General features: G+C 42.3%; 7 protein-coding genes and 1 long non-coding RNA gene across 18 annotated transcripts in view; 5 read left to right on the top strand and 3 right to left on the bottom strand.

Annotated features, from left to right (window-relative positions):
• Positions 1-16358, bottom strand: part of porb (P450 (cytochrome) oxidoreductase b) — a 35877-nt gene extending 19519 nt beyond the window's left edge. The window contains exons 1-2 of one of the 3 annotated variants that reach the window (XM_061780935.1): positions 16223-16358; positions 6970-7151 (exon numbers count right to left, since the gene is read on the bottom strand). In XM_061780935.1, the coding sequence (XP_061636919.1) occupies positions 6970-7148 (179 nt within the window). In that variant the 5' untranslated portion in view covers positions 7149-7151; positions 16223-16358. Of the gene's footprint in view, positions 1-6969; positions 7152-13686; positions 13924-14965; positions 14985-16222 lie in introns of those variants that run through there. The other 2 variants (XM_061780933.1, XM_061780934.1) reach the window with 2 other exon arrangements.
• Positions 16359-17350: 992 nt separating this feature from the next.
• On the bottom strand, positions 17351-23314 carry LOC133481803 (ion channel TACAN-like). 4 transcript variants are annotated; one of them, XM_061780939.1, is made up of 13 exons: positions 23067-23314; positions 20842-20932; positions 20517-20635; positions 20285-20395; positions 20072-20131; positions 19793-19888; positions 19620-19709; positions 19467-19532; positions 19294-19355; positions 19127-19219; positions 18930-18994; positions 18600-18668; positions 17351-18284 (listed from the first exon to the last, which is right to left on the bottom strand). In XM_061780939.1, exons 2-13 carry the CDS (start codon positions 20920-20922, stop codon positions 18171-18173), a joined length of 1026 nt encoding a protein of 341 aa, XP_061636923.1. In that variant the 5' UTR covers positions 20923-20932; positions 23067-23314; the 3' UTR covers positions 17351-18170. The 4 variants fall into 4 exon arrangements, 3 of the variants coding, with proteins under 3 accessions (XP_061636923.1, XP_061636922.1, XP_061636924.1); XM_061780938.1 differs by lacking the exon at positions 23067-23314 and having other exon boundaries at positions 20842-21071; XM_061780940.1 differs by lacking the exon at positions 23067-23314 and having other exon boundaries at positions 19127-19199; positions 20842-21071.
• On the top strand, positions 22656-35968 carry gdpd1 (glycerophosphodiester phosphodiesterase domain containing 1). Its single transcript, XM_061780941.1, has 10 exons — positions 22656-23152; positions 24524-24566; positions 24731-24866; positions 27592-27637; positions 28214-28335; positions 28472-28561; positions 28676-28809; positions 32387-32446; positions 32669-32720; positions 33102-35968. The coding sequence occupies exons 1-10, from the start codon at positions 23017-23019 to the stop codon at positions 33234-33236; spliced, it is 954 nt and encodes a 317-aa protein (XP_061636925.1). The 5' UTR covers positions 22656-23016; the 3' UTR covers positions 33237-35968.
• A 468-nt stretch (positions 35969-36436) lies between these two features.
• On the top strand, positions 36437-52717 carry LOC133482752 (protein yippee-like 2). The gene is made up of 5 exons (XM_061783228.1): positions 36437-36908; positions 44585-44816; positions 45280-45323; positions 45739-45847; positions 50483-52717. The coding sequence occupies exons 2-5, from the start codon at positions 44700-44702 to the stop codon at positions 50570-50572; spliced, it is 360 nt and encodes a 119-aa protein (XP_061639212.1). The 5' UTR covers positions 36437-36908; positions 44585-44699; the 3' UTR covers positions 50573-52717.
• A 7861-nt stretch (positions 52718-60578) lies between these two features.
• hip1 (huntingtin interacting protein 1) lies at positions 60579-109448 on the bottom strand. Of its 5 annotated transcripts, none has more exons than XM_061783222.1 (32): positions 109346-109448; positions 109140-109265; positions 87328-87391; positions 85833-85975; positions 85616-85672; positions 83690-83770; positions 81649-81725; positions 80810-80871; positions 79002-79142; positions 78400-78457; positions 78197-78272; positions 77802-77945; positions 77406-77503; positions 76596-76668; positions 76267-76450; positions 73081-73169; positions 72886-73002; positions 71853-71954; positions 70636-70830; positions 69011-69158; positions 68834-68920; positions 68622-68729; positions 67912-68045; positions 67721-67831; positions 67539-67597; positions 66494-66587; positions 66065-66165; positions 65768-65873; positions 65543-65666; positions 65332-65393; positions 63323-63440; positions 60579-62446 (listed from the first exon to the last, which is right to left on the bottom strand). In XM_061783222.1, exons 2-32 carry the CDS (start codon positions 109254-109256, stop codon positions 62436-62438), a joined length of 3141 nt encoding a protein of 1046 aa, XP_061639206.1. In that variant the 5' UTR covers positions 109257-109265; positions 109346-109448; the 3' UTR covers positions 60579-62435. The 5 variants fall into 5 exon arrangements, with proteins under 5 accessions (XP_061639206.1, XP_061639205.1, XP_061639209.1 ...); XM_061783221.1 differs by lacking the exons at positions 109140-109265; positions 109346-109448 and adding exons at positions 99093-99183; positions 99291-99555; XM_061783223.1 differs by lacking the exons at positions 60579-62446; positions 63323-63440; positions 65332-65393; ... (2 more) ...; positions 109140-109265; positions 109346-109448 and adding exons at positions 99093-99183; positions 99291-99557.
• LOC133482753 (uncharacterized) lies at positions 67724-76009 on the top strand. The gene is made up of 4 exons (XR_009789921.1): positions 67724-67858; positions 75165-75236; positions 75684-75802; positions 75876-76009. It is a non-coding gene; the product is annotated as an uncharacterized LOC133482753 (long non-coding RNA).
• Positions 109449-111458: 2010 nt separating the features above from the next.
• On the top strand, positions 111459-114563 carry bcl7bb (BAF chromatin remodeling complex subunit BCL7B b). The gene is made up of 6 exons (XM_061783227.1): positions 111459-111642; positions 112074-112149; positions 112230-112317; positions 112443-112601; positions 112785-112888; positions 113006-114563. The coding sequence occupies exons 1-6, from the start codon at positions 111551-111553 to the stop codon at positions 113075-113077; spliced, it is 591 nt and encodes a 196-aa protein (XP_061639211.1). The 5' UTR covers positions 111459-111550; the 3' UTR covers positions 113078-114563.
• Positions 114564-116353: 1790 nt separating this feature from the next.
• baz1b (bromodomain adjacent to zinc finger domain, 1B) lies at positions 116354-131239 on the top strand. 2 transcript variants are annotated; one of them, XM_061782205.1, is made up of 21 exons: positions 116354-117121; positions 117981-118097; positions 119813-119957; positions 120087-120279; positions 120919-121040; positions 121212-121409; positions 121479-121667; positions 121777-123085; positions 123212-123361; positions 123455-123593; positions 123673-123806; positions 123956-124067; positions 124162-124260; positions 124429-124606; positions 126744-126926; positions 127766-127913; positions 128060-128207; positions 128325-128494; positions 128643-128773; positions 128896-129002; positions 129157-131239. In XM_061782205.1, the coding sequence occupies exons 1-21, from the start codon at positions 117003-117005 to the stop codon at positions 129803-129805; spliced, it is 4740 nt and encodes a 1579-aa protein (XP_061638189.1). In that variant the 5' UTR covers positions 116354-117002; the 3' UTR covers positions 129806-131239. The 2 variants fall into 2 exon arrangements, with proteins under 2 accessions (XP_061638189.1, XP_061638190.1); XM_061782206.1 differs by having other exon boundaries at positions 116356-117121; positions 128325-128440.
• Positions 131240-143590: the final 12351 nt, after the last annotated feature.

Below are 143590 nucleotides of genomic sequence, written 5' to 3'. Positions count from 1 at the left end.
TTCATTTAACACACTGTAAAAGAGTCATTTCAGCTGAGTACTCAAATTGGGAAGGTGAGCAAAAGTCTGATAACGGAGCGGGAGCAGATGTGTAGATTCTGAAAACGCTTGCTGGTCAGTGAAGAAAAAAGACACCAACCCGTTTAGTGAGAACTCAGCAGAAAGGCACACCCACGTTTGTTATGAGATTCGATAAGTTGTTACGTAGCAACTTTGGCTACTATGGTGTTCGTTTTGTTTTTGTGGTACATGGGACGTCCCACCCTCAATGATAAAACCATTTTTTAGATAGAAAATCACCTACCAACTGGACCAATATGACAAACCCAATAATAAAAACATTTTGAATCATTAACTCGTATCAAAAGGAGTACAGCTGATGATCAAAATTGTGGGCATGGCCTCCAAATGCGACAAAACGGTTTAATATTTTGTGCCCCCCAAAATCAAGCTGCTTTAATCATAATTCCATATGCGGCTCTCACCAATGATGCTCAAGAGAATGGGCAGAATTGGGGATTTGGATATGACTGGTATGCAACTATAGGCTTTGGATGGGAACACCTCATTGGTGAAACAGGTTACTATTGGTCCAGTTGGTCAAAAAGAACAGCAAAAGAACATAGAAAGAAGTTTAACCTAAGCAAAACGGCCCATAGTTTAATATTGAAATACAAATCAAGTCACCCAATGTGTTTGATAGTGAGCTTGTGGGCCTATTCTGGTGGAAAAGATCCCCACTTCCAAGTAGTATTGTGTTATAGGAACCGTGTTAAACCAAAAATGCCATTGAAAACTTCAAAGAAAGGTGGACAAATTTTAATGGTTAACAACATAACTACTGATGATTGGTTCCTTGTTGTCACAGGAGTTTCAGGACAAAATAACAATTGGTTACTATTGATGGAACAAGCACCAAATGTAGCGAGAAAAGATTGTGTTGTTTGCATGGGTCCCAGGCCTTTGTTGCGCATGGTTCCGGCACAATTATCACAAGATTGTATTATTCCATTACAACACGCTGGCAATTTTTTGACTTGAGTTTGTTGTCACATTTCTGTGGGGCCAATTATGTATTACTCGTGCACTCGCTGTAGTTGTCCCGCCATGCTGCACTATTTGCATATACTGGCCACTCATGCCAGATTAGCATCTGCTCCATTTGCACACTGATTGAGGAGCATCTACAACATTTGCACAACCATTGTCCCAGATTATCGCACTACTTGTCACTTTAAACCGCATCCACTCCTTGAAGTCTCAGCGCCCTTTGCACAACGGTCATTGCACCGGACTATTGCGATATTAGTCATTCAAACTGCTGCTAGTGGAGTGCATCTTTTTGCACAATTGTTTTTTTGTCAGTCTTTATGTCTCCAAAGTGTTCTGTAAATTGACTTGTCTGTTGTACTAGAGCGGCTCCAACTACCGGAGACAAATTCCTTGTGTGTTTTGGACATACTTGACAAAAAAGAGATTTATCCTGGCAGAGGCAAAATTATCCAACATAAAACATACATCGACGCCATAGGTGTTCCTCGTGGGGTTCCTAATCAATACAAATTAGCTGACCAAGTTGCAGGAGGATTTGAATACTTCATATGCTGTTGGTGTACGATTAATAAAAATGTTGATGGGATAAACTATATCCACTTCAATGTACAGAGATTAGGAAATTGGACTCAGAGTGGGTTGGAAGCTGTGCACGAGCAGCTCAAGGACGTTCCAAGGCCGCATAGCTGTCGACATGCTCCTCGCAAGAGAGGGAGGTGTTTGCGGTATGTTATGAGAACAAACAATACTGCTTCAGATGGCAGCTTGACCAGAGCCATCGATGGTCTACGGACCCTCAATCAACACTCCTTGTGGGACAGCTGGATGGACGTTTTTGGTTAATATAAAACCCTAATTTCACCAATATTGATATCAATTGCTGTTTTTGCAGCCATTCTGACATTGTGTGGATGTTGTTGTATGCCATGCATTCGGGCATTAATCAGTAAATTAATCACCACAGCCATAACCCCCATGAAGAACCGTATTGAGCTGATGTATCCATTACTGTATGATGATGATTTTGCTTTAACTGATTTGTTTCCTGATGCAGATGATTACGATGTTTAAACTACAACATTCATGTATGACAAGTTTACTCTGAGTGTAAATGTATTTGTTTCATAAAAATGATACTACAGTTAAAAATCTAAATGAAGTGACTGTATGATGATATGAGAATTTGTGCAAATACATGATAAACAGGAGGGAAATGTTAAATATATTTTAGAAGTTATCATTTATTTGCTTAGCTTGCATTAGTATTATGGACGATTTTAGATGTCTCGCCTTCAAAAAGATGACTCAGCATCATCCGATGGAAGGGCGCCTGGACCAAGGACGTGATCGGATGTGGTCGGGGACGTGACAGGTGTTGGTCCAATGTTTTGTGTCTTATTGTTTAGAACATTATGTCTGGGAAAAACCCTCCTATTTTCAAATAAATGCAGGACCGACGGGAGAGATTGGTTAGAGCGTGTTGAGAGACTGATCTGAACAATCTCCCATACGCCCTCCTCATGAGAAAAAGAAACCAGTGTCTTCATTCCTTTTGTGTCTATTTTTTATAATGTTGGGTAAGATAAATCCAACAACACCTACCAAAATTTCTTAATCTATACATGGATTAGAAGCGATCTTTTTTTCCTCTTTCAGCTAAGAAAAAGTTAAACTTAAAATAAAAGTCTGTATTAGGGCTGCAACAATGACATTTGTATGTTTTTGCGTGTTGGTCCATGGCCTATATTGGAAAGCTATTTGTCCTCAATATTTAGTTGTTTTTTAATTATTTATTTATTTGAAATCACAATTTATTACTTTAAGAGCTCTGGTATGTTCATCCAGCAAAATGTTTGTGCACTTTTCGACACAGCCAATTTGAAATGTCCATTTTTTTTAATAAAGGGATGGAAATAAATGATTTATTAATGCAATGATTCATCAAAAAAATAAGTGATTGATTAATCAATTATTAAAATAATCATTAGTTGCAAACTTGCAGCCCTAGTCTCTATGTATAAATTAGAGGTGTCTGAACCATTTTCTCCGAGGGCCACATAGAAAAAGATCCAAGGATGCCACAAACCACACGTCATTCACCTTACCATACACCACTACTGATGACATAAAACACGTCCTAGATTTAATCATGACTCATAATTTCTCTGTAGAGAAAGTGTGTGTGTATATATATATATATATATATATATATATATATATATATATATATATATATATATATATAAACCCTGCCACAAAAACAAAGAGTAAAATAATTTTTCAAATCCATGTGATAAGATGTATTATATATTTTTATATATAATACATTTGACATTGCTTCTGTCAAATGTGATTTTTTTGACCTGCCGCTAGCCAGGTCACTGATGTTACCCTTAACCTGATGGCTCATATTTTGTCGCTTCAGTTGTAAATTAAAGTTTGAAATTACCACTAATTTCATGATTTTTTTAAATCAAGTCCTTCTTTACTGTTCTCTATTTATTCCTTCCTGTATATTTTAACAACTTATGAAGTGTTTGTTCCTTCTTGACTCCTAATTTGTTTGTTTTTTCTATGCATGTTTGAGTATGCCATTAAAGCATACCACATCACCTGACCGCCATCTGCAAACTGTTTGGCTCTTGAGTCTTGATCATTATTTTGTAAACTTGGGCACTTCTTTTTCTGTTTTCTATAATTACTTAAAGTTCAGCTTTCTGAAAATACGATAAAGATTAAGAAAGTTATGAAAGTTTGAAACGCTGATTCACCAAAAAAGGTCACACTTTAAGTTGTGACCCACATTGTCTTTGTATTCACGTTGGCCAGAAATTGGTGCATTTTCACTGTTTTAAAGATTCATAATATATACTGTAAGTGTACGCTAGCAGCCCCGCCTCCCCAGCCCACAGTGACAAGGAGTCGGAATACTTGACGAGAAACCCCCCTGTTCATTCAGTTTTAAATAAACTTGCCCACGCTACGAAACCATTCGCAGAGTGTGTCATCTTGTCCTCCAGTGTCTTTGGAGGCGAAGAAAATCGAAGCCAGCAAAATTAGAGTTGCGGGTCATGTTCAATGTTATTTTTAGTACATATTACAGGCCATAAAACAAATTGACAGCAGGCTGCAAATGTCTTGCGGGTTGTATTTTGGACATCCCTGGTATAGATTAATTCAAACTTGCCTGACAGGTAGAACAACACTCACAGACCAGATTGGACTCCCTGATGGGCCGGTTCTGGCCCGCAGGCTGTACATTTGACACCTCATGGAGGAAGTCATGTTTGAGCTTGACCACAAAAACTATCTGTTGTGACACAATCAAATGCGATGTCTATAATTTCCTTTAATAAGTCTATGATTTAGTGCCACCCACTTTGTTGTTGAATTGTGGAATTGCCTTTTGTGACATTTTCTCACAGGCAATTCGTACCGTCTGTCAAACGTTTGCAGCAATTCTCAAAATACTGGCTTTTAAACTGTATTACAGGGAAGTATTTCTTTTGCAATATAGCAAACTACACTTTCTGTACGTGCACACCCCTCTGCAGTGTTCAGTTTGTATTTACTTTGTCGACCAGACGCCTCAATGAGTGTTGGCTTTTGGGACAAAGGTTCTGTACGTCAAGGTGCAGTTTTTTGTTTTGCCCACATGGGAAAACTACAGACCCTTTACAAAAAAAAAATATCACGAAAAAGTTTATTTATTCCCAAAAAAGTTAAGATTTTATAGATTCACAGTCCACAATTTAAACAATTTCAAGTATTTATTTTTACATATTTTGAATTTCCAGCTCATAAAACCCACGAAATCAGGAATTCAAAAAATTAGAATACTGTGAATAAAAAATTTTATGGGCCGTAAATGTATTAAAACTGAATGTCACACACATCTACTAAACACAAAGCACCTGAACAGGTTTCCCGAGATGTCATTAAATTGGTGTCGATATCATTTGGTTCAATTGTCTCAGTTGGCTTCAATATGTGGAAGACTACAGACTTGACAACTTGCCAGAAGACCATCATTGACACACTCCATAGTATGGGTAAGCCATAAAAGTTCATAGCTAAGGAGGGTGGCTGTTCACAGAGTGCTGTGTCCAAGCATATCAATGGAAAGTCTAGTGGAAGGACAAAATGTGGCAGTAGAAGATGCACCAGCAAAAGAGATGACCGTGGGCTTCAGCGGATTATCAAACAGAGAAGATTCACGAATCTAGCAGAGATTGTAATGAGGCGGGAGTCACAGCTTCAAAAACTACCACATTCAGACGCATCCGGGAGATGGGCTACAACTGTCGGGTTCCTCGGGTCAAGTCGCTTCTGAGCCTGAGCCAACGTAGAAAGCGTCTCAACTGGGCCAAGGAGGAGGAAGACTGGACTGTCCTCTTTTCCTATGCAAGTGTGCCTTTCATTCGGGACTCAAGGCCCAAGGGTTTGGAGGAACACGGGTGAAGAACAGGACCCAAGCTGTCCAGTGTGAAATATCCCCAGTCAGTCATGATTTGGGGTGTAATGTCTAGTGCAGGTTTTGGTAAACTCTGCCTACCAGAATGTTTTCGAGGACTTCATGATTTCTTCTGCTGAGGAACTGTTTGGAGAAGTAGATTTCATATTCCAGCAGAACCTGGCCCCTGCCCATAGCGCCAGAAGCACCAAAACCTGGTTTGATGCCATGCTATCACAGTGCTTGACTGGCCAGCCAACTCGCCGGATCTAAACCCCATTGAGAATCAATGGGGTATTATCAAGAGGAAAATGAGGGTCACCAGACCCCAAAACAAAGAAGAACTGACAGCAAGCATCAAGGAAATATGGGCTTCCATAACTCCCAGGCAATGCCACAGGCTGATTGCCGCAATGCCGGCGCATCCAGGCAGTGATTAAAGCAAAGGGATTCTCAGCCAATTAATGAAGATTAACATATAGTTTTGAAAGTACCATATTTTGATTGCTTTAATGTGACCCTAATTTCTCTCTTTTTTTAGTAAGTAAATTGTGATTTCTTCACAGTATTCTAATTTTTTGAATTCCTGATTTTGTGGGTTTTATGAGCTGGAAGCCCAAATTAGGTAAAAATAAACAAAGAAATACTTGAAATTGTTTAAATTGTGGGCCCTGAATCTGTAATCGATGAAAATGTAGCTTTTTGAATGGAATTATGGAAATAAATAAACTTTTCCATGACATTCAAATTTTTCGGAAAGGGTCTATAGGTCGGGTAGTTATGATTTAAGTGGGCATGCAAGTTTGTTGAGTTGCCAACACTTTCGAACAAATTCAGCATCCTGGCTCGTCCATGTTGATGGGTTCAGCTTGCGCATTTGGTTTGCAGGGAAAATATTAGCTTGAAACAATTCAAAATTGTCTACAAACAATTTACTTTTTTGGTGATTCATTTTGAGATTAGGTTTGAAAATTCTTGGTAAAGTTTTGAGTTTTTGAGGTGTGGGTGCTTAAGTCAGCCCCTGATCCAGTGTGTGCTTGAATTCTGAAATGTATTAACAAATGCAGGGGACAAATTTCATGTATATGCATGTGTTCATGTAAAGACTATAAATTATATTAGATTAATTAAAAAAAAAAACTTTATTAGTCCCACAATGTAGAAATTTGCAGATTTGCAAAGATGATTTTTCTTATTTCACCTATTAAAGCAATTGTGGTACTATTGCTAGATTTCAATGTGTACTGTTTGTATAACCAGTTCAATAAATCAACCAACCATGCACATACTGTACCAATTACGGCTTTTTGGATGCCATTTTTAACAACCTAAGCAGATCATCATCACAGTTATGAATCATTACCAAAAGTGTATAGGCTGTTCGTTTGAAAAAGTTTTTTTGCCCAAGTACTTAATGATATTGTCTCAAAATGTTTAAAAATGAAAAGGTGAAGGAGACTCACATTGTTTCAAGCTTCTTAAATTCAGGGATGGGTTCAGGTTTCTTGCGGGACATGAACCAATAGATGACAAGGCCAACGATCAGGGAGAAGAGGAAGAGGTCAAGGTTGCTGAAAAGAGGCTCGTTCTCATCAGCCATGGGCTCTGTGTGGGTGGCGCTCTCAGGGTCCATGTCTGGCATCCTCTAGACAAAAAAAGAAAAACGTTCTGCTGAACAATCTCAAATGAAGTAATTCTGATTATCTGAATTCTTTACAAACTAAGAGTCAATAATCTATCATTTCATTTTGGAATGAGCAAAATATGCTGTTCTATTGTATATAGTGTAGATACATTTTTTGTGATATACAACTTATTTAGGACAAATCATTACTACAAGTTTTATAAATTAAAGTTATTATTATTATTTTTACTTCCATTTGAGTATAGCTGAACTAATACCCAATAGGTTTGATGAGTTGGGAAATGGGGCTGCAGTTTCAAGAGGGAAATGGTCTAAGTGAATGAAGGAGGACAGTGGCACAGAACCAGTTAAACTACATGCGGAAATATGATGACGAACAGATGTGGCCAATGCTCTTACTTTCTCTATACAATGGCTGCTTTTGTGCAGGCATTATTGGACAATTGGCTGGAAATCAACAAGAATCTCTAGCCCAGCTTCAAGAACAGCATCTCTTTTTTTTCCCATTTATACACCGAGTGCAAAAGGACTGTGCTCTGAGCTCATGTTTCAAGTCCATGGGTGAACATATGCAAATGAGTTTTTGTGATGTTTCTGTAAAACTGTTCCCAGCTATATACGCAATCACACGGTACAGTACAAGCTTGCACACTAGAAAAGACCAGGCTCGCTTGGAAAGTTACCCATGAGAGGTTGACCCTATCCCAGCTGTGCAGAGCAGGTAGATAAACCGTTCACATTCACACCTACAGTGGTGCCTTAACATACAAGATTAATTTGTTCACACTCGTTACTCAAAACACTTCTCTATCCTCGTTGAAATGAGAATGCCATAAATCTGTTCCACATTTTTGTAATGCGTTTTTAATAAGGACATTAGCACGCAACAATATTGCAAATCATAAAAAACATACAGTAATAATTATATAATTAAACAGAACGTAAAATAATTAAACAGCTTGTGAATCATGACTGATTCATTGTGCTGCTCCTGGGAACAGTATAATCCAGATATACGTGGAGACTGTGCTCAGTAGAGCCGTATGATAAGAGTATATCGTGTGATATAAAATACTCATTTGTATGATAAAAACCCTCTATTGTTCATATTAGGGCTGCAACTAACCAGTCATCCTTCCATTTACTACCGCTTATCCGGGTCGGGTCGCGGGGGCAGTAGCTTTAGCAGGGACGCCCAGACTACCCTCTCCCCAGCCACTTAATCCAGCTCTTCCGGGGGGATCCCGAGGCGTTCCCAGGCCAGCCGAAGGACGTAGTCTCTCCAGCGTGTCCTGGGTCGTCCTCGGGGTCTCCTCCCGGTGGGACGTGCCCGGAACACCTCACCAGGGAGGCGTCCGGGAGGCATCCGAATCAGATGCCCCAGCCACCTCATCTGGCTCCTCTCAATGCGCAGGAGCAGCGGCTCTACTCTGAGATCCTCTCGGATGACCGAGCTTCTCACCCTATCTCTAAGGGAGAGCCCGAACCCTGCGGAGGAAACTCATTTCGGCCGCTTGTATCCGGGATCTTGTTTTTTCGGTCACGACCCACAGCTCATGACCATAGGTGAGGGTAGGAACGTAGATCGACCGGTAAATTGAGAGCTTCGCCTTTTGGCTTAGCTCCTTCTTTACCACAACGGACCGATACAAAGTCAGCATCACTGCAGACGCTGCACCGATCCGCCTGTCGATCTCCCGTTCCATTCTTCCTTACCTCGTGAACAAGACCCCAAGATACTTGAACTCCTCCACTTGGGGCAGAATCTCATCCCCGACCTGGAGAGGGCATGCCACCCTTTTCCGACTGAGGACCATGGTCTCAGATTTGGAGGTGCTGATTCTCGTCCCAGCCGCTTCGCACTCAGCTGCGAACTGCTCCAGTGAGAGTTGGAGCTCATGGCTTGATGAAGCCAACAGAACCACATCATCAGCAAAAAGCAGAGATGCAATACGGAGGCCACCAAACCGGACCCCCTCTACGCCTCGGCTGCGCCTAGAAATTCTGTCCATAAAAGTTATGAATAGAATCGGCGACAAAGGGCAGCCTTGGCGGAGTCCAACCCTCACCAGGAACGAGTCCGACTTACTGCCGGATATGCGGACCAAACTCTGACTCCGGTCGTACAGGGACCGAACAGCCCGTATCAGGGGGTTCGGTACCCCGTACTCCCGAAGTACTCCCCCCACAGGACTCCCCGAGGGACACGGTCGAACGCCTTCTCCAAGTCCACAAAACACATGTAGACTGGTTGGGCGAACTCCCATGCACCCTCGAGGACCCTGCCAAGGGTGTAGAGCTGGTCCACTGTTCCACGGCCAGGACGAAAACCACACTGCTCCTCCTGATTCGACTTCCCGACGGGCCCTCCTCTCCAGCACCCCTGAATAGACCTTACCAGGGAGGCTGAGCAGTGTGATCCCCCTGTAGTTGGAACACACCCTCCGGTCCCCCTTCTTAAAAAGGGGGACCACCACCCCAGTCTGCCAATCCAGAGGCACTGTCCCCGATGTCCATGCGATGTTGCAGAGGCGTGTCAACCAGGACAGCCCCACAACATCCAGAGCCTTTAGGAACTCCGGTCGAATCTCATCCACCCCCGGGGCCCTGCCACCAAGGAGCTTTTTAACTACCTCGGTGACCTAAAACCCAGAGATTGGAGAGCCCGCCTCAGAGAACCCACACTCTGCTTCCTCATGGGAAGCCGTGTGGGTGGAATTGAGGAGGTCTTCGAAGTATTCTCCCCACCGACTCACAACGTCCCGAGTCGAGGTCAGCAGCGCCCCATCCCCACTATACACAGTGTTGGTGGTGCACTGCTTTCCTCTCCTGAGACGACGGATGGTGGACCAGAATTTCCTCGAAGCCGTCTGGAAGTCTTTCTCCATGGCCTCACCGAACTCCTCCCATTCCCGAGTTTTTGCTTCAGCGACCACCAGAGCTGCATTCCGCTTGGCCAGCCGGTACCCATCAGCTGCCTCAGGAGTCCCACAGGCCAAAAAGGCCCAATAGGACTCCTTCAGCTTGACGGCATCCCTCACCGTTGGTGTCTACCAACGGGTTCGGGGATTGCCGCCACGACAGGCACCAACCACCTTACAGCCACAGCTCCGGTCGGCCGCCTCAGCTATGGAGGCGCGGAACATGGTCCACTCGGACTCGATGTCCCCCGCCTCCCTCGGAACATGAGCAAAGTTCTGTCGTAGGTGGGAGTTGAAACTCCTTCTGACAGGGGATTCTGCCAGACGTTCCCAGCAGACCCTCACAATACGTTTGGGCCTGCCACGTCGGACCGGCATCTTCCCCGTCGGACCGGCATATTCCCCCACCATCGGAGCCAACTCACCACCAGGTGGTGATCAGTTGACAGCTCCGCCCCTCTCTTCACCAGTGTGTCCAAGACATGTGGCCGCAAGTCCGATGACACGACCACAAAGTCGATCATCGAACTGCGACCTAGGGTGTCCTGGTGCCAAGTGCACGTGTGGACACCCTTGTGCTTGAACATAGTGTTCGTTATGGACAATCCGTGACGAGCACAGAAGTTCAATAACAGAACACCGCTCGGGTTCTGATCGGGGGCCCGTTCCTCCCAATCACGCCCTTCCAGGTCTCACTGTCATTGCCCACGTGAGCATTGAAGTCCCCCAACAGAACAATGGAGTCCCCAGCGGGAGCGCTCTCCAGCACCCCCTCCAAGGACTCCAAAAAGGGTGGGTACTCTGAACTGCTGTTTGGTGCATAGGCACAAACAACAGTCAGGACCCGTCCCCCCCACTCGAAGGCGGAGGGAGGCTACCCTCTCGTCCACCTGGGTGAACCCCAACGTACAGGCGCCGAGCCGGGGGGGGGGAGGGGGGGGGGGCAATAAGTATGCAACTAACGTTTATTTAAATATTTTTTGGATTCATCGGATAAAAAAATAAATAATTTCAGAATCCTCTTAATTTGCCTATCCATCCTTTAATTAAAATCACGACATTATTTCAAAATTGACAGTGCTGAAAATGTACAGACATATGCATAAATTGATTACGATTCAGTTAATGTTTTGGTCTGGAACGCGTCCGAAAATAGAATGTCGATAACTGTTTTCTAAAGTAAAAGATGTTGCAAGAGTCTTAATTTGATGAAACACAAAAATAATCAGTCTGCTTTATTATTTTAATAAATATAATTATTCATATTTAGCTACTGCTTTATTATAATCAATATTAATCATTTACTGTAGACAGGCTGAAATTACAAGGATTTGGAAAATTTTAAGTTAAACAAGGTCTATTATTCGATAGTCGATTTACAACCCCAATTCCATGATGATGGATTTCATCATCTACGGTCCATAATATCATCAAAGGGTCAGAGAATCTGGAGAAATCACTGCATCAAAAAAAGACATCAATGTGTAAAGGATATCACCACATGGGCTCAGGAACACTTCAGAAAACCAATGTCAGTAAATACAGTTCGGCACAACATCCGTAAGTGCAATTTGAAACTCTACAATGCAAAGCAAAAGCCATTTATCAACAACACCCAGAACCGCCACCGGCTTCTCTGGGTCCGAGCTCATCTAAGATGGACTGATGAAAAGTGGAAGTGTTCTGTGGGCCGACAAGTCCACATTTCAAATAATTTTTGGAAATTGTGGACGTCGTGTCCTCCGAGCCAAAGAGGAAAAGAACCATCCGGACTGCTATGGACGCAAAGTTCAAAAGCAAACATCTGTGATGGTATGGGGCTGTGTTAGTGCCAATGGCATGGGTACCTTACACATCTGTGAAGGCACCATTAATGCTGAAAGGTACATACAGGTTTTGGAAAAACATATGCTGCCATCCAAGCAATGTCTTTTTCATGGACGCCCCTGCTTATTTCTGCAAGACAATGCCAAACCACATTCTGCACCTGTTACAACCGTGTGGCTTCGTAGTAAAAGAGTGCGGGTACCAGACTGGCCTGCCTGGAGTCCAGACCTGTCTCCCATTGAAAATGTGTGGCGCATTATGAAGCGTAAAAATACGACAACCGGGACCCCGGACTGTTGAACAGCTGAAGTTGTACATCAAGCAAGAATGGGAAAGAATTCCACCTACAAAGCTTCAACAATAAGTGTCCTCAGTTCCCAAACGTTTATTCCATCCATCCATTCTCTACCGCTTATCCGGGTCGGGTCGCGGGGGCAGTAGCTTCAGCAGGGACGCCCAGACTACCCTCTCCCCAGCCACTTCATCCAGCTCTTCCGGGGGGATCCCGAGGCGTTCCCAGGCCAGCCGAAGGATGTAGTCTCTCCAGCGCGTCCTGGGTCGTCCCCGGGGTCTCCTCCCGGTGGGACATGCCCGGAACACCTCACCAGGGAGGCGTCCGGGAGGAATCCGAATCAGATGCCCCAGCCACCTCATCTGGCTCCTCTCAATGCGGAGGAGTAGCGGCTCTACTCTGAGATCCTCCCGGATGACCGAGCTTCTCACCCACAAACGTTTATTGAATGTTGTTAAAAAAAAAGCTGATGCAACACAGTGGTAAACATGACCCTGTCCCAGCTTTTTTTAGAACGTGTTGCAGCAATAAAATTCTAAGTTAATTATTATTTTATTAAAGTTAATCAGTTTGAACATTAAATATCTTGTCTTTGTAGTGTATTCAATTAAATATAGGTCGAACATGATTTGCAAATAATTGTATTGTGTTTTTATTTATGTTTAACACAACTTCATTGGAATTGGGGTTGAATTTGATAATCAATTAATCGTTGCACTTCTAGTTTATATTATTTTTGATTTCCCTCATGCTGCTCAGGCAATCTTGTAGTTTATTTTCCTTCGCTTAACAGACTTGCGCCAAGCGGGAGGCAAGCAACCGATGAAGAAACGAGCTGCCCAAGCCGTGGGGAGCGGAGCAGGGGCCATGACCTGCATTCTGAGTTCAATGAGCAATGTGCCCTGCAATGGACTACATGGAACAACAATACACGGTGTTGTTTGTGCTGCGTTTGGAATAAAAATATTTTCTTTTTTTTCTCCAGGCTCACACTGGGAGGTTTACTCTGCGAGGCAATGAATACATGAATTCTTTTTATTAGGACCCCCATGTCGTTGCGTGTGGATCTCTCTATTACAGTGACTCGATCCAGTGCAAAGTGGCTTTTCTATAACCAAAACGTATCCCTCACAATACACTTATTCATTTTTCCTGGCAGTTGAAGCACTTGTGTTTGTCTATTTTCTCGTTCCGTGACCGGAGCAGGACGCTAACAGGATACTAGGTTGCCAATCACTAGCGATATCCTAAGTGCTTCACGGGGCTTGTGCACATAGACCATTTACATCAGCTAGACTCAAGTTAGCATTCACGGCGCTACCTTCGTTCTTAAATGTGCAAACCAAACAAATTACATTCAGCGACTCACACCCGCACACCTAGCGATTCACCCTTGCGGCATACCGGGAAATGACATTTTTTGAGTGAAACGTCATGTAAAAAGAGGGGATTTATAAATGTGCCATTATATTTGCAACAGTGCAATGCTACTCACCGGAGATCCAACGGTCGGCCAGAAAGGTAGCAGTGATGGCAAAAAGAAAAAGTGAGAAGATGACCATAGAACTGGAAATGGAACTTATTGTGATGTAGCGTTGCGACAAGTTCTACATGCGTCTCTATTTCTCTAAATGGCAAAGGAAAAGTTAATATAAGACAAACAGAATTTACACCGCAAAGTCACAGATTATCAATTGTTTTTAGTGTGAATATTTTTCTTTTTTAAATATGAAAACAAATCAGGCTGACCAGCGTGGTCCCAGAACGAAAGGTGTTAGAACTTGAAGGTTCCACTGGAGACTGTTGGGACAACAGTAGCACAATTTCACTAGTGAGATTTAATAAATAAATAAATAATACCCAATAAAATACAATAATACTGCGACTAATACAGCACAGGGGACTATGGGACAAAAAAAGTTGTATTCTGTTGTTTTTTTTTCCCCTTCCAGTGATTTTAACTGGTTTGACAACAAAGAATAAACTTCATTAAGACTGGTTATGATGTCCACTGTAGCCTGGGTTCCCAAAAATAAGATGGTCTTGTCAGTGCGGGTGCGTGTACTAACAAGCTCTATATTGTTATTATTGTTTTCTCAACAGATGCGACGTGACATAACATAGCAAGCGTACATTCATGTACTAGCACACTCCTAAGTGTTCTTTCTCGGTTATCAACTTATTCAAACAAGGATTGTGTCTACTTACGGTGAATGATTGAAATCATTAAGAGTCCGTTGGCACCAGGTGATCAACCACAAAACCACATCTATGTACTCTTTTGGCATTATACATTAGTTGTAGTGTCACATTTGCTTATTTACAAATAGTTTGTTTTTTTAACTTGTATTTTTATGGCTTTTTTTTGTCAGGGTTACTTCATATTGCATTACAGCCAAAGGGTACAAGTATTATAACCAACCTCTTTTGCCTACAAAGACCAGCAGTTCAAGATATCCTCAATCAACTCTCGGTTCGGTGCTAAATTGCTTAGTCCAAGAACATTTGAATATGTGGTAAAGTTCTGCTCTACAACAGAATTTGGGCAGTTTGGTGTGTAGCCTGTTTTATGTTTTGATTTCCTATCTCAAGGTCCCTGGTACAAGTTGCCATAGCGACATGACTCACAGAAAAATTTTACCTGCTTTCTTCAACCAGAGCTAAATCCCTTTGTTCCTCCCTCGCAAAAATTCTTCTTCAAAATATATTTCCGCAGTGTGCACTCAACAAACTGATGAAAACTTCACACATGACCTATGCGGCATAGTACTCACATGATAATCGAGTTAATGTGTAGGACATAGTATGAATCTCCATTAATGATTATCAACAGAGGACTGTCAGTCCTGGAAAAGGTACAAGAAAGGGTTAAAATACCAGGTTGATGCTGTGATTTATCTTCTTTTAGAAAAAATGAACAATGTGAGTGAAAAGAGAATGAAATGCAGATGAAAAAAGAAACAAATGTTAGGGAAAAGTAAACTTGAATTGTTATTGATTTATCACAACAGCCTGCTTTTTGAACAGGGGTGTTTACACACGAACTGTAACAGTGCCTTTTTAACTCATTTGTGGGGGGGAAACTGCTCACATGACATTCCAATTCAATGTTACAAACTACCATAAAAAATTATCTCTTTCTGCTCTGAAGTGTTTACAATTCCTACCAAGCCTAGGGAAACATGGACAAAGAACTAGTAAAAGTTACACTAGTTATAATAGTATCCAGTACGTGACTGATATTACATACGCTGACTTACGTCATTGAAACAATAAAAAGTATAGGATCCAATTTTCCTTTGAATGCAACCAGTAAGCCCACTGTACATGCCTCCCAAATAATTGATGACACTCATCAATTTGCATACTACTGCCAACAGAAGAGCTAATCTCCTAGGTAAAAAGTAAAACATTCCTGAAACGATTTCATGTTGGAAACTAACTTTAGTGATTGAGAATTAATGACTGTAATCACAAGGACATCATTATTCACATCAGCCCAAACTGAACCACGGCCCCAGTACCAGATTGAGGCATAAAAATCAGCCCACAAGGGATTGATTCACCAACATGTGAATCTTGGGTTTGTTGCTAATTAAGAAGTCCAATGAAAAGAGGCTTTTAAAAGCCTATTGCCATTGGTGTGTTCAACAGAGTACGTCCACACAAGTCACCGCTTCACTAAGAGCAAATACAAACATAGGAGAAATATTGAACGTGTTGACAAAAGGTTAAAATAATGGACGCTCAACCACTTACTCGCCTTTACATTGGGGCACAGATGAACACAATTTCGTCGAATGGCTAGCAGGACATGACTTTGGACAACATACCGAATAAACACATCGTACAAACGCTAGTTTTGTGATATATTACTGTTAGCTAACACGTGGAATAAGACGGATATAAGATATTTCATGGCACACAAAAAGGTAGCGAAAACCCTCGCATTGCGTAATTGGGCATTACATCTATCAGCTCAAAGTGAACATTTACGCTCGCATTCAATAAATGCGTAGGGTCAAGCTTACCTTGTCGCGTTTCAAACTCGCCTTCGCAATGCGGAAGAAAACTTTACGCCATGTGGGACGATACCATCTCGGTTCATACAGCGGGGGTGGCCACGTTGGCTAGTCAAAGTCAATTCCATTAAACCTGCTACGTCTCCACTGATTTTTTTTTTTTTTTTTTTGCACTTTGTACTTCAAGCGTAAAGTTTTATACATGTGACTTTGTATGGCATCAAACGTCTTCTTTACAATCCGAACACCTAAAGGCCAACACGTGTTTCCAAGTAAACCATCCCGAGAAAAACATTACCTAATGTCATTATACTATTGTAACCTACCGTGATAAATAACTGCTGATGTATTCCAGAGTAGGGGTCATGGTTATGTAATCTAGACAACCCAACGCGCTGTGTATCTCTAACAAAAACTAAGGCACTTGACTCCTCAAAGTTGTCCTCCCCAAATGTTATCTTTGTTTATATTCTCAACACATCTGAAGAATAGCCCGGTAAAGCAAAATCCAACGGATCATCCCCTAATCTGCACACCAAAAGTCTGCAGAGGTGAAGAAGCCTCCCCATGACAAATGAAATAATGCTGTGTCATGCATAAGAAAATCATTCTCCGTACTTTAAATTGAGGTACTGATTCAGCTCCTGTACATGTAGGTTATTATTATTATCATTTTAATTTAGTGCTTCTACCAAGAAGAAGAAAAATACTGTTCCATACAAATATTGTTGCTCGACCTTTAGCTATCAAAACGTGTCCCCATCGCTTTGCTAAGGTTGTGAACTGAGTAATAAAAACATTTTTAAATAAGAGAAGTACACATTGTACCTGTTTTGTTGTTGTTTTTTTCCAGATTAGACATTGAATTTTTGAACTCCAGAAGTGGGTGATTTATTTATTTTAATTTTTTTTAGGCTGGCACAAGACAACACATTTGCCATTATTATTAATAAGTGTTTGTTTAAGACCACACCATCCGAGACAAACACTTGCCCGAGACCAGAACTCACAGAGACCAAGATGAGAACTAGACTTTCGGGAGTTGAGACCAAGTCAACACCAAGACCGAGACAAGCCGAGGCCGTGACAAGACCCAAGACTATATAAAAAAAAACAATTTTAAAAACCATAACAAGGTTGAGCAGTTAAAGAGCATTCTCTTTTTAATTTGAATTTTCTTTTAAATACATTTCACAGCCAACAACATGGTGTCTGCAACTCTTTCAAAGCACAAAATGCAAAAATCTAAAATCTTAAAAAAAATTGTGACGAAATTTTTGCAAAAAAATAAAAATAAAAATCATTGCATGTATTTAAAAATGAAGGTTTAAAGAGGATCTTGGTTGCAATTAAGAAACATAAGAGACTGCAGTGATTTGTGACGTAAACGTGTACACTGAGGTCTCATAACAACGGCAATTTAAGGTGGAATTAAAACCTCATTCTTAAAATATTCATCTTAAAAAGACAAATTTGGATTCGTTGGTGTTACAGTTAACGTGAGCTTACCTGTGTTTGTTTTCTTTCAAGATGCCAGTTGAAGTTCGACGTTGTCCCCACTATTTCAGTCATAAATCTATATAATATAAAGATCTACAGACACAAAGTATTTGTACTTGGTTACTTTCTACCACTAAATAAAATACGTACACACAATAATGTGATGTATATCTACATTATTCAACAGACACAACAAAACAAATTAAAGTACACACAAATACATAGTAGTATATTAACCTTGAGAAATGTGATAAACAAATATGTATTAAAAATATCATTAGATAAAAGGTCAATGCATATAAAAAGCAAGTCTCAAACATTGATCGCAAAAAAACATACTGAGCTTTCTAATACACGAATCTATATTTTCATGGCATATGACTTTCAGTTCTATAGAAGTCAGACTTGATTACATTGATTGACTAAAAGACTTGAACAGCCACTAATACAGTTTGTATCACAGGATCTTCGTTTTCTGATTCCTCCTTTCGAGCTTCTGATAGACCACAGCAAGAGTAGTGAAGAAGTTACCCATGAACAGAATAAAGAAGCAGAGGCTGCACACCAAGACCTGTAACAGAGTATGAAGGTGAATGACTGCTATGGTTGATTTTTACATACACGGATAATGGAGAGGCATGTAGATAATGTACAATGAGATTAAAAGGTTTCCTCAAACATTGTAGTGCAATCTTGACAAGCTTTTTATCTTGAAAGGTAAACTTTGAGAAATCCAAACTACATCTCGACATAAGATAAACTCCAAATGGTTGCCTAATTGTGCAGCGAATAAGACATGCCTCTGAATTAATGAGTGTAGATGTTTAATGTCGATGCAAAGCAATAAGAGGGAGTAGAAAACTGGACTTTGTCAGCGAGCGCTAACCTGCCATTCTTTGCAGTCTGGGAGCTGAGCCATTCTGAAGAGAGAGAGACTATTGAAGAGCTGCCAGAACTACAAGACAAAACAGGAGGTCGTAGGCTTGTGTTTTGTTTTTAAATGCAACAACATATCCAACAAATATAAGCACACCAAATATTACACAAAAAATGTAAACCCCTATCAGATCTAATCATGTAAACATGCAGAACGCTGCCAGGAGTCATGTGCATGTGATTGTGGGTATCATACTTTCTAAACCATGACATAGTGTAATTTCTTGATGCAAACTCATGTTGGCCTCATTTAAGGCCATTTCGTAGACAGGATACTCACGTGACCGAAAAACAGGAAGGGCAAAAGAAATGTCAGCCCTTTCCACATCCAGGACTGAAATCCCTCTAAGAATAGAAATCAACCATGTACCTTTAATGCCACTACATGAATCATCTGAATTGTGAAGTATAATTATTTGTACATGGCCTGCAAACAGCGTCTTTATTAGTTGCCCATGCTCTGTGAACCATATTTACCTACAGTAAGGTCCATGTTGTGTCTTTCTCCCAGGGCTCTGAGTCTGTATAGACATCCACTCTGATAATAACACTGTAGACATTGAACAAAACCTGCATGTTCATGTTTACAAGTCAGTGTAAGTAAGACTCTGATTGGACATACTTTTCCAAAGACTCGACCTTACTTTGATAGAGGGAGTAAGCCAGGAACTGGTTCCTGAATATCTTGTACAAGTTGCCATCTGGCCTTGAGTGCAGAATGGAGGACATTTTAACCATACAAGTGCCGGAAAACCTTTGACTTCAAATAGTCTGTGTGTGTTTAGCATCGGTTGTTAAGGGCTTTCTATTTACCCACCATGTCAGCATTACACCAGACAAAAAAGCTGAGATGTAATGATGGAAAACCCACCAGCCTTTGATTCTAGAATGTAGGTGACATATAGAACATGATTTTCCAATATCATTTTTTAAAAGTACAAATGACTTCAGGATTATACATAGGACTGACCTGGAGCCATTGGTGATGAGGATACTTTCCCTGATTGTTAATGTGCAGTAATACCACACCAGCAGGAAGTTGAGAATAGCATCAAGGAATCTGAAGCCATGGACAAGAAGTAAACACAAATGTATTTTTCACACATGGCAAGGACAACACTTTCGCTGGATGGAAATTCTTACCTGTAGCTCACAAAGAAAAAGCATGTAAAGGAAAACAGCAGCAGCACAACAGTGAGGTACAGCTTGAACTTCTCATATTCGTCTTTGTAGGCAAATCTGATGATGAGGATTCAAAATGTTATGAGCAGAAATATTCATAACCGCACAGTCTATGTGGACTATATGAAGTTAGTTCGATGCCTATGGGATCGTCACTGGCTATGTGCCGTAGCCTGACCAATAAAAGGTCACCATACAGTTTTAAAAAGGAAAAAAAGAAAAAAAAAAAACAGCACTTACTTTAACTGTTTGCTGAGCAGAGTGACATTCACATTTCCGAGAACCAGACTGAGGTACAGCCTGAAATGAAAAAAAAATCATAGTGACCCTCTGTCCTAATTTCTTTCTTTATATAACCAATAATATGCTGGTAATACAAGAATATAATTGAAACAATTTAATACGAGCATGAACGTGTTTCGGTAGCAATTTTGATACTGTTGAATTTGTCACCCATTTTTCTTGGGGAGGAAGGCTTCCATTTCAAAGAAAGCATTGGTTTGCATCTTTATTTTCTCTTTTATTTCATCAAGGGCATCTTCCTCCGACAGTCCTTTGCTGCACCTGGTCGATTGATATGAAATAAAAACACATGACCAGGGTTCTAGATCACCTACAAATCGCTTTGTTGGTGCCTGTTTGGAAGTTTCCCTCTTCAGCTGCGTGTGTGTGTGTTGACAATTACCTTTTCACCAGGGCGTGCATCCCCTTGAGCCGTATTCGTTGAAGGCAAATGGAGGAAGAGCAGCTCTTTTGCAGTTTGGAAATTTCATCCAGTTTTTGTAGGTACATCCTATGTGTCTCCTGAACGACAACAAATACAACTACAGAATATCAATAACCATAGGAAATTATGCCGAACACGGATAACATTCCTCTTGGGAATTATAATCCATAATACAAACATTTTAATGGTTGCTTTGTTACATATACATAGATTTGTAAGTACATAACTGTGCGCAGGCATGTTGTTAAAACTGATGACGGGTTGATTACAGATGGTTACTTACCTGAGCATGCTGATACTCTTCTTCCAGACAGTCCCACTGCTGCAGAACATCTGTTAAACTTTGCGGCGGGTTGAGAGTCATTTGCTGTTCCCTTAAATGTACAGTATTTGTTTTAAATGTAAATGTAATGATTTGTCCACATTAAACGACTAGTACATGATGTGCCGAAGTATTATTCGTCAGGGTGTGTATGTCATTATCAGTATAGTTTATCGCACCAAGTGAACTTTGACTGGTACACGTTGAAAATTCAGACTTGGACATTGTTCCAAGGAAGTTCTCTGTTTAGCACTGTGTGCCATTATCGAACACAAAGCTATAAGTGGTAGTTAATCTTGACTAAATTAAATAGATGAGGTTTTGAATGATTGACTCATAAGCTTTTTTCTTTGAAACATGCAGTACAAAAAAACAAAGAAATGGAAAAACCTACAAAATATAAATATCCCATTCAGAAATAGAGTGAATTGCCGGTCCGAAAAGTAGCAGCAACAAGTTCAAACTGTTGTGGAGTGTGTAATGAATCCGTCAACAAATTTAGTCACATTTGCAGTACACTGAGTGGTTTAAATGACCGTTAAATGAAAACAAACCAGGCACATTTCGATTGGGTTTAAACTTTAAATCGGAGACTGGGGAAAATAGTAATAACAATAACTGTGTGCCAGTGTTTAGCGTGTCTGCCTCCTTATAATATAGGAGCAGGCTATTGCACCAAATATAGTGGGTTAGGGCCAAGTGAGTACTTGGGCTTGTTTTTAACTCTGCCCAAAAAAATCCAGACAATTGAAATGGGGGAGAAAGAGTTTAATTCAGTAGCATACTAAATTGTTGTCATTCTTTGCACGGTTCCAGCAAACATTTAATGTATATTTAATGTACATCACCGAAATCGCTTTACATGGTCTTTAATGAATTGGTGGAGGTTGGGTTTTTGTATAGTACTACTGGTTTCTATAAATGCGACAATAATGGTGGATTAAGTTGGGTACGTCCCCACTGAAGGCCCAGCCGGGAACAAATAACAAAACAAAAAAACTCCTGTTTTTCTGAGGGCTTTGTTTTTCTGACTATTTTTTCTGTTTTTCTGACTACTTTTTTTCCACCTGTTTTTCTGACTTTTTTTTTCTGTTTTTCTGCCTAATTTTTTTCTGAGTTATCGGGACACATCGAACTCACGCGAGAACCTGCGAACTACAAGTGACTCTTTGCGGACTCACTAATGACTCAACTAAATGCTCGCACACCTTCAACCTGCCCATACACGTTTAATTTACCGGTTCAATTAAGGTGCCTGCGTAATGTCGACAAACTAATAACAATACCATCTATGTGACTCAAAGACAGGAGTATCTCCCAGTGTCTTAAACCCATATCAAAATAAAACTTGATCAAACTGAATAAACCGGTCATGTTGCTTAATACGGATTCCGCAAAGAGTCACTTGCAGTTCGCAGGTTCTCGCGTAAATTCGATGTGTCCCGATAACTCCGAAAAAAATAGTCAACAGGTGGGAAAATGTTTTGTCAGAAAAACAGGTGGGAAAAAAATTTGTCAGAAACACAGAAAAAAATAGTCAGAAAAACAAACCCTCAAAAAAATTACTCAGAAAAACAGGCGTTTTTTTTTTTTTTTTTTAATCCAAGTGAATGCAATACGCTTTCCGTACACAACTGTGTGAAATTCACTTTACGTTTCTTTCATGGCTAACTGTGAATCACATGCGCATACCCCATGCGTCCGGCAGGGGGTGATAGTGCGCCTTTATGGTGGCTGGTCGCTGAGTTCAACCTCTCAACGTGATTGTGACGCAGCACACGAAGAAGAGAAGCTCCGCACCTTACGCAAACGGCCGATAGCAAGCAAGCACACAAACAGCTGATCGATAATCAACAATAGCGGCGGACTGACCACGATATAAACATTGTACACGCACCTGGACATTTAACGACTAGAATTTGGACTTAAACGCTCAATGTACAGTTAAAGAAGGCATACTGCCAGACTCTTTTAAGAAAAGGATAAGCGTCTCAAGATTTGACAAGCTGGACTCGGACGCTAGCAAGCTAATATTACCAAAAACAACGACGCAAAAGATGGTTTTACACGCTGTTTGAACGCATGGCGCTAGGTTTTTCCTAACAGATCGTAGCTGCGTGTGCGTGGAGGGGGGAAATGTATGGTGCGGTTTACATTGTGTCCACGGTGACCGGCTACGTCCTCACCTCCGCGCTGCTGCTCAAATGTCCAACGCTACTGCACCGCAAGAAGAGAGAGAGGTTCCACAGCAAGCACATTTCTCATCGTGGAGGTAAGAGAGCCGTGGTCATCTCTTAACTAAGCGGCGTGGATGATTTATTTCCTAATGACATTGCAATTCAGTCGCAGGAGATCCTATACAACGGAAAAACAAACAAGCAACAACAAAAACAGAGGTGGCAAATTTATTCAGTACTTAAGTAGAAGACACGTGTTATTAAAAAAAAACAAAGACCCATTTATTTATTTTCTTTTAAATCAGTGCTTGGGCAATGGTTGGCTATGAGGATACTGACCGGGAATCAAACCTGCGCCGTTTGCATGAAATGCAACAGCATTTAGTACTACTCTACAAGTGCCTGAAATGTACTGTAGTACATTACAAAAGTAAAGAAATATTTTGACGGTCAATTATATACTACCTCTTCTCTGCACTAGAAATAGTTTCCCTCTTTTATTACGTTCCATAGTGCTCATACTGAGAAGAAAGAGAAAAAAAGCTCACTAGACTTGCCTGAGGCTTTTATGCCCTCAAAACACAACACATTTGCCACAAATCATTCTTGAAGCTGGCAACATCAAACAATTCTCTTAAATAAGGCCATGGGATTTGGAGTATCTTGCACCTCTGAATCTTTCGTTTTGTCATTGTTCATGCCACCCAGTTCATGTTGCTCCATATTGATGCTGTCCCTGTTTTTTTTCTTCCTGATAAGTGTCCAAAAAGGTAACAAGCAGATTGTGACAGAGTACGAAGAAGAAAGTATAGATTTATGTTTGCAAATGTAGGGAGTAGATGTACAATTCCAATGAAGTTGGGATGTTGTCTTAAACATAAATAAAAAGGGAATACAATGATTTGCAAATCATGTTCAACCTATATTGAATGTTGTTAAAAGAAAAGGTGATGTAACACAGTGGTAAACATGACCCTGTCCCAGCTTTTTTGGAATGTGTTGCAGCCATAAAATTCAAAGTTAATGATTACTTGCTAAAAACAATAAAGTTTTATCAGTTTGAACATTAAATATCTTGTCTTTGTAGTGTATTCAATTACATATGGGTGGAACATGATTTGCAAATCATTGTATTCTGTTTTTATTTATGTTTAACATAATGTCCCAACTTCATTGGAATTGGGGTTGTCAAAAGGCAGCTGAAAAATAAGTACAGATACCTGAAAAATGTACTTGCGTACAGCATCAACGCGTTTGTACTTTGCTACTTCCCAGTCCCACCACTGATTATAAATCCGTTTTGATTGGCAGTTTGATATGTGTTCTTTTTAAAATATGATTGTTATTCTTGTGGCGGTACTGTGGAATAAAGATGTATCATGCTGAGAGGTATTTCTAATATTTTGGTTGTGTTATACAGCGAAATGAAACAGAAATCAAACAATAGTATTGTGCTACACTTGCAGGAGCAGCCGAGAACCTAGAGAACACAATGGCGGCTTTCAAACAGTAAGTTGAACTTCAAACCGCGGCATCGGTTGAAAGTCTGCAGCTGAACAGTGTGTGTGTGTGTGTGTGTGTGTGTGTGTGTGTGTGTGTGTGTGTGTGTGTGTGTGTGTGTGTGTGTGCGCGCGCGTGTGTGTGCGCGCGCGCGTGTGTGTGGGTCCACTTAGCGCCGTGGCTTTGGGCACAGACATGTTGGAGCTCGACTGCCACCTGACGAAGGATGAGCAGGTTGTGGTGTCACATGACCCACATCTGCAGCGAGCAACTGGCATTAACGCCTACATCTCCGACATGGCATATGCGGTCAGTACCTGCTTTGGAACATACACGTGTTTATTGTGAAATACGTCAATGTCGCTGTATAGACTTGAGAATAAAGGTTCAAGATGACATTTTTTTTTTTTTTGGTGCATATTTGAACATGTAATTCAATCAGCTGATTATGATGATGACCTTTAACCAGAGTTACCATTTGAGTTATAGGGCACTCATTGAAATCTCAAATTTATACTTTTTTTTTTAAAATCATTACCTCTTAGGAAATATGGAAAATTTAATTTGTTCCAGGTTTAAACTGTTGCCATCATTAAACATTTATCAACTGAACAGGCAATGTTTTAATGAACATTTTAAAATCCTTAACCAATCCATCCATCCATTCTCTGAATCGCTTATACTCACAGTTAAACAAAAGTAAAGTATTATTTTTGCAAAAGACTTGTAGATTGTACTTAATGTTGTGGCCTATTGTGGGTCTATTTTGTACCTATTTAAAGAGCGTAACATTTTAAAGATTGAATCCGTCATTCTTTATTCCAGCCTTATATATTCCCCGTGGATTGGTTATATCACAAGATATAACCAAAGACCCTGACCCTTGCAATTGACTGGCGGCCTAAAAGTGAGAGAGCCGAATGCGGATAAGCAGTGTAGAAAATGGATGTGTGGATGGCTAAATTTGATACGCTAGCATTTCCGTGCCCTTTTGGCCTCCGAGCACTTGAAATTAAAGCCTTTCGTCCACCATTCATTTTCTACCGCTTGGTCGGTCGGGTCGCGGGGGCAGTAGCTGTAGCAGGGACGTCCAGACTTCCCTCTCCCCAGCCACTTCATCCAGCTCTTCCGGGGGGGATCCCGAGGCGTTCCCAGGCCAGCCGAGATACATAGTCTCTCCAGCGTGTCCTGGGTCGTCCCCGGGGTCTCCTCCCGGTGGGGCGTGCCCGGAACACCTCACCGTGGAGGTGTCCGGGAGGCATCCGAATCAGATACCCCAGCCACCTCATCTGGCTCCTCTCGATGTGAAGGAGCAGCGGCTCTACTCTGAGATCCTCCCGGATGACCGAGCTTTTCACCCTATCGCTAAGGGAGAGCCCGGACACCCTGCAGAGGAAACTCATTTCGGCCGCTTGTATCCGGGATCTTGTTCTTTCGGTCACGAGCCACAACTCGTGCCCATAGATGAGGGTAGGAACGTAGATCGACCGGTAAATCAAGAGCTTCGCCTTTCGGCTAAGCTCCTTATTTACCACATCGGACGATACAAAGTCCGCATCACTGCAGACGCTGCACCGATCCGCCTGTCGATCTTCCGTTCCATTCTTCCCTCACAAGACCCCAAGATACTTGAACTCCTCCACTTGGGGCAGGATCTCATCCCCGACCCGGAAAGGGCACGCCACCCTTTTCCGACTGAGGACCATGGTCTCAGACTTGAAGGTGCTGATTCTCATCCCAGCCGCTTCACACTCGGCTGAAAACCGCTCCAGTGAGATTTGGAGATCACAGCTTGATGAAGCGAACAGAACCACATCATCTGCAAAAAGCAGAGATGCAATTCTGAGGCCACCAAAGTATGCCTCGGCTGCGCCTAGAAATTCTGTCCATAAAGGTTATGAACAGAATCGGTGACAAAGGGCAGCCTTGGCGTAGTCCAATCCTCACTGGAAACGAGTCCGACATACTCCCGACAATGTAATGACCTCAACCCCAGAGATAGTAGAGCCCGCCTGAGAGAACACAGACTTTGCTTCCTCATGGTAAGGCGTGTTGGTGGCATTGAGGAGGTCTTCGAAGTATTCTCTCCACCGACTCACAACGTCCCGAGTCGAGGTCAGCAGCGCCCCATCCCCACTATACACAGTGTTGGTGGTGCACTGCTTTCCCCTCCTGAGACGCCGGATGGTGGACCAGAATTTCCTCGAAGCCATCCGGAAGTCTTTCTCCATGGCCTCCTCGAACTCCTGCCATGCCCGAGTTTTTGCCTCAGCGACCACCAAAGCTGCATTCCGCTTGGGCAGCCGGTACCCATAAGCTGCCTCAGGAGTACCACAGGTCAAAAAGTCCCGATAGGACTCCTTCTTCAGCTTGACGGCATCCCTCACCATTGGTGTCCACCAACGGGTTCGGGGATTTCCGCCACGACAGGCACCGACTACCTTACGGCCACAGCTCCGGTCGGCCACCTCGGCGATAGAGGCGCGGAACATGGTCCACTCGGACTCAATGTCCCCCGCCTCCCTGGAGACGTGGGTGAAGTTCTGCCGGAGAGGATCTTGCCAGACGTTCCCAGCAGACCCTCACAGTACGTTTGGGCCTGCCAGGTCCGGCATCTTCCCCCACCATCGGAGCCAACTCACCACCAGGTGGTGATCAGTTGACAGCTCCGCCCCTCTTTTCGCCCGAGTGTCCAAGACATGCGGCCGCAAGTCCGATGACACGACCACAAAGTCGATCATCGAACTGCGACCTAGGGTGTCCTGGTGCCAAGTGCACGTGTGGACACCCTTATGCTTGAACATGGTGTTCGTTATGGACAATCCGTGATGAGCACAGAAGTCCAATAACAGAACACCTCTCAGGTTCTGATCGCGGGGGCCGTTCCTGCCCTGTCATGCCTTCTTAATATTGATGACAGCCAATATTAAGAAGGCATGAAAGGGAAGGAACGGCACCCACTCATTCACTTCACCTCCATATTTGGCCTTAAGTCTCCACTCCTGCTCCACTGTCTGCTGTTTGCTCTGTGCAGGAGTTGCCGCCATACCTCTGCAAACTGGCTGTAACCTTTGAAAGGGGTGAGTGTCTCCGGCTGGTGGACTCCCATGCACACTCGCTAGTCACGTGGAGCAATTAATCCGACGGCTGACAATGTAAAACGATAAACATCCCACGGAGGCTCCATTACATAATTACAATCATTTTTTTATTGCGAGGAGTGGCCTTGACCGTCACGTCGTCGAACTGTGTTAGCATGTTAAGTCTGCACTAAGTTGCTGATTTAATGTGGCTTCAACTACACTAATGTTTATGTTATTGGTTTATGTTGATGACATCAGTCTGTAACTTGTGTGGCGTACATTACCAAGCAATGGGCTCGGTTAAGCTAATGCTTTTTTTGTACTGTGGCTAAGTGATATTCCTGCCACTTGGCAGCTGCTGGAAGTAACTAAAAAGTTACTTTTTTCTAACTTTTGAAATCAAGTAAAGTAGTCACGTGGAGCAATTAATCCGACGGCTAACAATGTAAAACGATAAACATCCCACGGAGGCTCCATTACATAATTACAATCATTTTTTTATTGCGAGGAGTGGCCTTGACCGTCACGTCGTCTGACGCTGACCCTGTTCTCGACTTGTCCTTGTGCGCCCAGAGTGTTTTTGCGAGGCGGGAGAGGACAAACGCATTCCTCTGCTCAAGGATGTTTTCGAAGCATTTCCCAACACCCCTGTCAACATTGACATCAAGGTCGACGACGACACACTCATCAAGAAGGTGTGTACGTGCGTCCCTGGCCATCTATGCTGCACTACAGCTTTTTAATTTTGTTTGCTACCGCTTTATGTCAGTGTCATAGACACAATTCAATTCTAAATTCAGATTATGTTTTGAAAATGTATTTGCGCGGCAGGTGTCCGAGCTGGTCGCAAAATATGACCGAGAGCATCTTACAGTATGGGGCAATGCCAGCAACCAGATCGTCAGGAAATGTTACAAAGAGGTATGTTTTCTGTTTCCACGTCACCATTCAGTAGAATTTTGTATGGTAATTTCAAGACAAATCATTCCCAGAGTTCACAGTAATTCCTGACTATCTTGGATTCATGTTTTGCAGAACCCTCGCATTCCTGTGTTGTTTAGCTTTCCCAGAGTGTTGCAGTTGTTGGGCCTCTTCTATACCGGCCTGCTCCCTTTTGTTCCCTTAAAGGAACAGTTCTTGGAGATCCCAATGCCCAATATTGTTAACAAGTAAGTAAATATGTATGTATGGAAAAGTAGAACACGACGTAATTTTTGTTTGGACATAAAACACAGGTAGACTCCAATAAGATGTAGAAACATTTAAAAAAATGATCTGTGGAAACAGGATGCTCTAAGCCAGGGGTGTCAAACTAATTTTTGTCACGGCCCACAATCGGACTTATGACTTCCCTCGGCGGGCCGCTACAGCTGTGGACCCATATAAATGAAAGATTACCTCAAATACTGTAATTACAGTATACACAACACATTGATGAATAACCAGTTTTGAAATCAGAAGCCTATAAAAACATGTTTTTCCAACTATTAAATTTATTTTCAAAAGGTGGATTGGTAACAAAAAATGCTTGTAAATATCTCAATGGTATTACACCAGTACACAATTAGTGATTTTGATTTGTTTCGGGGGCCACATAAAATGATGCGGCGGGCCGGATCTGGCCCCTGGGCCACCAGTTTGACGCTTGAGCTCTAAGCTTAGTTTTGACCTTCACTGCAAAGGTTGTCACTACTTGTGTGCAAGTGATTTCTTAGTTTTTTATTTTTAATTCATTTGCAAAAATCTAAAAAAAAAAAGGAACTTGGGACATGTTGACGTTATGAGATGTGCGTAGAATTTTGAGGGGAAAAGATGGTTGAATCCATTTCGGAATGAGACTGTAACATAAAATTTGGAAGAAGTGAAGCGCTGTGAATACGTTCCAGATGCAGTGTAAGTAAAAACACATCAGAAGCAGATAGCATCAGTCAACAAATTCTCATTGGATCACATGAGGTCAATTATTTTTACTCTTAACCGATTCATGGGCTTATTATGCACATGTGCAGCATCGGAATTCATTCTGCCTGTGACACAGTGACTGAACTAAGTAAATCCATCCATTTTACGTCCCGTGTCCGGGTCACTAGGACAGTCTGAGTCCAGAGTTCCCTCTCGCTAGCCATATCTTTTAACTACACAGAGAAAACATCGAGGCGCTCTCTTTGTGATGAGCGAGCTTCTTTTCTATGGAGCAACCCAGACAATCTACGGAGGAAACGTACTGCGTCTATCTCATCTTTCTGGTCACTACAAGCTGAAAGTGGCCAACCGAGCAACCCAGATTTCCAAAGTTTGTGACCATAAGTGAGAGTGAGAACGTAGATTGACTGACAGATTGGTCTCTTCTTCTCTTTAGTCCTCCTTATAGAGTCAGGCTTCTTAAATCCAAAAGCTAAGCAAGCCATGATGTAGGCAGCTGTGTCACATTGAAGCAAATATTTGATACTTTGTATTTCTGTCTTAACTCACCTTAAAGGTAAGTACACCTCTGCAATGTATTTAATTTAAACAGTTTATTTAATGCTCTAGTCAAATAATAACTTAATTTCTAAAAAACAACAACATAGTTTGTTTGTTTTTCCATATGCTGGAAAATGTTCATTAACTTAATTATATCCAAGTCGTGACCTAGCATTATGGAACAGAAAAGCTCAGTAGACCTACACGCTACCACCAACATTTTTTCCAAGAATGCTAACTTACTTCTACTTTGAAGTAATGTCAATTCAAAAAAAGTGGAGAACATCACAACTTGCAATTTTCAAATGTCAAGAGATAATGAGACCTCCATCGCTGGAAAGCTTGCATTTTTTAAATAACCACTCAGAAAAGCAAGAACATACACTTGCAACCATTTCACTGTTACTTCTACCGATGACGATCTTCTCCAAAATACGAAGATCTTTGAACAGCGAAGATGTCATACTTCCTTGACATGCAACGTTTCTTTTTTAGGCAAATCTTTGAAGACCCCTTATGCATCCACAGGAGGTTGCAAATAATTTATGTGTCATGATCCCGGTAACGTGTTACTCCAAAAATACCTCCATTTTGAGTAACGAGCAAAGTAACGCGGGAAAGTAATTAGACTACAGTTACTTCTTCAAGCCAACACTAGCAGTTACCTTTGCATCATCAATGTCTCTCACCAAGTACTAATTTGTAACTGGTGATTCGAACAAAGAGAACTCCAGCTGCGCAGAAGCAGTTAACTGAGACCACTTTTTTTTTTTTTTTTTTGAACAAATAGAAGAAAGCGATTGGGAAGTGATTGTTTATTACACAATGCACAGTGACGGTGCAGTAGCATAAAAGTGCAAAGAAATGCACGATTTCACTTTCGCCACACTATTTTTGTTATTTTCCTTAGTAAAAAGCGCATTTGATTGTTGTTACTTTTTTTAATTTACACTTGAAGAATACAGTTTAACTGGCGTGTTAAACGCACAATGCATTGGGGGTTAATCATTCATACCGAAGTGCGCGGTCATAAGTCGGTCATGGAGGGTAAAGACTGACTCACTGAAGGACTTGCATCCATCCATCCATCCATTTTCGACCGCTTATCCGAGGTCGGGTCGCGGGGGCAGTAGCTTTAGCAAGGACGTCCAGACTTTGCTTAAATAATATTTACAATGAAAAGTGAGAACTTTCAACTTTGTCTGGAGTCTGGACTGTGAGCTGGTTGAACGCGCTGCACGGCTGACATCATGTAGTAAGTGCCCCTCCCGCACCCCCCAATCACCCACAGCTTTGCTAGTTAAAGAGCTGTTACTGGGAGCGAAAACGTTTTCTCGCTCTTGGCATCAAAATTACTGTGGTTGGAGCAATGGTGTGTGTGTGTGTTTATGTCACTGTCATGTTTACGTACACGCACACACAGTTGCCTTCATGGACCACAATCAGCATCTATCTATTTATCAGTTACAAGTGATTAGAGAAGTGTACTGAGAATAGTGTGCTTATTTACATTTAGGTACTTACTGAACTGTGTTAGCATGTTAAGTCTGCACTAAGTTGCTGATTTAATGTGGCTTCAACTACACTAATGTTTATGTTATTGGTTTATGTTGATGACATCAGTCTGTAACTTGTGTGGCGTACATTACCAAGCAATGGGCTCGGTTAAGCTAATGCTTTTTTTGTACTGTGGCTAAGTGATATTCCTGCCACTTGGCAGCTGCTGGAAGTAACTAAAAAGTTACTTTTTTCTAACTTTTGAAATCAAGTAATCAGTAACGTAACTTAGTTACTTTTAAGATCAAGTAATCACTAAAGTAACTAAGTTACTTTCTCAAGGTAACTGTGGCAACACTGCATGATGCCAATCGAAAACCATTTAACAGTAATTTTTCTTTTTTTGGGGACATCTGCCTCACAGTTCTGAAGACTCTGATTAAAATCTGGCCCCGCCTGTGTGGAGTTCGCATGTTCTCCCCGTGGCTGCGTGGGTTTTCTCCGGGTACTCCGGTTTCCTCCCACATCCCAAAAACATGCACGGTTGGTTAATTGAGGACTCGGAATTGCCCGTAGGTGTGAATGTGAGTGTTTGTTGATATGTGCCCTGCGATTGGCTGGCGACCAGTTCAGGGTGTACCCTTGATCACAAAAAGTTTGCCCACCTGTGCCCTTGTATGAATTGAGGATTATTGTTATTTTAGTGGTATCTTTTTGTTACTGGCATCCAAATTATTAGTATTGTTTTTTTGTTTGTTTTTTTAAATCTATTTTTCGTCTTTACAGACTTTATGATCCAAACAGAATAACCAAGAGTCAGCGTCTCATCACCTGGCTTGCAGACAGGTGAGTCACTCATCACCTTTGGCAGTCAGTCAATAAATTAACTTTGTGACTTCTCGTTGTACGTGTGTATAGTGACGATAAAAGGCTTTGTTTTCTATTGTGACTGATTATGATTTGGGATTTCTGGTTCCCTCCTCAAGTCCATACTTGCTAAAGCGCCTTTTTTTTAATCTAATGCTGATACCCACTATATTTATTGCAAAATCTTATTTTACTTTGTAGCTTGTTGATGAGGAAAGCTCTCTTCCAGCATCTGACTGCGAGGGGAATACAGGTGAGAATTAATCAATTAATTTGATCCGTCACTTCTACGTTATTGTGCACAAAGCGATTGTGAGTACAATGTCACACACCTTTTTTTTTTTTTTTTAACCCACATCATGAAATCAGCCATTCCAGTACAAATAAAACAATGACATGAAGAAAATAGTTTCCTGAGATGGTCAAATACACATTTGGAGTAGTTCAATATGTCTATTATCAAAAAAAAAAAAAAAAAAGACCAAGGTTTATTTTAGAGAGTTACAACAAGCAAATGGCACTGATTTGGTGCAATGGGCCAGATGCTATTTGTCATGCATTCAATGACGACAGTAAATCTGCATGTATGTTCAGAAATACCGTAGCGTACTACAACTGTTGTGTCTGGTTTCAGGTGTACATTTGGGTGCTGAATGATGAAGAAGACTTCCAGAGGGCATTTGATTTGGGAGCCACAGGAGTTATGACAGATTTTCCCACCAGGCTTAAAGACTTTTTGGATCGGAATGGCCTTTCCAAGCCTCAGTGACTTCCCTACAGCCACTTCAGTTCCCTCATAATTGCGATAATATTGGGTTTTTTCCACTACCAATAACATTGAACCAAAAAAAAAAATTGAATGTACAACCCCAATTCCAATGACGTTGGTACGTTGTCCATCCATCCATTTTCTGAGCCGCTTCTCCTCACTAGGGTCGCGGGCGTGCTGGAGCCTATCCCAGCTGTCATCGGGCAGGAGGCAGGGTACACCCTCAACTGGTTGCCAGCCAATCGCAGGGCACATAGGAACAAACAACCATTCGCACTCACAGTCATGCCTACGGGCAATTTAGAGTCTCCAATTCATGCATGTTTTTGGGATGCGGGAGGAAACCGGAGCGCCCGGAGAAAACCCACGCAGGCACGGGGAGAACATGCAAACTCCACACAGGCGGGGCCGGGGATAGAACCCGGGTCCTCAGAACTGTGAGGCTGACGCTCTAACCAGTCGGCCACCGTTGGTATGTTGTGTTAAACATAAATAAAAACAGAATACAATGATTTGCAAATCATGTTCAACCTATATTTAATTGAATACACTACAAACACAAGATATTTAATGTTCAAACTGATAAACTTTGTTTTTAGGAAATAATCATTAACTTAGAATTTTATGGCTGCAACATGTTCCAAAAAAGCTGGGACAGGGTCATGTTTACCACTATGTTACATCACCTTTTCTTTTAACAACATTCAACAAATGTTTGGGAACTGAGGACACTACTTGTTGAAGCTTTGTAGGTGGAATTCGTTCCCATTCTTGCTTGATGTACAGCTTCCGTTGTTCAACAGTCCAGGGTCTCCGTTGTCGTATTTTAGGCTTCATAATGCGCCACGCATTTTCAATGGGAGACAGGTCTGAACTGTAGACAGGCCAGTCTAGTACCCGCTCTCTTTTACTACAAAGGCACGCTGTTGTAACACGTGCAGAATGTGGTTTGGCATTGTCTTGCTGAAATAAGCACGGGCGTCCATGAAAAAGACGTTGCTTGGATAGCAGCATATGTTTCTCCAAAACGTGTACGTACCTTTCAGCATTAATGGTGCCTTCACAGATGTGTAAGTTACCCATGCCATTGGCACTAACACAGCCCCGTACCATCACAGATGCTGGCTTTTCAACTTTGCGTCCATAACAGTCCGGATGGTTCTTTTCCTCTTTGGCCCGGAGGTCACGACGTCCACAATTTCCAAAAACTATTTGAAATGTGGACTCGTCGGACCACAGAACACTTGCCCACTTTGCATCACTCCATCTTAGATGAGCTCGGGCCCAGAGAAGCCGGCGGCATTTCTGGGTGTTGTTGATAAATGGCTTTTGCTTTGCATTGTAGAGTTTCAAGTTGCACTTACGGATGTTGCACCGAACTGTATTTACTGACATTGGTTTTCTGAAGTGTTCCTGAGCCCATGTCGTGAGATCCTTTACACATTGATGTCGGTTTTTGATGCAGTGGAGCCTGAGGGATCGAGGGTCACGGCCATTCGATGCTGGTTTTCGGCCTTGCCGCTTACATGCAGTGATTTCTCCAGATTCTCTGAACCTTTTGATGATGATATGGACCGTAGATGATGAAATCTCTAATTTCCTTGGAATTGTACGTTGAGGAACATTGTCCTTAAACTGTTCGACTATTTTCTCACACCCTTGTTCACAAAGAGGTGAACCTCGCCCCATCTTTGCTTGTGAATGACTGAGCAATTCAGGGAAGCTCCTTTTATACCAATCATGGTTCCCAATTAGCCTGTTCACCTGTGGGATGTTCCAAACAGGTGTTTGATGAGCATTCCTCAACTTTCTCAGTCTTTTTTGCCACCTCTCCCAGCTTTTTTGGAAACTGTTGCAGCCATAAAATTAAAAGTTAATGATTATTTGCTAAAAACAACAATGTTTATCAGTTTTAACATTAAATATCTTGTTTTTGTAGTCCATTCAATTAAATATAGGTTGAACACGATTTGCAAATCATTGTATTCTGTTTTTATTTATGTTTAACACAACGTCCCAATGTCATTGGAATTGGGGTTGTATTTGTGACATTTGCCGTAGTTACTTATTAAATGTTCAATATTGGACGTTAATACCAGCAGATGCAGCTGCCAATCACAATTTACCTCATGTCTTATTTCATGGCAGATACTCTGTATTTGGTCCCTTTTTAAAATTTGTCTCCATACGTGTGCACTGATAGCAATGTTTGCCTGAATACATAACATTTTAAAATCTAGTAAGCCATTTGCATGAGCAAGAATATTTTTACGTTTTTATTTTTTTAATGAGTTTCACTGTTGTCTTTTTTCACATTTAAAAAAGATCATTTTGTAATTTAAATACAACAATATGACATGATGATTGACTTTGCGGATAATCAACTTGATGATTATCAAACTACTGATATTCTCCAATCCAGATGTGTGACCAAACATCTTGTGGCATTATTGAATGTAGCATTGGATGAATTTTTGCCATTTGCTGTTTATTGTTTTTGGTGAGATTAGCTAGTACTAGTATTCAGATAGCAGATCTGAAAGCAAATGAAATTGCTGTACATTATTTGTATGAAGTCATTTTTGCATGCACGATTATTTACTGTTGTGTTTTTGTAACTTGACCTCAATGTTGACAATTTCACTTCTTTTTCATGTTTAATTTACATAAGTGACGAGCTGTGTTGTATCTCACCTATTTTGTAGAAATAATAAAATGTAGACTTTGATCTATTTCTGACAGAAGCAAAGTCTTTTTTTCACCCTGTGTACATATAATTGTACACCTGCAAAAACTATTATTTTCCAATTATCTTGAAACATTAGTGGCACCTCTCCAGACACTGGTAACGTATTTCGCCACAAGGGGGAGACAGCAAGTTGCACTCAGGAGTCTTGAGTACAGTACAGTACTGATGGCGAATAATGCGTCGTTGCCACTGAAAACACGTTTTGATTTTCTTTATAAAATTTTGTATTTGCACCGAAAGAAGACGATTCTTTGTAAATCTACACTTCCAAAAATATACATTGCTTCATTTTCTAGATGATTCGGTCAAACGTGAACCGACAGTGAGTGAACTTCTCTGAACCAATGAGCGCAGTGTTGCTATGCTGTATCACTTATATGATTGGCCTATTGGCACGCCAATCATTCTTCAGCCCACCTATTGCCAAAGAGATAACAGTCGGACTCGGAGGATTAACCTTCATCGGAGTTTTGTTTACGTTTTAAAAATGAAGGTTTTGACAGGTGTTGGCTTTCATATTGTACACGATGAGCGATGCTAGATGTCATTCAGCGTTGTAGCCACCGCTTATCTATTCTTATACAGCAGTTTTTTGGTTTGTTTTTGGCTTTTACAGCGAAGGCGGCAGTCGGGCGAAGGTAAATATCTCGCTGCGGCTGGCAGCTGGTCCTGCAAACTGTGCTGGGCATCGTTGCGCGTCAAAACATTGCGTCCGTCTGTGCACGACTTGCCAGCTCCCACCGGACAGCAGGAGACAAGCGACGAGAAGACGGTTTTTTTGTTTTTTGTTTTTTTGGGTTTTTTTTTTTTGCCTAGGAAGAAACGCCCATAAACGTTTACAATTGGCAGTGCCACGAAGAAAACGAGGAGGTGCGACATTTTTCAGGCTACACGGAGGTCCCCCTTTTTTCTCCCCATCAAAGGTGAAACTATTTTCTATGCGTTGTCGTCGTCGTCGTCACTTTGGTGCATTTCTTGTTTCTTCTTACTGCATTTACTCACTGTTATTCTCTGGCTCTTATTCCAGTGTGGAATTAATCTTATAAATCTGTGTTGTTTTATATTTATCAACACAGTCAGCACGCTGATGTTGCCCATAAGCGTAACTATGTATTGATTGGATTATGGCTTTCCCGTGCATTGACGTATTTGGACTTTTAAAACGTGTTTTCCCTCTGTCATCGACTTCATCCTCGCATGTTGTTTTGTGTGTGCGTGTGCGTGTGTGTGTGTGACGTCTGTCTGGCCCGAGCGCGTACGCGCGCCACAGCTCCGCGTGCACGCGCCCCGTTTGTCGTGAACGCCATTTACGTTTTGCATTGCGTCTACCGCGCGTGATCGATGCAAGTTAGCCGATGACCCTCTCACGTGACGTGCGGGGTCACTGCAGAGTTTCGAGTCAGTGTTGGATGGCAGTGCGCGCGCGCGCAGGATTGCTGAGCTCAGGCATCCCTGCCATCTGGGTAAAGTTCTGGCCCAGATAAAGTGTGCCACTGCCTGTGACCTGTTTCATACAGTAGGCAACACAGACACACACACACACACACGCGCGCGCGGCAGGCCGTCAGCCTCCCCACCAATTCATAATTTTCTGTTTATTGGTGTGTAACTCATTGGCTTTGGGCATGCTTTTCTAAAACGTTTCGAAGTTTTATGTCGCCGCAAAAGTTGCAGCCTTGCCATCTTTTTAGCATCGGTGTCATTATGAGCACATGCAGTATCTCACAAAAGTGAGTACCGTAATTTCTTGTGTATAATGCGCATTCCCCCCTCCGCCCCCCCAAAAAATTGTCAAAAGTCAATAGTGTGCATTATACATAGGTATAGGGGAAAAGGTAAAAAAATAACAAAAACATTCCCATTTTATAAATGTATGCCAGCATCTAGAGGTTAAGAAAAAGCTTTACATTTTCATTCCAATATGCCACCGCCCCCGAGAGGTTATGAAAAAGTTGTAGACTTTCATTCTGGTATGCCACCGCCACCTAGAGGTTATGAAAAAAGTGTAGCCTACACTTTCATTCCAATATGACATGTTTACATAAACACTGCCTATATGTACAATTGTGCTCATAAGTTTACATACCCAGGCAGTTTTTTTTAAATACGACTGATGACTGAAAAACAACCATCATTAATTTATTTATGGTTATGTTTTGTTTAATGATAATGCTTCTCTGAAATGAAATGAAATTAATTTTAATCCCATTCAAATATAATTAAATGTGTTTCGCCTTCATGTTTTCTTGAAAAGAATGGAACCCATCTTACAAATTCCGCCTGTGTAATCAAACATATGAACACAACTGTGTGTTTTCTCATTTACTAAATAAAAGTAGGCAATTGCAATATAAGAGCAAGTAAATAAAAAGAAAGTATTACGTACCCAAATGAAGTGCTTAACTTCAGAATAATTATTTGAAAAAACTAACAAAATACGGATAACGTTTTGATCATTTGGGTAGAACCAAAATCATGCATTGTAAAAATGAATTATACATAGATAGAAGGGTTTTCCAGAATTTTGAGGTCAACTTTGGGGGTGCGTATTATGCATGGGCGCGCATTATACACGAGAAATTATGGTACACAACTCACATTTTTTGTAAATCATTTCTTATATCTTTTCACTGAAGAAATTACACTTTGTAGTCAGTGTACAGCTTGTATAACGGTGTAAATGTACACACGGCCATTTTTGTATCAACCACTGGCAACAAAAGTGAGTACACCCCTCAGTGAAAATGTTCAAATTGGGCCCAATTAGCTATTTGCAAGGTGTCACGTAGGAATGGGGAGCAGGTGTGTTAAATTTGGTGTGTTCATGCTCATACTGGTGGGGACGTGTGTACTTATTTTTGTGAGATTCGGAATGTTATGGATTAGAAAGTAGATGGTTTAATGGATTCTTAATGTGTCCAGTGTGTGATGGGAAACATTTTTTTTTTAGACTTTTGGTGTAACCCTGCCAACTTCATCTTTTCTACAATGTACTGTTCAACTGTATCGAAATGACTCGTGTGAAAAAGGTAATTTCAAACAAAGCTAGTTTTACAATGCTACGCGCAAAACCAAAGTTGACCTCCTCTGCCCCCCCAGAGGTCACCTGGTTGATCTTAGCAGTAGCATATCTAAACATTACTTGGCTAACTGTGGCAATTACACGCTTCATAAAAGTTATATAAAAGAGTGAAGAGAAGTATGTGCCTCGCTACAGGCGACATTGAAGTGAAATGTTTGGGCAAGACTGTTAAAAAAAAAAAAAAAAGATGGAGTTGGATGTTAAAAATGTCAGTAATACTTTAAAATGTGTTATATTTGAATGAAACTTGGGTCATGTTCAAGAAAATTTGTATTTTTGAGCGATAGTTGATTAAAATAAAACATTTTCTTGACAATTGCCAGATGTAATGACATTATCAAGTATCGATATACTGTACTTAGTATCGGCGAATACTCAAATATAAGTGCTTCTACTTAGTCGGGCTCCTACTGCTAAATGCACTGTCCAAATTAATACAGTATATGTCAATCTGGCCTCTCTAGCTTAGCCTCCAAACTTTCCAGTGTGTCTTGTCCGTCTGTTGAGCTCATTCGTGATCCTGTCAATCCTCGAAGAGAATCGCATCAGCTTCCATTTTGCCACCTGCAGCTCTGTCTCCTGTTTTCTGCTCATTGCTACTGTTTCCAAAACCATACAACATGTCTGGTCTCACTAGCTTTCCTTTCACTTTTGGTGAATTATGTAATAATTATGGCGTACTGACAAAATAATATCCTTTTTGTCCTTCCTCTGAAGAAATCCTGTAGATTGGTCATCACCTTGCAGCAAATGTAAACATTTAGATAAAGCGCATCCTTTTGGGATTTCGTAGCTTTGCCTAATCGGTGCTATTTGATATGCGAGGAGGCTAAATGATGTCATCCTGGTGCATGCCGCTGGCCGACCGGGGAGTAGGCGGAGTGCTGAATGGCGCTCGTGGGTGCAGCCCGTTCGCCGCATTCGACGCACACTTCTACTGTCCCCGTCTGACTCGCATCCCTCGCTTTGCCCCTGATCATCGTCACAAACGGCGGCGGCAGCGGCGGGTTACATAACAAAGGGTTTTTGTTTTTGTTTTGTTGGGCTATACAAGGGCCCTTTTGGCTGGAGATACTCGTGGCACGTAGCCCTTTGTGATGACACTCCGAAACGACCAGAACGGGCCAGCGCGGTGACCTCAAACGACGAGCGGCAGGGCTGATGAATAGACAGTGGCGGCACAGGAAAAACAAATGCAATTGTGTGCCCAGGCCTTTAGACACGGAGCGCACAAGCAGCCTCACCGAAATAGACGGTAATGGAAAATGAACAAACACTGATAACACGCACTAAGGTTGTGTGTTTGCCAGCATTCGTAGCTTGTGACGTGTCGTCTTTGATTTCATCTTCGTCTGTCGCAGCATCTCTCATAATCAATTCAGCGGACTCTGCATCGGATCACGTCTGTTGTATTGTCGCTGCTTTAACAATACGTTTGAACAATTCATTTGCCACTCAAGCTGCAAAATATGTTCACTTCATAAGTCTTGTGATCTATAGTCACACTCCCTGTGCACCCACCAAGTGTGAAATTAAACAACTGAGTCCATTTTTGTTAGCCGCCTGTTTCCGAAAAAGTGTCTGGAAGTGAGCTAGTGTGAATTTTGCTGAATTGTGAATGATTAATTATAATCAGGTAGGCTGGTGATGAAGTGCTTCCTTCACCAGGGAAAACACAAATGATGTTTTTATTTAATCTTCGGACGCTGGGCCACTTCAGAACAAGTAGCTATCTTACAGTTAAGCAATGGCTCATTTGCAAGAGGCAGAAGCGAGCGATTTCAACCAGTTGTTAGGAGTGGATGCTTAGTGTGCAGCCTTTCATTAAGACACCCCGGAAACTGTTGTGAATGGGAAGCGTCTACTTTCAATTATTACCTCCTTCAGGCAGCAAGGAGGTTAGGTTTGTGCATCTAAACCACCTTAAATCAAAATCTCCTTTGGCTTGTGGCATTGACTGAGGCAGGACGCGTTCAACTTTGGTTGAAGATCCATCAATTTTTCCTTCATTTTCCACTGTGAAAACTCTGAATCAAAGGAAGCTAGTAGACACTATTGCCACCGTTGACATGTGTTTGGACTTGGTGGAGGTCTAGGCTCTACTGAGGGCTCCAATTTGCTCTAGAAAAGTTTCACAAACCTTTTCAGTTCAAGAACCAACATTTAAAAAATGGGATTCTGCACTGGGGCTAAAACATACACAAATATATTATGTTTCCAGAACACTGACATACATTTAAATTCATGACGAAAACGAAGAACACAGCAGACGTACAAATATACATACGAATATACAATGCTATGACATTGCAAAGCTGTAGTCAGGTTACAATGTCAAGACCCTGACTAGGACTAGGACCTGACGAGCCCAGATGTCACATCTCCCGTGCATCATTTTATAGCTCCCGCACAGGGGATCAGAGGCGTTGAGCAGTCTGTTGTGCGTCTATCCGGGCTTGCTCTACCAGCTGGACATGCCTGGAACTGCTCCAATTGGGTGCGCCCAGAAGGCAACCAAATCGGATATCTGTCGAAGCGCACAAATGATTGCAACTTATTGCATCATTCAATTGCTACTTAGGTTTGAGCTAAAAAAAAAAACAAACTGAGATCAGAGAAGTTTCTGTTATTTAAAGGAAACATTTATATTATAGATGTATTATTTTGTGTGTCCCTTTAAAGTAACTCAGTACACGACCATTCTAAACCACTGGCAACAAAAGTGAGTACTCCCACCTGACTGTTAACTGACTGCGAATCCCACTCATGTCAGCATCATTAACATATTAGTAAGCGCTACTTGTCAAAAACAAATCCAAATGATTCACTTGATGATTGTGTTTAATTGTTGTTTTCCCCCCAAATCAACAGTCTGACATTCCATCTGCTGTGTCTGAAAAGAGAAAAGTACAATGAAATTCTGACCACTTTTCAGACATCATTCACTGAGAAATCAAAAACAAATGGAAGAACTAATTCCCAGATGTACAACAGATTTGATGGAGTCTTCCTTTGCACAAGGGCCACCCGCAATGTTTCAAGTGGAAAAAAAAAATGCTCATGAACTATCTCCTAGCACAATAACATATATTTTTGAACGTCTTTATTTCGCAAGTCTTGAAGTGACAGGTCAACCCCGTGTCACGGGGTTGACTGACTTCTGTACTGAGCACCGCTTTGTGCCGCAATCCCACTCAGCTTGGCACAAAGTCAAAGGAAGACAAAAAATAAATAAATAAAGGAGGGGGTGGAGGTCTCACAGCTTTATTGATTTATAGTCATACATCCCTTCATTACTAGAACCTTGATCAGCTTCTGGATAATATTAAAAACAATCATACTGTAATGCAGAGGGCCAATAAAGTGATGTTTCTTTGTACTTCTCTTGTACTGACAACCCTCCTTCAATTCAGAGCTTGTAGTTTCCCCAGATGGTTCCTTAAAGACTGACAGGAAAGAGAGACCAAATGGTGCAGCTCATTGCAACTCTCATTAGTGGCATGTAGTTCAATTTAAATGACACTGGAGAACAACACTACACTTATATTGCAACACTTTTTATATATAATTAGCTACTTGAGCTTCTATGATTCTGGTCATATCACATAGGCTTGACTCCATTTTCTAGTTCGGCTATGGGACTATACTATGACTAGATTACGACTATACTAACATTGCAATGTATTACTAAGATCCCAAATAGTGGGTGCTAAATTGTGCGTTGACTTTCTCACTCTTACTGATTGTGCGCACGTTTTGCAACAGGTCTAAAAGTGGTAGAGACCACCATATTTAAAATAGAGGTTTGCATCTAAGTAGCGTTGATGGTTTTCACCGTGGAACATTTAGAGGAGCACCGTAAGCGCAAAATGAAGTGTGAAGTGATGGAATTGGAAGTGTTAGAGGAAGACAAACAATTATATTACTGAGTTACAGAAAATAAATCTATCACACTGATAGTTTTAGTGAAGCCAGGAACCACATAAAAGCCCTGTTTCTTTGATTTCACACTCCCTGAGTGTGATAATTAAAATGTATACGTTTATATGCTGGTTGTCTCAATTCTATGACGCAACATCTGGTTTAGGGCGTATCAACGTTTCCCCGTTGACTCTCATTCAATATTTGACAAGCGCAGTCAATAGATATCAAAAGATATAGCCAAGGTAGTTTAACGTTAAACGGGATTACTGTTAACCCCCGCCGCCAGCTGCCTTTGGCCGAGAGTTGGGGTGAACCCTGGATTGGTCGCCACCCAATTGCAGGGCACGTACTGCACGGGCAAATAACCTTTCACACTAGTCACACAACTGCCTGCTGAGAAGTACTGTGCAATCACATCTCATGATAGCTTTGACAGGAGCTCACAGTGTATTTTTGCCTGCAAATTTGGCCATAACAAAGTCCCAAACCTATGGACTAGCTCGCTAATCTTCTCACTCACCCAGGCAAGCAACGCAAGTATTTTAAAGGGCTTGGTCTTTTTGGTATCATGGAATGAGTTCAGCATGAGGCTCACAGTTGTGTTAGGCTAAGCAGATTAACGTCGCAGCCTCATGCTGGATTTCTGTGTGAGCTAGCTTTCCTGCTTCCTATATGAGACGGGTGCATGGGAAGCATGCCTGCAAGGGTGAACAAACACCCCGATGCAGCTGCTGGAAATGGGTTTGAGCCCGCAGGAATTGTTTTCAGCTTGAAACTTTGTGTTTTTATTTTCGACCTAAACTGCTTCTGCTAGGTCTTCTCTTGAAAGAATCATTTGATTACTGTTTGTTGGCATCCATGTAGATACAGAATTTGACATACTTGCACATGCTTACATAGAATATGTCACACACGTGCATGTCCTATGCTTTCAAAGGCAACCCGTATTCAGCATTTCAGGGTGGAAGATTTCATTTTTAAAATGAATTAATTCATGTTGAATCGAGAACGATCGAGAACAGACGTAAGAAAGGTAAGGCCTGCGGGCCACAATCAAGCCATCCACGGTTTCTGACCGGCTCTCACAAATTCTTTATCAAGTCAAAATACAATGTAACATTTGCAGTGTGTTATTTTGTTTGCATGTTTGGCCAGTAAAAGCGATCAACACTAATAATGACTTGCGTCTTCAGTGTTGCCAACTTAGCTCAAGTTCAAATTCATGTGCACAGTTGAGCTGTGTAGCTTGATGTGCGACTGACTTAATGTTTCTTCACAAAGTGACATCGCCAACTACAGGCCTGGTGTGCGTATTACATAATTTTCAGTTTCATTGCGGGCTTCAAAACATTTCATGTAAAATAATACAAAAAAACAACAACACTGATTTATCTATTTTGAAAACAGCGCTGTGTAAACAGTCTCTTTAAATGTTAATAATGTGTGTTTAAGCTTCATTGAAATGCCAAATGCTTCGAGCTGCACATGAAACAGCAGTTACACACATGCGGCTAAGTTTACAACACGAGTTTCAGGAAGCAGTTGTTGCGCAAGCACGGAACCATCGGCTCTCTCTTTGCTCTCTGTGCTCAGGTGTTTGCCTCCCGACCCACCGCCCACCACGGCCCTCACCTGCGTGTTGCGGTGCTTCCCTTGTGAGCCGACCTGGGCCGGCAGTCCCTTCTTGCACCGCCCGCCAACCCCGCCCATGGTCAGAATGACGCGCTCCAAGACCTTCCAGGCCTACCTGCCGAGCTGCCACCGGACGTACAGCTGCATCCACTGCCGGGCCCACCTAGCCAACCATGACGAGCTCATCTCCAAGGTAACCAACCGGCGGTTGCGCCTGGATTGCATTTAAATAGCATTAAACCCCAAAAGAACAAATAACCAGCATTACAGATGTGATGTGCTTAATATGTTCCAACTCACGTGGCTTGACTTTTACCAGCATTTAAAGCAATTACCATCTTTGAACATTATGCAGTGTCGAATTGAAGTGAATAGCAGATTGTCCTCTTGTATGTCTGTTAGTTTCTCTTTTATTTCCTGTGGCTGGATTATGTATGTTCTAAACTGGTTAGTGAGTTTTATTATGAATGAAATCACTTTTCCATGTGCAATGAAAACAGCACAGAAAACCTTCTGTTGCAGCGGATAAGTGACCTGGAGCCACATGGCTTTGATTGTTTTCATTAATACCGTGTGTGAGAGGCCTTTTCTAGCAGTATGAAAGTGTGCATGTGTGTCGCAGCCTACTCATCTTTGCTTTCTTTTTGCCTCTGCAGTCGTTCCAGGGCAGCCAGGGCAGAGCCTACCTGTTCAACTCCGTGTGAGTGTCCGTCTTTTGTTCTTTGTTCCCTCCATCTGTTTTCAATTGGCTTAACTCTGGCCCGTCGGAAATAAGCTCCTATGCACGCTGCCCTCGGGAGACAAGCAATTTTCCATATGCTGTTATTTAAGCAAGTTTGCAATGCATATTGTTCCACCAGGTTGGTATATTGTTTTTGTTGTTAGGCTGCGGTGTAGACGGAGCGAGCACGCCTCAGGGGGCCGTCGTTATCAGATGAATTTAGAAAGAAAAGAAGGATGTTTGAGTCAATTCTCGGCAGCCCAGTTTTCGGTGCTCTGAGAGCGAGTGGGTGGGATTCAGTGACTCACTCTGTGCACTTTACACTCGGTATAAAACAGAGCAAGTTAAACTCACTGCTGTCTGTTTCTCTCTGTACCCGTTGTTGTCCGTGCAGGGTGAACGTGGGGTGTGGTCCTGCAGAGGAGAGAGTTCTGCTCACAGGCCTGCACGCTGTAGCAGATATCTACTGTGAAAACTGCAAGACCACCCTGGGCTGGAAATATGTGAGTGCGCTTGGCTGATATTCACTACTGCACAAAAAGCGCTTCAAAGGTTGTGAGATGATTAACAGCCACGTCCTAATTTTTATTTGCACATCCTCTTATATTTGGACCACCTCCTCATTCGGAGTCCGTCAAGCTGCAGGCAGGATTTAGTAATAGGCATCTTTATTTATCTTTGGGGGGTACTGTTTGGCAGGTTGGGAATAAAGTATGACATTTAACTTGAATATACTAATGGCCTTTAAAGAACACAACACTGCTGTAACAAGAGATTACAACATCCCATTGAACTGAGGTAATTTTTCACCAAATAAATGTATTCTTTTAAAGATACAGATTCAAATCAAATGTATAAATCGGTAGCCAAAAAAAAACCCCACAGCACTCCTCCTCTCATGTTCTTCCCAAAGACGTCTTTTGGTCCAATAATACTACCTCGTTTTATTCAATCTTTGGCCCTCAAAAACAAATACATTAACATTTACTTGCCGGGCACTATTTGCCGATGTAATCATGTAAACTGGTGCAGATGCTAAGAATCCTTGCTGTGCGTGTGTCAAGCAGACAAGCTTAAAGAATGAAAAGTGACTGAAAAAAAAAAGAAAATCACATAACAAAACGATATATACTTACATATATATAAAATACTAAAATGTAAAAATGAGAATGTATTGTTCAAATACAGTAAACTGTTTTATATATTTTCGCGTACACATTTTCACTCATCTACAAATGATCTGGCTCATCCATATGTTTTAAAAATCAAATGTGGCCCTTCAGCACAAAGGTTTGCCCGCCCCTGCTTTGGTTGGCGTGTGTTGTAGATCAGAGCTACAATCAACTAGTCAAAATACACAGGCAGTGTGTATTTAGCGTGGGTGGTATTTTAGGACCCATGTCAACAGAAGTTAATAGGCAGCACACGTTGTCTTTCTTCATATATCAGCAGAGCTGAGTGTGTGCAGTCGTCAGAGGTGAAGCCTTTTAGCATGGAGGTGAGAATTTACACTGTAAAGCATGTGACCGTATTCCCTCAGCGGTGGACCCACACAAGCACACAATAGCCTTGTTGTTGGGTGCCTGTGAGACCACCTGTCTGGGCCTCACCTCAGACTGGAACATTCCCAGGATAAACATTTTCCTACATCAACCTTACGGGCGGTTATTTTTTCAGCCAAGGTTCTATTCCTGTCATGACCCCACAAGGTGGCGAACACATGGCGAGCGCACGCACACACTCACTAAATAATACCTAATTAGGGTGCGGGGGTGGGGGGTAATGGCATACATATCACTTGCAGCTGTGTTGATTTTCTGCTGTCATCAAAGTTCTGTGGAGAGGCCTTGAACCGTTGCCCTCACGTACCAGAAATCTGATCATGTCACTTAAAATCCACACAAAGACAAAACAAGGTAGACAGACTCCACAGAGAAAGATTATTTTTAAAATGTACATCTCTTTCAGGATCTAATGGGGTAAAAATAAATAAAGACAAGTATTGTGTATCCTGTAGTCGGAACTTTGGGTTGCCAGAACTATGCTTTATACTGTATATATTTAGTTTTGGTTTCTTGCTATACCATCTTTGAATGCGGTGAGGATTTGTGACGTGGGACTAGATGAAAATGAGTACGGATTAGCGAGCAGCAGCCATCGTGGCTCAGTGCGATCACGTGAACGGCCAGACTAAGGCACAAACTGGCCTTGATTTAGGGCATACATGTCAAACTCAGGCCCGGGGGCCAAATTTGGCCCACGATGTAATTATATTTGGCCCGCAAGACCATATTAAACGTGTATTAGAGCTGGCCCGCCAGTATATAGCACATGCGCCACTAATATTACAAATCCCAGAATGCTTTGCTCGTGTGTTGGCCCATCAGTCTAGACCGGGAAGCGCCCCTTCCCTTTCTGTTGCAGTCGTTAGCAACTATGCTACCAGTCTCCTCAGGCAAATTTACACTTCCCCTTCCCAAAAATGACCAAACGAATGATGGAAAACAGTTCACTTCCTAGACAGGGTGGAGGCAGATTATCTGTTCATTATCTGTTTGTCGTGTGCAGAGCAACGTGGCTGTAACAAAGCATATAACATAATTGAATTAATGTTTTTTTAATGCCCTTCATCAATTCCTAGGCAGGGACTGTTAATAGTTTGAAGTTTGGATTTTTATTGAAGGACATTCTTATTTTTTTGGGTTGTGTTGTTGTTAGCCTTTGAAAAAAGATTTACATCAAAAAGAAAAGTAGTTGGAGATATATAAATAGAAGATAGAGAGAGAGAGAGAGAGAGAGAGAGAGACAGAATAATTCATGTTATCTGTTTAAATACAAAACAACAAATACCATTGGTGTCTTTTATCGCAAATTACATTTCTCGTGTTTATAATATTAAAGTTTGTTTATTTCAGATTCAGTGTTTAAGCAAAATTGAAGTTTGTTGCCAATGATAAACTTTAACGCTACATTTCTGCAGAAAAGGGAAACATGCACATTGCAGTGATTTTTCATTCAATATTGAGTTTGGCCCGCGACGTTGTCCCAATTTTTTATTTTGACCCTACCGTGAATTTGAGTTTGACATCTCTGATTTAGGGTATAGTTTTGTGACAATTGAAAGAAGGCTAAAATATATTGAAATTAGAATAAAACTCATATTATATCGATTAATTTTTCTTTTCAGAGGGACAATTCCTACCAAACTGACCTATTTTTAAAATGATTTAATTAGGGTTCTTATGTAAATTGTGTGTCGTGAATTTATTAATATATGGGTTCCACTTTTTGAATTCACTAACTGCATTGAATCAAATTTGCTGTGATTTTCTAATATATTGAGATGCACTAGACTGTATGGACTAAAGAATAGGGACACACCTAATTATATTAATCAATCAATCACGGATTAGCCTAACGCCGTTCGTGTTCATCTTACCAAGATAGTTTTGACAGTGCTTCTAACGATGTGGGAACAGTTTGGGGAAAACTCTTTTCTGTTCCAGCATGACGACAATCTTGCATGCGCACCAAATGAAATGAAAATATTCCAAAGAAGTCCAGTGGAAGTATTGCATTCTGAGGGATCCCACATGTAATGCCACCTTGTCTCTTCTTGATTCAGAGCATGAAAAGCCCAATTTTAAATGCAGCGTTCAAGGCTGGATTTTTATCCAAGGCTACGCTGATACACCACATTTACCGATTAGGATGCTTTTGTTGGCTGAGATCATTTCAAGATCATGAACAACTCTGACAACTGGAATTTATTTCCTTCGGAAAACTGTTAAACCATCCAAACATCAAAGTAATCAAATATAGATGACGTACAATCTTGTTTTATTTATTTATTTATTGTCACTAGTGATATTACAGACAGGATTTCAAGATAAAATATATTGAAACATGGGTGTTAATAAATATACTGTATAAGTGCACAGTGACTTTCATAACACCCTTCACAGTCTATAAAGTCAGAACTCCAAAGAAGCAAACAGAGACATAAATAGAGGAGACACAGAGTTAATATGACACATCTAACCATAGAAATAAATGATATAACTTGCAAAATAAAAGCAGACTCAGTCTTCTGTCGTAAAGTTCAAACACGCACAAGCACGGAGCATCTGAGCAAGGTACAGTTTTGGCTTCAGCATGCTGATCTGTTTGCCTGAGACTGTTTTATGAGTGACCTTGATTGGACTCCATGCAAAGACAATCTTAGAGCTAACAAGATCTTATTGGGGATGTATTTCCTAGACCTTAAGCTTACAGTAGATATAAAAAGTCTTCACATCCTTGTTCAAATGCCAGGTTTTGGGGGAGAAAAACAGAAAAAAAAATATTTTTGAGAAGGGAAGTAAAAGTGAACAATTGAAATAATGTGGTTGCACAAATGTGCCCACCCTCTCGTTTTCAAGATTAGCCAATTACATTCAAACTCATGTTAAGTGGGCATCAGCACACACCTGCCACTGTTTAAAGCTGTTATAATTTTCCCACGTGATTGGGAGATTTTTTTATGGCCCGATAAAACCAAGGTTGAAGTTTTTGTTCATCGTTTGAAAAGGTATTTAAAGGCACAATCACCAAAATAACGGCATTCCTGCTGTGAAGCATGGTGGGAGCAGCATTAAGCTTTTGGTGCTAATTTTCTTCAGTAAAGGAAATTTTTAACAGTTCCAAATGCAATCAGTTTAGGAAAAAACTTTCAGGCTTCTGCTAGAAAGCAAAAAAATGTCAGGGAATGCTGACTAGAACATCAGAACTTTATTTGGGGGTAACCAGAGTCTCTTAATGGTGGCAGGTGCTGACTTCCATTTCACAAGCGTTTGAATGTGATTGGTTATTTCTGAACACAAAGAGGGTGTGCACACTTGTGCTACCACATTCTTTGCTACTTTTACTCCTCTTCTCTTAAAGATTTTTTTTTCTAATTGAATTGTACTGTACATGTGTACAGATCACAGCAATGTTGGGAAAAAAAGTTTTGAAATGATTTATGATCACAAAAACATGACATTTAAAGAGGGGTGTGCAGACTTTTTACAGTATATCCAGCGTTACTGTTACTGTGGTGTCTTTGAGCATCATGTGAATTAAATGGCAGCCCCGGTGTCCTCTGCCGCACCCTCCAGGAACATGCCTTTGAGAGCAGTCAGAAGTATAAAGAGGGCAAGTTCATCATCGAGCTGGCCCACATGATAAAGGACAACGGCTGGGACTGAGCACACCAGGACACCACCACAGCGGAAGGGGAGAGGGTTGGGTGAATGGATGGGGAGGGCGGGGAAGGTTTTAGGGGGTCGTAGTGGGTGAGTGTGTGACTTTGGTTTGGCTGATTTACCATTAACCTCTGTAAGTCCCTACCCATCCCTCCCCTCCAACGAACGTCTCTTGCACACACCGACACTCAACAACGTGACACGCGTCAGGTCGCCGACATCCGAGCTGGCACTTGGGGCAGACGAGACAAGAGGTCTCCTTTTCTTAACCGAAATCCGATTCTGTACCTGTACAATGTTCGCACAGCACTTCGGGCGTGCGCTAGTGTTAAAACCAGCTCAGAGGAAAACGCTTCCAGCAGTCTGCCTCGCTTGTGTATTCTGCCCCCCCCCCCCCCCCCCCCCCCTGCTGTAGATAGCGATGACCTAAGATGATTATAGCAAATCGACATGATTGGGACGGTGCCAGCTGGGCCAGTGATGAGGCTTGGCACAGAGGCCCGAGCACAGCGGGCGGGAGCAGGGATTGACGCTCAACATGAAGAGGGAGGGCGAGGGAAAGATCGTGTTCCACTAATGCGGGAGCGCAGACGGCTTCTGGCTGAGACCTGGTTCGGCTCAGGGTGGCCACTTTGAAAGAGAAAATAACTCGATCGTCATCGGCTTCTCTTTAAACGTTACTGTTTTTGGTTTGGAACCCCTCTCAAGTGGCCTGCAGATCTTCGCGTAAGCACATCAAAGGTCTCGAGAGGTCCCCAAAGTCGTCTTGTAGGCTCGAAGGACGAGAAAGCCTCGGTTGGATGGCGAGCGCTCCGAAACTATGACCACCAACAACTACTTTGATTTCGAGAAATGGCCAAAGTATGACTAGTTTCATGGGTTCATAATGTTTATGATTATTTACTTCCCTGCAGTGAAGTGTGCTGTGGAAGCTAATGATTCACATAGTGGTGTGCTGTGTCTGTGCATTCTCACGCTCGAGGAAATTACTTGACCGTGACTGACTTTGTGTTTAGCCGCTTCACAGACACACGCAGCCACTTTGAATTCCCAGGACAATTACAATGTCATGGCATAATATCCAACTATAGTTTGAATACCATGCTGTCTTTTTTTGTTCTCACACTCCACTGGGTGACATTTACATGTGTTCTATCTAGATTGCTGTTAAACTGCTGTCACACTTAACTGGTCCTAACGTTCCATAACGACGCTACCTGGCTACATGAAGCAGTTTAGAAAATGTCCTTTTTTTTTGTAAGATTGTTTTTATTTTCTACTTATGTCTATCCCCATTATTCAATATTCCAAGCGCACAGGAAGAGTTCTATAACATACGGCTCCTCTGCCCTCCTTGAATCGAGTGCTACTCTGATGGAAATGTGCTTTTTCGAGTGAGAGAATCCGTTAGACTTTCCATCTTGTGGAATGCACCGCAAATATACAGTATACATGAGCTAAAGTGCCAGTTGGCTTTGAGTCTCACACTTCTCCCTAGCTCAGAGGGTTTCTGCCAATGGCACAATTTCTGATCCATCTGCATAACGTCAAAAACATAACAGAGGTAAATACAATCCAGATGTAGGGCAGTAGAATGTCTCATCTTCTTGTGATAGTCTCGTTGTTCCTGAGCTTCTGTCTAAACTTGTTCCAACATGTCCAGTTAGCACCGGTATGAAATCATATTAAAACCCATCTCAACCAAAGAAAGCACCCATCAACATTAACCTGACCGAGCAAAAGATTCTATTTTGCTCGGGCAAAGTTGTGCAAAACGAGGGTGTGTATAGCTGAAAGCCAAGGCTGTGGATAATACTTGTCTGTCATATATATTTTACATCTTTTATTTTGTAAACAGATCTTAATATATGAATATATTGTATTTACTGTATTCGCCACGAGGAATACCATTCATGTCAACCTCCATGTTACTGAATGTAAATAATGTCACTGTGTCATATTTTATTTACAAACCCCACGATGAATGAATTTGATTTGGCTCATGTCAGGCTTTCTCTCTGGTTGGTTGTACAAAATGACTTTTTTACCCGAAATGTTTCAATTTTAACGTCTTTTGTAAAGAGGGATGCTGATGTTGACTTCATGTTATTGGATCATCATCTAATAAAATGCACCTTGATATCTCTATGGACAGCGCTGTGTTTCTTCTTTTAGGTAGAAGTAAGAAATCATTGTGTTGGTGATTATTAAGGGCGATATTGTCCAGTTTGTGCTCAAGTCATTTTTTATGTGCCTGGCATAGTACTTACAAGTTACGCTGTTTCTTCTGTAACATCTGCTGACACACCCGCCATGCGTAACCGCCTCAAGTGTGCGCAACAACCAAAGAGCTGTGACTCAGTGAAGTCTGAGGCTGGCAGCACACGGAGGCTGAAATCTGGATGGAAGGATAGAGCAAACGACTGCAGTGAAATCAAACCAACAAGTGTAATGGTGGACTAACACTTATGGACAATTGTGTATAGTCCAAGTAAGGAGTTTAACACTTAATAATCTGAAAGAGGATTTGTCATGACACAGATAATTGTAAAAACGACTCTTCACACTGACTTGCCACATGGTTGTTGCTTTGTGTGAACGAAGCACAAAACCCAACATTAGCACTCAGCTGTGACTGTTCATGATGACATTTCATTGTCTCCATGGAGATGAGAGCATCATGTGTAACTATTATCTGGGGAATGAGGCAAAAACAGACCACCTCTGTAATCAACACGTTGACACTGATGTTTAATGAGAGACTGTGATGCATTAGTGGCCATGAGTGAGTTAATGTACACGTACGTATGTGGAGGAGAGTGATGAGTGGGCGATACTGTAAAAGAGTCACACCTGTTAGTCACACATGACTACAATTCCATGTTGCACTTGTGTGATTGTTGTGCCTCCTACTCCAGTGTCTTCCACTCTGATTCCCACTCCAATCGCTTCACTTTCCGTCTCTCCTCCTCTCCCCCTGCTGCATGTTCCATCTATCTACAGTATCTCCTTCCTTGTGTTGTCGTCGCTGCTGCTTCCGATGATTCTCCGCGGCTTTCCGCCTTGCTCCGTCCGACTTGGCTAAACTGCCGCAAATCTCACTGCAGCAGATGGTGCAGTGTTTGCATCGGGCCAGGTCTCCTAGCAACCCCATCTCCTCTCTCTCTGTTTTTTTCCCCCAATGAGAAACCAAAGCAGAATATAGAGGAGTCACGTGGCACCTGGATGTGCCATGCTCACCCTGGCCCTGTCTTTCACTGACCTGACTGTTGATGTCTATGTTTATGTCTGTCTGCATGTAAAAAAACAGGGCAGGAGGCTGACTGTCTGGCTTGCCTAATGTGTATTGATTCAATGTGACGTGTAAGATGAGCAAAGCAGGACACAGACAACGTGATTTCCCTTGGACAGTTGAGAAAAAAAAAAAAAAGTGACTTGTGACCCAATGTGACCTACATTTTTACAAGTTATGGCGGCTGAGTTACGCTGTGTTTAAAGTCAGCCGTGCCCACATTTATGGCATTTGAAATGTGAAGTGTCTGCAAGTGGACGTTTATACAAGTCATTTCATATGTCTCCTTCGTCATCGCAGGAGGGAACATTCCAGCGCCTTCTTAGCACCCCAACGCATCATCATGTACACACATGCAAGCCGCCCTAACTCGAGAACTCTATGATGAATGATAAATAAAAGAACTCATCTCGGTCACTCAACTGCATATTTGCCTGCTAACACTTTTTGTCATGTTATCCAAGCAACACTTCCACAGCTTTGTTAGTTTAATGATAGTTTATTTCACACAGGGCCAGGTAGCGTTGAATATTTGTTTTCCTGAATAAACACAATCACCATTTAAAAACTGCCTTTTATGTTTACTTGGGTTATCTTTGTAACTATTTAAAAAAAGCAAAATACAGAATTTGAGAAGGGTAAATACTTTTTCATGGCACTCTATGTGCCCTGCGATTGGCTGGTGACTAACCTAGGGTGTACCCCACCTCTTGCCCAAAGTCAACTGTGATAGGCTCCCCCTCAGCTACGACCCTAATGGAGAACAAGCGCTCTAGAATATGGATGGATGGCCGCAATGGAAGCGTCCACCCTCCAAAATCTTGAAAATACCACAGTCATCCGTCTCACCCTCCATGTACCAAGTAGATAGCAAACTATTAGCTGCTCTCCAAAACGTTGTCACATTTGTTTTGCGTTTGTTGGTTTTTGAGAGCGGCAATAATATGCTCTGATGCGCCGGTATCTAACTCAAGGCCCATGGGCCAGATGCGGCCCTCCGCCTCCTTTCACGCAGCCCTCACGAAAGCTTGACACCATTTTTTCTTGACTTTCGTTCAAAAGTAGTTATCCGTCATAAAAGTGATAATAACCAAATGCAGGCGCAAAAGACAAGGTTCTTGTACTGTATTAGATTGTTATGATCTGTTTGAGTCTGTTTTGTAACTACAGCATTTAAAGAGAGAATACTGTGTGCCATTATTGATGCTACACAAACACACACCACAGCAACATTGAAGTAGGAAGAAAATAATAATACTGTTCAAGCCATGTCGTGATGCAACTTCTGATGAATTGTTTTAATTTTCTCTCTGCACATGACACAAACTACACTTGATCACTATATCCGAAGCCTTGTGTAAATTAGCAGCCGGCTCCAGTTCTCCACTTTTGTTTCTTTTTTTGCATCTCAGTGACTCAATTTACAGACATTGCTAATCAATAGGAGGCCCCAGAGCAGCTGAACGCTCCATTTTTTATATGAAAGGAATTATTTTCCTCCGGGGAAGGGAAGTGGTGTCTTTTTGTAGTTTGTTTGTACCTGCATGCACCAGCGGACAGGAGAATGTGTTTCATCTTTCTGTCCACAGTATATCTGCCAGATTTGGCAGGTCAGGGTCTGCAGCGACAACTTAATGACGCATTCAAAGGCCTTCACTAGTGATGACGCTTAGGGAAGTAATCAGACCTTTATTTCCTCAAGGACCATTTACTGCGGCCTCTTTCCTTTCCTCCAAGGTTCGTGTCAGCGCAGTAACTGTTTGGATGTGAATAATAGTCATGAAATTGGAGCTTGCACTAAACGGTGAAATGATCAGATCCTGAGATCTCACCACTGTTGCAACGCCTTGTGAACACAAATAAAAGATATGTGGTCTCAAAAAGAAAACAGCTACTGTAGGTAGGTGCTTATTTATTTCCATTCATTCCACTCCATTTTCAACACCGCTTATCCAGGTTAGGGTCGCCGGGCTTATTTATTTCCATGACTGTGTTATTAGATTTTACAGCAAAAGCAGATGCGGAAAATTTATTACAACAAACAGCCACTGCAGTCAATGAGAGCCAAGCATTATGAAATACAGCTCGTCTAATTTATTTATTTGTAGATATATTGCAGAGTCTGTTTCATAATTTATCTGAGAAAGTTAATTTACCTATGCTCAATCTCTCCCTGGGTTGGGAAGCAAAAGCGACTCGGTCAGCTACACAGTCATATGATAATTTGATCACAATCGAAGGCTAAGTTCAAGGAAAATCACATTATTAATTATTAATAATTTCTTTCTGGATGGAATGAATTCATCCAAAAATCATTTTAGCTTTGCATATTGAACTTCCATCCATCCATCCATTTTCCTAGCCGCTTATCCTCACAAGGGTCGCGGGCATGCTGGAGCCTATCCCAGCTCTCATCGGGCAGGAGGCAGGGGTACAGCCTGAACTGGTTGCCAGCCAATCGCAGGGCACAAACAAACAAACAACCATTTGCACTCACATTCACACCTAGGGGCAATTTAGAGACTTCAATGAACCTACCATGCATGTGTTTGGGATGTGGGAGGAAACCGGAGTGCCTGGAGAAAACCCACATAGGCACGGGGAGAACACGGAAACTCCACACAGGCGGGGCCGGGGATTGAACCCCGGTCCTCAGAACTGTGAGGCAGACGCTCTAACCAGTCGTACACCGTGCCGCCCATTAGAGTATATTGATGTTAAATGTTTTTTATCCAATCAGATGTCAGATGTTTCAGAATCACTAGTGCTGGCTGAAGTAGCTTAAAGTATATTAGCAATGGGACTGTTTCTTTAATTCGCCTCAGAGGGCCAGCTCGCTGGCCCACAAAGACGTCAGCATCTTTCGGTTCTCTGATTGGTTGGTCAGACCAAGCAAAGTTGGAATAGCAAAACACATTTGTAGTGATCTTCATGCATTAATACATTTACTGATCAGCATCTCTAGAAAGTTTTATGGTTAAATTGTACCATGTTTTTAGATAAATATGGATACCGAACTGCTCCAGATGTACGTGGTACAGTTGCATGCTTTTATATTACAGTGGGTGCGGAAAGTTTTCAGAACCCCTTAAATTTTCCACTCTTTGTTATATCGCAGCCCTTTGTTAAAATCATTTAAGTATTCTTCACCTCATTACTGTACACACAGCACCCCATATTGACAGAAAAAAAACGTAATTGTTGCTGATTTATTAAAAAAGAAAAACAAATATCACACAGCCATAAGTATTCAGACCCTTTGCTGTGACACTCATATGTCCATTTCTTCTGATCATCCTTGAGATGGTTCTATACCTTCATTGGAGTCCTGCTGTGTTTGATTGTACTGATTGGAGTTGATTAGGAAAGCCACACCCCTGTCTATATAAGACCTTACAGCTCACAGTGCATGTCAGGGCAAATGAGAATCATGAGGTCAAAGGAACTGCCTGAAGAGCTCAGAGACAGAATTGTGGCAAGGCACAGATATAGCCATGGTTACTAAAAAAATTCTGATGCACTTAAGGTTCTTAAGAGCACAGTGGCCTCCATAATCCTGAAATGGAAGACGTTTAGAACGACCAGAACCCTTCCTAGAGCTGGCCGTCCGGCCAAACTGAGCAATTGGGGGAGAAGAGCCTTGGTGAGAGAGGTAAAGAAGAACCCAAAGATTACTGTGGCTGAGCTCCAGAGATTCAGTCGGGAGATGGGAGAAAGTTCTAGAAAGTCAACCATCACCGCAGCCCTCCACCAGTCAGGGCTTTATGGCAGAGTGGCCCGACGGAAGCCTCTCCTCAGTGCAAGACTAATGAATGCCCGCATGGAGTTTACTAAAAACACCTCAAGGACTCCAAGATGGTGAGAAATAAGACTCTCTGGTCTGATGAGACCAAGATAGAAACTGTTGGCCTTCATTCTAAGTGGCATGTGTGGAGAAAGCCAGGCACTGCTAATTACCTGTCCAATACAGTCCCAACAGTGAAGCATGGTGGTGGCAGCATCATGCTGTGGGGGTGTTTTTCAGCTGCAGGGACAGGACGACTGGTTGCAATCGAAGAAAAGATGAATGCGACCAAGTACAGGGATATCCTGGACGAAAACCTTCTCCAGAGAGCTCAGAACCTCAGAATGGGCCAAAGGTTGACCTTCCAAAAAAGACAATGACCCTCAGCACACAGCTAAAATACCAGAGGAGTGGCATCAGAACAACTCCGTGACTGTTTTTGAATAGCCCAGACAGAGCCCAGACTTAAACCCAATTGAGCATCACTAGAAAGACCTGAAAATGGCTGCCCACCAACGTTCACCATCCAACCTGACAGAACTGGAGAGGATATGCAAGGTGGAATGGCAGATGAGCCCCAAATCCAGGTGTGAAAAACTTCACTCATCATTCCCAAAAAGACTCATGGCTGTATTAGCTCAAAAGGGTGCCTCTACTAAATACTGAGCAAAGGGTCTGAATACATATGGCTATGTGATATTTCAGTTTGTTTTTTAATAAATCTGCAAAAATTTAAACAATTATCTTTTTTTTTGTCAATATGGGGTGCTGTGTGTACATTAATGTATAAAAAAAATGAACTTAAATTTTAGGAAATGGCTGCAATATAAAAAAAAGTGAAACATTTAAGGGGGTCGGAATACTTTCCGTACCCACTGTACGTGTTTTCAAAGTATCGATGGTTGGTATAGTTGTGATGATAGAATAAGTCAAATTCCAGGTGGCCCAAAAGTTTTTTTTTCATTTTATATACAGTAATTGTAAACAAAAACAATAATTAGAGTAATTAGTTACATTTGCATGTCTTGTCCAAATATTAAGTCTCTGAAAAATTGAGGTCATCTACATACTGAAAAGTGTTGATACTTCCTAAATTATAAATGGCATAATTTTGTGAAGTGTCTTACATTTAAGTTGAAGGTCTACCCTTTAATCATATGTTGGCTGTTTAATTTAAAATCTGCTGTTGTGGTATATATTATAAGGCAATATTATAACATTAAAACTACGCAACTGGCCAAATACTTGTTGACCTACAGTAACTGTTTAGTGGCTTGGAGCCCTGTGATCACAGCCAATCTTCATGAACTGCCCTACTCGGTGATTAAGGGTCCCATTTATCCAGTGCGATGTTTGCCAGTGACGTGATTGCATACAGCACCAGCACAGTGTGCAGGCTTGCTGTTGTGTCACATGGGTATAAATGTGGTGGGTGGTGCCTGGGAGAAAGAGCTGATCTATTTATAGTCTCAGCAGGCCTGAGCAAGGCTGTTTTACTAGCAGCAGCTCCCCTGGAAGAACCACTGAAATAAAGAAATGGTTCTGGTTCACTTTGGGTTTGGGAGGTGAGGCAGCCGCTCATGCATGTTTTATATACGAGATTTCGAGTTTCACACGCATAAACAGAATCGGCAGTCTGTTGTGTTTACATCAAAATGTGATTCTGTAACAACAAGTTAGCAAAGACATACAAACAAATGCATATATGCTAACTGTGAGTATAGTTTACATGGCTTGGGACTGAGGAACCAGATGCAGAAAGGCCAATTATGGGGAGCATCCACGCTGAGAGGTGCCACAGCCCACGGCTGGCCCGAGACAATAAATAGAAAGTAAAAGTGCTCCATATCGGTCAGATTTTATTGTCACGGTGGCCAAAATAAAGTAACCTAATTGGCTGGCCTTCATACACAGTGATCCATATAAATAACTAATGCTTTTATGCACGCTTCCTTTCTCTATGGCTCGTCGACCTGCGCGCTTTCCATATATGGGCCTGCTCGTTCATAGGTAAAATACATAATTTCAGCTATGTCATTTAAGTGATCTGGCGCGGGAACGTATAGGATAGTCTCTAAATATAAATACATATTGAAAAATACAGCAAGATGTGTCAGAAGCGGATAGTCTTACAGCATTCTGTCATTTACTTTTGGAGTGGATTGGGTAAAAATTATTTATTTTACAAAAAATTGTTGTGGATTGTCGCTTTAATAAGGCTAGGCATGACTGTGAGTGCGAATGGTTGTTTGTTTCTATGTGCCCTGCGATTGGCTGGCAACCAGTTCAGGGTGTACCCCGCCTCCTGCCCGATGACAGCTGGGATAGGCTCCAGCACGCCCGCGACCCTAGTGAGGAGAAGCGGCTCAGAAAATGGATGGATGGATGGATATACTCACTCAGTGACAGTGAATGAAGTAGACAACAGCAAGGATATACAGTATGAGCCTGGAGCAAATTTTACAAAAGATTGGGGGTTTCTGTATTCTCACCAGTGTTTTCAGATGACACAATGCTTGAGCAACAGGAAGCCCATAAAGTTGTCTCTCTAATACGGCAGCATCTAGACTTTAAAACCAAACAAGCACTTAAAATGAGTCGATGCTTTTAGTGGGAAACGAACTGCACCCCTAAAAATCAATAAAGGTGCATTAGAATTTGGCTCCGTTTTGATTTGGGCATGAACACTTATTGCCAATCATGTCATTTCCAAAAAGATGAAGCGGGCATCATCATCCTCATGCAATTTCTTTGAGACTCCTCATTGCTTTACTAGGTAGATTAATTAGAACACTAAAGCATGATATCAGTCATAGTGGTTATTGTATCCGGACCGGGGCAAAAAAAAGAAAAACATTATCTGGAAAAACAAACGCAAACCCATACACAAAGAATGCAGAATTCAAATAAAAAATAAAAATCACACATGCCCGTGACTATTAACAAATTGAAATATTTATTTTTAAAAACTGAAAAAATAAAAACAAACCCACCAACATAGGTTTAGTACACGATACAAAGACATGTCAATGTCACTATGCGAGTGAGTAGTTTGTTTAACTACAGTGTGAGGCAGTTTGAAAGGCTGGCTGAGCTGGTACAACGGTGGACCAGAGACAGGTTAATAAAAGAATATTTGGACAAAAATACAAGCGTTCATCACTCAAGATGCGGTTTGTTTCCTCTCCTCTGAATTATTGTCACCATGTATCCCCTTTTAAAAGCATTCCCCATTTGAATTATTCTCAACAAGTATGTGCGATGATGTATTAAATACAGGAACAACAGCACTGCAGTAACACTTGCCTGATCATTCGCCTTACATATCATTTAACACAAACTTTTTCTAAAAACTACATCATCTGATCCAAGGAAGATGTTTAAGAATTATCAGCAAATACTGTTTGATCAGCGTCTATGAAACACCTCCGACTATGTGCGCCCAAATTAGGTTTAAGACACACACAGATCATCCATCACACCCAGACAACATGGTCATGATGAGCCTCTCTGTTGTAGAACAAAAAGGTGACATCTGTTGGTTTCTGCCTGCACCGCTTTGTATTCCTTATTCTAAGTGAATGAAGGCCGACTCAGTGAGACATCTTGATACTGTTGCTGCTGAAGGTCTGTGACCTTCGTTGAAAGTCAGTGAAAGTCATGACCGCTACATGGCCTGCGAAAGCTAAGGACACACGCTTCAGTGTGGCATCCTCACAGGAAACGCACTCTGGATTTTATCAACCTGTGCTTCCAAAAATTTATTTACAGGGCAACAGGTAGTGACAGGTTCATGGGGCGTACAACACAGTTATGATGTTACGATCTTAAAAACAGATTCAACATTTCAGGACATGTCGGCTAATTGTGCGCCTGATCCACCAAAGCGTGCTGTTGAAGCTCTAGTTTGGCAAATCTAAAAAAAAAATTAAAATAAAATATTGCTCCAAAAGGAGGTAGCTTTATAAAAACAACATTTGATTACAGAATAAATCTGTAGAAATATTGGACTGAGAAGGCAGCAGAGCCCAATGCGTTGTTGCTTTTTTAGCTACATAAACTCCTCCTAATTACAGTTACTGACTATAATTGTCAAATAATCACGTGTGTGTGTGCTGCTTACAGTTTACTATAGGGATTGTTAGCCTTCTTGGCAGTTTGGAGCTGGTTTCTATTGAAGCTAAATGGGATGGAGGTTCAGGCATGATTTAACAGTCAGGCTTGTTACAAAGGTGCAAGGCAGACAGTCCAGTCTACTTAACAAGTAGTGAGCTACTGTACGTCAAACTGACCTCTCGCACCTGCAGCTTGTTAGCACTCTACTACCAGAGGCTTCTTTTAGTCCTCTTTGTTCCGCTGACGTGATTTTGGGGGGCTCAGACCTCGCCCTTGTTGTTTCGAGAATTGGAACTTGTGCTCGTCTTGTCTTGAATGCAACTCCTCTGGTTGAGTGTGTTTGCTACAAATTTGCAACAAGGAGCACAGATAATAAATAAGCGGTGTACTGCTCCACACACACACACACACACACACACTGAAGAGGAGACGTGATGCTGTGAAGTCGAGTTGTCCTTCCATCCAAGCCTTGTTCCTCGTGGCTGAGCCCTTGGCGCTGTCCGTGTGGAAGACCCCAGACATGGGTGTAAAGAATCAGGTTTAGAGAGCAAGCACCGTGTCATTTGGCTTGATTAACAAACGAACGAACAAGAGTGGAAAATCTAGCGAGACAGAGATGGAGAAGAGTGTATAAATACAAGTTTCTTCCGGCCGGAGGCCATGACGGGGTGCAGTCAACCTGAGCCTGCGGGGAGGAAGGGGAGAAACACAGCGATGTTTAAGTTTCTTCTACAATTTGGAATTCATCCATCCATCCATTTTCAACACCGCTTATCCTGGTTAGGGTCACGGGCACTGGAGCCCATCCCAGCTGATTTTGGGCGAAAGGCGGACTACACCCTGAACTGGTCGCCAGTCAGTAGCAGGGCACATATAGACACGGACAATTTAAAAAAAAAAAAACTGCCTTGAAAGACTTCTCTGTTGCCAGTAAGTTGCTTTAATTCAAGTTTACAGCAACTTACTGGTAATAGTGTTGCCAGTAAGTTACTGTAAAGAGTGTACATAGATATCTTGTAAGAACCTGAGCTCAGTCAGCTAACTCCACAAGTGTGTTATACTTTTTGATTTTGCTTTTTTTCTTTTGTGTTGTGTTTCTTTGTGATGCCACTACAAAAGAGTAACAGTGATGGTAAAGAGTAAAATGTGGTGATGACAACCATCCATCCATTTTCTAGAACTCATTAGGGTCGCAGTTGAGGTGGAGCTCTAAGATGACTTTGGGCGATAAATCGGTACACCCTGGACTGGTCGCCAGCCGATTGCAGGGCACATATAGACAGGCAATATTTCACACCTACAGCCAATTTAGAGTCTCCAATGAACCTAACATGGATGTTTTTTTCTTTTTTTATGTGCTCAACTATCTATGCCAGCGACATATAGTGACAGGCAGTACAATTACAGTAAATGCTTTTCCACTCGATGGCAGAAGCTACATAATTAACCTGTGCATCCACTTTTTGTGACACTTTTCGTTGTGCGCCGTCAGATTTCTGATTGAAATGATGTGCCTTGGCTCGATTAACATTGGGAAACATTAATAGTGTCCTGCCCTCACCCTCCTCGTCGGCCCCCCAACCTTCTGCTACCCCCGCCAGCTCGTAGTGTTTCTTCCTCAGCTCCCCGAGACGCTCGCGCTCTTTCTGGAGACGTGTCTCTAGCTCCAGCACCAGAACCTGCATGAACAAACACACACACACACGTGAGCGCAAGGGGAGCACAAAAACACTCTTGTTACAATGTTTCCTCTAACAAACAGTGGAAAACCAACAACCCTAAATGGTTTATTATTTTTATGAGTCATATACAGGAAATTATGATCTGGGCCGAGACAAAGGAGCTTTTTCGGGGTGACAGCATTACTGTTTTGACCGAGATTCACGGCTCTCGTGGTGTTGCTTTACATCACACATTGCCGGCGACTCGCTAACACATTGGCCATAAAAAAAAAACAAAAACATATGAGAGCTGAGAAACAAGAATTCACAATCATACTGTTGCGTGCCTTCACTATCGGTCTCCTTTCATTCTGATTCCCTGTATTCTTTTTAACAGCACTATTGCCACACTGACTCAAATGCAGTCAAAGATTCCAAAATATTGGACTTTTTCTTCGTCACTTCTCGCAGCCACTAGGGGGCATATCATTTCATCTGGGGATCTATAGTAATCCTCCGCTATATGACGGTTGTTACTTTGCGGTTGTTGCTTACTAATGTAGTTAACGTTAGTTGTTTAACTTATATTGCTCATTTGTGTAATTCATGCGTGTTCTTTCGATGAAATGCTATCAGTTATTATTATTATTTTTTTTTTAGCAAAACTTTTTTGCTTTTTTCTCAGACATTCATTTTTTCACAAAAAAACCTAAATTTGATGGGAAACGGTGTATATGGATTATTAAAAAAAGATGTTTTTACTTAGAAAAATAGTGTCAGTTTAGTGGGCGATAGGCGGCACGGTGGACGACTGGTTAGAGCGTCTGCCTCACAGTTCTGAGGAGCGGTGTTCAATCCCCGGTCCCGCTTGTGTGGAGTTCGCATGTTCTCCCCGTGCCTGCGTGGGTTTTCTCCGGGCACTCCAGTTTCCTCCCACATCCCAAAAACATGCATTAATTGGGGACTCGAAATTGCCCGTAGGTGTGAATGTGAGTGCGGATGGTTGTTTGTTTGTATGTGCCCTGCAATTGGCTGGCAACCAGTTCAGGGTGTACCCCGCCTCCTGCCCGATGATAGCTGGGATAGGCTCCAGCACGCCTGCGACCCTAGTGAGGAGAAGCGGCTCAGAAAATGGATGGATGGATGGATTTCTTAAGACTTGTTTTATTTTTTCCATCCATCTATTTTTTCTTCTGCTTGTCCACTTTGGCAATCACAAGTGAGCTGGAGTCTATCCCATCTGACATTGAGCAAGAGGCGGTGTATACCCTGGACTGGTTGCCAATTAATCACAGGGCACATAAGACAAACCATTTACACTCACATTCACACCTACAAGGATTTTGAGTCTTCAATTAGCCCAACATGTTTTTGGAAGGGAAAATATGCAAACTCCACACATTATTTTAATACAAGCCTAAATTCACTTCTTTATCGGGCCTTTTTCATTTCTTTGCATTACAAATGTTTTTTTGTTTGAGGTTTATTGGCAACCTTCTGACAGCTGAGTGTGGAAATTATCACCTATTTTCTGAGGTGGAAGAAGACCAAACAAAATGAAGTAGACTGATCAGTGGCTCATTGTATTTGAGTTATTATTTACTCAAGCTAGGTCACTGTAAATATGCTTAATACACTCTTCCAAAACCAGTTCTCTATTTAATGTTTGTGTGTGCTTATGCATGTGTGACAACTGTCCGGCTACTTTTGTTTTCCTTTCACTCTGGGGGAAGAGGCAGCCTCGGGCACACTGTTTGAAGTATTTGTCTAGCTTTAAGTTGAACTTCCCGCTGGATAAAAAAAAACAACAATGCAGTTTCAAATGTGGAACAATGACCACATTCCGCAACAGGTCTGCTTATTGTTTGACTTTCACTGTGTGCATTGCATGTTGTGTATTGCTGCCAACCTGCGCATCCATCTCTTGTCGCTTGATCTGTGTGAGCGTCATGCTGGAGAAGTCCATTGTATCTGTTCGGCAATCAGAAACAAAAAAAGCCATTTGTATGCAGTACCAAAAATAACAAACTATTCAAGGTTAGGCTCTCAATATTGTAAGCTCTGTATCTTAAAAATAAATAAATAAATACAAGATACATGAGCCGCTGAACTGTACTTACCTTTGTCTTCAATTTGGGACTTCCCGGACTTGGTAGAGGCCACAACAGCGGCAGTAGCCTGGGTGACACCTCGAGACGCCTGTTGCAGGCGACGCAAGTTGGCACTGTCTTTGTCTGCTTTAACCTGAGGAGGACACCAATAAAACATGGAGCATACAGCTAATGAGCACCTTCTTTTGACGTTAAAAGGCAGTTTGACCACATTTGACTGCACTTTCGGCTCACCTTTGAAGCAGCAACAAGTTGCGCTGTGCTGGCTGCAATTTCACGAGAACACACCATCAACTCCTCAAATTTTCCTTTGCCCTGCACCACAAGATCAGCTGCATCCCTGAGATGACACATTGTGAAATAGAACACAGTGAATTACAGCTTTCATTTGAAGAACAAATGTTAACATTGGGAACAATGTTCACGACATCACATTGAGAGATTACAATTACTTGCGTTGTTAATGTTGACATCTGCACTTCAGTCATTAAGAAGGAATTTAATTAGTGAGAGGTGAGGACAGTTACTTACACCATGACAGTGGCGCCCCATCCAACCGCCTTAGAGGCAGAAATCAGGCCCTCTGTCCAGCGGGAATTCTTGGCATAGAATTCCTTAGTGGATACTGCGCCCTTGTGGACAAAGAAGCACTCTTCACCAAATCATCATTCTTTACTTAACTTCTTATACAATAGGAGCCCCCCCCCAAAATAAAGGCAATGTATCAAAAATATTAGCAATATCACTGACGCATTATACTCTCTTCCTTAAGAATAAAGAAATTATTCCACCAGTTAAATCACATTGAGGAAAAGTATATTCAAAGACATGATTATATTACAGTGATTGGTTAGTTACTGATGAGCAATTGGACTGGTAGGTCAACATCGGGTAAGTAAACTACATCCACAATCAGTCACCGTACTTCTAAACCTGGAGACAAAGACCAACAGAACGTACCCTCCCACCCTCTACAATGTCCCTTTGCAGATCTTTGGAGGACAGAACAAGTGCCTTGATGGCCGTCATGAGATCTGTGCACGAAGCTAAGATCCTGCAGGGGATGACAGGATACACACGCACACATTAAAAGAATTAGTCAAGAGAGCTAAAATTGTATAATTCGTGGACTAAATGAGAAAGTAAACATACAAATATTACTGAAATTTTTTTGTTCAACAAAAGAAGCATACAACACTCAGGCACACGCAGGATGGTAATGGACTTTAAAAAACAAAAAACAAAAAAAACAACAACATTTGTATGTTTACAGCAAGTGCTGAAACAAACATTTTGTGTTCAAAGTGGTGAAATACGTCATACATACGCCTCTAGTGAGCTACTTCGACAGTTCACTTCTTATATTTACATAATTCCGAACACTGAACTGCGGGCAGTTCTAAATGCAGAGATCTCTGAAGTAAAGCAGCTGGTTGTTTTACATGTAGGTGAAATAAATAGTTAATTTCCCCCATTGCCATGGCAATACCAAAGGATGTCGCTGTCTTAACAGTGGGAATTTTGTTGGGTTACGAATACATTAATTGCTCAGGGGGAAGAGAGAAGACATTACCTATAGATGTTGGCAATACAATGCCACTTTATCAAATCTGAACTCAGTTTTTGGATGCCTGTGAAGTTTGGATCCACAGCAGAATAGCAAAGACTGCTGTGGCTCGGTTTTCTTGGTTTAAGGAAATGTGTGTTCTGATGACGGTATTTTTAGCAGAGCTATATTAAGATAGCCGATTAAACTTATTATTCCATCCAGCCAGCCATTTTCTATAGCGCTTGACCTCATTGGGGTTCTGGGTAACTGCAGCCTATCCCAGCTGACTTTGAGTGAGAGGCAGGGTACAACGTGGACTGGTCACCAGTCAATGGCAGAGCATTATTATTCTGATAATTTATTAAAATTTTAAGGTCTTTCATTGAAAAATTAAATTAACTCTTAAGACTTGACACAACTAAATCTTAATGTGAAGTAGAGGCTTGACTTTGTTACCTCTCGTTGACCTCCATCTTGACACCTGTGTCAACTGCTCGAGACTTGTTGAGCATTTCCTGTGCGAATACACAGAGGAGAACTTTCAAATCAGCACGACTGCAAAGTGAAACCGGTGATTGTTCCCACGCTAAAGAAGTGCACGCTCATAAACCCTACTCAATATACAAACACATCCACACCTCTATCCTGGCAGCAGCTGATTCTACAGCTGCAGAAGTGGCCGCCATTTCCTGCTCCACGAGATCTCCCAGCTCTCCTTGCTGCAGCTCCAGACCCCGAGGACGCAGTTTCTGCATCCAAGATTGAAGACATCAAAGGTCTGTGGCCATTGTTCATTAGCACACAAGGCGGCATTTAGACAGGCACCGACCTCTGCGGCAGTCAGTATGGCCTGGAGAGCCTCTTTCAGCTTACAGTTGTCTGCTGTTGCTATGTCCTCCTTCTTCATGTGGCGCAGCAAAAGCAGAGCCTCAGCACCACATGCCTTCACACTTTCTGAAAGAACTGTTACAGGGTGCACATATTGCAACCAAAGTTATCAATTTCAACCAGAGTGCATGTTAAAGGGGTGTGCAATCCCCCCCCCCCTCCCCCAAAAACACTTTTGGTCATTTTTGTTTTTTATTTTTGTCAGTTTGACCTGACAATAGTACATTAGTAAAATGATCTGTGAAAAAAAATAAGGCCTCCCTGGCCCATCTACTACTACAAACGTATCTTACTTTGTTCATCTATCTATGCCAGTACCGTAGTGACAGACAGAACAATTAAATGCTCTTCCACAACCACCACTACAGTCAACATACGTATATATTTCTTGTGACATTTCTGTTTGGTGGTGCACAGTGAGATTTTTCCAATGTAAAATATGTGCCCTGAATCAATAAAGCTTGGGAAGCATGGGTTTAGAAGTGATGACTACAAACGAGTGACATGATGGTTTAATGGGCAGGCTTTTCTAAATGTAACATGTAGCAACCACACATAGCAACTTTAATCTCAAAATTAATTTACAACTACCTGTGTAGACTACTGTACTGTATAACTTATAGTAACAGGAACACAAAATAAACAGTTTACCGTCGGCCTGCTCCACAGGCACCATGTGGGAGGTGGCACTGCCCTGAACAATGGTGTCGCCCACTAGGTGGCCACATTGGGTCACCACTTTAAGCAACTGAGACACACCTGTGCAAAAATAATTGAACACCAAAAAGAATGAATCGCAACTCCTTCCGGGTTATGCATGCAGGAAGAATGGTATGTAAGACTGCATTCGACATGGTGCTTACCTCTGTCATCAGCTAGAAAGGAGTCTCTGGCAGGATGGAACTGCTCCACACAGTCTAAGGATGCTTGACATCTGGATGCCAGGTAATCTGCAGAAGTATGCGTTATTGGACATCACCCCACACCCACACACACAATCACAATAATTAGCACCCCGCAGCGGAGGGTGGTACAGCAACCTGCTGAGCTGGTGCAACTGATGTGGGCTGGGTCATCGATCAGGGCCAGTGAGTCTTGGATGATCTTCTCTGCCTCTTCCGCAGCTCCCTCCAGACTGGACCAGCGGGCCGCTAGCAGCTGGCTCTCTAACGCTTGCTCCCTGCTCTCCTATGGACACACAAACACACATGCTAAGGGCTGAGCGATATGGCCTCTCAGATTTGTTTCACAAAAAGACGATTTCTGATTTTAACACCCTTTGCTCACAGAAAAAGCAAAGGACATGGACATAAAAGTTTTCCTTTTTCTTTTTTCCCCCTCTGGAGTTTGCTTTATTTCTCATGATGCTCAACAACAGTTTGAACAGAAAGGGTTTTTTTCCAGCATGTTTTTCCCCAGTGTTAACTTTCACCAACTTCCACAAAAATAAGAAACTTTTTTCATTCGTAAAAAATGAGCGCTGCCTGAAAAACCCAAAAATTTCCCTTTTGTCAAAACATATACAGTATGTAAACTCGATACTCAAAGGGGAACTAAAACCAAAACGTTTTCATGCAAAAATACATTGTAAGTGCCAGCACTAGTTAAAACACATTACTCTCATATTGCATTAGTGCAATATGAATTAAACTGAATAATTAATCACTGTAAGGGGAAGCCATATTGGGCAAAATCATGATCAGTTACAGACCAGAAGTGATGTTGAAGCACCAGTAGCGTTTTGCCTGCTAACACAGCGCAGCACACCATTGAACCGTGTCGCTGACAGATTGCAGAGAGCAACAGATTTACTCATTTGAGCCTGTGTACACCAAGGCTGAGATGGACAACATGCAGGGGTCATTGGAGGCAGGGTAGCGAAGAGTAAAAGCGTCATACATCAACTTCTTGATGTGAAAGAGATCCGAAAAAGGGATTCAGATCACCTCACAACTCAGTAAGTACATGTACTGTACATGACAACGTTTAGGATTGTTTATTATGTAGCTTTTGTACATATAATCAAAGAATATGTAGCTGAATATTTACTAACTTCAAGGTTTTCTTAGTAACTAAAGCGGGCAGGAATTGGCAGACATGTCACATTCTTGCAAATTCCCACTCTTGCTGGAGTTAAAAGCCTTGATGGCAGCCTGCATTTGTGAGAACACGAAGGCCGATGCATTGTTTTTTTTAGAATAGTATTGACAAAGTATTGACATATTGGGTTAAGTTAACCCGAAATAAAAACATTTTAAATTTAACAATTGGACAAACTGCATGGCGAGGCTGGCGATATGTAATGTCGACCTGTCGATTGACACCTCGATTGCTAACCAGCGGGCTCTTTTCATATCATACAGAAAACGTGAAAATGATTCCACTCATGTATTTGTGTCTTAACGGGAACTAAAAATCGCTAGTCGTTTTTATTTAACAGTCACTAGAGGGGTTAGGGAAGTCGCTCAACTTGCAACAGTGACTGTGCTTTTGTAAACTATCTCCTCTCTGTTCCAACCCAGGTTGTGAATGCAAGCAGTGTACATCAGCAAGGGCGCGCTTGGAAGCAACCCAAAAGAGTAAATAGTCATGGCATAAATAAGAAATATGACTATATACACAGCTGAGCCCTATGGATTTTAATGCCAAGAGTTTGACCTTTCACCTTATCATTGAGCTGGTTTTGCAGGGCTTCTGCTGTCTTCACGCCACTCTCCCGCTCACTCGCCAAAGAGCTTTTGACCTGCTCGAGCTCCTCTCCTTGAACGGCCAGCTCGGTCTCCACTTTGGACAAGTACTCGACGAGTGATACTTTCTCAGATTCCATGGCAGCTAGTTGAGTGCCAAGTGCCTCACTGGACTGCAAAACAATAAAAAAATAAATCGTGTGTTACAGAATAAATGAGCAATCAAAAAAAAAAAAACATGATTAGATGGTAAGTCTTGATTAGGACAATACGAGGCTGTGGGGATGCTATACTTTACGATACAAGTGACCTTCAATGCAAAACCAAGATTGTAACACCACTGCCATTTTACAGTTTGCGGCTTGGCACAAGGAGCTTTGAGTGGCAGTCAAGTCCACAATCAAACAAAAAGTCGGAACTTGTGGTTGTGCAACTTGGCAAAACAAACTATGACAACACAGTGAAGTTTCATCAGATCCCGAGTGTTGGAAGCTTGTGTGTGTCCTAGCGGGGTTGTGAACATGGTTTGCAACTCGTTGAAATGAGCTCATTAAAAATATGAACGTGACTCACAGCATGCGCAAATGGTCCAATGTCGGAAGGTTGGGTGTGGAAGGGAAATAATAATTGGCATAGGAGCAAAACATAATGAGAGTTGTGACACAGGGGGCATACAAGCAATAAAACATGGACTATAGGTCATTGTAAAGATTAGCGAAATGGAGGAAATTAATTAGCGAAAGTGTGGGAGGCCAAGAGACAGATGGAGTGGGACTGAGCCCAGACAACTGGAGGTTCCAAGTCTGCATAAATTCAAATTACAGTTATTCTAAATACAGTGATTATGATTTTTGCACCAATATTTACGACAAGGCATACACAGCAGGGATGCCGCATTATTTTGGACACTCAAGTCTCATGGAGATGATACGTTTGAATGAATGACAAGGGGTGACCAAGATGGCTCTCTCAGTATAAGAGCTCTTCACCACTGAAAACTAAAACAGATATTGTTAAATGATTAATTCTTGTGACAGTGACAATCAAAACTGATCCTTATTATTTTTGTATATGCAACATTGTTGATACAGTCGGCTCTACTGGATCTCTTTAGATTGTGCTGGTAAACCAGTGGGATCAGCAAGTGAATTTTATATCTTATCTTATTTTGCTACACCAAGGAATGACGACAGACCTGTTGTGAGGAGGCCATGGTGGTCTTGAGGGAATCCAGCTCGGCCCTGCTGGACACCAGCTCTCTCTGCAACTTGTCAACACGCTCCCGCTGCGCTCGTTCCTAGATTAACAAAAATGTCACATTTCTTTAGATCATTGTTTCCCAACCATTATTGAGCCAAGGCATAATTTAAATTCAAAAAATCTCATGGCACAACACCAAACAAAATTATCACAAAAAGTATATGCAAAAGTATACTGAAATAGTGATGACCTCGTCTCAATTCACTCACAACAATACTTAGTGTGTCTTAAATCTGGGCCAGTTTAATGGAAGTATTTGTAGGAATTGAAGAAAGACAAATATCTTGAAGGTCCCATATTTGGCTATTTAGACCTCCATAGAGTGACTCTCTAACATGGACTTAGTATAAAAGTGTCAATTTCATTTTTCACTTTGGTTTTGTCATACAAGTGTTGAGAAAAAGCCCCTCTGACAGTTACTTCTGTTTGACCCAGTTTTGTATCCGCTTTGTCCATATTTGGCTAAGACCGCCCCCTTTCCTCTGATTGGTTGCCTCCGTGTAGAATACCCACTTGTGAGAGCACACCTGTTTGTTATGTTGACAGCGCTGGCTCGAGAACAGAAAGGGAAGGTGGAGATCTTCCCTAGTGACGTAGAGAACCTTGAGAAATTCGAATGACCTGATTTCAGGCCTCTCAGCATAAAAACCTCTTGAGCTCAGGAATGAGGAATACATTTCAATTTATATTTCACCTGTTTACTGAGGCACTAGAGAGCTAATATTTCATCCCAAATACTAGGTAAAGTTGGTTTGGCAAAATACAGGACCTTTGATTGATCCAAAAATTATAATTTAAGTGAAATGCGATAACTTTGTGCGGCATACCTGATGATCCCTCACAACATATGATGTGCCGGAGTCCAGTGGTTGGGAATCATTGCTTGAGATAAAACTTACACGAACCAATTTATGAATTGGGTTTGAAAAAAAAAAAAAAAGCCAACGCAAACAGACTTTGATGCCCACCTGTCTGTCTGCATAATCTTGGGCAGCCTTCACCTTGTCCTGCATCTCTTTCCTCACTGCATCCACTTCATCCTGAGCTGCTCGAGCCACAGTCATCTGCCGGGTTACCTCGGCATTCTGCACCCACGCACATACAAAAATACAATTAGGGTGACGAGAAGGAGCTTTTAATATGAAGCAAGGTGTTTTTCTCACCTTCCTCAGTAATTCAGCATGGCCTTGTACAAGCTCGCTGTACTTTTCCTTTAGCTTGGTATAGCGCTGCTCATTGGCCTGAGCCTTTTCTGCAAAATGATCAAGGATGTAGTAACCAACCAATTAAGTCAGCCACCTAACCTATTATTTTCAAATGTGTAAATACAAGTTACATCATGCAACAGTTTATTATACAGTGCCCTGAAAAAGTATTCCCCCCCTTCTAAAATTCTTATTTTTTTGCACAGTTTCTCCCCTTTAATGTTTAAGATCATCAAACAAATGTAAGTATCAGACAAAGATAAACATCCATCCATCCATGCATTTTCCGCACCACTTATCCTCACTAGGGTCGAAGGTGTGCTGGCGCCTAGCTCAGCTGACTGGGCGAGAGGCGGTGTAAACCCTGAATTGGTCACCAGTCAAACGTAGAGCCCATGTAAACATAAAATGCAGTTTTCAAACGGTATTTTTAATTATTTTTTTTTATTAAGAGGAACAAAAAATCTAATCAAAGCTACCTGGTCCTGTGTAAAAAAGTAAATGCCCCCGTTGTTAAATCATTATTTAACTGGGGCTAATCACATTATTTGGAAAGCTGAGTTCATTTTCAAAGACTACATCCAAGCCTGATTACCACCAGACCTTCTCAATCAAGAAACTACTCAAATAGAACCTCTCTGACGAAATGAAGTTGGCCAAAAGATCTAAAAAAAATAATAATAATTAAAATGAAAAAGCTGCAACAAAATGACACGATCCAAAAAAACTCAAGAACAGATGAGAAATAAAGTAATTGACATCCATCAGTCTAGAAAGGGTTACAAAGCCAGTTCTAAAGAAAGTTGAACTTTTTGGAAGGCGCCTGTCTTGTTACGTCTGCCATAAATGTCACGCAGCGTTTAAAAAAAAAAAGAACATATTACCAATGGTCAAACATGGTGGTGGTTGCGTGATGATCTGGGGCTGATTTTCTCCTTCAGGACCTGGACGACTTGCTGAAAGACTCATTGCCAGTTATAGAAAACACCTGATATCAGTTGTTCCTGCTGAGGTTGGCCCAACCAGCTTTTAGGTTCAGGGGGCAATTAATTTTTCAAACAGGGCTCGGTAGCGTGGAATATTTTTTTTCTTTAATAAATAAAATCACTATATTAAAACTGCATTTTATGCTTACTTGGGTTATCTTTGACTGTGAACAGGTGCCGAACTGCGAATATGCGGGGGTCCCCTGTACATGCATGTACACATTAACTGTCCAGACCAATTATGTGTATTGCAACTCTAAAAACAGCAAATAGAAGGGAGGTCAAGGGCTTTATTTGTTCATAGTGGTTCTGATTTGTTTGTTGTCTGAAATAAAAAACATTTCCCCACTCAAAAGTGGTCCAACATTTCTTTTTGGTTGCTTAACATTTGTTTTTACCTTAGTTCTCAATTTACAAGCACTTTAGGACTCCTAAGCATTATATATTTTTTTAACTTAATAGTTTATTATTCAAAAATCCACAAACACTTTTGTCGGAATACTAAAGAATTATCTTTTTTTTTTTTTTTTTTTTAAATTAGAAATTACCTGGGCTAGACCTCAGAGTTTTAATCGAAAGCCCCCAGTATACATGGAAGTAAAGAAAAGGGTATGGCTAACAATGTAGTAGACTTTTTGTTATGGTGTAACAGCCTCTGCTTCTACGGGTTGTGCTTCGCTCAGTGACAAAAATTATTTTCCGGTATCCTTTTCTAGCTACAATATTTTGTTTCTCACCCGATTCTGTGAATTCAGAAACCTTCTTTGACATCTTTATATATACACGTGTCTGTAGTTCTTCACTTCTTCTTCACTAGTACATACATGTCAACAGCTCAGAGCCATTTTTTTTTCAATTTAACATTTTCCTCCACATTATCAGGTCATAAAATACCCTGTGATAGCTACTGTATTTTCACGACCATAAGGCGCACTTAAGTCTTCCCAAAATGGACGGGGCGCCTTATAATGCGGCGCACCTTATGTGTGCACAGAGTTCCAACATCTATAAATGTTGTGTGATGAGTGCTCCGCTTGATTTTTTTTTCTTTTTTAGCATTTCCTGCCGACACGCTGCTTACACGAGGAAAAGCGGCCGTGGCTGAGGACAGCGGAAGCCACGCCCCCAGTAGGTATACAGAGCCGGGGTGTATTTTTTTAATTATTATTATTTTTTTTTTATTAACCGCTTGACTTTGTGAAAAACAACATCGGTTTAGCTAAGGACCCCCGAAAATGTCACCTACGAAGAGACACGCTTACGAAGCACAGTTTAAACTGCACGCTATCAGTTACGCGGAGGAACATGGGAATCGATCAGCCGCGAGAGAATTCAAGATCAACGAATCCATGGTTCGCAAGTGGAAGAAGCAGGAAAACGAGCTTCGCCAAGACAAGAAGGCGAAGCTGAGTTTCCACGGAAAAAAAAGAAAAACAAAACCCGGAAACAAGGCGAGGTGGCCGGAGTTGGAAGACCAACTCGAGCAATGGATTAATGAGCAAAGAACAGCCGGGAGAAGCGTCTCAAGTCACCATTCCACTGAGTGCAATAACTCTGGGCTTGCCATCATTGCAGGAGGCTTGACGAACCGCTGGACATCCGTGTAAACAGGGCGTTCAAAGTGAAGTGAGCGGCGTGGGAGCCATGGATGACAGATGGCAAACAGCTTTACTAAGACTAGGAGGCAGTGCCGGGTGAGTTACGCCACAATTTGTGAATGGATTGTGGATGCTTTGGCTAACGTGTCTGCTTGCACTCTTGTTCTAGCTTTCGCACGGCAACGAGACTGACTCAAACCTGGCGTGTTTGATTGAGAACTTGCCCAGCTGTTCATTTCGGATACAGAAGATGAGGACTTTGATGGATTTGTGGATGAGGATTGATCAAAAAATAACGTGACTACATTGTTAAATACTTCAATAAAGTAAAACCAAACTCAGTTTTGCTCTCGCTGCCTTTTTAAAAACATTGTTTTAGCGTGGATGCATGCTACCGTATGTTTTAAGCTAGCGTATGTTTTAGCATGCCTGCGCCCAATAATACGGTGCGCCTTATGTATGTGTTAAATACAGAAATAGACCCCATAACTAAGACTGCGCCTTTTAATACGGTGTGCCCTATGGCCGTGAAAATACGGTACATGGGCTGGAGGGCTTACTCTCGATCTCTGTCAGACTCCGCTGCTCTTTCTCTGTGTACTCTCTAACCCTCCTCAGGTCGTCAAGCTCAGCCTTCAGGAACTCGCTCTCCCCTGCTGCCTGTAGCCTCAGGTGGCTCTGCTCTGCTAGCTCTGCCTCCAGCTCGTTGACGCGGCCCCTCAAGGCCTGACATAATCGCCCACTCTTGCAGAAGAGGGAGGGATGAAATTTTTTTAAATTAGATTTGCTTGATCAAGGAAATGAAGAGCAAATATGTTTGATCACAGAAATTCATTAAGAGTGCACTTAAAATAAATTATGGATAGTGGGGGATTGTTTTCCTTTTTACCTCTAATCGGAATGATTCCAATTCGTCCTTAAGGATCTGGATCTCCCTTGTCATCTGTTCAATCAGTCGGTCTCTGGTGAATAGCAAAAGACAGTGCCTGTCAATCAAAAGCTCCAACCGTATTTCTAAATTTGAGCAATGAAAACGCATTTATCAATTAAATCAACGCACAAAAGATCTCTGGTCATCTGTAAAGAATTAGTATTGAGGCATACATTACTTATCGTGTGCTAATAACACAATCTCAAAGTATTCGGTTCAAGTCAAAGTTATGCATTTAAAATTTTAAGACCGCATCTAAATAAAAAGAATATCACCAGTGACACTTTTTCTTTGCTTACACTGATATTTTTTTTGCATGAAGGATTACATTTAAATGCATGTACAGTACACCACTACCATCAATTTGGTGTAAAAAAAGAATAATTTAAAATTCAAAGAACAATAGTTCTATTTCATTCCTACTGACCGCCAGAAGGCGGTGCTGAAAAGCACTGAATGACACATCACATTTGGGATTAATAGAACTGTAGTTATATATGTAACTTTCTTTTTATTTACTATTAAAAATATTGTTTTGGTTAAAGAGCATCTACATACTCGTATATTGACTTAAATTATTTTGGTAATTACCAATGCTGTTAATTTAGGGCAGCTGTGGTATAAACACTACATATGGAGGTGGTCTAATACATTTGATAAGTACTGTACACATTTTAAGTAGTGCTTAACTATAGGACATGACCAAAGGACTTTTCATTTTTTAAAACGGTTTAACACAAGTTTATATACAATGTCATCAAGACGTACTTATCATCCTTGCGCATCCCATTCTGATTGTTGAAGTTGAAGGGATCAATTGCAGCGGAGGTTCCAAACAGGTCATCAAATTTTGTCTCCACTGGAACCTAAGCAATCAAAACCACAAGCTATAAAAATCTAAAGTGTATTTAATTTAAAACAAATTGTAAAAAAAACAACAACAAAAAACATTTTACCAAACCAACTTTTTCTAGTATTTGGGATGTTATATCGGCTCTATGGGTCTTCAGTAAACGTGAAATATTAATTAAAATCGTCCACGCATTCCTGATTTCCAGATGTTTTTTTTCTGCCGAGAGCACTGTATTTATGAAGTAGGATTCTAGAACATAAACATTATCCTACAGATAAATGGCTCCATTCAGAGACTTGTCTTATATTTACCGGCATGACGGGGAGGTCTGTGTCCACCAGGTCGTCAGTTTCCACCATGTGTTCTGACTCTGGGGAAGACGACTCTGCGGGGATCACGACCACAGGGCTGATGTGCTCCGACAGGGCAGATGCACGCAGGAAGTTTGGTGGATTCTACGAAGAAATATTTCATCCACGGTGGTATGTATTTAAAAAACATTTTGCCTTTTTAGCATCAAGAAAAAGACAGAAATCAAACTGTACATTCTCCTTGGCATACAGTACGTAAAGAGTGTTTCCACGACCAATTGATAGGATAGGATAAACTACAAGTAAACATTTGACTACTGTAGTACTGCAATGGCCAGATTTTCCAATAATTTTGTCCATAGTTGGAGATGGTGGGGAATTGGGTCAATAATCACCTCAGGCAACTGTGGGATCTGAATCAACCTCTTGAAGTACTGCAAGTTGCTGGAGCGATAAAACAGACTCTTCAACCTGCAATAAAACAGATTCAAAAAACGGAAGAATGACATTTGAACAGAGCGCTCAGAGCTCAGTTGTAGGCATGCAGTGACATTGTGACCGACAGGTTTTGGATTTGGGCTCGAGAGGCCATTCATACTTCTTAAACTGTTCCTGGAAGCGATCTCGGTGGCCTTGGAGAGTGTCTGCTGGAAGGCCTGCATACAAAAATACACAGGTTGTCAGATTAGAAGGGCATTTTTAATAAACTGAGATAATTTAAAAGAGCTGATACAGAGGAACATTATAAAACGTATTCCACATTGTTCAAGCAATAGCAAGAAAGCATTCACAAATTTAAATGAGAAACAGGTTTCAAACATGTTATTTGAATTCTGTCAGCTCACGTTTGTGGCAGCTGGATTATATTTTTTTCTCATTGGTTAAAATCCTATTGTACAACCATCGCAATCCCACATTTGCTTTTCCATCCCTTTGGTTCGACAGGTCTCACTGGGTCCTTCACCAAATTTAGACACACGTTTGTTTAGTTTGACTTTGTGACTTTTCCGATTTCGACAATAAGTGTGACGTAAAACAATTTAAATTAAGTGATTTATTTCTGTAAATCACCAAGATTCCTATAATTAAAAAGTATTTACTGATGTCCATTATCAGTGAGTGTTAAATTAATAGATGAATAAATAAATGATAAATTCAATATTTTTAAAATTGATTTAGTAGCAGAGTTGTGTTACTCACATGAGTGCAGCTTGAACAGCAGTTTAACTGTGTAGTCGTACAAGTGGCTGCTATCCAAGATGACTTGGATGAGCGGGGCCAGACGACATTGGCCTGCAGCAGTCACTGACACTGACCGAGACATATCCAATGAGCTAAATACTGGGAGAGAGGGACACAGAAACACAGACACTGTTGTTCAGTGGCTCTGATTGATTTTTTTACATTTTCTCTCACCTCACAATTACTTGCTTATATCCCATCGACAACTCTCCGGTTTTCATGTTGGTTACACCTTCTACTGTAAATGTAAACCCAAAACCAAAATCTGAAACTGAGCAGACGTACGGCGCCATTTAACGTTTCAATGAACAATGTAATAAGACAACGGAGCAACAAAACACAGATCACATGTTCCAACACTTTCGCGCTCATAAAAAAAAAATAATAATAAATTTCAACAAATGGGTGCATTCAAACAGTCAAGCTATCTTCCAAAATATAAATACCTGAAAAGAAAAGCTGAAGTGTTGATCTTGTCTCAAATTCATCTTTTGATGTCAAACTCAAATGCTTTCAGTCTGCAGCGAAATAAAGGAACTAGCCTGACTGCTCTAACACTTTTGGAGGGGTGTTTATTTGTGGCAAGAATGACCGAAGGGATGCCCACATCATAAAACAAAAACAAAACAAAAATCACAAATTAGTGTAGCACAGACTTTGTACTTATAAAAACAGTCATGTAAGATTTTCAATACCAATGCCATTAGTTTAAGTATTTGAAATAAGTACAGAGACTTTTTTGGGGGTCATAAAGTAAGGGTCATTACTGTACATTATGCTAGTTTAAGAAGGAGGCACCAGTATCCCTGTTAGGTTTGACTCATTACCCAATCAGGCCTTCTTAAAAAGGTATGAAAAATAATCTAAGAGAGAGGCAGCAGCAGTTTCAACCCTAACAGAGGCTTGTTTGCCTACCTCACTCTCCCTCAATCATTAAACCCCTCAAACATCATTCCCAAAGGCAAGCCCTGAGAACCTTGTTGCATGACCAACTCAAAAACACAGATTTTTTTTCTTCCTTTTTTCAAAAAACAGACATTGCGCTACCCTCTCAAACCTTGAATGATGAAACACTTTAGAAATACTTTAGAACTGAGATTGAAGGCTTCAGCTACACTCTCAAGCCTTGTGGTTTGCATTTTAAACTAAAAATGGAGTGGCACAAATTAAACATGAAAAATCTCAAGAGCGTTGCGTTTTAGTGAACAATGCAAAAATTATGTTTCCACAGTGCTAATGACTGTCACGTGCACATGCTGTATTCAAATTTGGCATTACATAGCAGCCACATGAGGGGAAAATGTTTTAGAAACACCTCTCGCGCTCAAGACAATTCTTGGAGTGGCTATCCATGTTGATTTGTTGAGAAAGAGGCCAAAATGTAAATTAATTGGTGTGTGAAAATACAATGCGCAGGATGCAGACTGAAGGCCACGATAAAAAGAAAGAATGTAATTTCCTTCGATTCATTTAGGAGTGGAGGAGAGCACCTTTCGCAGCATTTCCTCTCAGCTCCTGGTCACGTCAGCTATTTTTAGCCATGTCTGTATAGTGAGAGAGACATTCACCTATGATGACTCACGCCGGCAACAACGGAGTCTGTAACCACTCAATCAGATGCATCACTGCTCTGATGGTAAAAGTGTCTATTTTGGTACACCATTAGAACTCTATCACTCAGTTTTCCTGTCTGCCTAGGTATGAACTTTGTGCCCTAGCGAATATGTGTTCACAGTTGATTGCACTGTCAGTCCAAAAGAGCTTACCACCAAGGAAGAGGTTGAGTTCACACTCCAGGTAATCAAACATCTCCACTGTTAACTGAAAGCTGGGGAGCAGACACAGTGAAACACATTTTACACACCAACAAAATCTAAAGTTTCCGTTTTACTCTTTTTATAGGAAATATACAGTATGTACTACATACAACATATATTTGGTTAAAACACACCTTTTTACTTAGTCAATTCCTCGCAAGAGTTTGCACCCACAGTCACAGCGGATGCATCATTGGATCTTTAAAATATTTGTATCTGTGCATCAAATCACCATGATGTAGTTTAGAAAAAAAGTTCCCAAGAATGTTCGGTCATATAACAGCGGCAGCTCCAGACCAATCAGTTTACTAAGAAAAACATACCGATACAAAAACAGGACGAGATGAAACCTCAATTAATTGAAATCCCCAGCCTCTAAGTCCATAATGTTATTAGTGTTTTCTTTAGCTTTGTCCGGTTGTTTAAGCCATATCAGTAATGTCCAGCCAAAATAGAAAAAGGTAACGAAAATAATAGGAACAATCAACCATGTATCGCCGAAACGGGTATTCAAAGGTAATGGTGTTTTAAATGGTTTTCTGATCATTTTAAGTTTTACTAAGATTAGCAATTACTTGTTAAACTCCCCTGACAATCACCTCTGCTACAATGGTACATGCATATTGTTAGTTTTACAATGGCAAAGAGTTGACACCTGGAACTGATGAATCGTATTTCCATTTTCAATGATATGGGGAACATTTGAACAAAACCAAGGTCAACCAGCCTTGTGACTTCAATATTTGGTGGTCCAGTGCGTAAGTGTAGCAGCAGCTCGCCTTACTTACAAGTTGTTGACGTCATTTTCTCCTGCCTCTTCAAGTTGTCTGTTTGACATCTGCAGGTTGCCAGGGAACCGAGGGTTCTGAAAGAGAAGACAGCACAAGCAAGGTGGAAACTCAAATAAGATGCATGGCACACTATGGTCTACCGTAACTCACTCACACACACTCACTCACTCACTCACACTCACTCACTCACTCACACACTCACACACACACACACACACACACACACGCCTGAATCACTATTATTACTATTAACTGTGCATTATCCAACACTCCTGCTGAAGACCTGGTGAAGTAGCTTATCACTGATTTGACACCTTAGTCATTTGTTTAATGATTTACTTTACAGATTTAGCATTAAACTAATAAATGCCATGACAGTTCAACCAAGTATAAACTTGTTTGACATGCTACTACTACATGCAGTACAGTAATATTTCATACTGTATTATAGGAGATTCATAGATTTAATTTATAGGATATATACTGGATACTTTCGCAATTACATGTTTATATTGTTTAGATTACTGAAGCGAATACTTCTATGCGCTACAAATTAAATTCCTCCTCCAAAGCTTCCCACTATATTGAAAGGGGGGGAAATCAGGGCCGTAATCATAAATTTCAGTTCATCTACCACTAGGATTGGGCATCGTTTGAATTTGAGCGATTCCTGTCGCGATTCCGGCTCCTCATTTCAATTCCGGTTCCAAACGATTCTTGATTCAGATTCGTTTAGGGGGCTGAGTCAAAAAGGTTTGCATGGTTTAAATAAGGGATGTCCAAATTATGAACATCCATTTTCTTAGCCCGCAGCATAGACGAAAGTGAACATTTGACTTGGGGCTCTTTATAACCTGTATCAATATCAAACCTATGAACTAAATGTCAACGTGTATATATAACTAACCCAATTGACTTAATATTAATGAATGAATGTTTCAGCTAAAAGTTAAATATAGCCTAGTTAATATAGTTATTTAGGACTGTTTTATCACGTCAAATGGGTTATATGTGCAAGTTTTATCTTGACTTCCTGTTTTAAACATGTAGCCTTTTATTTTGAAGGGTAAGCACCGGAACTCAGCATTTTGGCACGAAAGATAACTTCACATGACACTGGTGAAAACGAAAAAAACGCGAAGGCATGAAAAAGAGTAATGAACGAATCAAATGCTCTGTAAGACGATTCTTTTACCTACCCACCGATGAGGCACAAGGTTAGTGTTTGTGATACTGTGACACGTTTATGTGAATTTTGTCCCAATTCATTGTGATGTAAAGTTTGTAGTTTAACCTTTGGTGAAGTTTTAGCTCAATGTTAAGCTTGTATTGTGACATAATGAAATTAATTAATGAAGTGAAATAATTTATATTTTATTTTTGTGTCTGTCATCAGCTCTTACGTTTGAAGACTAAAATAAACGCTTAAGATAATCAGTGCAAGAGTGTTTGTAACCCCCGTTTAACTTGGTAGCTGCCTCAATGTAGGCATAGACATATTTTATTGTTTCACACTCACCCAACTGACTTCACTGAAGTTCCACGTGGTGTAGGCTCGGAGCGGGATGGAGCACTTCAGACTTCTATTCATTGCGAAAGCCTTCTTTTCACAATATAATCTTATTCCAAGTGTTGCACTGAGGCAACTGGTCATTAATTTTAACAAAGTTAGAAACACTTTTGTTCCCCGCCGTTGTTGGGCACAAGCATGTCTTCGTGCGGGTTCTTCTTTGTTGGTTTTTGACACTTTCTTCTTTGGGGTCAGTGGACCGTAGGTGTCGAAACTAGGACATTTTTATATTTGAACGATTCCGGGAGAACCCAAATGTTTGTCCCAGTTCCAATCGGTTGCCGATGCCCAACCCGATCGACCACTCATCTCAGTTGTCCCATTAAAAGAAGCTTCATTTTATAGATACACGAGAAGCTATATTAGACCCACCCATGCCCCGCAGAGAAACTATGGTAATAAAAAGAGACTTGAGACAAACATAATGAGTGATTAGGGACTCTCGTTTGGTTTTATAGGCCAACTCACTTTGATGTGAAACTCCATTTTGGTGATGAGCAGTTTGAGGTAGATGCTGCAGAGCTTCCCGTAGCCTTCACTCAGGTGACCCTGTGGGCACAAGAGGGTGAATCACGAAGGGAGTCAAACATTTCTAAACATGGCCAAGGGTAGAAACAGTAACCCCTACTCTTGGAAAGCCTGCAAGTTGGCTGCCCAAAGAAAATAAGGATATTTAAGATGACACTTTGGCCCAAGGCAGTGTTTAATTCAAATTCAAAGTGTGAGCAACTTCCCCTGGTGGGGCAGAACTACAACAATAGTAAGTCAAAGTATTCCGTCCTTCCACTTTACTGGAACTGAAAGGGAATCCGTTAACTTTGAAGCTGGGTAAGTTGCTCTTAACTTAAGAAGAAAATATATTCGCGCTGAGAATGGATAGTTGAAATACTGTACTACAACTAGACTCCTTACTTCCCGAGCCGATGGTGATTACACAACAGGAATAAGAGGTTCTGTATCCACCTGAGTAATGGAATAAACACTGCAGGTGAAAGTAGTACCATGCAAGACAATTCAATGCAACGATTCTGCCCTTTTTTTTCCAACTGAAGCGCATACTACAATGGCACACAGTTGGATAAGCACCCAAATGTACACTTTTATTTGGCTTCAATTTAAGAATATTCATCATTGAGAAATTCAAAAATAAGTACATTTCTCCACTTTCAAATTCATAAATTGGGGAAAAAAAGAAATCGCCAAGCAAAATGAAATGACTTCTTTCTTGGCCCTTACCAACACCCCTCAACAAGGTTTTGTGGAGATTGTTTAGATGGTTTGACTAGTTAGACTGAGAATTAACAAACAATGACAATCTCTGTGGCAGAGCCAATACTTTTTCCTTTGTTTATTAATATCAATAATATAATTAATATCCGGCGGCACGTTGGCCGACTGGTTAGAGCGTCAGCCTCACAGTTCTGAGGACCCGGGTTCAATCCCCGGCCCCGCCTGTGTGAAGTTTGCATGTTCTCCCCGTGCCTGCGTGGGTTTTCTCCGGGCACTCCGGTTTCCTCCCATATCCCAAAAACATGCATGAATTGGAGACTCTAAATTGCCCGTAGGTGTGAATGTGAGTGCGAATGGTTGTATTTTTGTATGTGCCCTGCGATTGGCTGGCAACCAATTCAGGGTGTACCCCGCCTCCTGCCTGATGATGGCTGGGATAGGCTCCAGCACACCCGCGACCCTAGTGAGGAGAAGCGGCTCGGAAAATGGACGGATGGATAATTAATATCCTGTATGTGGTTCTAGTAGACTGACATGCATCCTATTGATGTTTTTCATTTAATAAACTTACCATTAACTCTAATTAGCTGGGATAGGCTCCAGCACGCCCGCGACCCTAGTGAGTATAAGTGGTACAGAAAATGGAAGGATGGATAGTCATAATTGACCGTGTTGATTTTTTTAAGGAAGTTCAACTGTTGTATTGGCTCAAATCGCAAAGTCCTAACAAAGCAGTTGTAGGTTATCCACCTAAAATAATGGCGGATCACACATAGAATAACTTAATAGCGAGTCTGTACTCTAAATAAGCCAGAGGATGAATCTGCGTGTGTGACTAAGTGCGGACACATAATGCCAAGTCTGTCACTTTACACCTAAAGTACTGTAGATACTACTTTGTTAATTGCATCTTGCAGGCAACTGCTGTTGCACTTCAACCTTTGACACATGTTGCTATTGTGGTCACACCCCAGGAAGTGTTAGCGCTCTAATACTGGAGATGTTTTGATGTACATTTTGGTTCTAGACTTTTGATTTACAGTACCTTTTAAAGAAGCAAACAACATGCTTACATTAGCAACACTACCTATTATTTGACAGTTTTTTAATATTCCACTAGGTGCTTGCTGTGATGGGAACAGACAATCGCGTAAGCCGCCTTACCCACATCCTGCTCATATCAGTCAAGTCAGCCTTATTCCTCATAGAGTCCTTTATCACCTGGAATGGTGGCAGCAACCACAGAGGAAATAAGGGAAGGTTAGCTTACAAAATGAAAAGGGTGAATGATTACATATAATTTGAGAGGAAATTGTGGGCATTAATTGTGAAACTCATAGTGGAAAATATAGTGGTGGAAAGTGATGCTTTTTTTACGTACGTTTGGATGTCCGTCTCGTAGCAGTTTGTGGAAGACGTGGCAGAACTTCCAGCAAAGGACCGCATTGCTGGAGAGAGGGAGCCGGTTGACGGCTGCCCAGAAAGTGTGGGCACCTTTCTCATGATGAGTCCCCAAGATGCAGGGTGACACAGTCAAGGACCAACAGCTTCAAGTGCAGAATAATTTCTCTGAACCTGCAATTCCCAATCTGGGTGTCATGGCACCCTTGCGTGCCGTGTGAAAGAACATCAGGGGTGTTGCAGGAAATCATCCAATTTTCCTTAATTTGTCCGAAAATGTATTATTATTATTATTATTGTTTTCAAATAAACAGGCCCGGACTTCACACTCAGTAAATTTGTAAATTTTTGAGGAAACTGATATGAGATAATCAATTTCCGTATTGATACTTTTTGTGACATTTTTGATTGGTGGTGTGCCATAAGATATTTCTAATGTAAAATGACTCGCTCAACCAATCACAAATCTAACAGCAGTGGTGTTAGTTTTGTCAGGATAAATAGTCTACTGCGGCTCCTTTAGCTCATGATAGTGTCACCAAACTACAACTAAACACTGCATCTAAACCGGTAGAACCAGTAACAATAGCTCAGCAGAACTTTGGTTCACCTTCCTACGACCCCCAATTTGTGTTGTCACTGTTCGCGGCTCCGTAATCTTAAACTGAAACACTGACCATTCTGGCACTAACTTCTACGTCGGTCGGGCCCAGGGGCCTACTAGGCAGCGGAGTTTCCCATCAGCACAGGCCGCCCCAGGGAGTGTCGGCATCATGTAACTCCTCTGCTTTGCAGTGCAACAAATGTTCATTGTTTTACAGACTGCACTGCTATATACTGCAATTGTTGACATGTACTCACAGTTACTGTACATTGTGTATGTGCATGCCATGGTGAGCTGTCGGCTGTTTACTCTACTGTATTTCTAAGGTACAGCAATGTTTGAAGATGTCTGGTAAGTGTTTGAAATGCTATTTAAGTGTTTTGGACTCAGTTTGTGGTATATTTACAGTTAAATTATTAATATAGACAATTATAATCACCTTCAGGGGAGCGTTAATTATTCACTGTACTGACCAGTGATCACAGTTTTCTGTTATTTTTTTGGGACACAAATCAAACTTTAAAAAACCTGGCAAGAATCCTACAGCTTTCATTTTGTCCGTCTGTCCCCCCAACCAGACAATAAAAACATTAGAATCTATTTTACTAACTTTAATAAGAAGCAGCTCTATATTACTGTGAATGAAATGCAGTACTGCGCCGACCGTCTCGCTCCCCTCTCTGTCTCGCCTCATATTTTGTATCCCACAGGATTAAATTAGCTTCAGCACAGATGAGGGTACTCCAAATTTGTTGTTCTGATCTTGCACTAACATGACCTCAACTGAAGAACACTTACGACACATGGGAATCACAATCTCACACACAAACACACACACAGTCTTAAGCATGCACACAAAAAATGAGGATATTCCTGGCATGCTTCTCTTTGACAGCAACCTCCTGTGTGTTGATGGCTTTGTTGATGCTGACTGCCTGTGAGGAAGAAGAAAGAAAATCAGCCAAAATACATTTTTCAGTTTCATTTCCTAACTTGATGACACACTTGCATCTTTCACAAAAGAGCTTTCCCTTTTCCAGCTACCCAGACAATGAGAGTCAGTGAAGTTTGAGTGTAGGTGATTGACCTATTTTCTGCCAAGTTGGTATTCAAGGCAGCAGCTGAGAGGCCCGACTGAGCTCTTGTCTGCATTTGATGATTGTGGAAAGTTGACAGCAAAATGTCTAAACATATGAGACAGTTTACCTTACTTGATTGCCCAGAACAGTCACAGTCTTAACCAAAATACCCAAAGGGGCAGCTTATCAAAGTCACAGTTAATTCTGTTGATATGCATCCTTTCTCCAGTGGTTGTTGATTTGGCAAGTGTGATGGGGGGGCAAGGTGTTATTGAGGGAGGTCTGGTAGTGGTGTATTGCATTTCTACACTGGAAAAAATAGCAAAGAAAATAAATCATACATAAAAACCTGATGGATAAACAAGAGTTTTTAAAGATTATGTAAAAAGTGAAGTTGAGAAAATAAATCATAAATGCCATTCTGTCCATTTACATTGTAGTTGTTGTATGACTGCCGAGGTCAGGAGAGCACGGGAGGCCTTTTTCATAATCTCACTTCCCACAGATGTCCTGAGTCTGCTTGTGCCAGTATGTGAGGGGTGAGGACAGGAAGTAAACCAGAGTGATTACAATGGCAGAAGAAAGCTCAGTACTATTGTACCATCAGCTTTTGCACACACAAAACACCTACTGTTATTACTTTGAGCCTTCATGTGTTTTGCATGTGTTACAATTCTGAATAAATTTTCACCCCCATTTAAAATCCCACAGTAACCCACTGCAACTGGTTCCCACAAGAGGATGACCCAGTTAGTCCACAGTGAGACTTTGTACTTTGGGTTGAAAAACAGAGGCAGCTGCCCACAGGACTCCTTGAATTGGCTGAGGACGCTGACTGGCATCAATGGTCAATTAGCTCCTCTCACTGAACCCGACCGTCCAACTAACAAATCCAAGTGAAGAGAAAAGACAGTCAGGTGAGTAGTGCTGTTTTTTTTTTTTTTTTTAAGGATAAAGAGAGAGGCTTTACCCTGGTTAACTAGTTATTCTACTTTCTTGTTTAAGATTCCCAGTATGCTTTTGGTTTATTCCTTATCCCTTAAAAAAAAACCTCATGAATTACAAAAATTATTTAACCAATGACTTTCTAAGCGACTGTCACATCCTTTACAACATATTTTCCCACCAAAAGCTGTAAAACCAACTGTTTAAAGGCATGTTGACTTGGTCTTGGCAGGCCTGATTGACCATAAAAAAGCAGCGCATTGATATGCTGATGGTAGGCTAGCTGTGCTGGGAGGAAGCATCTTCTGCCTACAAAATGAAACAATGAAAGTGCAAAACATAAATTGTGAGACACTTTTACATTTCAGAAAACAAATTAACAAAAGGGGTGGCACGGTAGAGAAAACGGTTAGCACATCTGCCTCACAGTTCTGAGGACTGGGGTTCAAATCTGGCCTCGCCTTTGTGGAGTTTGCATGGTCTCTTGTAGTTAAAAAAATTGTGACAGACCTAAAAATTGCTGATATTTTAAATAAAAACTGAAACATCCAGTTTTTGAAAATGCAAATATATAGGCCTCCATGGTTACGACTCGACCACGAGTCCGTAGTAGGTCTTTTGAACTCTCTCTCTCAGAGCTGGCCAATTGTGCCATTTCTGTCTCATTAAAGTACTTAAGGCCTCTTTATACTCCTGCGCTCACACGGCCAACAACCCCCGCCTTGCATCACGTGACCGACGAATTGACCCTCTACGTCGCTTGACGCGCACACGGCAAAAATTGTTGCTGCGAGTAGAACGCCGCGGAGTTCATCGCTCGTGATTGGTCCGTTTTAGTCATATGCTGTGATGACGTACTCAGTGTGCCTCTTGGTTCTACATACCATCTACGCCGCCTCCTTCTCGATCGATTTTGCAGCATAATTTAACGTATCATCTGGTCATCTAGGTCCATTTGTTCTAGCAGACACTGTTCCACAATTGTCATTGTTGTTGCATTGTTCCTTGTTATGGAAAGGAAAGTAAAAACGGCTACTAGAAATGGCCAGAAAAATGCAGAGGAAACTCCACCCTGTGGTGTCCTAGCAAATACCAGGCATAGCGACACCCTGACTTGGAGGTGAACTGCAGTACATTTTCAAAACTGCACACGTGGGTTGCGCTCGAGCGTAAAGGCAAACTACAAGCGGGACAGCCGCAGTGACGTCAGCGCGGTCACTGCCCGCGCAAGTATAAAGAAGCCTTTACTGCTCAGTAATACGCATCGTGGATCAATCATCTCTTGAAACCCGCTGCATTCCTCTGTTTGGAAAGCAACCATGGCTTTGTATAAGTGTATCAGATTCGTAATTGCTTTTGTAATGTCAGTTCAATACTTACTCTTTTAATCATAGGGAGTTACTCTTCAAAAAAAGCTTGCGCAATAGAGGTTTGTGGTTAGGTAGTAGGGAAAACATTTTCATTCTCTCCTATGTTCAGAGAATGACTGGGCATTTGACTCGAATGCATGTTTTGTTTTCAGATAGTAAAACAAATTGCTTGCGTCACCATTGTTTGCAGGAACTGTCACTCGACAGAATTATGCTTCCCATGGAGTCCCATAGTGGCAGTCTGCGTGGATGTTCCTCTTTGGTCTGCAAACTGTCCCTCCATTTTTTATACTGCTTGTGATCTGCAAAACTAATTTAGACTGAATCAACATCAATCAACCAGCCATCCATCCATTTTCTATACCACTTCTATATCACTTTTCCTCATTCCCTTTGGGCGAAAGGAGAGGTACACCCTAGACTGGTCACGAACCAATAACAGGCATTAATGAACCACAATCAGTGAATTGCCCATCCCAGTCTATCATAATTTAGCCTACGTTTTTTAGTGTGTATAGTGTATCTGGTACCTCACAAGCAGTGACATTTCTATTAGTCTTCCATGGTCTTACTATTGTATACATGTTGACGGCCAAGAAAAAATATATTTGTAATTAAGGAAGATATTGTTCAGAGTTTCATTGTCATTTGTCATTGTCATTTTGCACTGTACAAGCATCAGTAGAAAAAGTTATGCTTTTCAAAACTCAAACAAACATGAACGTTCATGCGCACGAGCTAACGTTGTACTTGAGCTGTATCCATCTTCAGTGGATGACAGGCACCATTTCTCACTTTTTCCAATCAACGTTTTTAGATCTTGTATGAAACGAATGGTGGTTCAAAAGGTTTACAAGTGCTCTGTCATGTTTCCTGTCTTGGCACACCCTGAACTCCATTTCCTCCTGAAAAATACACTGCTCCAATTCTCAAGCTAAAAACCGTGTTGAATCCCCCCAGACAGTGGCAGGCTCACCAGAGTGTAACACTTTTTTCCTTCCTCCTATCCCTCTTACATTGCTTGCAGAAGCTTCAAGTGGGTTTACACTAAGCAGGTGCTGAACTATTAAAATCAAGATGGCGCCTACCAGTGTGGTCGCCTCGGTAACGCGCTCTCTAGTATTGTCTTTGTTTTTGTGTTTTTCGTCCGTCTTTGGAGACCTTACACGACTCACTTACACAAGGGGAGACCTGCTAACCATCAAGGAGTCTACTCCAGACTTTCTGTCACCAACTTTCGAATATCCGCTCAGTTTTTTCCCCGAGTTACTCACCGGAGCGGCGTCCGCGGTTTTCGCCGCATGGAGACGGAAGCGGCGCCACAGAGGGAAGCGAGCCGGCATTCAGGTGAAACTCCGCAAGAGAGGACACAGATTGGCGTTCCCGTCGATCCACCTCGCGAACGTACGCTCCCTACCCAACAAAATGGACGAGCTTCATCTTCTGTTAAAGACAAGTAAAGACTTCGGACGTTCCGCGGCCATGTGCTTCACGGAGACCTGGCTCTGCGACGCTGTACCTGATGCCGGCATTATGCTTCCCGGTTTCCACATTCATCGAGCGGACCGCGACATGGAATCATCGGGGAAAACAAAGGGCGGCGGGATATGCCTCTATATCAACGAAAAATGGTGTACGGACGTCACGGTGATCAGCACACACTGCAGCCCGCATTTGGAGTCGCTATTCTTAAATTGTAAACCATTCTACTCGCCACGTGAGTTCGCATCATTCATTCTCGCTGGCGTCTATATTCCGCCTCAAGCTAACACGAACGCCGCATTGCTAACGCTCGCCGATCAAGTCAACGAAATTGAAAAAAAACACCCCGACTCACCCCTCATTATTCTCGGGGACTTTAACAAAGCTAAACTCAACCACGAACTCCCTAAATACAAGCAGCACATCGACTGTCCTACCAGGGAAAATAATACTTTAGACCACTGCTACACCACGATAAAAAACGCATACCGTGCTATACCTCGTGCAGCCCTGGGCTCGTCTGATCACTGCTTAATTCACTTAATACCGACGTACAGGCAAGAACTTAAATGTGCGAAGCCTACAGTGAAAACAGTCAAAAAGTGGACAAATGAAGCCAAGATGGAACTTCAAAGCTGCTTAGACTGCACAGACTGGAGTGTCTTTGAAAATTCAGCTGGCAGCCTGGATGAGTATACGGACACTGTCACATCCTATATCAGTTTCTGTGAAGAGGTCTGTGTTCCAACAAAATCATTTCGCACATTCAACAACAATAAGCCGTGGTTCACTGCTAAACTTAAGCAGCTTCGCCAAGCTAAGGAGGACGCATATCAGAGCGGGGACAGGGCCCTGTATAATCGAGCTAGAAACCAGCTGACTAAAGAAATTAACATTGCAAAGAGGATCTATACAGCAAAGTTGGAAAAACAGTTTAGCACAAACGACTCTAAATCAGTCTGGCATGCATTCCAGTCGCTGACTAATTACAAGCGACGATCCCCCCAAGCTGAGAACAATAGCACACTAGCCAACGACTTGAATACCTTCTACTGCAGACTTGAAAAGGACAGTTTCACACCACACACCAACCCGGCCGCACCCGCGACCACAATCACACCTCTGACCTCTGCGTTAACCATCCATGAACAGGATGTGAGACGCATCTTCAAACAACAAAAGATTAACAAAGCGGCAGGCCCGGACCACGTGTCTCCATCCTGCCTCAAAGTCTGCGCGGATCAGCTCGCGCCAGTCTTCACTCAGATCTTCAACAGATCACTGGAAATGTGCGAAGTTCCATCCTGCTTCAAACGCTCCACCATCATCCCAGTCCCCAAGAAACCTGCAATCTCGGGTCTGAATGACTACAGGCCTGTCGCTTTGACATCTGTGGTCATGAAGTCCTTTGAACGTCTTGTGCTGGACCACCTCAAGAGTGTCACAGGTCCCCTGCTGGACCCCCTGCAGTTTGCCTACCAAGCGAACAGATCTGCGGATGATGCAGTCAACATGGGACTGCACTTCATCCTAGAACACCTCGACAGTGCAGGGACCTACGCGAGGATCCTGTTCGTGGACTTCAGCTCAGCGTTCAACACCATCATCCCTGATCTCCTTTCATCCAAGCTTCTCCAGCTCAGCGTCTCACCTGCCATCTGCCAGTGGATCTACAGCTTTCTGACGGGCAGGACACAGCAGGTCAGGCTGGGGGAGGCCACCTCATCCACACGCAGCATCAGCACTGGGGCGCCCCAAGGTTGTGTCCTCTCTCCGCTGCTCTTCTCTCTCTACACGAACGACTGCACCTCAGCGAACCCGACTGTCAAACTCCTGAAGTTTGCAGATGACACCACTGTCATCGGCCTCATCAAGGACGGTGACGAGTCTGCATATCGACAGGAAGCGGAGCGGCTGGAGCTGTGGTGCGGCCGACACAACCTGGAGCTGAACACGCTCAAGACTGTAGAGATGATCGTGGACTTCAGGAGGCATCCTTCGCCACAGCTGCCCCTCACGCTGTCCAGCTGCCTTGTGTCAACCGTCGAGACCTTCAAGTTCCTGGGAATTACAATCTCCCAGGACCTGAAGTGGGCGACCAACATCAACTCCGTCCTCAAAAAGGCCCAGCAGAGGATGTACTTCCTGCGGCTTCTGAGAAAGCATGGCCTGCCACCGGAGCTGCTGAGACAGTTCTACACAGCGGTCATCGAATCAGTCCTGTGTTCTTCCATCACAGTCTGGTTTGGTGCTGCTACAAAAAAGGACAAACTCCGACTGCAACGGACAATCAAAACTGCTGAAAGGATTGTCGGTACCCCCCTACCCACCCTTGAGGACTTGCACGCTGCCAGAACTAAGACAAGGGCGTGCAAAATCCTCTCGGACCCTCCCCACCCTGGTCACCAGCTCTTCCAGCTCCTTCCCTCAGGTAGGCGCTACCGATCAATGCAAACTAGAACTAGTAGACATTCCAACAGCTTCTTCCCTCTTGCAATCAACTTCTTGAACAGCTAACTTACAATTCCATTACAACAAGCTGGCAATTTTTTGACTTGAGTTCGTTGTCACATTTCTGTATTATGTATTACTCGTGCACTCACTGTAGTTGTCTCGCCGTGCTGCACTATTTGCATATAGTGGCCACTCATGCCAGAGTAGCATCTGCTCCATTTGCACACTGATTGAGGAGTATCTGTAACATTTGCACAACCATTGTCCCAGATTATCGCACTACTCGTCACTTTAAACCGCATACACTCCTTGAAGTCTCAGTGCCCTTTGCACAATGGTCATTGCACCGGACTATTGCGTTATTAGCCATTCGAACTGAGGACTCTGCATCTTTTTGCACAATTGTTGTTTGTTGTTGTTTTTTGTCAATGTCTTTATGTCTCCAAAGTGTTCTGTAAATTGACTGTCTGTTGTACTAGAGCGGCTCCAACTACCGGAGACAAATTCCTTGTGTGTTTTGGACATACTTGGCAAATAAAGATGATTCTGATTCTGATCATTAAACATATCATAAAACACAGACGTTGCGAAACTGCCCTAACATTTGTTTCAAAAAACATATTGTATAAACATGGACACTGGTTTAAAAATGTCCTCTGTAAAACAACATTGAGAAATTCTGTCGCCTTTATACTATGACGAAATGATGATGAGTTAGACGAAAGCTAAATTTGGCTGGCTTAAAATTAAAGACATTCTTTTTCAAACATAACACACCCATGTTCCTGTTACAACATGCATGGCCGTTCCAAACATTAAAACCTCGCAGAAAGTGCCTTACAAACACACACGCCATTATCAAACGTTACAACAACTAAAGGTCCTTGTCACAAAGGCATTAAAAACAATAAATACAAAAATCAATTTGATGCCAAGGTGCATTTTCAAATGCATTTAAAAGTCACTCCTCCGAATAAGAGGCCCCTGTGTTGCTTGTGTAAGGACCATTTTACTTGTTGCATCAGACACAAACATCCATTCTCCGAGAACGTCACTTCACACCTCTTGAAAGCCTGGCACAGAGAAGAGGAAAGTAGTGGAAAACATAGTCAGCTTTGGAGTACTTAACCAAAACTGAGGGAAACTTGCAAAAAAAATAAAATCACAGCGGTCATTATTGACAGGAAAGCCTGCAATACCATTCAACACTTTCCAGAAATAACATCTCTACTTTGGGAACATTCTATGTTGATTTAGACTTAATCACAAGGTAAGCGCGTGAAGTCTGAAGGAAGTCATCTACTTAAAGCACTGTAAAAACATGTAACCCATTTAAAAGTATTTTGGTTATACAGGGGAAAAGTGGATTAACAGTCTTTTAAGAGCCTATAAAAAAAGGCAAGAAAACATATAGGACTTGGCCATATTTGAAGTAAGTTAAATTTTGGGAGCTGAAGTTGAAGACAGAAGCAGAGGCTGGTTAAAGACAGATCAACGTGCTGAAGGCCAGACTCCAGCATAATTAAACTCTTAGACCTACACCCCTGTGGCATGTTTATGAGCCCCTCCTAATGGGATGTCTTTCTGCAGCCTTGAGTGAAGCCTCGGCTCTACAGCTCTTGCTTCTGGGAGGACTGATGATGTAATGTGGACACATCATAAAAAGGAACATCTGTGCAGCTCAATGAAGCTGCTCAGGCCACTTTGCCAATGCAGCCCACAACTAATCACGTGTGGCCAATCCATCACAGACTCACCGTGTGGGTGCATCTTCCCGAAGGAAATGATTGGAATTATGTTGTGACCAACTAGTACCCAACAAGTGTAAAATGACATGTAACATGGGTAATTTATGGAATAAATTAGCTCTTCTGGGAATATACCATTTATAAATACTGATGCGTAGATTCACCAGCTGAGTTCGTTTAGTAATGAAACTCCCAACAGTCTACGGTACTTCACAACGCCAACAGCATTTACCACTCACTTTATCTTCATACTATCTGCATGACAATGCTAAATGAATAAACCAAACTGTAGTTTGCCTCTAATTTTGGAAGATTACAAGATTACAAACTTATAATAATCACAACAGTAGTTGTAGGTGATACATTTGATAAGTAGTGGACTCAGTGTACTAGTCTCTGTATAGCTATAACAGGCTAATATCAACTTATATGAGGTCTGTCAGCAAAGTTCCATGACTGGCGTCACAAAAGATACATTTCAAACCCAAACTACGGGTGTTCCCCTTCAAAATGGGCCAGACGATCAACCACCACATCTACAATGAGATCCTGCTGCGTTTGCCATATTTAGTGGATGAGACGACGCAAGAGGATAGACAGGATAACTCGTGGCTGCCTTCACCATGACAACGCACCTGCTCACATTGCCCTGACCATCCATCAGTTCCTGGCCGAGAAGAACATCGCTGTGCTGGTGCAACTTCCCTACTTACCTATCCTCCTGGTTCTGTGTGATTTTTTCCTCTTTCCAAAGCTCAAGGAGTCAAGGGGTCCCGTTTTGAAGAAGTAGACAACATCAAGATTGCCAGGACGAGGGAGCTGCGGAGGATCCCAGAAGAATGCTCCCAGCATGAAGACGTTAAAGAGAAAGCTGTAAAACTTGTAATTTGGATTTTAAACATTTCTTTTTGTGACACCGGTCCTGGAACCTTTCTGAAACTTCGTACTGTACTATGTCCTGCCTCAGATGAAGTGTTCCATTTTCTGTTGTTTCTCATTCTCTAAACCAGGGGACACCAATCTTTTTGAAATTGAGAGCTACTCCTTGGGTACTGATTAATAATGGCCGGCTACCCGTTTGACACACTCCTGAAAGAACCGTTTTGCTCAAATTACCATAGTTTCTTGTGTATAATGCGCATTTCCCCTGCAATTTTCCCCCCAAAAGTCAATAGTGCGCATTATACATAGGTATAGGAGAAAATGGAAAAAAACCCTCAAATTTTATAAATGTCCTCTAGAGGTTATGAAAAAGCTGTACACTTTAATTCCAATGTCACCGCCACCTAGAGGTTATGAGAAAGGTGTACACTTTCATTCTAATATGCCGCCACCTAGAGGTTATGAAAAAGGTGTAGCCTACACTTTCATTCCAATATGACAGGGGGTACGGTACGTATGACTGCAAATACTGTATGTACAGTTGTGCTCATAAGTTTACATACCCTAGCGAAATTTGTGAAATATTGTTTTTTTGTTTTTAATTCGACTGATGACTGAACAACAGCCATCATTCATTTCTTTATGGTAAAGTTTTGTTTAATGATAATGCTTTTTTTAAATGCTTCACAGTTTAATTTGAATCCCATTAAAATAAAATGTGTTTCGCCTACCCCCTTATGTTTTCTTGAAAGAATTGTACCCATCTTACAAATTCTGCCTGGGTAATCAAACATATGAGCACAATTGTCTGTTTTCTCATTTACTAAATAAAAGTGGGGCTGTGAATCTCAAAATAAGAGGAGGTAAATAAAAAAGTATTACGTTCAAATAAAGTGTTTAACTTGAGAATAATTATTTGAAAAAATATTTCATGTTTTGATCATATGGAAGCAAAATCACGCATTCTAAAAATCCATTATACATAGGTAGAAGGATTTTCCAGAATTTTGAGGTCAACTTTGGGGGTGCGTATTATACATGGGTGCGCATTCTACACGAGAAATTACGGTACCTTTAATTTTATTTTATTAATAAATAATGATATTCATTGATGTGAAGACACTGCTCATGTTAATGATTTTTCATGAAAAATATGAACAATTATTTAACTACGAAGAATAAAAATAATATACACACACTTTTTATGACACTTATATAATATACTTTTTGTGTTTACATTTTTCAATGATCACTTCTCAAACATTCCTAGGAAATCATCATGTGCCAGCACTAGTGTGCTACTTTCTCATTTGGTCCTTCGGGGCTAGCTGGTGCCCACGGGCACCATGATGGTGACCCCTGCTCCAAACCCACTACTAATATCAGCATCATAATGGGAATTGTGAATCCTGCTTGCTGCGACAACATTTTATTGGACTTGTTTTCATTCCACAAGATCGCTAGACAAGCTTAACAACCAAAACATAGATAACCATGAGAGACAGCCTTGATAATTGTTTTATATTGACTAAACTATTTCACAATAACATGAACTGCCATAACAACACCGATGTGTGTGGACTTTACCTCCTGTGGGCATTTCAGATTTCGTCCACAAAACATATTTTTTTAGTTGGTTAGTAAAATAAGCATCATGGTACTGTATGTAAAGTTCACATTCTATCATCTGCTTACCCATATTTACAATACACCTCTTTGACAAGGAAAAAGGTGTGTTCTAAGCATGCAGACACCCCCAAGGCCCCCACCCCCACAAGTGGAAATCCCATCCATGCTTCCGATGAAAGGCTGGTCTTGTTTCTTAAATGCACCTGCTCCAATGCCTTCAGAACACAGCCCACTTGTCTATTGCATCTTTTACTGCCATGCAAGTTAGTCTATTTTTGCTCGCCAATATGTAGTTAGCTTTATTTTTTTGTACGCCTAGAGTTAATTCCTTTTTTATTTTTTTATTGCCCTGAAAAAAAATGCTATTTTGAACTGAAGGAGGGAACCCAGAATTTAAATGCTCAATATAACCGCTATTTCTGCTGTGCGTATGACAGTAAAACATCTTGAATCTATGTGTGTGTATTGTAGTACAATATTTACACCACGACAGACGGTGTAAATATTGTACGATTGCTTTTAGATTAGTCTTCAAACAAGTTATAACAAGTTGGCAAATGGCACCCAAGGTTTTGGTTTTCCTGAACACTATTAAAAACATTAAACGGCTATTTACTGTACTCTTCTGTCAATTCATTCTTTTGTGACAGCATTTTTTCCCCCTCACACCACAAGCAAGTGCATTTGATTCGTCTTCTAACCAAAAACAAAACCCTGTTCAAGAAGCAAAACCTCGTGTTTATAACATAGGATGATGCTCTCTGCTGCTGTTTGGCTCATGTTTGTAATGATCAACTCTTCTTGCATTTAATTGAAGCAATGGTTCCCTTTCTATGATCGTTAAGCGGACCCCCATGCTCCCCTCCAATCAAAATACAAAACTTCTCATTGGCACATTTAGCCACACGAAGACAACAAGTCGCTACTTGCACTGAGAATACCTTCTACGATTTCTTCCACACCAACCCACCACCTCCCCCTCTAAAACATCGCCGTTCTATTGTGGTCTGTAATCTAATCAAAATGCGTCTACCATTGAACACTTACAATTTTACTGAGATCCATGGTCCTTTCCCTCCCTACAGCGGTGAGTCGAAGATCTGCTGGCTTGATCCGAACGCGAGGAGCGGGGAGGCGGCTGAGGCAACAAATATGTTCGGGAGAAGAAGGGGGGGGGGTGGAGGAGCGCGACGTTTCGCTCAGCATGTGTCCCGATTTGGTATTAAAATGCTTCCCTGTCCTTACTTCCTTCCTTCCTTTCTTCCTGCGGCGTTCCTGCTCTTTCTCGGCGAGCTCGAAAATCCTCGACCGGGACCTCCACACAAGACGCGACCGCGGACGAGCTGCGGTGGGCTCGAGCAGCGAGGACGACCGCCGCACATTTCACATCCCGGCCGCCAGCATGTCTCTCCACAGCTTGGGGGGAGACTTCGGTGCTAGCTTTCTTTTGCAAATAGCCCGCTTGTGTTAGCGACAGCACGGGAGGCTGCAGAGTATAGGATGGCGCAAACCCGGTGTTTCTCAAACTGGGGTCCGGGGCCCACCAGGGGTCCTGCAAAGAAGAGGGGGGGGGGGCTTTTTTTTGCTTTCCAAAACAAGCTTCCAGAGACCTAATGATCCTCCTTTTACGTCATACCAGTAGACAGGAAACTGTCCCTGAAAAGATATCCACCATCTCTTAATCACGAAAATGTGACCTCAAAAGGTTGATGTAACAATATGATTTCTGCACGTGGACAGCCACCTGTAAGCATGGCAGAATTCTTACAACTTCAAGGCAGCTTAGAAGTATGAGGTCGTCTGTAATGGGGAATGCAAGCAGGTGTTATTTCTGTCTGGCTGTCGGATAGTTGCTTGTGTGAAAGAGCAAGCTTCAGGAACACAAACTCAATTCAGAGCATTAGAGCAACTCTAGGTGACTGATGCCCCCATCTGGATTATCAGAGATCTTCAACCTTTAAAAAGTGGCGCGGTAACAACTTTTTCTGGTCATATTTTTACAACTTGTTGACCAATCTAAAGTGTTGAAAATGGCTTGTCATCTTTGACGATGGAATGTTAGTGGCTCAACAAACATGCAATATTTTTGGCATCCGCAAAGTGATGGCTTTGGAGATGCAAGGATTCTGCCCCACGGCAGAGATATACAGTATATACACTGAGCCTCACAAGAGAACAGTTCGTCCATTGTTAAAGGATTAACTTTGCACGTGCGTTTTCCTTTATTCTTTGGCTTTTCTTTTGCAAGACAAACAGACGAACTACAACAAGGAGTATTAACAAGTGTTAACGCATTCTAAGAAGTGGAAGTGGCCAACTTCTTAACACACTTGTTTGATGGTTAAAAGATTAGATGTGTTCCGTGCATCTGCAAAATAACTTGTCGCACCCATCCTTGTTTGCTTCGTTTGATAAACTTGTTAAATAAAACATGCCTGTAGAGACAATCAGTTAAGTTGCACGTCAAATTGCCCAAAAAACAACAACAACAAAAAGACATCGCACGTCTTACAGACAAAATGGATTGTTTCACTGGTGCCACTGTAATATACAGTAGATATAAAAATTCTACACACTCCTAATGAAATACAAGATTTTTGTGATATGAAGAAAATGAGACAAAGATCTTTTGCAATCTTTTTCCACCATTAATGTGACCTATAACCTGTACAACTCAATTTGGGGGAAAAAGTGAATCCTTTAGAGACAGAAAGTAAAAGTAAACAACTGAGCTAGATAGTGGTTGCACAAGTCTGCACACCCTCTTATGATTGGAATGTGGCTGAATTAATTCAGAATTAGTGTAACCCAAGTTAAATGGGAGTCAGCACACACCTACCACCATTTAATGTTCCTCTGATTAACCCCAAACAAAGTTCAGATAAAACATAAAACAATATGTCACCACATAGTAGAAAGACTCATTGCCAGTTATATAAAAAATAAATAAATTTAAAAAAAAATAAACGCTTGATTTCAGTTGTTGCTGCTGAGAATGGCCAAACCAGTTTAGGCTTTACATGATCAGGATTTTTGGGGCCAATCAGAGAGTTTAAAAAACTTATAACCGATCACCGATCCGATCACAAGCTGGAGCAATGTGTCTATTTAAATGACTTGTTCATTTACTGTGTATACTTGTGTACTGTATACTGAGTATCTTCAAAAGTATTCTCTAGTCAGATCATGTATCCTAATCAGTCAGGTCAAACCAACATTACGAAATGACAGCAGTAATGGGTGCTAACTTACTGTAATGAAATTACTTTATTGTAATTAAATTCACACACACAGAAGCTTTAGAGCATGATTCAACAGAACGCCGGCATGTTTATGTACAACCGTTAGTGCTACCACTAGCTTGCTATGCTACATAACGGTTTGTTGTCTGCTTGCAAGCTCTATCGTATTAAAAGTATGTGATCATACCTCAAGCAATCCTTAAATGAACGTCCTCTCCCGAGCACCCGTTACCACAACCACACTTTCCCCCCCCATTTTGTTCTTAATATACGCGGCGCGATCCATTGTTATTATCGTCGCCATGGTAACGAGTGTATCCGGTCGTATTTGAGTTGACAAGACAAAGCCCAGTGATCGTAAAAGACGGGATGCGGTGGTATCGGAATACACAATTTTATTGCAGTAGTCTGACAGTGCAATCGTGAAAAAACAAATTTATCTTTTAGTCTGATCCAGGCATTGCGTGTTGTCTGTCCCACACCAGACATCCATCCATTTTCTTTACCGCTTATCATTACAAGGGTCACGGGCTGCTGGAGCCTATCCCAGCTATCTTCGGGCGGAAGGCGGGAAATACCCTGAACCGGTAAGTCAGCCAATCGCAGGGCACATACAAACAACCAGTCGCACTCACATTCACACCTACGCGCAATATAGAGTCCTCAAACCTACCATGCATGTTCTTGGGATGTGGGAGGAAACCGGAGTTCCCGGAGAAAACCCACCCAGGCACAGGGAGAACATGCAAACTCCACACAGGCGGGGCCGGGATTTGAACCCCGGCCCCCAGAACTGTGAGGGAGATGTGCTAACCAGTCGGTCACAGTGCCGGCCACCGCAGATTATTATTTTTTTTTTAATAACTTTGTCGGTCAAATATTTACAGTACTAGATCAAGACACGCGACAAAGTTAAAAGTAAACTAGCTTTTGGATTCAAATATACCGTACACGATGGCGACGCGGAGTAAATTTCTTTTGCGGAGCCATGTCATTGATCGGCTCGGCGACTTATGACATTAAAGCCGATCAGCATAAAATGCTAATTATTGGCCAATCAAGCCGATCAGATTGGTGTAAAGTCTAAAGCAGTTATTAGGTTTAGGGGGCCATTACTTTTTCACCCTCAGCCAGGTAACTTTGAATTGTTTTTTTTTTTGTTAATAAATTTAATCAGCATTTAAAAACAACATTTTAAGTTCACTTGGGTTATATTTGTCTGACATTTACATTTGTTTGATGACCTTAAACATTAAAGTGGGGAAAAAAATCTAAGAATTTGAGAAGGGGCCAATACCTTTTCAAGGCACTGTATGAAGAAGATGGGAGATTGTTTTCACATGCAAAAATAAAAACACCCAACACTTGCCAGAAATCAAGTTCTGAAATTATTTATCTTAGTCTAAAAATACTGGTATCTCAGCAGAGGTGTGGGGACTTTTTATATCCACTGTGTATTCCTACACAGCCAAATCTCTTCCCTGAAGGCCTCAACTATCGCTCCCTATCAGCTGTGAAGCAAAGTCCAACAATAGTGAAAAAAAAATAAGTAGTAATACGTTTACAGCATTACAAAGGTATCTGGGCATAATCCACAGAAGTAAACTGGCACAGGAAAAAAAGACAAACTGTCCAAGAACATCACTGCTGATGTGGGATTTTTTTAAAGATGGCATGATTTGGGTAGAAGAAACTGAAAAGATGGCTTCAATTATAAAAAAACAATAAAATATTTTCTGCTAAACTGTAAACCCAAAATAGCATATGTTACTCCAGTTAACAGTGTTTCAAGTCCTCCAACAAAGATGTGCTTGTCAGTAAACTATGATAGGTAATGAAATTGTGTTTTGGTTGATTGCTGAGATTGGGTTTGGATATCAGGTTTGTAAGCAACAAGCTGTGAAAAAAAGCCAAATAATAAAATGGCAATGCATAACACTATCAGACAGAGCATCACAATTTCTATGTTTCTATAAATAGGTGAATTCATAATTGTCTATACCAGCGGTGTAAAATTTTTTTTTTTCCCCAAGGGCCGCACACAGAAAAAATAAATAATAATAAATCGAGGATGCCTTGGCCACTTTGAAATTCTTAACCTTTAATTTATTTCCATCCATCCATTTGCTGTACGGCTTATCCTCACTAGGGTCGTGGGCGTGCTGGAGCCTATCCCAGATATCTTCGGGCGTGAGGTGGGGTACGCCCTGACCTGGTCGCCAGCCAATCGCAGGGCACATAAAACAAACAAACATTTTCACTCACATTCACACATATGGGCAATTTAGAGTCTTCAATCAACCTTCCATGCATGTTTTTGGGATGTGGGATTTGTCACCCATTTGTCAACTATTAGTGTAGGTAAAATATGCTAAGCTTGGGCTGCACAATTAATCAAATTTTAATCATGATCACAGTTCTCGCTGCCACAATTAAATGAACCTGATCGTCGGAGATTTTTTTCATTTAAAATGCGGGCACTGCTGCATATGAAAAGTGCTTCATTTGTATCAGTGTCCGCAAACTAGTTAACCAGCCACCAGGGGGCACACGTATGGTTAAGGCTTCATTTAGGGCCTGCACCGTGGGCAACTTCAATATAAAAGCTTAAATGGCATTGATGTCCAATGTAGTAATATGTGAAGCTATAATTTTGAAGTTGGCCCCTCGTTGGCAAAGATGCGACATGTCATGGTAAAACACTCAGAGGTGCCAACCTATAAAAATTAACTTGCAGAACTAATTGTCCAAATTTGTCTGAATTTCCATATTTGCCAAATTTTGTCAAGTACATTTCCGTGCGAGAGTCATAATCGTTAATAAATTATGGCCTCAATATTTGGAATTAAATTTTTTTTATTACATCAACCTTGTAATGGTGGGCGCAGTTGCAGCAAAAAGTACCAGTAATTGCAAATTACCAGTATATGAGATTTCGACATTCCATCATCAAAAATATCTGCGTCTATGGATTAATTCACCTTTGCCAATTCTGTTTTCAACCCTGGTAACAAAACAACAACAACAATAAAAAAAAACAAGTCTATTCAAGCAGATTAATCAGATCTCAAAAGTCAAAATGAAAACTCGGCACTCTATTTTATACAAACATAACATGGCTGATAGACTGAATTGGATAGTTTATATATGGACAATAATTTTGTGCAATGTACTTTTACGCGTACAAGTACATGTAAGAAGAAAAGATGTCATTACGTCTTCTCTTGCATGCTATTTAGATTAGCTATTTATATTTTCTATATCCATAATTGCTGCTGAAACGATGCACCTTTCCCCATCGTGGGATTAATAAAGGTTATCCTATATCACAAATATTTATTAATAATAATAATATACTTTTATATACTGCCCATGTTCTGAAGTGACGTTTGCAGTGAGATTCTAATTCATTTCCGGTTCAGACGCAGTGTCCTGTGTGGACATGTATTATTTTATATTTATATCTCTAAACGCATTAATTGGCCTGATATTTTGTTGTTCAAAGTTGGTTACTCTCCGCAAAAACGTGGTTCCAGCCAGACCTACAGTATGTGACAAGTGGATTGTTTCACCAAATCACTTATTTTGATGTTTTGCGACTGCTTGTAACCATAGCTAGCAATTAGCTTTGACATCGTCTTCGCCTATCCACTCCACGTCCTACCTTTGTGACACTTTTTTAAGAAGTGTAGCTTATTCATTAACGTGGAGGCGATGATCAGTGACTTACAATGCATTGACAGCAGATGCAAAGACAACTTTCACCTCTGCTGCTTGGCAGCCGGGGCACATAATAAGTTGTTTCTAGCAGTTGTTAAATGTGAACGCGCTGGTAATTTAATTTTTTGTGCAGTTGTTGTACCGTATATAATATATTTCCAACTGTGTTGTCTGTTACTCAAATCAAAAGATGACCTTATAAACAACTTATTTTTTCTTTAATAGAGCTAGAGACTAGCCAAAATGTTTTTAATATTCCTTTCCTCTGAGATGAAAGTCATATTGTAATAATACCGTTACAAAAGGTCTGTTTTTCTGACAACAAACCTGACTTTTATAATGCACTGAATAAATAGATTATTATTATTATTATTATTATTATTATAATTATGGGCTGAAAAAATATATATATATTCTAATTTTCTGCTACACAGTAGCGCCAAGCACAGATAAGTACAAACAATCTGCAAGGCAGAGCCATTGTTACTGTCACCAGAGACTCTTCAGTTCACTATGCTGCACAAACTGACCTGCCAATGTCCAGCGCTTTTATTCTGTGTCCAGTTAGTGCAATGAGGCCACCATCACTGCCTGCCGTTTCTGCTGTCTCAGTACATTTAGGGCTTGTTCTTTCATGCTCGTTTTCTGCGTATACGTGGTTTATCCATCTGTAATTTTACAGGATGTAAACACAAGGAGAAGTAGAGTCCAGACAATGGACCTCATTCACTATTAAATGTGTAATTCTTACTCAGCACATAAATGTAATGTACATGCAAACTCGCTGTCAGATTCATGACTTGCTCACCAGCCAATGTTCTTCTCACCACCGTGCGTATGTTACTGAATCAGAATTTATTCTAATTGACAGGCTCGTGTCCACGATTTGCAATATGTATAAACCACACCCCCATTTCTCTCAGTTTAATGCATCAAAATGAGATTGGAGAAGGTTTGAAGTACATTCTTTCATCACTTGCAGATAATTATTTATTTGTTCCTATTTGAAATTCTTAATATCGTGCAATTTACGAGTGAAGAACAGTGTTTGATTTCGCTTACATGCTCATACATTTGTGTACAGAAAGTATTAAATTGAAGATTCAAGACTTCAAGTATATGAACAGCGGAGAAGTGTCCAAGTCCCGTTTTTTTCAAGACATTTAGTCAACTCATTAGCAAATTTCTGGTTTCAATTATTTTTGTTACTGATTTTATTAATGTAGTTTCAATACATTTTGCATCTTGGGTAAAAAAAAAAAATTGTTGAATCATTTCACAAAAGCTGAACATTCATTATTTCTACATATACGTGGTCATTACTGTACTAGAAAGCAGGGTACGCACATGTCGCAAACAGCCAAAACATGCATGCACACTTACAGGAGCAAATGAGTTAGCTACTTGAATAATGAGACTATAGAGGCTGGTAGTCTAATTTTAAGGCCTTGATTTTGTAACACACAATGTGATGTCACTCAGCAGCTCACAATGCATACCCCAGCAGCGGAACTGGTGCCCCAGAAGCCTTCCACAAGCTCTAATTATGGTTCATCTGTCCAAAGATTACTACCTACAATAGTTCCCATAGACATAAAAATATACCTCATGGAATTGTTTTGCAATCTAGGAGTGAATAGACATCCCCAACATAACAAACAAAGCAGTAACAACACGTGCCTATACTTACAAACTCACAAACACAATAAAGAACCCACACAAAACATGATACGCTCAACAAACAAATTTCCGGTTAAAATCCAACAAACTCAGACACAATGAAGAGCCCACAGAGAACATGAAATGATCAACAAACAAATTTCCGGTTAAAATCCAAAACAAAACAAAATTAGACAGTCAGCTGCCATAGTGAGGCCAAACAGGTCATTAAAATCAAGCTCTGTTTGCTATCTAATCACCCTGATCTATTATTATTATTATATCCCATGAGGACAGAGAGAGGATTTAGAGCACTCCCTGGTTCTTTACAAAGCTTAGTAGAGTGACAGCAAGAATTTCCAGAATTGCAAAATTACATGCATAGCTTTAAAGACAAACCTGTAGCCAAGTGCACAAGTTCATGAAATTGTATTTAATATGCAGTATAAAAAACATTTTGCTCCATGCCTCGAGCAAGATTGAGTATATTTTTATCATGCATCAAACAAATCAAGTTAGTTGGGTAGTTAATGCAAGTCAAGTTCGTACCTAAATGTGCAGTAGTTTTAAGGAAACAATTCTGGCAACCCAGCTGACCTCTGCCAGACAAGCTAAACAATACCCTAGACCACTCAATCTAAAAACCTGTGTGACAAAACATGCATCAGTATCATAGGTCTTGCGAATCACAAATCAAAAAGGAAACAGAAATGATTAAAAGTAGCCCGACTGAAAGCCAGACGCCCAGTCATGACAATGCCAATCCCAGTGTGGGCTTGCACACTCGACTAACAATGCTGAACAGTTTTGTATTTAAACTGACAAACACAAGGAGCTATTGTGCGCCATTTTGTCTCAAATCATGTCAAACACAGTCCAAATGCCTCTGACTGTGTATATTAAACAATTGCTGCGCAATATATTTAGACTTCTATTTTTTTGTTTCTTCAATGTGGAGAATTTGTACCCAATGAGAAATTCCTAAACACTATGCTTTCACCAATTGTACTTAATGGCAGGCAAAGCAGGGATCTAAACCAGACAGAGATTTATTTGGTTGACAATAAAAGAGGTGAAATCGACCACCGAGCAGATTTAGGCGGCTTTGGAACAAAACAGATCAGATGGATTATCTCGTTGAGCCCCTGCCAAGTAAAAATCAGATTAATTGATTCTTGCCATCATTTGCCTCAGCCAACAAGTCAAAAATCAACCAGGGGGCAAAAAAAGTACACCAAGAATACAAGGATGGCAAATCTGAATCAGTGACTAAAGATGAGGAAATACTGCATGTGAAAAAACTGTCCGCATAGTCATACTAATCCTATCATTGATCAAATGTAAGGTTGACAATGCTGAATTTATTTATTTGGTGGCAAGGTGGAACATGTGGCTAGTACTGTCTCTGTCTATCAGTCACAGGTTTCGGGTTCAAGTCACTACTCTGATATTGTTGCGTGTTTGCATATTCTCCCCGTGACTACACGGGTCCCCTCAGAGAGTACTAAAATATGTGTGTTAGGTTCATTGAGCTTGATTGGATATAGCATGTGGCCTGAGACTGGCTGGTGGTAGCGCGCCTCTCGTCCAAAGTTGCTGAGATAGACTGTATCTCACCCAAGACCGTGAACAAGTGGCAGAAAATGGATGGATATACTTCCAGAGAATATGACGTCAGAACCTGACAGTGACCTAGTGACCATGCGTGGCTTGGAACACACAATCCGTCTAATCCACGCTGTTGCTGTCTGGGTTGTGAGAAGTGTGTGAGTGCAAGGGATGGAGGGACAACTGCATGACACAGAGTATACGCAGGCTAAGCAGATAGCTGCTGTTCACATTTAAATGTACTGTCTATAATCGGAACAGCACTATCACGGCAGTTTGACTGCCTTGATTCATTTGACCTACTTAACCCCCCTCCCTGTGCCTGGTATGTGGAAGAGGCTATGAGAGGGGGGGACCAACAGGCAGGCAACAGTAGGATCCATAGCACAACAGCTGCCTGCACGCTCAATGGGAGTGATCAGATCTTTGTTTTGCTATGCATCTTCATCTGAACAGCACACGTGGATTCCTTGCCCCTAGGATAATGCAGGTCTGACATGGCATGTATCCTCATGCGGTGAGGGTGGAAAGTCATGCACAAAGCTCCTGCCTGGTTTGTATCCAGTTTGTAGGCTAAACAACACAATTATCTGAATTCGAAAGGCCACTGACCTACATTTCAACAGCTCTTTTGTTGTGGGCACTATTGGTATCTGCTGACCACACACAGTGACTGACACTGAACACAACACCGACATGATTAGTGCACAATGTTTGCATAAAGTTTCATACATTAAAATATGTGGTCGTTTTCATACGGGTTAATTCTCTCTCACTTCAGACAGGTTTGTAATGTCTCGATTAATATCGTCCCTCCCACCTTACAACTCTTCTAGTGGGCAAGAAAATGTGTCGTGCTGCACACCTGCCCTCTCTCAAAGTTTTCCTTCTCCAGCTCCAGACTGTTGGCGCCTCCGGTGCGTCGAATCACTTTCGGGATGGCGTTGGGTACTTGCTGCATAGAGCTTTTCACTCGATCCATCGTCTCGGGCTGACAAAACACGCCAACGGGAAAACGTTCAGTTGAGAAGCTCGAGTGTAAAAAAAACAAAAGAAAAACAGGAAAGCTACATTAACTATGGCGGAGGTAGCAGTCCATGTTGTACTGGACTCGTCGTTCCGCTCAGCGGACAAATGTTGGCCTCTGTAAAATTACACCCCCAGTCAATGACAGCCGCAGTTCGACTGCAACCTTGCAACAGTGAAATAGTACTTCTTGCCTTGTATTATTTCAAAATAAAATATTCCACCCATTTGTGGACTTAAGTGAACATCGCTGTCTATTGTTATAGTTAGCACACAGGTCATGCATACAATATGGCAGCCAAATAAAAGAATATGCCAATTTTCTTTATGTTGGGTCTGTTGTTTTAATTATGCTATTTTAAACACTTTTACTTTGTTAGGCCAAAACGTTATATCGGAAGTGCTGTATGTATCCACCTCCTGGTGAATTAAAATCCCACACATGCTCATTGCTGCCTGCAGACACTCAGCCACACGTGTACGACCTCTGAGCCATTCAAAAATTAAACACTATAGATATACTCATTACAATACTACAAAAAATAATAAATTTTGTAAATACCAGTGCTTGTGTATTCATTGAGCTATTTTCCCCCTCTCTAGCAACAACGAAAAACTCCAATGTCCATCCAAGGAGGCAGAGGTCCCAGCCAGCGAGGATTTACGACACAGAGACATGTGCAAACCAGATTCTACCTTTAGACATGTTATGGTGATGGATCCTGGTCAAAGGAAACCATTTAAACTAAAAAGAAAACTTTCTGGAGGGAGTAGTAGCTTCCAGGTGCACTCTTGCTGTCAGCCATGTCCCATTCCAAAGTTATGTCGACTCTTTTTAATTTTTAGATATATCGAAAGACATTTAGATGTAATATTTATATATAAAATTACATTTACATTTAACCTTTATATATATATTTAACGTTTACATTTAAGCGTTAGGAGTAACATTTAATATTTGGAGTTAACGATTTAAAGGGACAAATATTGTTGTCAAGTGACTCTCGAAAATTCACATCAGTTTAAAAAAAAAAAAAAAAACAACTTTTAAAAGCTAATTTGCTGTTATTTCCAAAAAGCCGCTTACAAATGGCACCCCCATAGGAGTGAGGACCATCAGGTCATCTGCATATGTCATGGTTCATGATACTGTTTAAAAAAAAAAATGAAATGTACATGTTCTTATATGGCTAACAAATCACTGCTCCAGCTGCAAGGTCTATAGTTTAAAGATATAGTGTAGTATATAGTGTTAATGTGCACATGGCTCAATGCTACCCTCATCAGGACAAACATGACAAAGTCATAAATAGAATTGTATAGCCTGAACCACACTATTTGCAATCTTAGGCACATACATCAGTATTATAATAGTTACTGTACTGTACACATTTATATGGCTGCGTAAATGAAACAAAAAAAAAATACTGTATACATAGCTAAACACCCTCATGACTCTAAACTACCAAGATGGCGGCTCCAGTTTCTTTTTTTCTCTTTTTCTTCACAAAATATTTTTAGCTGCTGGAGTGGAAACGTATCAGTCAGTCATAGTGGTGCTGTGGAGCCTCTGTCTGCCGCGTTTGTATAAAATACGCTAGCAACATTACAGATATACTCTTAAGTTTAACGTTTTATGCAAATTATATGTATGTATATGAGCGGAACAACATACCTGGGAGCTAGCAACGACATAGCACTCATTAGAAGCTAATGTGGCACGGCTTTTTTTTTTTTTTTTGCCTTTTAAGTTGTACAGTTAAACTTTCAAATGAAACTCTTTCATGTCTACTTTTTGTGGGCTGTCCGTATAGCATACACTTTTAATTACATTTTGGTGAATAGTATTTTATTTTGTGATTATATTATTATAGTATTGGGCAATTCATTCACATGTGGTAACTACGAAATACCAATCAAATCCAAATGTTTTGCAATATTTTCCCAAATTTATCAATGCCATATGACTGAGTCTATTATTTATGGAGGCATCCAAACTCAAATGTGACACCTACCATCACCACAACCAAGGTCTGATGAAAATGGAGCGTATTATTCACTTTAATTTTTGTGGGTTGTTTTGATGAAATGATAAAGTTGCTCCAGTACCAGCACACGCGAGAAAATGAAGGGTGTGAAATGAAAAGATTTCATAGCAAACTCTCGCGAGATTACCACAGTAACAAAGACGCGAGGGCTAGGTCTTAAGTTTTGCTCAAGCATCATTAGACGATTCATATCAGCGTCAAGATGTCGGGACGATCAGGCCGTGCTGAGACTCGGAGTCGCGCCAAGGATGACATTAAAAAGGTTCTGGCCGCAATCGAGAAAGTGCGCAAATGGTACGTAGGCTGTGTAGTTTACAATATGGAGGGAATGTTTTAGCTGACCGTCGGTCGTTAGCTGCTTACGTCGCTCAACTAACTTCAGTCGGAAAAGTTAGATAATTGACGTAGCTTGTAGCCAATCGGTGTCCCGGTTTGTGAAAAGAAGGCGGAGCTAACATGTTTTTTTTTTCCGCCAGGAGCTGTCAATATGGCTACAGCTCAGCACAACTAATTACGACGAGATCCAGTTGACGTTTTACCTTGACAGTAATAAGCACGATTATTTGTATATGTTAGTGTGACATTCATTCTAGACGTAAATACTTTATATACTGGGTACACAGAAAGCGCGGACATGTACTGTATGTCGAGGATCAAATTCAACCGACTAAAGGAGATCATTGTTAGCTTTTGTCTAAATATAGCCGAACTACTTTAATCCCTAGGGAGAAGAAATGGGTGACGGTTGGAGACACGTCCTTGCGCATATTCAAGTGGGTGCCAGTGACAGAAACAAAGCAGGTGGTGTTTCAGTTATGTATTCTTTTAGGAAACTCCCCGTTATATATGTGTGACTCATCAATGTCCACTTCTAATATCAGATCTACCGCACCAAATCTACTGGTGGAGAAGCCAGGGGACTAAAAGATGTGGTCCTTGAAAACACTAACTCTTTGCCGGATTTGACCGGTGAGTCTCATGGGCGATGTAGATTTTGCAGTAAAAATACTGGAAACTCATGACGGGGAGTACAGCATGACCAAACTTGTGAGTTGATTTAATGCACAGTGTGAATAATGTGCTTTTTACATTAGATGAAAACAGCAACCAGAGCTTTCTGTCTGACGTTTACCACCCTAAGATGGATAACAGCAGCAGCAACTCCAGCTCACAGCACGTCAGCCCTCCACACAGCTCTAGCTTACGAACTGAAGACTCCCAACCACCCATGCTTGGTCAGGAGAGTGTCGATGGTATGTCAATGACCTTCTCGTGGATCGACACAGTTGTCCTACTTGAAGTATTTACGTTAATGTATGTCTGCTAGGATTTTCTTGAGCTATGCACTTACACATCAGAACCAAAAATACATAGTTTTTTGTAGATTGCTGAACTTCCAGCATGTAATTTGTGACGTTGTCCCCTAATGAATCCAGATCCAGTTCACTCTGGGCAGGAGGGAGCAGATGAGCCTCCAACTCTGATCAAGGAGGATCTTCTGTCATCAGGAAGTGCCAGACAGAGCGCCATACACGCAAAGGTTTCATGTCTTTCCGAAAGCTGTTTAAATACTAATGAAACCAACATTTGTGTCAGTTACAATATGCAAAGGTGATGTTAAGTCACCACAGTCACCATTTTTCTTCCCATTCTACAGGAAGAATCGGACGAGTCAGGAGCACCTCCTTTAAAAAAGGTTTGCACAGGAGAAAATGCTGTGTTAAGATAGTTTACTTCATGAAGATGCACACACAACCGATCCACAGTTATTTTCACTTCAGTTTAGTGTTCAACATTCAGGTTTTAAGGCTCTGATGTATGCTTCACATGCACTCACCTTGCACTTCATTTGGTACACTTGCACAATCTAATCTGGGCTGTATTAGCAGTCCAAAACTGGTAATCTAGAAAGAGATTTAAAGATTTTATCCTTTTTTTTTTTTTTTTTTTTTATATATTTCAATTTTGACTGGCCAGTGTACTTTTACAATGTATGTAAATAATTTTGAAATTGAAGATACTTTTATTAATTTCCACAGGATACATTCTCTGTACACATGTTTTTTTTTGCATGCACAGAGAGCCAAACCATATAATATGCACACATTGTTTGTATTACAATGCAACTATAGGACAAGGTGCAAGAGGGAAGATTTTATGCAACAGTGTCACACCCCTTTGTCCAGTGCCATGGTTGTGAGTTTCTTGGTAATTGGCAGGAATTGGGCAAGCTTTTTTTAAATATATATTTTAAGACAAATAACTGCTTACATTGTTGACATGAATCGAACATGCCTGAATTGGAATATTACACAACACCATGGGCACATGAAGTCCACAAGATGTTGTCGTTTGTCACATCACGTGCCTGTCTGTCCATATATTGAAACCCATACCGCAAATGTCAGCATGAGAGGGGACAATTGTTGGCTATGGTCTAATGCAAGAGCGATGCAATCCAGTTGAAGAGCTCAGCCTTTATAGCGAGATGCTGAGCTATATGGAGTCAGATGTACAGTATTCATTTAATGGTACAGTATTATTGTAGTTTACAGAAGTGTTGAACTGAATTCATAAAAAGAGGCAATTGTGGTATTTTGACCAAAGCTACACAAGAACAATATTATAAGACACCTCTTTGTGAAGAGTGCAGGTTTACACTGCAAATTACAGCCACTGAAATCGGAAATTGTTAAATACATGTCTGGCATTGTCAAAAACTAAGCATTATTTTCTTTATGAAGACAGAATTTTTGGTTCTTATTAGATTGTGCAACACCTAATATTGTGGTTGGTGAGTGTGCATAGCACAGCAGTGCTTATTCATTGCTATTTCGCAAGTGACAAAGCAACATTCCCTGCTAAACTTTAAGCTTGTTGACTTATTTTTAAACTGGAAAGTGTACTGTACTTGGTATTCACATGTTGCCAAAAGACATTTTTGGAAATTATACCTGTTAGTGTGTCTTCATGCTGTTGAACTTTGCCTTTGCATATCTCCTAATCATTGTGCTTTGTGGTTTTTAGTTGCAGTACACTTTGAAAATGAGTTAAACGTGTGGCTTTATGTTTTTAGACACAATAGGGGTCGAGCAAATGTTTTTGGCTAAACACACAATTAAAATGCGTTGTAAAGAAGGATATTTATTACAAAATGTGCACTTGTTTATTACAGATGCTTTGTAAGCCATAATAAACATTATGTTACATTTCAATTGTGGATGCTTTAATTTGAATTTGTTCTTGAACTGAAAGTGAAAATAAAATGACTTTATACATATGACACATCACAGAGTATTGTTAACAAGCCTACCAAATTTTAATAAGTAAAAAAATTCAGCAAGTGTGTGATAATGAGGCTCCAAAATCATGAAAAACAGAGCGCACATCCAGGCTGTCTGTTGCTAGGGGCATGAGCGCTGAATGCGCTGAAAACACATCCCACTCCTTTTTCAGTTGTCAATCAAATAGGTTATGTTCAGTATGTGCTTACAATTTTTGAGGTCATCTACAGGCTGAATAACAAGTGCCACTGTCTTTAATAAACAGCTAACGTTCTCTGAGGTGTCTCTGTTATGTGACGCACAACACTGACGTAATAGATGATCCCGCCGCCGGTCTAGCGAGCTTGCTCGCTCACTACCTCGTCAGCTCGCGGGCTAGCGAATGTAATAAACAGTTAACTTTCCCTAAGTAGCTCTGTTGTGTGGATCTACGCGCGGCACATGGAGCAAGGCCGTGGAGTACTGAATGGACACAACGCTGATCGCGAACCCGCTAGTGGCTAGTAGCTACTGGTTGCTGGTGGGCTCCAGATCAGCAATGGAGCAGTCAACTTTTTCTGTGCACTGTGCATGACATAACACTTCAGGGAATATTTTTTTTTCAGGTTGTAGGCTTAGCTTGATGGCTAACTGCACACTGTAGTGGTAGAAATGGGCCAAGTTATCATTACTAAGGAACTGGCAATAACGCCACCTAGCCACTGAAGGAATGATGGTGCTCTGTACTTATATAGTGGGGTGGGGCGTGTACTTGGGCTTGTTTTAAACCCTACTCCAAAAATCTGGACAACTGAAATGGTGAAAAATACTTTTCATGCTATAGCTCCACAACTCAGTACTAAATTGTTGTTAGTCTTTGAACATGTTTTCAGCGCTTCAAACATATTCAATGTATTTAGAAACAAAACACGAAACTGGATTTACATGAAGGCATTGCAATCACTGTATAAATATGATGGCATGGCTTGGGGAGACAGACATTGTTTTATGAAACAATAAAATTATAGTTTGTGTTCTTATTTTTAACAAACCAAAGTACAATTAGATCAGATTAGGTACAGAGTTTTTGTGATGGTGATAAAACAATCGTCATTCTAATACGTGAAGTCTAACGTGCATTTATTATAATCTAGGGATCGTCTATTTTGTTGGGTTGTCCTTGAGCGACAATGGACATTCAATAGCAGCCAACAGGATGTGACTTTAGGCGAGTTGTCCACGGATGTGAAAAGGTAGATCGGACACGCCCCTTTTAGTTGCGTGCCATCGGCGACGCTAAACTAGGGAGGTCAAAGACGTCAGCTTATTGTGGACGGCAAGAAAACCAATACACCAAGGATGCCAGCACATTGTGGTGCGAATGGTTGCACACAACGCTGTTCTATCATAACAAGGGAACAGGAACAAGCTTTCACAGGTAAAAATATTTTTTTGACTTAGAAATTAAATGTTCTGTATTAATAGCACACGCTTTGGCGTTGACCAAAAAAACATGTTAACGTCATGAAAATATGTTGAGAATTGAGCAAGTTACGACTTAATTTCTATGTCCATGCATTGCGTTTGATGGGAACGTCGACCTCCCCAACATGGCCGCCGATTAGGTACGTCGGTTAACAAGGGTGCTACAACACTGGCCTATCGCGGCTTCAATTTATGAGTTTGACGAGCGCGCCTCGCGAAGAGAGCCAATGGTTCTCAACGGAGGGCGGGGCCCGGTTGCTACGCCGCTTGCTGCCGGGGAAACAAACAGGAGAGCCGAGGCTGGACGAAATTGTGCCGGTGTGCGAGAAACTCCCGCCATTTCGACAAGGAACTAACCTCTTCAAGATATCGTTTTCAAGAACCACCCACATTGTTTTTTTTTTGTTTTTTTATCAAAAGAAGAAGGGACAGTAGGAAAGTATAAGAAAGACCGATAACTCTGCGTTAGCAGCCAATTAAACGAGCGAATTGTTGTTCGTGCCAGACCTCCTGCTGGACGGTGGCTGTTGCCGCGAGTTTGACTTAGGCTTGGGTTGCATCCTGACAGCTCAACCGGGGAGCTCGAAGTTCACCGAATATCTTGACACGACCACACAAAAAAACGAACACAAAAAAAACGTGTTGTGTATCCGGGATATACCTCGCAAGCACTATGGCGTCATCGCTAAATCAGAGAAGAGGAATTCGATGAGGAGGCGCGCAAGAAGGAACACTAGCAAACCGGGCTACGAACTAGCCTGCTAGCTGCTACACGTTGACTTCCGAGGCCTACCGGTGATACCGTGCTACATGCTATCAGGCGCCGGGATACGAGCTAAGGTCATATTATCTCACTTCGGTGTGTTAAAGTGATTATTTAACTATACAGCCGCCATTTGATTTACAATGGCGCCGCTTTTGGGCCGGAAGCCTTACCCGTTAGCTAAGCCGTTAGCCGAGCCACTAGGCCCGGGAGAGGAGGTCTTCATCATCGAGCACACCAAGGAGGCCTTCAGGAACAAAGAGTATCCTCAAACCGTGATGCTGTTCATCATGTCCACTTGGAGCTGGACGTCTGTCTAATTTGGTCAGCAGTCCCTTGATGGAGTATTATACCACACATTCCCGTGTAACAAATGCGCGCGGCTGTGTGGAACGTTAATTGGTTATGATGTGACATTTTCTATCGTTTTAGCTTTCCCTCCTGAGCTGTTACCTCTCGTTGGCATGCGTGTTAGCTTCTGCGCACATATTTGCTAAAAACAACAAATTCCTGACCCTTAAAGAAAGCTCGCTAGCGGTTCATTGATGTGAAGTCATGTTTGGATATGGTCGGAAAGCGTCACATTTACGATTAACTTCTGCCAATTGGCTGTCAACCATCATCGCGAGCTGGTTATGCTAATACAATGCTAACGTTGGTGTTATGTTACAATAGCCCGTTGTTATCAGGTAACTCAAAGCCTCAAGTTTGATTTTACAATTGCAAGTCAATGTAGAGGGGTGTTGATGACCGAAGATGGTATTTGAACTAAATACGGTTCGCCGTTTTATTCTCCTTTCACAATTTTGACACCAAATTTCCGGTGATGGTCAACACACGACTGCGCTTGGATAAGCTACAGATGAGCTACTGGACTTGTTATATAAGCCCTGTAAAACAATTAGATATTTAATGACAATTCAATGTCAGTTGAATTCAGCTAACATTCGTCCATTTAAGATTACAGTATAGTCGTATTTAGTTGTTTAAAAACTGCATCTGTTGATTATCAAGTTCATTTGTTCCTTTGCTTAGATTTTGGCAGATATGTTTGGTGTCCACATGAATCCTAGATGTCTCATGTACAGATACAAAAGTTATCCTTGACAAAATGTCAATAGTGAGTATGAGGCCCGCTTGAAGAGATATGATGAGCGTATCTGGACGTGCAAGAGCACCGGAAGCATTCAGCTGACACACAAAGAAGCATGGGAGGAGGAACAAGAAGTTACAGAATTGTAAGTATTGATTCTTACATGTTTGTTTGTTTACAAGTTAGTGTGGTAGTGACCTGTACATATTGTTCGAGCAGCAGATGTAAAAAAGAAGCTAAAGTGTAAAAGAGTCAGAAGGATGTAGTGTGTCATTTTGTCTCCACAATCTCCAATTATCTCTAATTGTAAAATCCATTTTTGGAACAGCACCTCAAAATTGTCAAGACAAAGCTATACTCCCAGATCACTGAGAACAGTGAAGGTCATGAGGCTTTCAGCTGTGCTGTGATTGGATAAAGCTGGTGCTCCACCTCTTTTCTATTTTGGAGGGTGTGCGTGTGGTAGTCATCCTAACGCTTCTCGTCTTGTGAAAGCGCTCTCATTGGATTCAGCAAAATGCAAATATATATATATATATATATATATATATATATATATATAAAGCTGATATCGACACTAACAATTAACAACAGTATGGAGCTGTCAGAGACCACAACCACGTGTGCAGCAAAGATATGTCAGGAGTCAGACAAAGCACAGCGTTACTCAGTAATGCAGAAGTTGCTACTGATCACAAGCTGCCTTTAAAATGACACTGATACTTTTTTTCTGCTCCCAAGCTTACACTATAGTTGGGAAGTATATTTGTAAGATACAATTGTGCATGCAAATACTCTTGTATATCTGCGTTTGTTGACAAACTTACTGAGGTGTTAGTTTTTGTTTCATAAGATGTTTTGTGGACGTTCGAACAGACACCCACTCAGGCTACAGCAAATGTCAGTGGTACATTAAATATTTAACTTAGGCCATGTTCACACATGTACAATGTGGTAAAAAGTACAGGTTTTGTTTGTTTGCGTTCTTGAAACCTTCCACTTACAGGCGACAACTGTATCAAAACAATCCCCATTTTCACAGAGCTGCAAAAACGTCAGACGGCACTAGCCTCTTTCACACTGCTCATCTAAGTTGACATTTACCCAGCTCATTGCCCTTTGTGTAAGGGATCACTGTGGGCTGCAGGGTTTATATGGGACAATAATGTCAGAATTTTCAAAAACTTCCACTCAAAAAGCCATTTTTAAAAGTTGAATAATAGCTAATAATTACATATCATCATTACGCAAACAAGGGGCAGAAGGACCCTTCCCCCCCCCCCTTCATATTTAAAACCTGTCTTGTTTAATTAAACAAATTTAGTGAAAGTATGTGCTAAACACTAACATAACTCGTCTGTATTATAGCAGCTTATGTCGTATATTTGCATAATCACTACACGATATTGCACACTGATAACGTTGGTGATCTGGGGTCAAAGTGGTAATAACAGAGAGCATATTCCCCTTCCTGTATTACAACGCAACAGGGCATTAAAATTATTTGGAAGCTGTTGTGTTAAGATGCAGTGTTTATTGCACTCTGTTGCATTGGACATTGGAGACTTTTATCTATACATAGATTTTCTTACTCCTACAGGTCGGAGTCAGTACTGATGGTATGATTGGAAAAACTTGGCATCAAATAAATCCCAACGATTTACAAAATGTGATCAATGGCTTTCATGAAACTATTTCAGTTTATGGTCCTTTTTCAGGAGCCCGTATTTTGAAACTTTGATCTAATTTAACACGATCATGCTAATTGTAGAATGTAATGTGGGTGAACCGTATATTTACTTTTTTGTTGTTGTTGTTTATTTCTAACTACAAAAAGGGCTAACTGTTGTACATGTGCAGGCTTCAGGAGGAATATCCTCACTGGTTTGAGAAGCCCATCCTGGAGATGGTCCACCACAATACAGTGTCTTTAGACAAATTGGTTGAAATGGCCTGGGTAGAAATTCTCACAAAGTATGCTGTTGGCGAAGAGTGTGACTTCACGGTCAGTTTAATTTTTTACTCTACAGTTATTTCTATATCTGTTTTTTCTCATGTTTTTTTTTAACCTGTATAATTCAATCAACAGAAATGTGATGCTTTCTAAGATACTCTCAAACGTGTGTTAATTCAGGTGAGCAAAGACAAAAGTTTACGAGTGAAGGTGGCAAAGTTTCATCCCCTTGAGCACCCTGAGGGTGAAGCTGGAGAGAAGAAGCTTGAAGGTGCCTGTGATTCTCCATCCAGTGACAAAGAGAATGCCAGTCAAGAAAACCAGAAGAAGGAACCTGCCCTCAGAGAGGAGGAGAACAGGAGAGAGAGTCTTAGTGAGTTGGAGCAATAACAGCAGAACGCATTGAAGCTAGTGTTGCTACTTGGGGACAATGTAATATCGTCAATGTCGGGCGGAAACCTATTTTCTCCAAATGTGTTCATTGGTCAGTCTCCACGTGGGTCTGTTAATCATTATCATTGCTCCAGAGCTGTCAAATGTTACGGAACATTTGTATTTTGTTACGGAAATGACTGAACGCTGACTCGTCCTTGCATGCCAGCATATGTGCGGTGTGCAAAAAAAGGGATCTAATGAGCATAATTTTTTTTTAAAAAGTGTAGTCCATCCATCCATCCATTTTCTGAGCCGCTTATCCTCACTAGGGTCGCGGGATAAAAAAGTGTAGTATAAAATGTAATTATTTTAATCTTTGGTTTATAAAACTATTATAAAAACTACATGTTCTATTAAAAAGCTTTACAGTTTCAGCCCATTAGAGTATAGAGTACCTTAAGTGGCATTTACTTATAGTATGCAATATGTTTAAAAATGATAATTTATTGAATTTGTACCGATGTAATTCTGTGTTAATCTTCAGGCACACCCTCAGATTGGAATACATATTTTGCAGGGTGATTTTACTTCATCATTTGATGCCTTTAAAATGTTCATGATTTTTTTCCTCTTTCAGGTGATACAGCACGGCGTTCACCAAGAAAACTTTCCACTGCCATGAAGGAAGAAAAGAAGAGGTGGGCAATTCCCAAGTTCCTTCCTCATAAGTATGATGTCAAGCTCGTCAATGAGGACAAGGTTTGCATGTTTTTTTAAAAAATTATTATTTTTTTTTTGTCAACAAAGACGAATTAGTGTACTTTTTGGGGGGTGGGGTGTGCATACAATGATTATCAACTCATCAACATTTTGTGGTCTTTGGTATGTTTTAAACACTAAAAGAAGACATCTTTCTGACTGGTGCCACAGGTAATCAGTGATGTACCAGCAGACAGTCTTTTCAGAACAGAGCGCCCTCCAACCAAAGAAATCATCCGCTACTTCATCAGACACTATGCACAGAGGCTAGGCATGGGGGAGAGTGCACCCTGGGTGGTTGAAGATGAATTAGTTAAAAAGTTTAATTTGCCCAGTAAATTTAGCGACTTTCTTCTTGACCCACACAAGGTAAGGTACTGATAATTTCTTCCCTATACATTGTGAATGGTATCAGCTCACACTCTTGTTTGATTAAAGTTTTTGGCTGAGAATCCTTCTGCCAAGCGCAAGAGTTTGACATCTCCTGAAGGTAAACCAAGAAAGAGGCTGAAGACACCTGGTACACCGGGAGAGGACTCTGGAATTGAAAAAGGGGAGAAGAAAAGAAAAGGCACGAAAGATGCTCTCGGGAAGCCCCTTAGTCCAACCATCTGGGGTCACCTACAGGTAGGCTCAATTGCATAGGAACACTGACATGGTGTGATCTCATATTTGTGGGCTGTCCCTCTTTAAAGCTTTAATGGGCTTGCACCTTCTCTCTTTCTCTCTCACACAGAAAATACAAATGAATGGTTCGCCATTAAAAGTAAAAAACTCTGGAACACCCAAGAAAGGAGAAGGTAAAAGCTCGGGCCTTTCCAGTCCAAAATCTGTTAAAAAATCTGGAGACAAGAAGGATGGAAAGAAGCCTGGAAAGAGTGGTGATAAGAATATTCTTAAAGGTTATGGGAAAGATACAAAAGCAAGTGTCAAGCCACCGAAGATGAAGCAGATGACCCTTCTGCAGCTAGCTAAGAGCCCTGCTGCAGGCAGCCCCAAAAAACGACCCCGCAGCAGTAGCACAGGGACTCCTAAACTAGGGAAGCCTTTACATCCAATGGCGCTCCACCTTCTTCGTTACTATAAGGAGAACAAGGGCAAAGAGGACAAAAAGAATTTCCTGTCTGCCCTCATCACAAAGGCTGCGAAGGCCTTGGCACCAGATGACCGTGGCAGACTGCCCGATGAGCTAAAAGACCTGGTGGAGAAACGCTGGGAGAGATTGGAGCAAAAGAAACGCTGGGCCGCCTTGAGTGAAGAGGAAAAGCAAGAAGAAATGAAAAAGAGGCGTAATGATCTCAAAGAGAAACTGCGTGAAAAAGCCAAAGAGCGGCGCGAAAAGGAGATGCTACTCCGTCTTGAACAGTCGCGTCGGTACGAGGACCAGGAAATTAAAGGTGGCAAGACGCTACCGACATTTAAGCTTGTTGATATGCCCGAGGGGCTGCCCAACACCCTGTTTGGGGATGTTGCTATGGTTGTGGAGTTCCTTCACTGCTATGCTGGCCTGCTAATGCCAGATGACAAGTATCCTATCACATTTACAGTTTTGATGGAATCGTTGGCCGGCGTACGCTCTGCTTTCCACTACCTGAACCGTGTGCTGGTAGTGCTGCTTCAAACGCTGCTGCAAGACGAGCTCGCAGAGGGCTACAGTGAGCTTGATATCCCTTTATCTGAGATCCCTCTTACCCTGCATTCTGTGTCAGAGCTAGCGAGACTGTGTTTGCGGCCTTTTGATGCTCAAGGTGAGGAGAGTGGCCAGGGGTCTGTGGATCTGGCCGTGAGTGGCTTTGATGATGTGGTGACCAGCGAGTTCCTGGAGAAGCTTGAAACTGTCGAGGTGTTTGAGCTTGACCCAGAAGAAAAGGTCAGCCTGCTGGTAGCACTGTGCCACCGCATACTAATGACATATTCAGTGGAAGACCATGTTGATAGCATGCAGCAACGGACAGCTGAACTGTGGAAGGAGCGCGTGGCAATGCTAAAAGAGGTCAATCGCAAGAAGGCTGAGAAGAAGAAGCAAAAAGAGATTGAGGGCAAAGGTACATTGGAATCATAAAAGTAATCAAATGTGAACTGAAATGTCATAGATTTTTATCAAAATGCATTTATTTATTCTACCTTCAAAAACTGTTGCTTATGAAACAACATGCTCTATTTATTCATAGCCCAAGATGAGAAGAAAAAAAAAGATGAGCCAAAGATCAAGAAAGAGGTCAAGGTAGAGCTGGTGGACATGATCAGTTCAGTCAAGAGCAGGCAGCTGATGAGCATGCAGGCCAAGAGAGAAAGAGAGGAGATGGACAAACAGAACAAAGGTGATCCTTGCTTCCCTTATACCCTTCAAACCAGTCAAGTAGGCACTTTGAGTTTTGATTTGGCAACTAATTTGTTTCTGTACCATCCCCAAGAACGCATGGAAGAGGCGGCTGAAGAAGAGCGACTGCGCAGACAAAGAGCTACTGCAGAAAAGAATTTTCAGGAGGGTATAACAAAGGCCAGACTGGTCCTGCGCAGAACTCCCCTGGGAACAGACAGAAATCATAACAGGTCTGTGAAATAATTTAAACCTTAAAATTATGGCAAGTCAATTAACTTAAAAAATATGAATACATTGTTGTTTGTCCAGATATTGGTTTTTCTCTGATGTTGTTCCTGGACTATACATTGAGAAAGGCTGGGTGCATGACAGCATCGACTACAGCTTCACCCCCCCTCTTGACGAAAAAACAACTGAGCCTGACGTGGACGACGAAGACGATGGTGAGCCTGCTGCTACACCAGGAAGAAAATATTTTTATAACGATGAGCATATGGAAGTGATGCATGTCTATTCATGTCATTTTTACACTGAAAATATGCAACATATATATTGATATTCTTGAACTTGCATGATCAAAACGTCTTTGTAGGAGCTGACGATGATGGAAGTATCGATGGTACTAATAATGACGTCACCCAGCCGGGGGCAGCAACCGACGTCTGTATAGAAACTACTTGTCCTAAGCAGGGACAGAATCTCTGGTTAGTATTTTATATTATTTTCCCCTTTGGTTTGAGTATTTATACACTGTTTTCACAGCCATATCTGCTTCTAATCACCGAACATTGACAACAGGTTCATATGCGACAGTCCTGCTGAACTGGAGGAACTGGTGGACAGTCTTCATCCTCACGGAGTTAGAGAAAGTGAACTGAAGGCAAAGATAGAAAGCAGGTTAATGAATTAATGCTTAAGGGATAACTATTTATATTTATATACTTTCTATTTTTTCTTAATCCTATTTGATTACGTTACCTGGGCCTGTAAGTTTCTCTTACTATTAGATTGTAATTTACAAACAACAGCAATGGAAGTAACTATGTTCCTGATGTCCTTGTACAGTTACCAGGACATCATACACTCCATTAATTTGACTCGAAAGGACAAAGTGGGCCTTGGAGTCCCTGATGAGGACACTGAGCTGCTGAAATATTTACGCAGTGATATTCAGGAGATAGCCTCACGCCTCCTGAAGGGCGGTCTGGGGTACTTTGATGATGACAAGGACATTGAAGATCAGGTGAGCAGGTTATCTGTGAATGGTAACCTACAACTGAATGTATTTGCTAATACCAAAGAATGGCATACCTTTATGCTGCCGTTTTTATATCCATCCATTTTCTTCCGCTTCTCCAAAGTCAGGTCGCGGGGGCAGTAGCTTAAGCAGGGAAACTCAGACTTACCTCTCCCTAGCCACTTTTTCCAGCTCTTCCGGGGGGATCCTGAGGCAATCCCAAACCAGCCAGGAGACATAGTCTCCCCAACTTGTCCTGGGTCATCCCCGGGGCCTCCTGGTGGGACGTTCCCGGAACACCTCACCAGGGAGGCGTCCGGCGGTATCTTAACAAGATGCCCGAGTCGCCTCATCTGGCTCCTCTCGATGTGGAGGAGCAACGGCTCAACTCTGAGCCCCTCTGGCATGACAGAGCTTGTCACCCCATCTCTGAGGGAGAGCCCGGACACCCAGCGGAGGAACTCATTTCGGCTGCTTGTATCCGCGATCTTGTTCTTCAGATCACGACCCACAACTCATGACCATAGGTGAGGGTAGGAATGTAGATCGACCAGTAAATGGAGAGCTTAGCTTTTTGGCTCAGCTCTTTCTTCACCCTGACAGTCCGATACAGAGTCCGCATCACAGCAGATGCTGCACCGATCCTCCTGTCGATCTTACGCTCCATTCATTCCTCACTCAGGAACAAGACCCCAAGATATTGAACACCTCCACTTGGGGTAGGATCTCTTCCCAGACGTGGAAGAGAACTTCACCCTTTTTCGACTGAGGACAACAGCCTCAGATTTGGGGGTGCTGAGTTTCATCCCAGACGCGTCACACTCGGCTTCAAAGAGCTCCAGCAAGAGTTGGTCACGGCTTGATGAAGCCATCAGAACCAAATCATCTGCAAAAAGCAGAGAGACAATGCTGAGGCCACCATACCGGACCCCCTCAACACCTCGGCTGCGCCTAGAAATTCTGTCCATGGCTGTAATTAACATAATCTGTGACAAAGGGCAGCCTTGGTGGAGTCCAACTCTCACTGGGAACATATTCTATGTATTGCTGGCACTGCAGACCAAACTTTGATCCTGGTCATACAGGGACCGAACAGGGAATAGGGGGTGCGGTACACCATATTCCCAACGCACCCTCCACATTACTCCCTGAGGGACACGGTCGAACGCCTTCTCAAAGTCCACAAAACACATGTAGACTGGTTGGGCGAACTCCCATGCACCCTCGTGGGCACTTCTGACAATGTCAAGCTGGTCCACCTTTCCATGGCCTCGACGAAAAACACACTGCTCCTCCTGAATCTGAGAGTCTACTTAAAGACTGACCCTCCTCTCCAGAACCCCTGAATAGACTTTACCAGGGAGGCTGAGGAGTATGATTTGGAACATAACCTGCGGTCCTGGACCACTACCCCGGTCTGCTGATCCAGACGCACTGTCCCTGATGTTCATGTGGTGTTGCAGAGGCGTGTCAGCCAGGACAGCCTCACAACATCCAGAACCTTTAGGAACACAGAGGAGCTTTTTAACCACCTCGACGACCTCAAACTCAGAGATAGGAGAGCCTGCATCAGAGCTGCCAGGCTCTGCTTCCTCTTGGGAAGGCGTACCGGTCGAATTGAAGATCTCTTTGAAGTATTTGGCCCACCGACTCACAACTTCCTGAGTTGACGTCAGTAGCGCCCCATCCCCAGTATACACAGTGTTGATGGGGACGGGGACCCACATCTTCTTTTCAAGCTGTGTCTGGGCAGGCCCCATGGGTGCAGGCGCTCGCCATCGTGCCCCACCTCTGAGCCTAGCTCCAGAGGGGGGCGCCGGTGAGCCGTGTCCGGGCGAGGGAAAGCGAGGTCCAATATTTGAACTCATCATAAGGGCTCTTTTGAGTGTGCCTTGTCTAGTTCCTCACCTAGAACCTGTTTGCCATGGGTGACCCTGCTGGGGCATAAAGTCCCAGACAACTTAGCTGCTAGGATCATTGGGACATACAAACCCATCCGCCATGATAAGTTGACTGCTCCGGGAGGGGGCCGTTTTTCTAATGTTTGTATTCTAACCCAAATTTTTTTTTTGTTTGTAATTGTTAAATTTTGCACAAATTGCCTGCTATTGATTCATTTGTCCCTTGCGTCATCTGTACGCAGCTGGAAAAAATGGACAACTTGAAAGAATTGGGAGAGACCATCATCACCATTCAGGCATGTGTGATCAAGAAGTTCTTGCAAGGATTCATGGCCCCCAAGCAGAAAATGAAGAAAAAGCAAGCCGGGGAAGAAAACAAAACTGAAGAGGTCGATGAGGAAAAGAAACTTGCAGAGGAGGCCAAGGTAAGAGAGAAAATAGAGGAAGAAAAATGTTTGAGTACAGATCAGAAGAACCCTCACTTGAGCCAACGGTGCCTGACGTTAGATGTCAAGTTTGCCTACGTAAGACAAGCATTGCAATGCCTACTGGTATTTTTTGTTATGCCAACCCCCCATAATGAGTTGGTGGTCATGACATATCCCCCCACCCCCCCAAAAAAAAAAAAAAAAAACATCATCATTCCGCCACGCCCCCAGTGGGTTCAATATAAATTTTGCATCTTTATATGAAAGTTGTAAATTGAATTTTGATGCTTCTGGTGTAAATGGAGTATAGGATGTTTCCATTAAAATATGTACCTGTATATTAACAGATGTATACACAGTGTAACATCATTCATTTTCAATATACACATAAACATTTGTGAACAAAATGAACAATGTATTTTAAAGGTGTACATATCTTGGAAAAGGAACTACAATTATTTCTATTACATGCTGACATTTTCTCACCTACCTCTAACTTTGGCAGTTCCTAGTTGGGAATCCAAACCCGTGAGCTCAGGGAGTCATAGGAGAGGATTGCTCCTCTTTCCTACATCATGCAGGAAATTTTGTTTCCTCTAGAAGTCGTCTGTACTCTCTAGTGCACCGAACAGGCAATAGCATGTCACTGTATTTCACCAGCGTGAGCACGTCAAACAAGTCACTGTTTTCAGACACACAGCTCTTGCTTGATCTTATTAAAAGTAATGAAGTTTTGTTTTTGATTGTCAGAGAATGGCTGGGCCTGAAGTGGCTTGCATCCTATGTAATGCCCAGGTTTGGGCTAACCATTATTTATTTCCATTGCATTTCATTAGGTTGCAACAGCACTAGAGAAGTGGAAGACCGCTATCCGTGAGGCCCAAACCTTCTCCCGCATGCATGTGCTGCTGGGAATGTTGGATGCCTGCATAAAGTGGGACATGTCTGCCGAGAATGCCCGTTGCAAAGTTTGTCGAAAAAAAGGTAAAAACAAGTGGTCGTTAAAAATTGTTTATACTAAATTAAAAATAAGCTATAAAATGAAAATAAACCATGGTCATTTGGAAGGGAGCAAATAACATTTTTTTTATTAGTCTTATTTAAAGAATAACTTTTTCAACCCCTGTCAGGTGATGACGAGAAACTTATCCTCTGTGATGAGTGCAACAAGGCCTTCCATCTTTTCTGCCTGAGACCAGTGATATACCGCATACCCGAAGGCGAGTGGTTGTGCACGGCCTGTCAGCCCACAGTGGCCAGACGAGGCACACGTTCAAGGTAAGGGTTCATATCAGTGAGTTGTGACTTAGTTTTGCATTTCACTTTGCTTGAACATTCAAACCAGTGCCACTTGAATACTACAGTGAATTAGTCGGCAATAAAGTTGTTCTTTAGGAACTACAAACAAGACAGCGATGAAGAGGATGAGGAGGAGGAGTCTGAAGACGAAGACTCCGACGGGGAGGACGATGACGAGGAAGAATCTGAATACAAGGCTTTGGGCCACAGCTGTGAGTACTGCCGAAAGGAACAAACTGAATGTGGTGGAAAAAGTAGAGACAGCAGTAAGTGGCACACAGTCTCCTGGCCCTCCTTCCATCTCCCTTTTCTTTCTCTCTCTTTTTTGGGGGGGGCTGGGGTACTTAATCATTGTCTGCATCATTTTGCCAATAATGTTTCGTGTCTTAATAGCCTTTTGTTTTTGCTTGACAGTGAGACCAAGAAAGAAAGTTAAGCAGTCTTTGCCTGTGCAGAAAAGTAAATCTAAAAAGAAGTCGTCTTCTACTAGTCACAGTGGCAAGCAAAGGACTGGCCCCAGAAGCCCTGCAGACATCGATGAACTGGTGAGAAAGCAGATCAGTCCCTGTACTCACTGTCAACTGTGGTTGTTCCAAATTCTACAGTCAGAATATTCATTTGGTATTCGTGTAGTGAGCTAAATGTTGCTTATGTGTCATTTCTGAAGGTGCGTCAGAGCACCCAGTCAGGAGTGCGCAGACAAGCGCTGGAGCTGGAGAGGTGTGAAGAAATCCTTAAAAAACTGACCAAGTTCCGATACAGCTGGCCCTTTAGGTAAGTGGACATTGTTATTGATGTGAATGAAGCTTCAGCTATTTTTTTTCTTTCTTCTCCCCACGATTCTTAAGCTTAACCCAATTAATAACCATCACGGCAATAGTGGTTATTCCATACCGTGTCTGATCTCGAATGCTCTTAATCCTTTTAGGGAACCCGTGTCCCCAGAAGAGGCAGAGGACTATCTGGACATCATTTCACAGCCCATGGATTTCCAGACCATGCAGGGCAAGTTCAGCCAAGGCTTGTATCGCCACGGTAACGATTTCATAGAGGACATGAAGCTGGTCTTCTCCAATGCCGAGGAATACAATGAGCAGGGCAGCACCGTGCTCTCCTGCATGACCAAGACGGAGCAGGCCTTCACAGAGCTGCTCCAGAAGCTGCTACCTAGCCTAAGCTACCTCCGACGACGCTCACGCAAGCGCGTCAGTCGAGCTCCTGCGACATCAGAGGAGGAAGATGAGGAGGAGGAGGAAGAAGAAGAAGAAGAAGAGGAGGAGGAGGAGGACCGGGCACCACCAGAGAAAGGAATTCATAATGACAAGTCAAATGTGAAGAAAAGCAGAAATAGACGGGGAGTGCAGGATGAGGAGAGTGAGGAGGATGACAGCAAGAGGAGAAGTAAGAGGACCGCTTCCAAAGCGCCCGGGAAGGATTACAGCGAGGAGGATTGCGATGGTGAGCGAGACACTCGTAGAACTTTGCAACGGCGGGGCCAGACGGAGGCCGACAGGGTGAGCAGCGATGACGAGGGGTCTGGACGACAGCGACGTTCCAAGAGACAGAAACGCTCATGAAGCCCAGGGAGCGATTCGTTTTGTCATCCTTCTTACTTTTTAGTTCTTGTCCAAGTGATCAGACTGCTTTCCAACAGCCAGCAGGGAATCAAACCTTGCAATGACTCTTTGTCTTATTAAATTTCTGTTCATATTTTTCAAAAATGATTTATATTTGTAACGTAAAATTGGTGTTTAATTTTTTCTTTTTTTTTTCTCTTCCAATTGTGAAATAAGACATTTTAGAGAGGTCCTCACAGCTCTTCAACACACCTTTCTACATGTGCTTCTCAAATACTGCTGGGATTGAATCAACCTGACTTAATGTGCATGGAAAAGCACATTGGAGTCTTGTCACTTTCTCGGGGCTTTTTTAAAATGTTCCCGTGTCTCAGTAGTGCACGTTTTGTTTTTGTTTTCGGACTAAAAGTACCAAGTCGGGTGTACGTGTAGCTAAGACTAGGACCTCCTATGCACCCCATGAACACTTTAAATAATGTATAACATGGATGGCAACATAAATATCACTTCTCAGTCAAATGCAAGTTTTGTACATTAAACTTAATTTCTCAAACCCTTTGGTTGGATGCTGTGTTGTACTTTACTGCCCTAATGTTGAGTTTGGAACCAGCAAGCGGACTTGAGTGTCATCATTTGGATCTTCAGTTCACCAGTGATCTGCCAATTTAAACAAAGCGGTACCTCACGGTTCTGTCAAGTGCACTACTTTGTGTAAAATGTACCAAACAAGCCAGCAGCTGCACGAACACTTTGCAAAAAAAACAATGTGCATAAACATTTGTAAACCAACAAATATGTTGTGATGGGTATTTTTGAAGAATTCATATTTTTTGCACATTTAATTTGCGTTTTGTAAGTCATGTCTGCATAAATGTTTAATCAGGAATCTTGTATTTGTCCAGAGAACATGTTTGGTATTTTTTTTTTTTTTAACTCATCTGTCCTGGCAAAAATGTAATCGTGCATTTTTGCAACACCTCAACAATGATTTACAATCAAAAAGCAGCTCCTCTTCACAGAGTCACCAGGTGCCGTTCCTCTCCTGTTTTCCATCAGATTCAGTGACAGCTCTTCTGACACTTATCTAGCCACTTTGTCTTTAAAATCATACAGGGAAGGAAATTGTTTGTAACACATCACTTGAACATTCTCCTGTGTAGATCTTCTGTTACACGACCAGCCTAGACGCTGACCTCTATCCCCCCTCTGCCCATTCTGTAATGTATTTTCTTGATAGCTTCTTTTATGCCAACAATGTTTGGGTGTTAGTCTCTGCTTTGCTCCACTTTTACAACCAGTAAGTGAAATTTGACTTCCCTTCTCAAGATGAGACCTGACTGTCTTTCACACACCCCTTTTATATGTATATTTATAGTCTAGGCAGGTTTAAGGAGTAATGTGTAAAGGTTTTTCAATAAACGCTATGGAGCAAGATTGATGTCCTTGTTTTGTGTTTGTCCCATGTATCAATTACATTATTCCATTTTTACTGTTTGACAAAACATTTGTCACTTTCTGCTTATAGTGGTAGCATATCAATAACAAACAATATGAAGGACATAATTACAAATCTGGTCATAACTTCAAGTCGGTGTTCTTAGGAGTATATGACACACCAGACGTGTCCAGACAAATGAAAGATTGAGTTGGCAAGCTATCTATTTGGTAACAAGTGAAGAGGATACAATGGATGAGTGAAAAAGGGAAATGTACTGGAAATATTCCTCTGAAAACGGATCTCAAGTTCCTTCCTATGGTGGAAACCCAATGGAGCCAAAGCCTTCATAAAAATGATGTGCACTTGAATTAATTTTGATCGGGAATTGTTCATCACTTTGAATGCTAAAAGTAGTTCATATAGTGGACAACAGGTGCAATGGTTACATTTGATTAGCAATTAGCAGTGAGGTGTAAAAACTAAAATTATTTTCCCATGCATTTCAAAGGACGAACAGCAATGAGTGCAGTTCTAGTTTATCCCTGCTGACCGCCAGAGGGCGGTGCTGAAAGGACTGAAGTTTTCCTTCGTGCATGCGCAGTTATACTATGCATACCAAAAAGGTCAAGTGTGATGCTCCAGAACGGATATAATTTCTGGTGTCACACAGGTATCGGTTCCTCTTTTTTTCTCGTGTGCATTTTCATATACTGCTGGATACAGAAACTGGAGAAAAATAGGAATTGTTTATCAGACATTAATTCCCCCGTCGTTGGCAGCCTTTTGCCTGTTAAGTCGGAGCTGCGATGCTGATTTGGTTTGTGTTGAGAAATTGTTTGCCGCTGCAGTGGTGTCTTTAGTTTGAAACCCAGTGTGGTGGAACGACTTTCTAACCTGTCCCAATGAGACTAAGGGAAGGTTGTTGACTCTGTCTGTTTCACGATGGAATGGTGTCACTATTGATTGTCTGAGTTAGCCTGCTGTTAGCGCCCAGGCTACTGGAATCTGTCTCGTATTTTGCCCATTTTAGCTTTTTTTTTTTTTTTTTTTTTTGCTGGCTTAGGCAGCGTTCGCGTCCTCTGTCCCAGCTTATGGCGTTGCAACTTCTTGAAGCGAGCCGCTGATGGGGTTTTCTCTGCCGAGTTTATAACTTTGGACTGTGGCCTTTGCTGGTGACTGCAGTGTTCGCATCTCCTCTCGAAGCTTAGAACGTTGCGGTTTCACTGAGTGAGCCGCTGGTTCTGCGCCTTCTTGCAAATGTTGAAAAGTGGCGTCTGCGCCCCTTTCCCACACCTTGCGCTGGCTTTTTGGTTCCCACATCAGTGTTTAGCATTGGCCTCTTGTGCTGCGCAACTGGTTGGCACCGTTTGTCTGTTTGGTTGAATAATTTCTGTGTATATTTGTGGCCTTTGCTGGTGATGGGAGTGTTCACATCCCCTCTCCCAGTTTATGGTGTTAAGGCTTTGCAGAGTGAGCCGCTGGTGCTACGTGGCTCATTTTTGTTGAGTAGGTTGCGTCCGCGCCCCCCTTCCCTCAGCTTACATGGCTTTATTTGTCGCTCTAACACTTGGTCTTGTGTTGGGTGTAAGCTGCTGCTACCGCGCATCCCGCATCTGGTAGTGCTGCGCGACTCTGCTGTGTAGGCAGCCCTTCCTTCATCTTATTGCGTACGGTGTCCTGTTTTGCCACTCACAATGGAAGACACGCACTGTTGTGTTGCCTTTGGTGGCCACCTTGAGGCCACTGGTGGCAGTGGCCTCTGCACAGTATGACTCTGTCCTGACCTCTTTGTCGAGAGTTTTTCTCGAGAGCCGTGCATGGATGGCGGTTGCATGCCTCCCACGTTGTGGTGAGCCTTCCTCAGGCACTGGAGGCCCTTTCCTACCTTTTCAGCCTGCCCATCACAGGACCTTTTGAAGGGGCTACATATTCCTGGAGAGATGCTGTGGCTCTCTCCCAACTGTGAGCAGGCGACCAGGTTTTCGCAGCCAGGCATGATGCTGCGGGGGCCGGACTGGATCGGATGCCGGACATTGAGCTGACCATGGTATCCTTATTGTGTCCCCGGAAGGGCCACTTCAGTCTGCTGTGCGGTATCCTCGACCTATATGTCGGGTAACCAATTACCTGATGATCTTCTGGGGCCTTTGCTGGTGGTCCACGCACTGGCTATATTGGTAACTCCATGGCTCAACTTCAACGGTGACCGCACTGATGTCACTGCGGCTATCCAGCGCACAGTTTGCCTTTATACTCGAGCGCAACCCACGCATGCAGTTTTGAAAATGTACTGCAGTTCTCCTCCAAGTCGGGGGTGTTGCTACGGCTGGTATTGGCGAGGACACCACATGGTGGAGTTTCTTCTGCCTTTGTTTGACAATTTCCGGTAGCCATTTTTCCTTTCCTTTCCAGAACAAGGAAAAGCAACAACGATGGTGACCGTGGAACAGTGTCTGCTAAAAAAAATGGGCCAAGATGACCAGATGATATGTTTAATTATGCTGCAAAATCGCTCAAAAAGGCGGCGGCGGCTGAATCACATAGGTCGTCATGTTACAATTTAGTCAATAAAGGCCTACTACTGGAGCGAAAGGGAATGCTTTGACGCTCGCCTTTCGGCAGCACGACCTCCGAGAGGCTTAGAAGAGACCTCATCTGAAAGCTGCATTCCCAAGGATTGTCTGTGTGAATTCCTAGCCCGCTCGCCTGAAATTAAGGGACCTAAAGTCGTGCCAAAGTCATAGAGGTCGTCATGGTACAAGAACGGCATGAAGGCCTACGACTGGAGCAAAACTGAGGGCTTTGACGCTCGACGCTCGGCCCCACGACCTCCAAGAGGCTTGGGAGAGGCCTCCCCTGAAAGGTGGATTCACAAGGATCGAGTGTGTCGAACGTCAGCCCACTAGCTCAAACTTAAGGGTTCAAAAGTTCTGCCGAAATCACATAGGTGGTCATGTTACAATTTAGTCAATAAAGGCCTACGACTGGAGCGAAACGGAATGCTTTGACGCACGCCTTTCGGCCGCACGACCTCCGAGAGGCTTGGAAGAGACCTCATCTGAAAGGTGGATTCACAACGATCGAGTGTGCAGCGTTTCAGACCACTAGCTTGAGATTAGGCACCCATAAGTCCCGCCAAAATCACATAGGTCGTCATGTTACAATTTAATCATTCAACGCAGACTACTGGAGCGAAACTGAGGGTTTTGACGGTCGCCGCTCGGCCCCACGACCTCCAAGAACCTTGGGAGAGGCCTCCCCTGAAAGGTGGATTCACCACGATCGAGTGTGTCGAACGTCAGCCCAGTAGCTCAAACTTAAGGATTCAAAAGTTCTGCCGAAATCACGTAGGTCATAATGTTACAATTTAGTCAATAAAGGCCTACCACTGGAGCGAAACCGAATGCTTTGACGGTCGCCGCTCGGCCCCACAACCGTCCAGAGACTTAGGGGAGACCTCCCCTGAAAGGTGGATTCACAACGATCGAGTGTGTCAACCGTCAGCCCACTAGCTCAAACTTAAGGCTTCAAAAGTTCTGCCGAAATCACATAGGTCTTCATGTTACAATTTCGTCAATAAAGGCCTACTACTGGAGCGAAACTTAATGGTTTGACGGTCGCCGCTCGGCCCCACAACCGTCCAGAGACTTGGGGGAGACCTCCCCTGAAAGGTGGATTTACAACGATCGAGTGTGTCGAACTTCAAACTTAAGGGTTCAAATGTTCTGCCGAAATCACATAGGTCGTCATGTTACAATTTAGTCAATAAAGGCCTACTACTGGAGAGAAACTGAATGCTTTGACAGTCGCCGCTCGGCCCCACAACCGTCCAGAGATTTGGGGGAGACCTCCCCTGAAAGGGGGATTCACAACGATCGAGTGTGTCGAACGTCAGCCCACTAGCTCAAACGTAAGGGTTCAAAAGTTCTGCCGAAATCACATAGGTCGTCATGTTACAATTTAGTCAATAAAGGCCTACTACTGGAGCGAAACTGAATGCTTTGACGGTCGCTGCTCGGCCCCACAACCGTCCAGAGACTTGGGGGAGACCTCCCCTGAAAGGTGGAATCACAACGATCGAGTGTGTCGGACGTCAGCCCACTAGCTTAAACTTAAGGGTTCAAAAGTTCTGCCGAAATCACATAGGTCGTCATGTTACAATTTCGTCAATAAAGGCCTACTCCGGGAGTGAAACGGAATGCTTTAACGGTCGCCGCTCGGCCCCACAACCGTCCAGAGACTTGGGGGAGACCTCCCCTGAAAGCTGGATTCCCAATAATGATGTGTGCCACGTTTCAGACCACTAGCATGAGATTAGGTACCCAAAAGACCCGCCAAAATCACATAGGTCATCATGTTACAATTTTCTCATTCAACGCATACTACTGGGGCGAAACTGACGGCTTTGACGCTCGCCGCTCGGCCCCACGACCTCCAAGAGGCTTGGGGGGGACCTCCCCTGAAAGGTGGATTTACAACGAGAGAGTGTGTCGAACGTAAGCCCACGAGCTCAAACTTAAAGGTTCAAAAGTTCTGCCGAAATCACATAGGTCGTCATGTTACAATGACGTCAATAAAGGCCTACTATTGGAGCGAAACTGAATGCTATGACGGTCGCCGCTCGGCCCCACAACCGTCCAGAACCTTGGGGGAGACCTCCCCTGAAAGGTGGATTTACAACGATAGAGTGGGTCGAACGTAAGCCCACGAGCTCAAACTTAAGGGTTCAAAAGTTCTACCGAAATCACATAGGTCGTCATGTTACAATTTAGTCAATAAAGGCCTACTACTGGAGCGAAACTGAATGCTTTGACGGTCGCCGCACAGCCCCACAACCGTCCAGAGACTTGGGGGAGACCTCCTCTGAAAGGTGGAATCACAAAGATCGACTGTGTCGAAAGTCAGCCCACTAGCTCAAACTTAAGGGTTCAAAATCTCGCCCGAAATCACATAGGTCATCATGTTACAATGACGTCAATAAAGGCCTACGACTGGAGCGAAACAGAATGCTTTAACGGTCGCCGCTCGGCCCCACAACTGTCGAGAGACTTGGGGGAGACCTCCCCTGAAAGCGGGATTCCCAATAAAGGTGTGGGCCACGTTTCAGACCACTAGCTTGAGATTAGGCACCCAAAAGTCACGCCAAAATCACATAGGTCGTCATGTTACAATTTAATCATTCAACACATACGACGGGAGCGAAACTGAATGCTTTGACGGACGCCGATCGGCCCCACAACCGTCCAGAGACTTGGGGGAGACCTCCCCTGAAAGGTGGAATCACAACGATTGAGTGTGTCGAAAGTCAGCCCACTAGCTCAAACTTAAGGGTTCAAAAGTTCTGCCGAAATCACATAGGTTGTCATGTTACAATTTATTCAATAAAGGCCTACTACCGGAGCGAAACTGAATGCTTTGACGGTCGCCGCTCGGCCCCACAACCGTCCAGAGACTTGGGGTAGACCTCCCCTGAAAGCTGGATTCCCAATAATGGTGTGTGCCACGTTTCAGACCACTAGGTTGAGATTAGGTACCCAAAAGTCCCGCCAAAATCACATCGGTCATCATGTTACAATTTAATCATTCAACGCATACTACTGGGGCGAAACTGACGGCTTTGACGCTCGCTGCTCGGCCCCACGATCTCCAAGAGGCTTGGGAGAGGCCTCCACTGAAAGGTGGATTTACAATGATTGAGTGTGTCGAACGTGAGCCCACTAGCTCAAACTTCAGGGTTCAAAAGTTCTGCCGAAATCACATAGGTCGTCATGTTGCAATTTAGTCAATAAAGGCCTACGACTGGAGCGAAGCTGAATGCTTTGACGGTCGCCGCTCGGCCCCACAACCGTCCAGAGACTTGGGGGAGACCTCCCCTGAAAGGTGGATTTACAACGATCGAGTCTCTCGAACGTCAGCCCACTCGCTCAAACGTAAGGGTTCAAAAGGTCTGCCGAAATCACATAGGTCTTCATGTTACAATTTCGTCAATAAAGGCCTACTACTGGAGTGAATCTTAATGCTTTGACGTGCGCCGCTCGGCCCCACAACCGTCCATAGACTTGGGGGAGACCTCCACTGAAAAGTGAATTCACAACGATCGAGTGTGTCGAACGTCAGCCCACAAGCTCAAACTTAAGGGTTCAAAAGTTCTGCCGAAATCACATAGGTGGTCATGTTACAATTTAGTCAATAAAGGCCTACTACTGGAGCGAAACTGAATGCTTTGACAGTCGCCGCTCGGCCGCACAACCGTCCAGAGACTTGGGGGAGACCTCCCCTGAAAGGGGGATTCACAACGATCGAGTGTGTCGAACGTCAGCCCACTAGCTCAAACTTAAGGGTTCAAAAGGTCTGCCGAAATCACATAGGTTACAATTTGTTACAATTTAGTCAATAAAGGCCTACTACTGGAGCGAAACAGAATGCTTTAACGGTCGCCGCTCGGCCCCACAACCGTCCTGAGACTTGGGGGAGACCTCCCCTGAAAGCTGGATTCCCAATAATGGTGTGTGCCACGTTTCAGACCATTAGCTTGAGATTAGGTACCCAAACGTCCCGCCAAAATCACAGAGGTCTTCATGTTACAATTTCGTCAATAAAGGCCAACTACTGGAGTGAATCTTAATGCTTTGACGTGCGCCGCTCGGCCCCACAACCGTCCAGAGACTTGGGGGAGACCTCCACTGAAAGGTGGATTTACAACGATCGAGTGTATCGAACGTCAGCCAGCTCGCTCAAATTTAAGGTTTCAAAAGTTCTGCCGAAATCACATAGGTGGTCATGTTACAATTTAGTCAATAAGGGCCTACTACTGGAGTGAAACTGAATGCTTTGACGGTCGCCGCTCGTCCCCACAACCGTCCAGAGACTTGGGGGAGACCTCCCCTGAAAGGTGGATTTACAACGATCGAGTGTGTTGAACATCAGCCCACGAGCTCAAACTTAAGGTTTCAAAAGTTCTGCCGAAATCACATAGGTGGTCATGTTACAATTTAGTCAATAAGGGCCTACTACAGGAGCGAAACTGAATGCTTTGACGGTCGCCGCTCGGCCCCACAACCGTCCAGAGACTTGGGGGAGACCTCCCCTGAAAGGTGGATTTACAATGATCGAGTGTGTTGAACGTCAGCCCACTAGCTAAAACGTAAGAGTTCAAAGGTTCTGCCGAAATCACATAGGTCGTCATGTTACAATTTAGTCAATAAAGGCCTACTACTGGAGCGAAACTGAATGCTTTGACGGTCGCCGCTCGGCCCCACAACCGTCCAGAGACTTGGGGGAGACCGCCCCTGAAAGGTGGAATCACAACGATGGAGTGTGTCGAACGTCAGCCCACTAGCTCAAACTTAAGGGTTCAAAATTTCTGCTGAAATCACATATGTCGTCATGTTACAATGACGTCAATAAAGGCCTACGACTGGAGCGAAACAGAATGCTTTAAGGGTCGCCGCTCGCCCCCACAACGGTCCAGAGACTTGGGGGAGACCTCCCCTGAAAGCTGGATTCCCAATAATGGTGTGAGCCACGTTTCAGACCACTAGCTTGAGACTAGGTACCCAAAAGACCCGCCAAAATCACATAGGTCATCATGTTACAATTTAATCATTCAACGCATACTACTGGGGCGAAACTGACGGCTTTGACGCTCGCCGCTCGGCACCACGACCTCCAAGAGGCTTGGGGGAGACCTCCCCTAAAAGGTGGATTTACAACGATAGAGTGTGTCGAACGTAAGCCCACAAGCTCAAACTTAAGGGTTCAAAAGTTCTGCCGAAATCACATAGGTCGTCATGTTACAATTTAGTCAATAAAGGCCTACTATTGGACGAAACTGAATGCTTTGACTGTCGCCGCTCGCCCCCACAACCGTCCAGAGACTTGGGGGAGACCTCCACTGAAAGGTGGTTTCACAACGATCGAGTGTGTCGAACATCAGCCCACGAGCTCAAACTTAAGGTTTCAAACGTTCTGCTGAAATCACATAGGTCGTCATGTTACAATGACGTCAATAAAGGCCTACGACTGGAGCGAATAGAATGCTTTAACGGTCGCCGCTCGGCCCCACAACGGTCCGGAGACTTGGAGGAGACCTCCCCTGAAAGCTGGATTCCCAATAATGGTGTGTGCCACGTTTCAGACCACTAGCTTGAGATTAGGTCCTCAAAAGTCCCGCCAAAATCACATAGGTCATCATGTTACAATTTAATCATTCAACGCATACTACTGGGGCGAAACTGACGGCTTTGACGCTCGCCGCTAGGCCCCACGACCTCCAATAGGCTTGGGGGAGACCTCCCCTGAAAGGTGGATTTACAACGATAGAGTGTGTCGAATGTAAGCCCACGAGCTCAAATTTAAAGGTTCAAAAGTTCTGCCGAAATCACATAGGTCGTCATGTTACAATGACGTCAATAAAGGCCTACTATTGGAGCGAAACTGAATGCTTTGACGGTCGCCGCTCGGCCCCACAACCGTCCAGAGACTTGGGGGAGACCTCCCCTGAAAGTGGATTTACAACGATAGAGTGGGTCGAACGTAAGCCCACGAGCTCAAATTTAAGGGTTCAAAAGTTCTGCCGAAATCACATAGGTCGTCATGTTAGAATTTAGTCAATAAAGGCCTACTACTGGAGCGAAACTGAATGCTTTGACGGTCGCCACACAGCCCCACAACCGTCCAGAGACTTGGGGGAGACCTCCTCTGAAAGGTGGAATCACAACGATCGAGTGTGTCGAAAGTCAGGCCACTAGCTAAAACTTAAGGGTTCAAAATCTCGGCCGAAATCACATAGGTCGTCATGTTACAATGACGTCAATAAAGGCCTACGACTGGAGCGAAACAGAATGCTTTAACGGTCGCCGCTCGGCCCCACAACGGTCCAGAGACTAGGGGGAGACCTCCCCTGAAAGCTGGTTTCCCAATAATTGTGTGTGCCACGTTTCAGATCACTAGCTTGAGATTAGGTCCCCAAAAGTCCCGCCAAAATCACATAGGTCATCATGTTACAATTTAATCATTCAACGCATACTACTGGGGCGAAACTGACGGCTTTGACGCTCGCCGCTCGGCCCCACGACCTCCAAGAGGCTTGGGGGAGACCTCCCCTGAAAGGTGGATTTACAACGATCGAGTGTGTCGAACATCAGCCCAAGAGCTCAAACTTAAGGTTTCAAACGTTCTGCCGAAATCACAGAGGTGGTCATGTTACAATGACGTCCGTAAAGGCCTACTATTGGAGCGAAACTGAATGCTTTGACGGTCGCCGCTCGGCCCCACAACGGTCCAGAGACTAGGGGGAGACCTCCCCTGAAAGCTGGTTTCCCAATAATTGTGTGTGCCACGTTTCAGATCACTTGAGACTTGGGGGAGACCTCCCCTGAAAGGTGGATTTACAACGATCGAGTGTGTCGAACGTCAGGCCACTAGCTCAAACGTAAGAGTTCAAAAGGTCTGCCGAAATCACTTAGGTCGTCATGTTACAATTTAGTCAATAAAGGCCTACTACTGGAGCGCAACTGAATGCTTTGACGGTCGACGCTCGGCCCCACAACCGTCCAGAGACTTGGGGGAGACCTCCCCTGAAAGGTGGAATAACAACGATCGAGTGTGTCGAAAGTCAGCCCACTAGCTCAAACTTAAGGTTTCAAACGTTCTGCCGAAATCACAGAGGTGGTCATGTTACAATTTAGTCAATAAGGGCCTACTACTGGAGCGAAACTGAATGCTTTGACGGTCGCCGCTCGGGCCCACAACCGTCCAGAGACTAGGGGGAGACCTCCCCTGAAAGGTGGATTTACAACGATCGAGTGTATCGAACATCAGCCTACGAGCTCAAACTTAAGGTTTCAAACGTTCTGCCGAAATCACATAGGTGGTCATGTTACAATTTAGTCAATAAAGGCCTACTACTGGAGCGAAACTGAATGCTTTGACGGTCGCCGCTCGGCCCCACAACCGTCCAGAGACTTGGGGGAGACCTCCCCTGAAAGGTGGATTTACAACGATCGAGTGTGTCGAACGTCAGGCCACTAGCTCAAACGTAAGAGTTCAAAAGTTCTGCCGAAATCACATAGGTCGTCATGTTACAATTTAGTCAATAAAGGCCTACTACTGGAGCGAAACTGAATGCTTTGACGGTCGCCGCTCGGCCCCACAACCGTCCAGAGACTTGGGGGAGACCTCCCCTGAAAGGTGGAATCACAACGATCGAGTGTGTCGAACGTCAGCCCACTAGCTCAAACTTAAAGGTTCAAAAGTTCTGCCGAAATCACATAGGTCATAATGTTACAATTTAGTCAATGAAGGCCTACTACTGGAGCGAAACTGAATGCTTTGACGGTCGCTGCACGGCCCCACAACCGTCCAGAGACTTGGGGGAGACCTCCCCTGAAAGGTGGAATCACAACGATCGAGTGTGTCGAACGTCAGCCCACTAGCTTAAACTTAAGGGTTCAAAAGTTCTGCCGAAATCACATAGGTCGTCATGTTACAATTTCGTCAATAAAGGCCTACTCCGGGAGTGAAACGGAATGCTTCAACGGTCGCCGCTTGGCCCCACAACCGTCCAGAGACTTGGGGGAGACCTCCCCTGAAAGCTGGATTCCCAATAATGGTGTGTGCCACGTTTCAGACCACTAGCATGAGATTAGGTACCCAAAAGTCCCGCCAAAATCACATAGGTCATCATGTTACAATTTTATCATTCAACGCATACTACTGGGGCGAAACTGACGGCTTTGACGGTCGCCGCTCAGCCCCACGACCTCCAAGAGGGTTGGGAGAGGCCTCCCCTGAAAGGTGGATTCACAACGATCGAGTGTGTCGAACGTCAGCCCACTAGCTCAAACTTAAGGGTTCCAAATGTCTGCCGAAGTCACATATGTCTTCATGTTACAATTTCTTCAATAAAGGTCTACTACTGGAGCGAAACTTAATGCTTTGACGGTCGCCGCTCGGCCCCACAAACGTCCATAGACATGGGGGAGAACTCCACTGAAAGGTGGATTCACAACGATCGAGTGTGTCGAACGTCAGCCCACTAGCTCAAACCTCAGGGTTCAAAAGTTCTGCCAAAATCACATAGGTCGTCATGTTACAATTTCGTCAATAAAGGCCTACTCCTGGAGCGAAACGGAATGCTTTAACGGTCGCCGCTCGGCCCCAGAACCGTCCAGAGACTTGGGGGAGACCTCCCCTGAAAGCTGGATTCCCAATCATGGTGTGTGCCACGTTTTAGACCACTAGCTTGAGAATAGGTACCCAAAGGTCCCGCCAAAATCACATAGGTCATCATGTTACAATTTAATCATTCAACGCATACTACTGGGGCGAAACAGACGGCTTTGATGCTCGCCGCTCGGCCCCACGACCTCCAAGAGGCTTGGGAGAGGTCTCCACTGAAAGGTGGATTCAAACCAAAGGGTTCAAAAGTTCGGCCGAAATCACATAGGTCGTCATGTTACAATTTAGTCAATAAAGGCCTACTACTGGAGCGAAACTGAATGCTTTGACGGTCGCCGCTTGGCCCCACAACCGTCCAGAGACTTGGGGGAGACCTCCCCTGAAAGGTGTATTTACAACAATCGAGTGTGTTGAACGTCAGCCCACTAGCTCAAACGTGAGAGTTCAAAAGGTCTGCCGAAATCACATAGGTCGTCATGTTACAATTTAGTCAATAAAGGCCTACTACTGGAGCGAAACTGAATGCTTTGACGGTCGACGCTCGGCCCCACAACCGTCCAGAGACTTGGGGGAGACCTCCCCTGAAAGGTGGAATCACAACGATCGAGTGTGTCGAAAGTCAGCCCACTAGCTCAAACTTAAGGGTTCAAAAGTTCTGCCGAAATCACATAGGTCGTCATGTTACAATTACTTCAATAAAGGCCTACGACTGGAGCGAAACAGAATGCTTTAACGGTCGCCGCTAGGCCCCAGAACCGTCCAGAGACTTGGGGGAGACCTCCCCTGAAAGCTGGATTCCCAATCATGGTGTGTGCCACGTTTTAGACCACTAGCTGTAGAATAGGTACCCAAAGGTCCCGCCAAAATCACATAGGTCATCATGTTACAATTTAATCATTCAACGCATACTACTGGGGTGAAACTGACGGCTTTGATGGTCGCCGCTCGGCCCCACAACCTCCAAGAGGCTTGGGAGAGGCCTCCCCTGAAAGGTGTATTCACAACGATCGAGTGTGTCGAACGTCAGCCCACTAGCTCAAACTTAAAGGTTCAAAAGTTCTGCCGAAATCACATAGGTCATAATGTTACAATTTAGTCAATGAAGGCCTACTACTGGAGCGAAACTTAATGCTTTGACGGTCGCCGCTCGGCCCCACAAACGTCCA

The sequence above is a fragment of the Phyllopteryx taeniolatus genome, chromosome 8, assembly GCF_024500385.1.
Source record: "Phyllopteryx taeniolatus isolate TA_2022b chromosome 8, UOR_Ptae_1.2, whole genome shotgun sequence".
NCBI lineage: Eukaryota > Metazoa > Chordata > Actinopteri > Syngnathiformes > Syngnathidae > Phyllopteryx > Phyllopteryx taeniolatus.
The sequence above is the reverse complement of the archived record's forward strand: the minus strand, read 5'-3'. Positions and strand labels throughout refer to the sequence as shown.

Coding starts and splice junctions, on each gene's coding strand:
- LOC133481803 (XM_061780939.1), bottom strand. CDS start 20,922: ATGACTCTCAACCCGCCGCAAAGTTTAACAGATGTTCTGCAGCAGTGG. Junction 20,132..20,284: donor TTCCTCCCCAAGAAAAATGG/GTGACAAATTCA, acceptor TTTTCATTTCAG/GCTGTACCTCAGTCTGGTTC. Junction 18,995..19,126: donor CAACATGGACCTTACTGTAG/GTAAATATGGTT, acceptor TTCTATTCTTAG/AGGGATTTCAGTCCTGGATG.
- gdpd1 (XM_061780941.1), top strand. CDS start 23,017: ATGTATGGTGCGGTTTACATTGTGTCCACGGTGACCGGCTACGTCCTC. Junction 24,567..24,730: donor ACAATGGCGGCTTTCAAACA/GTAAGTTGAACT, acceptor GGGTCCACTTAG/CGCCGTGGCTTTGGGCACAG. Junction 27,638..28,213: donor GGCTGTAACCTTTGAAAGGG/GTGAGTGTCTCC, acceptor TTGTGCGCCCAG/AGTGTTTTTGCGAGGCGGGA.
- LOC133482752 (XM_061783228.1), top strand. CDS start 44,700: ATGGTCAGAATGACGCGCTCCAAGACCTTCCAGGCCTACCTGCCGAGC. Junction 44,817..45,279: donor ATGACGAGCTCATCTCCAAG/GTAACCAACCGG, acceptor TTGCCTCTGCAG/TCGTTCCAGGGCAGCCAGGG. Junction 45,848..50,482: donor CCACCCTGGGCTGGAAATAT/GTGAGTGCGCTT, acceptor CGCACCCTCCAG/GAACATGCCTTTGAGAGCAG.
- hip1 (XM_061783221.1), bottom strand. CDS start 99,427: ATGTGCGGCGGTCGTCCTCGCTGCTCGAGCCCACCGCAGCTCGTCCGC. Junction 76,451..76,595: donor TGGAATCATTCCGATTAGAG/GTAAAAAGGAAA, acceptor CTCTTCTGCAAG/AGTGGGCGATTATGTCAGGC. Junction 65,667..65,767: donor AACTTGTTGCTGCTTCAAAG/GTGAGCCGAAAG, acceptor TGTCCTCCTCAG/GTTAAAGCAGACAAAGACAG.
- bcl7bb (XM_061783227.1), top strand. CDS start 111,551: ATGTCGGGACGATCAGGCCGTGCTGAGACTCGGAGTCGCGCCAAGGAT. Junction 112,318..112,442: donor CTCTTTGCCGGATTTGACCG/GTGAGTCTCATG, acceptor TTTTTACATTAG/ATGAAAACAGCAACCAGAGC. Junction 112,602..112,784: donor TGGTCAGGAGAGTGTCGATG/GTATGTCAATGA, acceptor TAATGAATCCAG/ATCCAGTTCACTCTGGGCAG.
- baz1b (XM_061782205.1), top strand. CDS start 117,003: ATGGCGCCGCTTTTGGGCCGGAAGCCTTACCCGTTAGCTAAGCCGTTA. Junction 121,410..121,478: donor TTCTTCTTGACCCACACAAG/GTAAGGTACTGA, acceptor GTTTGATTAAAG/TTTTTGGCTGAGAATCCTTC. Junction 123,594..123,672: donor ACAGACAGAAATCATAACAG/GTCTGTGAAATA, acceptor TTGTTTGTCCAG/ATATTGGTTTTTCTCTGATG.